Consider the following 140,753-nt stretch of genomic DNA (forward strand, 5'->3'; position numbering starts at 1 on the left):
CCTCGGCAGAGTGCTGTAGAGTCACAGCTCACAGCAACCTCCAACTCTTGGGCTTAAGGAATTCTCTTGCCTCAGCCTCCCAAGTAGCTGAGACTACAGGCACCGGCCACAACACCCAGCTATTTTTGTTGTTGTTGCAGTCATCATTGTTTAGCTGGCCTGGGCTGGGTTTGAACCTGCCACCCTCGGTGTATGTGGCCAGCACCCTACTCACTGAGCTACAGGCACCGCTAGATAGTGAAATTTTGTTTTGTTTTTTTTTGCAGTTTTTGGCCAGGGCTGGGTTTGAACCTGCCACCTCTGGTATATGGGGCTGGCTCCCTACTCCTTGAGCCACAGGTGCTGCCCAATAGTGAAGTTTAAAAAAAAATTTTTTTTTAGAGATTAGAGTCTTGCTATGTTGCCCAGGCTGGGCTCAAGCCATCCTTCTGCCTCTGCCTCTGGAGTAGTTGGGATGACAAGCACAAGCTGCTGAACACGTGAAAGTAAACTTTCAAGAGTAGAAGATAGTTTGTGAAGTTAAGATCCATGAAAACTTGGCTCTATGGCTTTGCAATGCTGCCAGTCAGTTGGACCTTACTTGGGCAAGAGGGAAACAGTTCAGAGACTCAGGTTCAAATCCAGACCCTGCTGTTTGCTGGCTGTACAGTCCAGCTGCCCCATCTTCTGCTGGCCTTCAGAGCCCTGGTTCAGTGCTCTACTTGTCACTCCTGAGGGATACATTAATGGGGCCCCTCAGCAGCCCATTCTGTGGAAGGGCATTAGGATCCAAGACAGGGAGAGCTAAGCCCTTCTAAGAATACAAGACTGGAAGTCCAGGGAAAAACGGCCTGCATGGCTCGAGTTCTCTTTGCACAAGAACCTGTTTTGCCACAGGTCAGCAGGGTCTGCCCCAGGTTGGCGCCCAGCCCAGGTTGGCTGGGCTGGGCGGCTCACACCAGTAATCCTAGCACTCTGGGAGGCTGAGGTGGGTGGATTGCCTATGCTCAGAAGTTTGAGATTAGCCTGAGCAAGAGCGAGACCCTGTCTCTAAAAATAATAGCCAGGCATTGTGGCTGGCGCCTGTAGTCCCAGCTACTTGGGAGGCTGAAGCAAGACAATCACTCCAGTCTAAGAGTTTGAGGTTGCTTGAGCTCTGACACCAAGGCACTTTACCAAGGGTGACAAAGTGAGACTCTTGTCGCCAAAAAAAAAAAAAAAGCCACAGACACACTGACCAAGCTCACCCACAGCCTCTGCTAAGTCCCAGTCGTCCTGCCCCAAGATGCCACCCGAGTGTGTCATGTGACCTCTACGTGCCTCAGTTTCCTCATATGTACAATGATTAGTCTTGAGGACCGAGTGCAGAGGGCTCAGAAGCACACTAATGACCCCAGCCTGGCTTCCGGTGCCTGCCCCACCCTCTACCCCTAATTGGGACTAGAAGAGAAGGAAGCCTTAGGGACTGTGGCCAGTCAGGCTGAGTGAGAGGTGGGCAAAGAGGAAAAGATGTGGCCAGCCCCGGTCCCTGTCTGGAGAATGCCGGACTCAGGACTCCCCACGTCCTCGGGAGTAAAGCCCTTGGATGAGTGAGTCCACACTGGCCTCACTCTCCTCCCCCAAGAGAAAGCCGGCAGAGCTGAGGGAGGAGGACATGGGGGGCCTCAGGTCTGGCCCATTACCCCCTCCCCGTGCCCCAACACCCGGTGCCTCCCGACCCCCACACACTCCCGGGGGCTTCATCTGCCTCCCAACCCGCGCGCCCCCGACCTGCCCCCACCACGAGTGCCCGCGCGCCCTGAACCACGTTCACTCTGGGGCTCCGTGCCGCCCCGGTCCAGTCCCCCGACTCTTATCCCTCTCAGGGCCGCTCGCGATCCCCGACCCGTGTCCCACTATGTGTCCTGCGCGCCCCCGAGCCTGCCCGCTCCAGGGAGTCCCCCGGCCCAGCCGCACGGGGACCCGCCCAGTGACGCATTTCCAACCGTCGGGAACCAAGGTCCGCCCCAGCGCGCGCCCGCCTCCCGGGGGCGCGCGCCTCGTGCACGCGCTCCAGCCACGTGACCCCCCGACAGCCAACAGGCTCACTGGGATTTGGGGGATAAAGCGCGGCCCCGCGAGCAATTGCGGCGGGAGAGCAGCGGGCCGAGAGCGTGACTCGGCCGCTCCGGCGCTGCTGCTCTTGCCCGCCGCGCACTGCGCGCTGCTCGCGCAGCCATGTCTGAGGAGAAGCCCAAGGTAAGTGGCCGGGGGCCCCCTGGCCACTCCCGCTATTGCTGCCGCACCGGGTGCCCCCGCCGCCCGACGCGGCCCTCCTGGCCCGAAGGGATGGCGACGCCGACCGAGACCAGCGTCGTGGCCTGCGCAGCTGGCCGCCCCCGCTCCTCCCCGGACCTTACCGCCCCTCCCCCTCCCGAACCCGTTCCCCTCCCCCGTCGGCGGCGCTCCGCGGCGCGCCCCGCCCCTGCCTGGGGCCCCGCCCCCAGGCGCGCCTCGCCCCGCCCCTGCCAGGGCCCCGCCCCCGGCGAGCATGGCCACGCCTCTCCTCGCGAGGCCGCGTTTCCCGGCCCAGCATGCCTGGTTCCACCTTGCGAACGCATAGCCGGCGGAGCATCCCGAGCGGTGCCCCCCCGGCGCTTGTGCGCGGCACCTCCGCTGTCCTCATTTCGTCCTTGTGGGATCTCGATGGGGTGCGCCAAAGCATCGCATAAGGAGCGGCTTGGCTACCCCCGAGGGCAGCGCTCCGAGGGCCTGACCGGTGGGAGCAGCGCCGCGGCCCTTTCCCGACTTTCCCCTCTTGCGCCCTGGTGAGCGCCCGCCCCTTCCCCTCCCCTCAGCATCCACCCCTCCGCGTTCCCCCTGCGCCCAGGTGTGCGCCCATGGTTCCCCCTGCCCTCAGGTGTGCGCCTGCCCCTCCCCCTTCACCCCTGCGCCCAGGTGTGCACCCACGGTTCTCCCTTTCCGCAGGTGTGCGCCTGCCCCTCCCTCTTCACCCCTGCCCTCAGGTGTGCGCCGGCCCTTCCCCCTTCACCCCAGGTGTGCATCCACGGTTCCCCCTGCCCTCAGGTGTGCGCCTGCCCCTCCCCTTGCACCCCAGGTGTGCACCCACGGTTCCCCCCTCCCTCACGTGTGCGCCTGCTCCTCTACCTTCACCCCTGCGCCCAGGTGTGCTCCCTTCACTCAAGTGCACTGGCGTTTAGTCCTTGGGAAGGTCTGCGATTGTGTCAGCCACGCGTGATAAAAAGAGCACCTTTCCGGAGCGCTCGCTCTGTTCTGATGCTGTCGGGCTCTTTCCTGTGGCCGAGGGAAGACGAGCTGTGCCTGGTCAGGCCTGGCCTGACCGCTCTCCCTCCGGAGGGGTCCGCACCCTCCTCGCTGCGGGGGTGGGGGGAACCTCTTCTATGCAGATGCAGCTGGAGCGGCCTCTATTTTTTACATTATAATTATAACTCGGTTTTTATACCACCCCCCTTTTGAACAAATACTTGTTAGTCCTAGGCCAAATATAAGTGTCTTTTATGTTTTTGTCGGTGGCTTCCTCTAATGAAGTTTGACTATAGTAGGATATATACGGTATCTTATCGTGGATGTATGAACCCAGCTGTGCCACATGGTCAACTTCCACGGTCCAATTAGTTTGAATAAATTGTTTAATTCTAGAGTAGCCAAGTGGTTGCTACCTGGCAGGCTCTGGTCTGGGAAGACAGTTTCCACCTCCCCTAGAGAGCTAAGGCACCTTAGTGAATGGAGGCTGTTGTTTTAGGGTTTCGTTTTTTTAAAAAAACTCCTAAGTTTACTTATTAGGAATTGAGGGGTCTGGTAGGTGGTAGGTGTGGCTGGAGTTGTGCTGTCTGCCACACAGTATCTTTTTCCATAAAGGAGCCAGTGCATCCTCATGCTTTGAGGAGTGAGGGGGCTTGATGCAGGGATCCTTGGTCCCATCCTTGAGCCATTTGTGTGCCCCTCTCTTCCAGCGCCCAGTTTTCCCCACACTGCAGAAAACTCCACTGACCCGGGAGTATGCAGGGCATCTGGCTGCTGGTCAGGCATGGGAGTGGGGCAGGGGAGTGGCGGTGAATGCCACCCAGGACATGTACCTTTAGGCTCATTGCTAAGGCCTCTTCCACTGGGGCCCTGCTCAGGCCACTCCAGCTCCCAGGACAGAGCAACACACCTTCCCAGGGTCTCTCAGAACTAATCTTGGGTACAGTTCCCTGGCTCACCCAGAGGTGAGCCTTCTGTACTCTAGTTAGGCATTGTTGGGAAAGGCAACCAGGAAGGGGAGCAACGACCCTTCTAACTCCCTCCCAGCTGGGGAAGAAGAACAGGCGTAAAAGGAACGTCCATTGAGCTAGCTGATGGAAAGCCCAGGCCTTTAGCTTTTAAATGGACTGGCTGCTCTGGGCTGCAGCAGCACATGGTGAGAAAAAGCTGAGTTAAGCTACTGTGGGCTGCTGTCCAGACCATTTTCAGACCTGAGAGGGGTCCGCCTCTTTGTTCCTTCAAAAATAAATGACTCCTCTATCCCCAGGATTCCCCTGAGAGCAGGCGGACAAAGGTAGCACTCCACTCTCTGCAGCCTAAGCTGTTCCTGCCCCTTGATAGAAATTTTTTGTATTAACACATGCTGTGCTTCCAGGCACAGGAAACCCCATTATGAATTATTTAAAAGTACTGTGAATTCCTCCCGTTCAGGTAGGACTGTCTAGGTGGCCTCATATTCGCTGACCTCAGGCAGCAAGCGGATGCTGCCGTCCACTTTGGACTCCTGCATTCTGTAGAGTTGCTTAGTCGTAAAGTTTGTTCTGTTGTTTTATTTTACCAGTCATATACAACTGTGTTTTTATTAGTTTCATTTGAGTAATTTTAAAACATATTTTCTGATTTTTCCCCCTATTTATTGAACAGACTTTTATTTATTTATTTATTTTATTTTTGACACAGAGTCTCACTTTGTGGCCCTCAGTAGAGTACCCTGGGGTCATAGTTCACAGCAACCTCCAACTCTTAGGCTTAAGCGATTCTCTTGCCTTACTCTCCCAAGTAGCTGGGACTACAGGCGCCCGCCACAACACTCGACTTTTTTTTGGCAGAGAAGGGGTCTCACTCTGGCTCTGGCTTTTTTTTGGCAGAGAAGGGGGTCTCACTCTGGCTCTGGCTCTGGCTCAGGCTGATCTCGAACCTCTGAGCTCAGGGCAGTCCACCCGCCTTAGCCTCCCATAGTGCTAGGATTAGGTGTGAGCCACCATGACCTGCCCAAACAAACTTTTTCTTTGAATTAGTGATCTGTGGGGACTCTAGATTTGTATTGCATTTTCTTATATGTAGATGCTTAAGAAGTTAAAAATAAACTCTGTGTAAAAATAAAACAATCACATGAGCACTGTGAATTGCTAGAGAATTTTAAGAGTTAGAGACAGGATCTCACTCTTGCTCAGGCTGGTCTATAAACTCAGACAAACCACTGTCTTGGCCTCTCAGAGTGTTAGGATTACAGGTGTGGGTTATTTTGAGATGTGAATTTGAGGCCATTTCCTGTCTCTTCTGCAGGAGGGAGTGAAGACGGAGAATGACCACATCAACCTGAAGGTGGCGGGGCAGGACGGCTCCGTGGTGCAGTTCAAGATCAAGAGACACACCCCTTTGAGCAAGCTGATGAAGGCCTACTGCGAGAGGCAGGTGCGCCCCTACTGGGCACCCTGAGGCCCTGAGGGCACATGGCACTCAGACGCCCCACCATGCTTCCTGCACAGATCTATGGGTTCAGGTGGCCTGCTCTGTTGACTTGCCGTGGGCTGGGTCTTGTAGGCTGTCTCCGGTGTTTCTGATCCTTGAGTTCCTGTAACTTGACAGGAAGTTGAGGCCTGCTGGGATGTGTGGGTTTTTCTTCTCCAACCAGACAACCTCCTGGTGTGGTGCCTTCTCCCTTCTGCAGGCACAGCATGGCAAGTCTTCTGGGACTGATAGTGGCTGGGGACCAGTCACTGTTCCTTTGTTAGGGGTCACAGAATGGTTGGTGTCTTGTAATGCAGTTATTTTATTCCTTCATATATCCAATTTGGTTTTTCAAACTATCTTTTAGTTAAGGCAAGAAAACACTTGATTATTTCCTGTAATTTATCAGTTTCAATCTATGAGCTGATTCACTAGCATCCTCCCACATGACCGGTCTGTCCTTTTTCTTAAGCAGGGTCTCACTTTGTTGGCCAGGCTAGAGTGCCATGGCATCAGCCTAGCTCAGACTAGCATCAAATGATCCTCCCACCTTGGCCTCCTAGAGTCCTAGGATTACAGGTGTGAGCCACCTCACCCATCCTGGTCCATCCTTTTTAGTTGCTATCATTAGTCTGATCTTGAACACAGGTCCCATGAATGTGGGTCCCACGTATTTGTACTTTGGTGCCTCATCTGTTTCCTGTCCTTAATGCTAAGATGGACTTGCCCTGGCAAGCAGAGTGCCTCTCAACTTGGTCACAAGGGCTTGGCTATCTGGCTGCTGCCTGGAGTGTTGGGTGTCCGGCCATGGTGGCTGGTCACCTTTCTCTATGGAGCTCTGTCCTTGGAGAGGGAACAGTGTTTCAAGACTTGGGGGCGGCTGCCTGTTTAAATGCTTTGGGAATGTAGCAGTTAGTTGCCCTTTGTTTTACTCTCTTGCTCTTGTCATAAGCACTCGGGAGAGTAGTCACTGTTCCTCCCACCGTCTCTTATGCTCTGTATTAGTAACCCGCAGTTCCTCCTTCCCTTTCTTCATCTTGTTTAATAGCAGATCTTATTTTCAGCTGTGAAGGTGAGACTGCTTCTTGACCCCACTGTCCCTGCAGCTGCAGTGCCTCCAGGCGACATCTGCAAGACAGCACTACACTGTCCCCAGTCTGGGGTGTGCCGTGTGTGCGGCTCTGGCTCTTGTCTGAGTTTTCATGCTGCTCGAGCTGGTAGCATCTTGGCTGCCTGTGGTTAATTCATCACCCCATGTCTCCATCATGCTGTGAGATTCCCTGCCATGCCAGTAGACCCCAGAGGCCACCCATGTGACTGCTCTGGAGTTTCTGTTCCCCACCCCCAAACCCTTCCTCTGGCCGCCCTCCCTTTGCCAGTTGCTGTGGAGATTGGCTGTGGCTGTGCTCCCCCCACCAGCCTGCTGCCAGAGTCACTCTGAAAACTTCCTTAGCCTCTTGTGTGTTCCTCTGGATTAATCTTTTCTCCCTTTGTGACAGAATACACTCTCTAATGTCCCGTCAGAAAGAATGTATCGGTGGCCTTGGACACTGTGTGTCTGAAAGTAACATTTGCTTTTTGTGAACCCTTCATGCTTCAATATTTGGCTGTATGTAACATTCTAGATTCAAACTCAGTTTCTTTTTTGGAAGTCACTGTATTACTTTCTTTTAGCTTCCAATGTTAAAAGCGAACAGTTAGTAACTTGATGACTCACTGTCCTTCCTTGCTTTTCCCTGAAGGGTGTTGGACCACCTTCCGAAGTTTCTCTCCTGTGCCCTCTGGGCAGGTGATTTACTCACTCTGCTGGGTACTCATGGCCCTTCTAGTCTAGAAACTTATTTTCATGCAGGAATTAATGCTTTCTATTATTTTTAAGTTCTCTAGGCTCTGTTTCTTGTTTTTGGAATTCCGATTCCTTCTGCAGTTAACTGCCCTGGATATTATTTATTTATTTATTCTTATTTCTTATTTTTTATTTTTTTTTGAGACAGAGTCTCACTATATCACCCTAGGTAGAGTGCTATGGCATCACAGCTCACAGCAACCTCAAACTCTTGGGTTTAAGTGATTCTCTTGCCTCAGCCTCCCAAGTAGCTGGGACTGCAGGTGCCTGCCACAATGCCTGACTATTTTTGTATTTTATTTTATTCTATTTTGAGACAGAGTCTTACTTTGTCACCCTTGGTAGAGTGCTGTGATGTCATAGCTCACAGCAACCTCAAACTCCTGGGCTTAGGCAATTCTTTTGCCTCAGCCTCCTGAGTAGCTGGGACTACAGGCACTGCCACAATGCCTGGCTACTATTTTTTTTATTGTTGCAGTTGTCGTTGTTTAGCAGGCCCAGGTTGGATTCAAACCCATCAGCCGCAGTGTATGTGGCCGGCACCCTAACCACTGAGCTATGGGCACTGAGCCATGCCCTGGGTATTTTCAATTTGCTGATTTTTCTCCTCTGCAGTGGATGTTGATGTTGGTCTGCTTCCTGGTTTGTCTCAGCCTTATCTTTCCACTTTCTTATTTTATTTTATTTTATTTTATTTGAGACAGAGTCTCTCTCTGTCACCCTGGGTAGAGTGCTGCGGCATCACAGCTCACAGCGACCTCCAACTCCTGCCTCAGCCTCCCAAGTAGCTGGGACTACAGGTGCCCACCACAACACCCGGCGAGTTTATTTTTGGTAGAGATGGGGTCTTGCTCTTACTCAGTTTGGTCTCCAACTCCTAAGCTTCAGTGATCTTCCTGTCTTGGCCTCCCAGAGTGCTGGGATCACAGGTGTGAGTCACCGCGCCTGGCCTCTCAGATCTAGGGGGCAGGTAGAGGTGCCAGCAGTTTGGAAGTTCTGCTTAGCTTCTGGAAGAAAACAAGAAGGATGACTCAGGGAAAGTCAGGGCTCCAGGGATGAGAAGTTAGAAAGTGATTTCCACAGTGCTGGTGTTGGGCAGTGTCTGGAAGAGATTGTAGGCCACTTGCAAGTTTGTAGACTCCTGGATCATCAATTAGAATGCTATTTTGATATAAACATTTGATTTTTTGAATTAAGCTGTGTTATTTGCAAGTATTTAATTGTAATTGTTTTTTTTTTCTTTTCAGGGCTTGTCAATGAGACAGATTAGATTTAGGTTTGATGGGCAACCGATTAATGAAACAGATACTCCAGCACAGGTATGGAAGCTGTCATGGCGTGTGTCCAGGGCTGCCTCTGACCTGCACACAAGTAATTGCCATTTGGTGGAATACTCTTACTTGAGAATTGTTGACTGGTGTTCATATAGAATGCTTTGCTTTTTCTCATTGGTTTTAATTAACTTTTAAATTAAAATTTTAAATGTGAAAACTGCTCTGTCAGATATCCTCCCTGCTGGGTGCAGGGCTGTGCTCACAGTGTGGTTGTGGCCTAAATCCCCTTTCCGTGCACTGTCTGGACACTGAATCTACAGTTTTAGTCAGCCAGTAGCTAAATGCCTGGCCCGATTCCTGTGCCCCTCAGCCTCCCTGCACCAGTGAAGGGGAGGCTGCACCACTGCCATCGCCGGCAGCCAGCACAGGAGGTTTTTCTGAAGCACTGACCGGCCACACACCAGCTACTGCATGTTTGACTGCTGTGTCAAAGTGCACCTTACTGCAGTGGCAAGAGCTTTGAGCTTTCAAGTATAGAAGACCTTTTAAGTTCCAAGTTGCAGCTCTTGTCATTTGTCACCCAATGACCTCATGATCCAGAGTCACTTAATCTCTTAGAGTCTTATGTTTGTCTGTCTGTAAAATGTTTTTCTCCTTTACAAGGTTGTGAGAATCAATTAGGATGTTTTGTGAACATATTTTTGTAAAACATTTATTTTAAATATTTAATATTCAGTATTTAATAGCAAAATATTTTTGCAATAAATATTTAATTTCTAGCTACTTTAGGAAGTCATACACTGCTGAGAGTGGCCGGCTCTGGGAGGAAAGGGTTGTGAGCAAATGGGCTTGAGCCGGAGCCGGTCAGAGGGAAGTGGCCTGGGAAGGTGGGCTCACTTCAGAGCTGGGGGGCTTGTTCAACCCACAGGCCCCTGTCCAAGTGCCTCTGTGATGGGTGAGGGGCCAAGAGCCCAGCAAGACTGCTCTGTTTTTGATACTATTCCTGTTTCTGTAGGAATTGAGAGAAGCTTCCTTTCTTCCCAGAAAAGGGTTGGAGTTGGCAATTTTGTGCCCACTGTGTCAGGAGAAGCAAAGGGAGCAGGAAACAGTCATATCATCTCTGCCCTGGGCTTCAGAGGAGTGGCCAGTGGAGGGTCCTTTACTTCAGCGATACTTTATTATGGGCCCTTCGCATGTGATCTTGTTGGCACCATCCATCCCCTGCACCTGTTAGAAAGTGCTCCGGGGTCCTTAGAATTAGGCCACTGATGAGATATTCTAATTAGAATCTGCTTTTGTATAATCTTCAGCAAGAATTTTAGACATTTCAGTTTGTATTTTAGACTCAGTTGACATTTTTAGCTTTGGTTATTCTTTTTTTTTTTAGACAGAGCCTCAAGTTGTGGCCCTGGGTTGAGGGCCGTAGCGTCACAACTTATAGCAACCTCCTGGGCTCAAGCAATTCTCCTGCCTCAGCCTCCCAAATAGCTGGGACTACAGGCGCCCGCCACAACGCCTGGCTATTTTTTGGTTGCAACCATCACTGTTTGGCGGACCTTGGCTGGATTTGAACCCACCAGCTGAGGTGTATGTGGCTGGTACCTTAGCTGGTTGAGCCACAGGCACTGAGCCAGCAACCTCAAACTCTTGGGCTTAAATGATTCTCTTGCCTCAGCCTCCTGAGTAGCTGGGCCTACAGGCGCCCGCCACAACGCCTGGCTATTTTTTGTTCCAGTTGTCATTGTTGCCTAGCTGCCCCAGGCCAGGTTCGAACCCGCCAGCCTGGGTGTATATGGCTGGCATTGTAACCACGGAGGGCAGCGGGCACTGAGCCAGCTTTGGATATTCTTTTGAGTGCATGAGGACCTCTGTGCCTGCACACAAGGGTCAGGCCAGAGCAGGGTCTGGTCAGGCCATGTCTGGTGTGGGGGAGCTGCTCAGGTACCACTCAGACCAGTTAGTACTATCCTTCCTCTGATGAGGGGAGACTAACAAACTCTCATCTCTGTCTGTCCCTGCCCATGACTGTGACAGCTGGAGATGGAGGATGAAGACACCATTGATGTGTTCCAGCAGCAGACGGGAGGCTCGTGGGAGACCGGCTGCCTGCTGGGCGTGGCCTCTCGAGGGGCCGTCCTTCTGGTTGCCCCTCCTTATCCTGCTGTTGAGTGGTGAACATGCGACCGTGCCAGCCACAGAGGGGTCTGGAGAGGCTCAAGGCATTCACCAAAATGATTTTCCCCTCTGATATACTTGGAGTGCAACTCAAAACTGTATCCGCAGGGGTGGATCTACAACTTAAATTGGGTCAATCAGAATTGTTATCTTTGTTCAAGAGAAATGAGTTGCAAGTTTTTTGGAATTTGTTAATGTTTTTATTTTCTTTTTCCCCCTCTTACAGCATTTTTACCCCAGATTGTGGCCTGAATGTTTGCTTTTAGTCCACGGCAGGATCTTGCCCCGGTTCAGGCTGCCCCTCACTGCCTGCTCTGGTCACACTGTGCTGGTTGTTTATACCAGTGGGGAAGGGTCAGGTGTGGGGCCTGACAAAGGTGAGGATGGAAGACCAGACTGTCATTTGCTGTTTGTTGTAGGCACACGTTATTAAAATGCTAAATACTGCAGATTTAAACTTTGTCACCATGTGGTAAAGTTGAAGGGAAGATGCTGGACTCCTTTTTTTTTTTTTTTTTTTTGTAGAGACGGAGTCTCACTTTATGGCCCTCGGTAGAGTGCCGTGGCCTCAGCTCACAGCAACCTCCAACTCCCGGGCTTAAGCGATTCTCTTGCCTCAGCCTCCCGAGTAGCTGGGACTACAGGCACCCGCCACAACGCCCGGCTATTTTTTGGTTGCAGTTTGGCCGGGGCCGGGTTTGAACCCGCCACCCTCGGTATATGGGGCCGGTGCCTTACCGACTGAGCCACAGGCGCCGCCCAGCTGGACTCCTTTTTAAAAAGTAAAATATAAGCATCCTTTGGTAATTTGGTCCCACGTGCTCCCAGCTCCTTGAGCATGTCCCCTTGCTGTCCCAGGCCCCCACCCCAGTCCCCATCAGTGCCTGACAGTTGGTACATGGACAAGGATTGGCACAGCAAAAATTGGCTTTTTCTCTGTTCTGAATATAGAAGAAAACAATCCACACATCTCCTGTGGTGACGGTGTTGTGATGTCCGGTTTCTTTTAAGTATTTGCTTTTGCTGAGTAATTATGGTCTATATATAAACAAGTCGGATTAAGTATTGCTGGATTTTCAGTTACATTGTGGTGTAAAAGAGCTACTTCAAAATACGGTTTCAGACAAACCCACGGAAGATGACTTCATGCTCTGCGCTCTTCCCATGCGTTTGTGCTGTGCTGCTTTCCAAGTGTGTGTTGAACGTGCGCATTATTGTGGCGATTCCAGTTCTGTGGAACACTTGGGGATCTACGCCAATTAGAAACGTTTGTAGCTCTGCCTGTTGTTTTTCTGTAAGGATTCACTGATGCCTGGTGGCCACTCTGCCTTTTTTATAGTCGCCTGAACAGCAACCCATCATCTCTTGCTTGCTTGAAATCTTTAAGAAAGTGCTCTCATTTCTTCTGTTTTGCTGTATGGGCTTGGGTGGGGTGTTTGTTAGCGCTGTTGTGTTTATTTACCAATTTGTACATTATCTGTTGTCCTTTACTACTGTCAACAGTAAATATAGTTTGGTATTCTGTCTCTTGGCTTGTATTACACTCTGCGTTGGAAGGTTAGTGCATACCATCACAATTCAGTGTCTGTACTGACCATTCAGCAAGGCCCTTAAGAAACTGAATACAGGTTCAAACCCAGCCTGGGCCTGCTAAGTAACAATGACAACTGCAACAAAAAAATAGCTGGGCGTTGTGGTGGGCACCTGTAGTCCCAGCTACTTGGGAGGCTGAGGCAAGAGAATCACTTAAACCCAAGAGTTTGAGGTTGCTGTGAGCTGGGATCCCATGGCACTCTACCCAGGGTGACATAGTGAGACTCTGTCTCAAAAAAAAAAAAAAAAAAAAAAAACTGAGTAAAGGCCAGTCACTGGAAAGTTCCTGTGCACCTGACAGCTCCCTGGCCCTCCTCTGGCAGATTCCAGTGCTGGCCCCGCACCTTCCTGCCCAGGGAGGGCATCTTCTCCCCCTACAGAGCCCTCCTGGCCAGCAGCTGATCCAAACTAGCATGATGATGACACAACATTTCCTCTCCTGTTTTCACGTGTAAAGAGAGGGAGGGTGGATTTTGGAGGCCTATGAGTCTGGATGTTGGTCTGGAGCTGCTCGACTCTTTTTAATGCTTAAATATAAATCTGCTTTCCTTTTTGCAGTTGACGCCCTACTCACTTACCTGCTTCGACACTGAGGTGAACTGATACTTATTTGGAATTTCCCAGGATACCATGGTGTGACAAAATTAAGGTTGAAATTGAGCTTTTGTGGTTACTCCCATCAGTTGAGAGCACAAGTTGAAAGATGAAGGGCAGTCTCAGAAACAGCACTTGATCTGTTAGCACGAGTGAATAGATTAAAGTGCAGTACAAGGATGGAGTTTCTGCCAGATGCCCAGATAGCTGCAGGCAGGCACAGTTAACATCTGAGAGGGCTGCGCCTCAGTTGCTTTAAGTTAGAAGAAGACAGTGGCCACTTCATGTGGGTAGATAACACAGTGCCATGCTGACCTCACCACAGCATCTGGCAGGAAGGCAGACCTGCAGGTTGTCTTATCAGAAATTTATGCAAATCGAGCATTTGGAATAATAGATCTATCGTAGTAATGTTTTTGAAAATACTAAATTTTATGAACCTAGCTCCCAGAATCTTTGAGTTAAATGATGCTTCAAGGGAAGATATGCCCTGTTTATTCTGTTACCTATATCTAAGGTTCCAACTGGAACTTTCCCAGTTCCAGGCAAGCTGGGCTGTCACCTTAGCTGTGCCACCCATGCGCAACTGGAGAAACGTGGAATTAATGAAGCTGCACCATGTATTTAAGCTGCGAGAGATCCCTTTTATATCTCTGAACTTTGGTTTCCAAAAGACACGAATCCTATTCCACACTGTTGGCCTCCCAGGCTGTGTTGCTTAGGAAAGCCATTACATGCTACACACATGCTATAGTATTGGGGCTCTAGTTGACAGTTGTCAGATTTAGCAAATAAAAATATAGGATGAGCCAGGCGGAGTGATGTGCCTATAGTTGTAGCTACTTGGAGGGCTGAGGTGGAACTCTTGAGCTCAGTGATTGCTTGAGCCAAGAGTTCAAGTCCAGCGTGGGCAACAGAGACCCATCTCTACAAACAGTATATAAAAATACAGGATGCCCAGTTAAACTTGAATTTCAGTTAAAGAACTGAATAATAGCTATGAGGAGGAATAAGTGTGGTGGAGATCCTGGTTCTGTGAAGATAAGGACCTTCATTGTACCAGCCACATTGTGGTGAGAGAAATTTCCATTATGTTTAAGCAACTCATACTTTGGATTTTTGTCACTTGAAGCTGAAACTAATCCTAACACACTAAACCACACTTAGGAAAATAAGTTCTTTTTAATTTTTTTTTTTTTTTTGAGTCTCACTGTGCCACCTTCAGTAGAGTGCTGTGGCATCACAGCTCCCAGCAACCTCAAACTCTTGGGCTTAAGAGATTCCCTTGCCTCAGCCTCCCAAATAGCTGGGACTACAGGAGCCCACCACAATGCCCCAGCTGTTTTTTGGCTGTAGTTGCCATTGTTGTTTGGCAGGCTTGGTGTATGTGGCTGGCGCCCTAGCTGCTGAGCTATGAGGTGCTGGGCCTGAAATAATAATTGAAGAACAGTGCTCTGCAATGAGTAAGAAAATGATGTCTAGGGCAGCACCTGTGGCCCAGTGGGTAGGGCGCCGGCCCCATATACCCAGGGTGGCAGGTTTGAACCCAGCTTCGGTGGAACTGCAACAAAAATAGCCAGGCGTTGTGGTGGGCACTTATAGTCCCAGCTACTTGGGAGGCTGAGGCAACAAAATAGCCTCAGCCCAGGAGTTGGAGGTTGCTGTGAGCTGTGTGATGCCATGGCACTCTACCGAGGGCAATAAAGTGAGACTCTGTCTCTACAAAAAAAAAAAAAAAAAAGGAAAAGAAAACGATGTCTGGAAAAGATTGGTGCAATGAAGAAAATAAGCAACTGATGAGCCATTTTTGAGCCTCACCTTGTTTGAGTACCCTAGTGTCATCACAGCTCACAGCAACCTCACATTCCCAGGCTCAAGTGATTGCCCCACCTCAGCCTCCCTAATAGCTGGGACTATGCCTTGCTAATTTTCCTATTTTTAGTAGAGACAGGATCTCGCCCTTGCTCAGGCTGGTCTCTAGGGAGATAAGGGATCCTCCTGCCTCATCCTTCCAAGACTGCTAGGATTACAGGCATGAGCCACTGAGCCCAACCGGCAATAATGCTTTTATGACTCACATTTCTTATAACTAGAAAAAGAGGAGCTGTTTTTCCTTAGTGGGCACTGACTGGTTTGGGAATGTGGGATGCAGTATGATAATGCAGAGGGTAGCTCTTTGGACGGGGAAGGAAACTCCATGAGTATTTCACAAATTAATTACTCTTTTTTTTTTTTTTGGCCAGGGCAGGTTTGAACCCGCCACCTCCGATATATGGGGCTAGCGTCCTACTCCTTTTGAGCCACAGGCACCGCCCCAAATCAATTACTCTTTAAAACTCTCAAAGGACCATATCATTTTTATAAAACTGTGGTCATTTGAAAAAATTAATTTTGAGCTGGGTGCAGTGGCTCACACCTGTAATCCTAGCATTCTGGGAGGCCAAGGCAGGCGGATTACCCTGAGCTCACAGGTTCTAGGCCAGCCTGAGCAAGAGCGAGTCCCTTCTCTAAAAATAGCTTGTGTGTAGTGAGCGCCTGTAGTCTCAACTACTGGGGAGGCTGAGGCAAGAGGATTGCTTGAGCCCAAGAGTTGGAGGTTGCTGTGAGCTATGACGCCATTGCACTCTACCAAGGGTGTCAGAGACTGCAAAAAAAAAAAAGGAATTTTGTAATTATTTTAGAAAATTTTCCTACAATGTGCTTACTTGTGAGGTATGTATTGTTAAATTTCATTAAATTTGCTGGATACTCAGTGAGACCATGTCATGTCCAAGTACTGAGGCTGCACCCAGGAACAAATCAGAATTAGACAAAGACCTCTTGCTGTTATGGAATATGTTTTCTGGTTAGAGGAGGCAGATAACGTTCACGAGTTAATTAAGCTCAGATAATGGAAACAAAAATGAAAAAAGTAAAACTAAAAGATAATAAATAGTATGCCAGCGAATTCTATAGCATAGTTTGTAGGGTAAGTGTTGTGGAGAAGAATAAAAGTGATGTACAGGGTGGAGGCCACGATGAAGAGGTAGTATTTGAGCAAAGACTGAAAAGGGTTGGGGGAGAAGCGACCTGGGAGAAGAGTGTGTCGGGCTCTGAGCCAGACCCGGCAAAGGCCACTATCGGACTGGGCACTCCTCTGAGTAAAATGGGGAGGAGAGGAGGCGTTGTTAATATGAACGGACACATTTTTTAAATGGATGGTGGGCAAGGTTGGAGAGCGCAGAGGGGGAGAAAACGGCGAATTAAGTGTCGAGAACTGCTCTCTGGTCAAAGGGCCTGGGTGTCAGCCCAGGAACGTAGTCATTGTCTTTGAGGGCAGCGGATGCTCAAGACGCGGGCCAGCCCGGGGAGCGCCCACTGTGGCCAGCACAGGACTGGCTCCCTCCGGCTGTACAGCGCCCCTCGGCGGGGGCGATGAAGACCGGGAGTCCCTCCGCAGGGCAGGCAGTCAAGAGGAAAGCACCGCGGGCGGGGGTCTCCCCGCAGCCCCTTCTCCCCTGGTCACCGACGAGAAGGTTCTGGAACTCGAACTCCAGCTGAGCCGCACCAATAGGGAGTGAAAGCGCCACGGTCTCCAACCTTGTCACTTTTCAAACCAGCAACCTAGGCAAGAGCGGTCGGAGGCGGGGACTGTGGGCTTGCAGCTGCCGTCTCGGGTCCGGCGCAGCGCGCAGCCTCCTTCTACGTGCCCGCCCAGGGGCAGTGGGCGGACACAATCGGCGGGCGCAAAGCCTCCACAAGACGCGGGCCCTGAGTGGAGTTGCTGGGACCGCGCCAACCCCTCAGAGCGAATAAGAGCTGGGCCCGAGCTCAGAGCCGGGAACGCAGCCTTAGCTTCGCTCCTGTTGTCAGCACGCCGTGGCGACGGCGCATGCGCACACGCGCCGCCGCGCCACGCCCCGGAGGCACATCTGTGCGCGCGGCGGCGACCCGGAAGCGGTCCCCGGCGTCGGGGCGGGAGGGACGAGCGCTGATGAGTCGAGGCTGGTGTGCGCAGCTGTTGCCAGGCCATGGCGGGGACGGCGCTCAAGAGGCTGATGGCCGAGTACAAACGTGAGTTTGTAAGGCCCGAGGCAACTCTCCCGCGTCCATGCTCGGTCCTGCGGGGCTCAGAGCTCGGAGCCTGGCGCGGTGTGATGTCCGCGTAGCGCCCGGACGTGGAGCCGGCCCGCGGCGCGGCCTACCTGCGGGCTCGCGTTCGGGCCGCGGCCCTGCCTGCGTGTTTCAGTTCGGGGGCCAGTGGGTTGGTTCCGGCCGGCTGGAAGTCATAATTCGGAGCCCTCTGTTGGAAGTGTGAACTGTAACGAGAAACCCTCAAGAAAAAAAGACAATGCTAGTACTGTGTTATTTGGAGTACTTAAATGGTTAATCTTTGAGGGTTTTTGTATTCTTTGTGGGTTTTTTCTTGATTGTTTTTGTCATTTAGAGGACTCCGAATTCTGGCCTGTGAACTTGCAGTGCGAGGTAGGGGAGAAAAACCTAAACACCGGGAGAGGGAGTGTTTGCTTTAAAGGGAAAAGCTCATTGTGATGAGATTGAGGTGAAAGGTCAGAATTTGGTTTTGTCTCTAACTAGGGAACAGGGCTTTTGAACAGTGCCACTCGTAGTGTTCAGAAAACCTCCTTACTGTTTTCCTAGCCGGTATTCGTTTTTATTATCTGTGGAAAGCAAAGGGAAAAATGAGAACCAAGGAACACTTAGCATTCTATCCTTTTATTATGAATTCTCACTTGGAAGAGTTGCTGTGAGAAGTTTTGGGATGCCCTTGCATTTGAAAGTGCTGGAAACCTGATTGGTGGAGACAAGGTGGTAAACTTACCTGGACAATGCCTCTTTGACCTTGGCTTCCTCTTAACCTCTTAGTTTCCTCATGTGCGAAGATTGAAGTTGATACTGTGGGCGAAGTGTTTAGCAAGCTGCCCAATACATAACACTCAATAAAGTTAGCTGCTATTTTTGTCCTGATTAGATTGAAAATAGTTTTGGAAGAAAGTTAAAAATAAGCTAAAATAGTTACATAAATAAAATAAGCTAAAATATATTAAAAGTAAGGGCGGTGCCTATGGCTCAAAGGAGTAAAGCACCGGCCCCATATGCTGGAGGTGGTGGGTTCAAACCCAGCCCCAGACAAAAAAAAAAAGAAAAACTGCAATAAAAGAATCGAAAAAATATATATATATATTATATATATATATATAAAAAGTAGGTGGCAAATACACAGCTCCGTTACCTAAACTGTATTGGTGACACTGCACAGCAAGAGTTGATGCTTGGCTTGAACAAACCAAAGCCTTGCAAATACAGGCTCATTGAAACACAGCTGCCCTTCTCTCAGTATCTACAGGGCATTGGCATCAAGACTCCCCCATGGATACTGGTATGTTTACATGTAACCTAGGTACATCCTCCCCATCCTTTAAACCATCTCTAGGTTACTTACAATTCCTAATACAGTGTAAATGCCACTATACTAGCTATACTGTACTTTTTTACTTGTATTATTTTTTATCGTTGCATTATCATTTTTTATTTCTTTCTGAATTATTTTTGATCTAAGGTTGGTTGAATCCATGGATACAGAATCTGTGGATACGGAGGGCCTACTATAAATGTTCAAATAATGCTTGCTACCTACCATTCTCTAAAGCAGGAGCATACAGACGTGTCTCTTTTTACTGTGCTTCACTTTGTGGCACTTCGCACATACTGTGCTTTTTGTTTTATTTTTTATTTAGTTATTTATTTTTTAGATAGTGTCTCACTTTGTTAGATTACCATGGCGCCATAGCTCACAGCAACCTCCAACTCTCACCTCCAGTGATTCTCTTGCCTCAGCCTCCCAAGTAACTGGGACTACAGGTGCCCACCACAGCGCCCAGCTATTCTTTAGAGATGAGGTCTCGCTCTGGCTCAGGCTGGTCTTGAACCTGTGAGCTCAGGCAGTCCACCTGCCTCAGCCTCCCAGAGTGCTAGTATTATAGGCGTGAGCCACCTTGCCCAGCCCAATGCTGGGCTTTTTTACAAATCAAAGGTTTGTGGCAGCCCTGTGTAGATAAATCTAGTGGCATTATTTTCCCAACAGCATGTACTTCGTGTCTCTGTTTCACATTTTGGTAGTTCTGGCAACATCGCAAATTTTATTATATCTGTCATGGTGCTCTGAGACCAGTAGTCTTTGATGTTACTGTTGTGATTGTTTTGGGGTGCCAGAAACTTTGCTCACATAAGACGGTGAACTTAATTGATAAATGAGTGTGTTCTGACTACTTTGCTGACCTGTCATTTCCCCAACTCTCTCCTTCATCTCAGGCCTGCCTATTCCCTGAGACACAACAGTATTGAAATTAACCCAAGCAATGGGCTCTTAGTATTTCAAGTGAGAGGAAGAATTACATGCCACTTTAAATCAAAAGCTAGAAATGAGTCAGCTTTGTGAGGAAGGCCTGCTGAAAGCTGAGGTAGGCTTCTTACACAAGTCAGCCAAGTTGTGAATGCAAGGAAATGTTCTTGAAGAAAATTAAAGGTGCTACCACAGAGAATACATGAATAATAAGAAAGGGACACACATACGTTATTGCAGATGTAGAGAAAGTTTGAGTAGTCTGGACAGATCAAACCAGTCACAACATTCCCTTAAGCCAAAGCCTAATCCAGAGCAAGTCCCCAACTCTCTTTAATTTTGTGAAGACTGAGGCATATGAGGAAGCTGGAGAAGAAAAGTTGGAACCTGGCAGAGGTAGGTTCATAAGCTTGAGGGAAAGAAGCCATCTCTATAACAAAGTGCAAGGTGAGGCAACAGATGCTAATACGATACCTGCAGCAAGTTACTCTGAAGATCATCGGTGAAGGTGGCTATATGCAACCACAGATTTCCATGTAAGCAGAACAGCCTTTTACAGTACCAGAAGAGGCCATTCAGGACTTTTGTATCTAGAGAAGAGAAGTCAATGCCCAGCTTCAAAGTACAGGCTGATGCTCTTGGTAGGTGATAATACAGTTGATGACTATAAGTTGAAGCCTGTGCACATTTATTACTCTGAAAGTCCTAGGGCCCTTAAGACTTATGCTGTTATAAATCTCTGTTTGTGCTCTAGAAATGGAACAACAAAGTCTTGTTGACAGCACATCTATTTACAGCATAGTAAAATAATCAGTTTACTGAATATTTTAAGTCCACTGTTGAGAAATTTGTTTTTTTTTTGTTGTTGTTGTTTTTGTTTTTTTGAGACAGAGTCTCACTATGTTGCCCTTGGTAGAGTGCTGTGGAGTCACAGCTCACAGCAACCTCAAACTCTTGGGTTTAAGCAGTCTCTTGTCTCAGACTCCAAAGTAGCTGGGACTACAGGCGCCCGCCACAACACCCAGCTATTTTTTTGTTGCAGTTATCATTTAGCTGGCCCGGGGTGGGTTCAAACCCACAGGCTGGCTATATGTGGCTGGCACCCTACCTACTGAGCTATGGGTGCCGCCTGATAAATTTTTTTCTAAGTATTATTGCTGGCCAGGTGTGGTGGCTCATAGCTGCAATCCTAGTACTCTGGGAGGCTGAGGCAAGTGGATTGCTTGCAAGAGTGAGACCCCATCTCTACTAAAAATAGAAAAAACTAGTCAGGCATGATGGTGTGTGCCTGTAGTCCTAGCTACTGGGAGGCTGAGGCAGGAAAATCACTTAAGCCCAGGAATTTGAGCTTGCTCTGAGCCATGATGCTGCCACCACACTCATGCCTAGGGCAACAGAGTGAGACTCTTGTCTCCAAAAAAAAAAAAAAAATTAGTGCTCATTGACAATGCACTAGTCACCCAAGGGGTCTAATGGAGATGTTTAAGGAAATGAGAGTTTTTATGCTGTTAACACAACATCCATTCTGTAGCCCGTGGATCAAGGAGTAATTTTGATTTTCAAGTCTTATTATTTAAGAGAGAACATTTTGTAAGGCTAGTGATTTCTCTGATGGATCTAGACAAAGTAAATTGAAAACCTTCTGGAGAGGATTTACTGTAGGGCATTTGTGATTCGTGGGAGTAGGTCAGAATATCAGCATTAGTAGGGGCTTGGAAGTGGGTGATTTTAACTCTTATGGATGACTTAGAGGGGTTCAAGGCTCACTGGAATAAGTAGCTGCAGATGTGGTAGAAACAGCAAGAGAAGTGGAGTCTGCGGATGGGGCCAAACTGCTGCAATCTCAGGATATAATTTTCAACAGTTGAGGAATTGCTTCTTATGGGTGGGCAAAGATTACATTTTTGAGGTGGGTTTTACTCTTGGTGAAGATACTATGAACATCGTTGATAACAACGAATTTAGAACATTCTGTAAACTTAGTTATAGAACTAAGCAGTGGCAGGGATTGAGTCCAATTTTAAAAGAAGTTCTAAAGTTCTACTGAAGATGAAATGCTACCCTGTTTTCCCGAAAATAAGACATCCTCCGAAAATAAGACCTACTCACAGGAAAGATAAGACGTCCCCTGAAAATAAGACATAGGGCATCTTTGGGAGCACACCTTAATATAAGACACTGTCTTATTTTTGGGGAAACAGGGTATTAAACAGCATTGCATGTTACAGAGGAATCTTGTGAAAGGAAGAGTCAGTTGGTGTGGCAAACTTCTTGAAGTCTTAAATTTCAAGAAATTTGGTGGGCGTAGTGGCTCAAGCCTTTTATCTCAGCTTTTTTTTTTTGAGACAGAGTCTCACTATGTTGCCCTCGGTAGTGCCATGGTGTCACAGCTCACAGCAACCTCAAACTCTTGGGCTTAGGTGATTCTCTTGCCTTAGCCTCCCAAGTAGTTGGGACTACAGCAGCCCGCCACAATGCCCAGCTATTTTTTTGTTGCAGTTGTTTAGTTGGCCCCGGTCGGGTTCGAACCCGCCACCCTCAGTGTACGTGGCTGGCGTCATCTGTGTACTGTGCCACATTCGCTGAGCCTCATCTCAGCTTTTGGGAGGCCAAGGCAGAAGGATTGCTTCAGACCAAGAGTTTGAGGGTATCAGGGGCTACGATTGTGCCACTGCCACACCACCCTGCAGGAGCCACCACCCTGATCAGTCAGCAGCCATCAGTATAGAGGTGAGACCCTCCACCAATGATTATGACTTGCTGAGGTCTCAGTAAAATGTTACCATAATTTTGGCAAATAATTTTTTTTTTTTTTTGCAGTTTTTGGCCGTGGCTAGGTTTGAACCCACCACCTCCGGCATATGGGGCTGGCGCCTTACTCCTTTGAGCCACAGGCGCCACCCACAGATAATTTTTTAAAGTATATTGTGTTTTTAGAGATAATGCTATTGAGCACTTACTGGACTATAGCATGGTATAAATATATACTGGAAAACCAGAAAGTTCATGTGACTTGCTTTATCATGATACTTGCTTTATGGTGATGGTCTGGAATCACCCTGTGCCAGCTCTGAGGGGTACCCGTATGTTTATGAGGTATACCACCTGTATGTTTATGCACTTAAGAGAGACAGTATCGGGAGGTGGTTCACCCTTGGCAACCTAAATAACAGAGAAGCTTTCTAAAAATAAAAAACTTATTCAGGAATGAGCAGGGTATTTGCATATCTGGAAAATGCAGGCTGTGACAGGTCATGGGCGTATTTAGGGAGGTACAGGAAGGCAGGGTATTTTTAATTACTTTTTAAATTAATTAAATTGGGGGGAGACAGTCTCACTCTGTCACCCAGGCTAAACTGCTATGGGATCAGCCTAGCTCACTACAACCTCAAATTCCTGGGTTTAAGCTATCCTGCCTCAGCCTCCCAAGTAGCTGGGACTACAGGCATCTGCCACGATGTCCAGCTGAGAAGGCTAGGTATTTTAAGTAAAATGATGAGGGTATATAAGTAGTTTTAAAATAATCCTTGACTATAAAATAAGTGCCAAGGGTGGCATCAGTCTAGGGTTGATCAGGCAGGTGCTGGGCAGAAGTCCTCATAGAAGCATCTTTGCACAAGGCTGTGGTTTTGGCAGCCTTTGGGATAGTCTCTGTTATCAACTAATTGTGTTCTTTCACGGCCTTGCTTACTTTCAGTTGTCAGGGTTTGGCAGGTGTATCTCCATCTTGATGTTGGCAGCTTTCAGTCTCTGAGCAGAGTCCTAGATGTGGGGGCTCCTACCTTTGTCTCCCATAAAACCTGGCTGGTGGGTCAGACCTGTGGACACCTATCAGTTTTGGTATCCTGGTCTGTTTCAGGTTTTTTTTAAGCCTTGTTTCTAGACCGCGAGCAGGTATATTCTCATTTTTATAGAGAAGGAAACTATTAAGCCCCTTCATAGGATGTTAAGTTCTGGCTGCTGCTTCAGGCCAGTCTTTGCTTTCTTCAACTTGTATTTCCTAAGGATATTTGCATCAGTAAAGTTTTTTTTCCTTGTTTTACTATCTTTTCTAAAGCTTCATCCATTATTAAAACCATATTGTCAATTATTGCAGTAATAAAATCTAAATAATGGGTGAAGTTGTATCACGAAGTGTATTTTGTGTTTTTATAGGTTAACGTGTATTTTAGAGTACTCTAAAGATGTCTCCCTAAGATCTCAGTGCCCTGGTTATGCAAACATCAGTACTGCTTGGAGGGACTTTGGAAATGTAATTAAGGTTACTAATCAGCTGACTTTAAGAGAGGGAGATCATTGGGGTGGATCTAATCATCCCATGAGGCCCAAAAGCAGGATGTGAAGGTAGGAGAGGGGGTCAGAGAGATTTCAGGTGTGACAAGGATGTCACCTTGCCACAGTCGGCTATGAAGATAGAAGAAGGGCTAAAGAAGTCAGATTGCATCAGAAAGTTGAGAACGGCCAGAGCCACAGTCCTGCAGCCACATGGAACTAAGTTCTGCCAAACAACCTCAATGAGCTTGAAGCAGCAACACCTGCTAACCCTTTGATTTTGGCCTTGTGAGCCTCAGAGAGCTAGCTAGTCCAGGCTGTGCTCAGACTTCTGACACATGGAAACCATAAGATCATCAATGGTTATGGTTTAAGCCACTGAGTTTGTGGTAATTTGTTGCAGCAGCGATAGGATGGATTCTACACTAGTTTTTTTTTTTGTAGAGACAGAGTCTCACTTTATGGCCCTTGGTAGAGTGCCATGGCATCACACAGCTCACAGCAACCTCCAACTCCTGGGCTTAAGTGATTCTCTTGCCTCAGCCTCCCGAGTAGCTGGGACTACAGGCGCCCGCCACAATGCCCAGCTATTTTTTGGTTGCAGTTCAGCCAGGGCTGGGTTTGAACCCGCCACCCTCGGTATATGGGGCCGGAGCCTTACCGACTGAGCCACAGGCGCCGCCCTACACTAGTTTTTAAAGGGGATTTTCCTCTGTATTTTAGTAATGTGATGAAATTCCAGTCAGTATTTATTTATTTATTTATTTAAGACAGAGTCTCACTCTGTTGCCCTGGGTAAAGTGCCGTGGTATTGTAGCTTACAGCTTCAAACTCCTGGGCTGAAGCCATCCTCTTGCCACCTCCTGACTAGCTGGGACTTCAGGTGCCCGCCACAACTCCTGGCTAGTTTTTCTGTTTTTAGTAGAGAAGGGGTCTTTGGTTCAGGCTGGTTTCAAACTCCCGAGCTCAGGCAGTGAGCTTGGCTTCCCAGAGTGCTGGGATTACAGGTGTGAGCCACTGTGCCCGGCCAACCAGAGTGCTGGGATTGTAGGTGTGCACTACCACGCCTGGCCAACCAGTCAGTGTTTCTTGTCTTGTCTTTTCACTAGTTTGTCCTCCTGATGTATTTTAAAGGTAGACTTTACAGAAGCCACTTCCGTTTAGAACATGGTTATTCACACACACTTTATTTTATTGGTGAAATTATAGAACAGAAATTTAGAGGTGGCAGGACCTTGAGTATGATTCTGTTCAGGGCCCCCAATTTTATAGATTTTGCAGGTAAATGAGTAACAGGCAAAATGATTTGCCTGGGTTCAAACAACTGGGAAAAAAGGAGAACCAGTAAAGAACCCCAATTAATTTTTTTTTTGTAGAGACAGAGTTTCACTTTATTGCCCTCTGTAGAGTGCCGTGGCATCACACAGCTCACAGCAACCTCCAACTCCTGGGCTTAGGTGATTCTCCTGCCTCAGCCTCCCGAGTAGGTGGGACTACATGCGCCCGCCACAACGCCCGGCTATTTTTTTTTTTTTTGTTGCAGTTTGGCCGGGGCTGGGTTTGAATCCGCCACCCTCGGCATATGGGGCCGGCGCCCTGCTCACTGAGCCACAGGTGCCACCCCCAATTTTATTTTTTAATCATTTGGGATTCATTGAGGGTACAAAGAATTAGGTTATGCTGATTGTATTTGTTAGGTAAACTCCCTCTTAAAATTGTGTCCAAACTCTCTTGGTGTTTTATTTTTACATGTCATCCAGCCTTTCCCAGGAGTGGACCAGGTGAGCGTGTCCTGGGGCTATCATTTGTGTGCCACCCTGGCGATTTAATGCAACAGAAATTTATTTTCTCACAACTCTGGAGGCTAGAGTCTGAAACCAGGGTGTTGGCAGGACTGTTCTCCATCTGAGGGTTCTAGGGAGAAGCCTGCCTTGCCTATTCCAGCTTCTGGTGGCTGCTGGCAGTCCTTGGTGTTCTGTGGAGGTCACTGGTTTGTGGTACCATAACTCAGCCTCTGCATCCATCTTCACCTGGCCAACTTCCCTCTGTGTGTATTGGTGTACAAATTTCCCTCTTTTTATTTTATTGGGGAAATCAGTCATAGAACAGCTGAAATTCAGAGGTGGTAGGAGTAGAAACCTAGAGGCTGGACACAGTGGCATGTACTTGTAATGCCGGCACTTTGGGAGGCTAACATGGGAGGATTGCTTGAGCCCAGAAGTTCCAGGCTTCCATGAGTTACCATGGCCCTACTGTACTCCAGCCTGGGTGGACGGAGGAAGACCTTGTCTCTTTTTAAAAAATTGGATCAAGTAATGACTTGAGAAGTCCCCATTCTACAGTCATTGGTTTAGGAACCACTGGATTGGTGTGATCTATTTTCAACTTTATTACATCTGCAAAGACCCCATCTCCAAATAAGGTCATATGCACAGATTCTGGTTGGATGTGAATTGTGAGGGGACGCTATTTAACCTAGCACAGTATGTAATGAGAGCTTGAAACCAAAGTGTCTCGAAGTCTTCCCCACTGTTGTTGCTCCTTCAGCTTCATTCTTCCAGTTATTTGGGCTAAAAACTTGAGAATGTCCTTGACACCTCACTTTCTTTGATATCCACATGTGATCTGTTACCCTCTCTGTAAATTATGTGCCAGCCTACTACTCCATGCTCACTCTGGTCACTGTCAGCTCTGGCCTAGCTTCCTGCTGCCTCCTGTTCTCCACACAGCAGAGAGTTCATGCTGTTTTTCTCAGGACCCTCTGAGACCACAAACTCTGGGACCTCACAGTGGCCAGTAAGGCTCTCATGCTTTGCCCTGGCATCACATCCTCTCTAGTCTTAGGGTCGTCCCCTAACCCTGGGTGTGATGACAGTTCTCTTCCCAGGCTGGCTTCATTCCTGCACCTGTGCTCTTCAGGGAGCAGCCCTCCCTTAGCTGCCAGACTCACTCTGTCCTTCCTGTGACTATCTGCTTTCCCTGTAATTGCCTCTTTTTAGTTAAAAAAAAATTTTTTTATTGTGAAGTATACTGTAAAAGTACATAAAAGGTGTATGTTCAGATTAATAACAAAATAAGTATGTCCATTTGAATATTAGCTGTAATTTAATATTCTTTTTTAGTAACTTAGAATTCTTTGTGCTTCTGCCACTATCATCAGAAGTTACTGTTCTTCTGAATTTTGTATAAATCATTTTTTTAGACCGTGAGCAGGTATTTTCTCATTTTTATAGAGAAGGAAACTTTATCGCCCTCCATAGAGTGCTATTGCGTCACAGCTCACAGCAACCCACCTTTTGGGCTTAGGCGATTCTCTTGCCTCAGCCTCCTGAGTAGCTGTGACTACAGGCGCCTGCCACAAAGCCTGGCTTGGGCGACAGCTTGAGACTCTGTCTCAAAAAAACAAAAAAAAGATGGGAGGGCGGCACTTGTGGCTCAGTGAGTAGGGCACCGACCCATATACTGAGGGTTCAATCCCGGCCCCAGCCAAACTGCAACAACAACAAAAAACAAATAGCTGGGTGTTGTGGCGGACACCTGTAATCCCAGCTACTCGGGAGGGTGAGGCAAGAGAATCGCCTAAGCCCAAGAGCTGGAGGTTGCTGTGAGCTGTGCAGCACTCTACTGAGGGGGACAAAGTGAGACTCTGTCTAAAAAAAAAAAAAAAAAAAAAAAAGATGGGATCTTGCTCTGTCTCAGGCTGGTCTGGAACTCCTGAGCTCAAGCAATCCACCCACCTTGGCCTCTTAGAGTGCTAGGTTTATAGGTGTGAACCATGGCACACAGCGACGTCACTGTTTAGAATAATTTGAAGCCAGGGTTGTCAAACCTCTTGGCTTCTCTGGGCCACACTGGAAGAAGAGGTATCTTGAGCCACACATTAAATAGCACAAACTATAACAAAAGCTGATGAGCAAAAAAAAAACAAGTCTCTGCATAACATAATATCTGCTACCACAGGTAAGCCCAAAAGTCCTCATATAATAATCCTAATTAAGCAGCAGCTCATCCAGAGAGTTTTTTTAAACACTGAACAGGTCCCAGATTTGCAGGCACTAATACAGAAAATGTACATATCTAAGTATTGATGTTTTTCTTAGAGTCAAGAGTCTTACTTTGTCGCCCTCGGTAGAGTGCTGTGCCATCACAGCTCACAGCAACCTCCAGCTCTTGGGTTTAAGTGACTCTCTTGCCTCAGCCTCCCAAGTAGCTGGGACTATAGGCGCCCACCACAACGCCCGGCTATTTTTTGTTGCAGTCAGTTGTCATTGTTTTTTTTTTTTTTTTTTTTTTTTTTTGGCCAGGGCTGGGTTTGAACCCGCCACCTCCAGCATATGGGACCGGTGCCCTACTCCTTGAGCCACAGGTGCCGCCCCATCATTGTTGTTTTTTAGTTGTCCCAGGCCGGGTTCAAACCTATCAGCTTTGGTGTATGTGGCTGGTGCCGTACGTTAACTACTGTGCTACAGCCACCAAGCCAAAAAATATTTTTTATTATACAAGCAAAAGAAGGCTTGGTGCCTGTAGCTCAGTGAATAGGGCGCTGGCCACATACACTGAGGCTGGCAGGTTTGAACCTGGTCCTGGCCTGCAAATAACAATAACAACTGCAACCAAAAAAAAAACAACAACAAAAAACAGCCAGGTGTTGTGGTGGTCGCCTGTAGTACCAGTTACTTGGGATGCTGAGGCAAGAAAATTGCCTAAGCCCAAGAGTTAGAGGTTGCTGTGAGCTAGGACACCACGGCACTCTACCGAAGGCAACATAGTCAGACTGTCTCAAATAATAATAACAATAATAAAAGCAAAAGGAAAGTGGGCAACATAAAACTAGTGGGATATGTGACATGTCTGAGAAACTAATGCATCAGTACCTGGTTCGATGGAAGTAGCTACAATTCTCAGTTCTCAAGGTGCTCATCAGATGTTTTGGTTCTAATTTTACTCTTAAGGTACTTCATTCAGGAAAGTAGTTGCTCGAAAATGTGGGTGCTGCCAAAGAGCGAAGATAAGAATAAGATGTGATTGCCAAGTGAGGGACATTTGTCTCTGGGGAATTCTAGTAAAGAGGCTCAGCGCCTGTGGCTCAAGCAGCTAAGGTGTCAGCCACATACACCTAAGTTGATGGGTTCAAATCCAGCCCGGGCCTGCCAAACAACAATGAGGGCTGCAACCAAAAAATAGCCGGGCAGGGCGGCCTCTGTGGCTCAAAGGAGTAGGGCGCTGGCCCCATATGCTGGAGGTGGGGGGTTCAAACCCAGCCCCAGCCAAAAACTGCAAAAAAAAAAAAAAAAAAAAAAGCCAGGCATTATGGCAGGCACCTGTAGTCCCAGCTACTTGGGAGGCTGAGGTAAAAGAATAACTTGAGCCTAGGAGTTGGAGGTTGCTGTGAGCTGTGATGCTACAGCACTCTACCTAGGGCCACATAGTCAGACTCTGTCTTGAAAAGAAAAAAAGAATTCTAGTTAAGAGACATGAGCAAATTGTTTTTTTCAAATTGAATGTCAGGGCTTGGTGCCTGTAGCTTACCTCGACGCCGGCCACATACACCGAGGCTGGCGGGTTCGAACTTGGCCTGGGCCTGCCAAACAACAGTGACAACTACAACCAAAAAACAGCCAGGCATTGTGGCGGGTGCCTGTATTCCCAGCTACTTGGGAGGCTGAGCCAAGAGAATCACTTAAGCCCAAGCGTTGGAGGTTGTTGTGAGCTCTGACACCACAGCATCATTCTAGGGGTGACCCAGTGAGACTCTGTCTCAAAAAAAAAAAAAAAATTTGATGTTAGATTGCAGCTCTATTCATTCCATTTGAAAACTGGCAGGTAACATATTTATGTCAACTGAAATGGAGTTACAGATACACCAAAATATTATTTTCCCAGAAAAAAATTATTATTTTTTTTGAGACAGTGTTACTCTGTCACCCTTGGCAGAGTGCGGTGGCGTCACAGCTCACAGCAACCTCAAACTCCTGGGCTCATGAGATTCTCTTGTCTCAGCCTCCCAAGCAGCTGGGACAATAGGTTCCCGCACAACTCCCAGCTTTTTTTTTTGTTGTTGTAGTTGTCATTGTTGTTCAGCAGGTCTGGGCCAGGTTCAAACCCGCCACCCCTGGTGCATGTGACTGGTGCCCCAGCCACTGAGCTAAGGGGGGGCTTGAGCCCATTTTCTCAGAAATTTTAAAATCTGTTTTCAAATTCTTGTATCAAATCAAAAAGCAAGGCTGCATGTTTTTTGCTGTTTACAGGACTGTGTTTAGCCAACGTTTAGGGTGGAAATGCATAAAACTGTTTGCCCTAATTTGAGCTTGCCATAATTTCAGTTTAATTTGGAAGCTGTTACAGTTTAAAACTTGGTATTAATAAGTAGATCTTCACCTTGAAGCTGCATATTTGACTCATTTAAGTGAGTGGTTAAATTCACTAAAAATGGTGAATCTGGAAGCCATAAGTCTAACGATCTCATTTAATTATTATTACTTCTTTAAAGATGCTAGTTAGACACTTTTCTTATCTCTGCTTTTTTCATGTAATATGTCCCAGAGTTCATTCTACACTAATACATAGAGATATTTATACCTGCAAAGTCCTCCATTGGTAAATATATCATAATTTGGTCCCCTACTGAGAGACATTTGGGTCTATCCCAGTTTCTTGCTATTACAAATAATACTGAAGTAAATGGCCCTATGCAAATGTCTCTCTTATTTTTACCAGTGTAACTGTGGGATAGATCCCTAGGAATGGGATTGCTGGGTCTATGGTTAAATTTCATTTTGTTTTTTAACAATTAGCATTCTCAAGGAATCAGTGGCCAGGAGTGTTCTTTGAAAATTTCTCTGATAGGAGTCTCACTCACGGAGGTCAGAGAGGGCAGGAGCATGGTGGTGGGGCCCAAGCAGGGGGGCCATCCTGGGGTGCCTTCTCCTCGAAGTGGATGACGCTGTGAGCAGCGCTGTGGCCGACCTGGCTAGATCTGCGCGCGCCTGTGGGAGGCTTTGGGGCAGCGTCTGGGATTCTCCTTGTGGAAGGGGCTGGATGATGTAACCAACTGTCTGGGAAGCCCCACTTGGCTGTAACCACAGGAAAGTCTTTTAGACCCCATCTCATTGCAGAGCCAATTCTGAAGCCACTTGAGAAAAATTATGTGATGGTTCCTATCAAACAGGATTTTTCAGAAACATATATAACAACTGTGAAGAAAGTGGCCCCTTTTTCCCTCTTGTGAAACAGATAATTCTCAAATTCCAAGATGCCAGCCAAGACCCCAACTTATCTGAAAGTGGCCAATAACAAGAAAGGAAAGAAATTTAAACTGAGGGACATTTTGTCTCCTAATATGATCAGTCCTCCCCTTGGAAACTTTCACCACACCATTCACATCGGCAAAGAAGGCTAGCTCGATGTTTTTGGAGATATTTCTTTCCTTCAGGGGAACTATGAGCTTTTACCTGGGAACCAGGAGAAAGCATGCATGGGCCAGTTCCCTGGACATAACGAGTTCTTCCAGGCCAACAGCACTTCAGACTGTGTGTTCTCAGAAACGCCCTCTCCAGTACTCAGAAATGCCATCTCCCTCCTGACCATCGGAGAGTCCCAAGCTCTCATGCTGCCTTTATTGTCACTGATGATGTTTAGTTCTAAACAGGAGTCCTTCAGGCCTGCAAAGCTACCCAAGCTTAGCTGTGAGCCCGTCATGGAGGAGAAAGCTCAGGAGAAGAGCAGTCTGCTGGAGAGAGGGAGAGTCCTCCAAGGAGACACCCTATGGGGCTCCAGTGGTTCTGCCTCTTCAGTCCAGCCAGGGCAGGGACAGCCATGCCTCCAGCCTGTCAGAACTACTGCGACTGGCCTGCACAGGACATGTTTGACCATCCTGCCCCGTGTGAGCTGGTCAAGGGAAAGACTAAGTCAGAGGAGTCGCTCTCTGATCTCACAGGGTCCCTCTTCTCCCTGCAGCTCGACTTTGGGCCCCCACTTTTGGATTAGGTGCTGAATGACCTGGATAAAAATAAGTAACAGGGGTGGTGCCTGTGGCTCAGTGAGTAGGGCGCTGGCCCCATATACCGAGGGTGGCGGGTTTAAACCCAGCCCCAGCCAAATTGCAATTTAAAAACAATAGCTGGGTGTTGTGCCAGGCGCCTGTGGTCCCAGCTACTTGGGAGGCTGAGGCAGGAGAATCGCCTAAGCCCAAGAGCTGGAGGTTGCTGTGAGCTATGACACCACAGCACTCTACCAAGGGCGACAAAGTGAGACTCTGTCTCTAAAAAAAAAAAAAAAACCCACAAAAAAAAATAATAATAAGTAACAGGATGCCAGCTCTTCTCTGATAAAAAGCATCAGACAACAACAAAAATGAAGCTAGAGTAACCATAGTTGCACAGTTGAAAGAAGGGCTTTGTGGACTGTTTGCAGTTGTGTGATGGGTTTTCTAAAATAATGTTCGTACAAAATATTTTATTTACGGGCGGCACCTGTGGCTCAGTGAGTAGGGCGCCAGCCCCATATACCAAGGGTGGCCGGTTCGAGCCTGGCCCGGCCCAAACTGCAACAATAACAACAACAAAAAAGGCAAAAATTTTTTTTTGCCTGTTTGCACAAACAGTTCAGAAAAAAATAAAACCGCCCTGGCAAAAAGAGGAAGTGAGTCAGAACCCATTTTCGGCAGATCAGCTCACTTTTGGTTGTTTGCAGACACGTAAGAAAGCTGGGTTGGTCGGGATTAGCACTGGCTATGAAGGGCTGGACCCGTCACATTAAGGTACTTTACAGAACTTCACGACACTCCCATGCTTTCTGAGCAAGAGGAGGTCAAAATTTATTTAACACTGAGGCCTTTTTTCTAGACTCTTTTCTATCTTAATGGTTTGGGCTCACCAGGGGGAATTCTTCAGTGTTAAAGCTTTTCTCTGTTTTCACATTTGAACAACTTTGTGGGTTTGGGGAATTTTCTTGTAGTTCTTATGTATCCCTATGTGTTTTATCTATATCACAAAATTTTGACTGTCTGCTACATGCTGGTAAGACACAAGCAAAGTATTACTGTAACTAAGTTATTTTTAAAGTTAAAATATATTTTTACGTGCCTTTGGCTTTTTATTGCAGTCTGTATTTTATAGATAATAAGATGTGGTCATTTGACTTGTTTTCCTTTGGGGTTCCATTGTAAGCTGTGTATGTGTGTGTTTGGAAAAGTGTATTCATACATAGCTTTATATATTTTTTCTTCATCTGTTATCATCCTTCTAACAGCAGCCAATAATGGATTATAAAGCATAAAGGCACAGTTTACTTCTGATGCTTCTGCAGAGACTGTGGGCTACACCATGTAATGTTCTTTGGAAATGGGTTTTAGCACAGTACATACTTGAATTACATAGGTACTTCATACAACACAATAAAGAGCAAATGTTTAAAAAAAGAAAAAATTTCTCTGATACTAAGTTCTGTCTCATTTTTGCACTTGTTTTTACCAGTGGACATATGAAACTGTGGTTTTGCCTGTATGTTGTAGAAGAAAGTGCCTTAGTGGAAGCGCCCCCTCGATGCCCTCAGCTTGCTGCAGCTCTTTGCGGACTGTGGAGGGCTGTGGAGCCTCCTGGAAGGGAGCAAGCAGGTCCTGACTGCAGTTGCACTCTTTCCCTCTCCCTGAGGGGGTGTCACAGGACGTCCCTGAGGGGAACTCCAAATGAAGAACAGCCAGCTCTTTTTGGCACAAGCTCCTCCTCTAGGTCCCACAACAGCCCTTAGTGGAACACCTCTGTGTTTTGTTCTTAGGCACCTACTGTGTTTTCCACTAACATTGCATTTTCTCTACCCCTGCCCATTTAACAGTTTAAAAACCATCTGCCTAAACCTGCTACTTTTTTTCTTATAATTAGGTGATTTGACTTTAGACACAAAAGCAGGACTAGATTTCAGATGATTGGGTGTATAAAGCCTGACAATTGGGTTCTTTGGTTATTTCTCTCAGTCTGCTCCCTGTGAAGAGATACAAAGGGAGACTGCCTAGGTGTGTCCTGTGAAATCCAGGGTCTTAGCCTTCGTGACACTTGACCTCCTTCACCTTTGATGCCTCCCTCTTTGAAGGCACTTGGCTTCTGGCGTCAGCACTCTGGTTTGTCCTACTTTGCTGTCTTGCTGTCTCTCTTTCCCCCTTCTCAGCACACTTTGGTGCTGGTGCTTGGCTATCTGCTGGACCTTTGCTTGTTTCTGGGTCCGGGTTTCCCAACATGTTATTGGCATTGTCTGTGAAATAATTTGCGTAGGTGGGATGTTGAGCATTACTGGCTTTTTCCTACTACATGGCAGGAGCACTCTCCAGTAACTGTGGATGCCGAAAAATAGTGTCCTGTATTTCCATATGTTTCCCAGGAAATACTGCTTTAGAGGGGCCCAGCCAGTCCCTAGGGGTTACGTATATTTGATGTAAATAACTTTCAGATTTATACCTCCAATGTTAATCTTTCCCTTGAGCTTCAGACTCATTTCTCCAGCCACCTGCCTTTCATCTTTGTTTTGTCTATATGCTGGACATCTCCACCTTGATATATGTGTAAATCAGAACTCATGGTTTGCCCTCTAACCTGTTCCTTCCCCTTTCATCCTCGTGTATCATTGTTTGTTTACTCAGTTTTTTGGGTCACAAACCTGGAACCATTCTTGTTTCTCCTCACAGACCACAACCACTCTGTCAGCAAGCCTGCCATCCACCTGCAGAGGACACCACTGTCTTCCTGCCTGTACAGCTGCTCTGGCCCAAGCCACCATCTTCCCTGCCTGGAGTATGGCAGCATAACTTTTTTTGGCCGGGGCTGTGTTTGAACCCACCACCTCTGGTATATGGGGCTGGCGCCCTACTCCTTTGAGCCACAGGCGCTGCCCTGGGAGCATAACTGTTCATTAGCTTGAAACATAACTGATGAAAAGTGCAGGGAGACACACGTTCACCTCAGTGTGTTGTCACAGAGGACATCACCTTCCAGTTCCAGAGAAACCAGCATTGTGTTTCTACTGCAAAGGTAGTGCCGCCCTTACTTACAGGAGCATTGCTTTCTTGCTACTCTTTGTTTTTTTGCAAAAGCAAAAAACATGCATTCCTTAAAAATGCATTTTTAAGGTAGTGTTTCCTGGGCACTAGCACTCTGGGAGACCAAGGGGGGAGGATCACTTGAGTTCATGAGTTCAAGGCCAGCCTGAGCAAGAATGAGACCTTGTCTCTACTAAAAAGAGAAAAACTATCTGTGGATTAGTGGCATAGTACCATCTACTCAGGAGGCTAAGGCCAGGAGTTCAAGGTTGCTGTGAGCTAGACTGATACCATGGCACTCTAGTCTGGGCAACAGAGTCAGACTCTGTCTAAAAAACAAAGATAATGTTGCTTGTTGTTTTTGTTTTGTTTTGAGACAAGCTCTCACTCTGGTATCTGGGCTAGAGTATAGTGGTGTCATCATAGCTCATAGCAGCCTCCAACCCTTGGGCTCAAACAATGATCCTGCCTCAGCTCCTGAGTAGCTGAGACTATAGGCACATGTTGCCATGTCTGGCTAATTAAAAAAATTTTTTTTGTAGAGATGGGTTCTCAGTATGTTGCTCGGGGTGGTCTCAAACTCTAGGGCTCAAGTAATCCTCCCACCTAGGCCTCCTAAAGTGCTAGGATTGTAGGTGGGCCTATAATTGGACTATCTATAGGCCCATTGTACAGGGCCTATTTTTGCACTGTGTATAAGTGTTACTATGTACTGTGTATTGTTTTAAGTCTGGCTTCTATTATACATTATATTATGTGTAGCTGTGGTCATTTGTTTTCCTTTTTGTTCCTTTTTATGAACACCACATGTATTTATCCTTTCTTTTTTTGTTGTTGTTGTTGCAGTTTGGCCAGGGCTGGGTTTGAACCTGCCACCCTCGGTATATGGGGCTGGCCCCCTACCCACTGAGCCACAGGCACCGTAGGTGTTTGAGTGGTCTCCATTTTTCTAGCTGTTACAGATGATGCTCATGTGAAGTGTCTGGGCATATGAGTGTTCAGTGTTGTCATTGAAGAGTGACTTCTCAGGGAAATTGCTGGGACAGAGCACATAACACCAGAGTTTTCCAGAGGTTTCCCTATATATACTCCACCAGCAGAAGTGTTTCTGTCCTTCATATGTGTGCAGACACTTCCTATGGATGGTATTCTAAACTTTGGTTATTAGGTTATTCTGGTGGTTGTAATAGTGTCTCATTGTGGGTTCAGCTCACATTTCCCTGTGATTAATGAATCAGACTGAGCACTGTGTTGTGTGTTTATGGGCCATCTAGATTTTGTGTGTGTGTGGGGGGATCTCTTGCACATTTTTCTTCTGGGTTGTTTATATTTAAAAAATTGATTTGTGGGCGGCGCCTGTGGCTCAAGAAGTAGGGCGCTGGTCCCATATGCCGGAGGTGGCGGGTTCAAACCTAGCCCTGGCCAAAAACCACAAAAAAAAAAAAAAAATTGATTTGTAAGGCATTCTTCAGAAGTTCTTTTTTTTTTTTTTAGAGACAAAGTCTCACTTTGTCACCCTTGGTAGAGTGCTGTCGTGTCACAGCTCACAGCAACCATCAACTCCCGGGCTTAGGCAATTCTCTTGCCTCAGCCTCCTGAATAGCTGGGACTACAGGTGCCCACCACAATGCCTGGGTATTTTTGTTGCAGTTCCACCGAGGCTGGGTTTGAACCCTCCACCCTGGGTATATGGGGCCAACGCCCTACCCACAGAGCCACAGGCGCTGCCCTAGACCTCATTTTCTTATTCATTGCAGAGCACTGTGTTCTTCAATTATTATTTTCAGGCCCGGCGCCTCGTAGCTCAGCGGCTTGTCTTGCCTCAGCCTTCTGAGTGGCTGGGACCACAGGTGCCCGCCACAATGCCCGGCTATTTTTTTGTTGCATTTGTCATTGTTTAGCAGGCCCTGGCTGGGTTTCAATCCACCAGCCCTGGTGTATATAGCTGGCGCCCTAGCTGCTGAGCTATAGGCACTGAGTCTCTTCAGAAATTCTTTAACCTATTGTTGGTTATATCTGTTGCAAATATCTTCCTCCCTGGAGCTTATCTTTTCATCCTCTTAAAGATATCTTTTGACGTTAAAATTATAAATTTAATTAATTAATTTATTTTTATTTATTTATTTATTTATTTGCAGTTTTTTTTTGTCCGGGGCTAGGTTTGAACCCGCCTCCTCTGGCATATGGGGCCAGCGCCCTACCCCTTTGTGCCACAGGTGTTGCCCTTAATTTATTTTTTTTGTTTATTTTGAGATAGCGTTTCATTCGCCTTGGGTAGCGTGCCATGGTGTCCTAGCTCACAGCAGCCTCAAACTTTTGGGCTCAAGAGATCCTCTTTCCTCAGCCTCCCGAATAGTTGAGACTACAGGTGTCCACTACAATGCCCAGCTAGTTTTTCTGTTTTTAGTAGAGACAGGGGTCTGCTCTTACTCTTGAAGTCTTGAGCTCAAGCGATACACCTGCTTTGGTTTCCCAGAGTTCTTAGGATTACAGGTGTGAGTCACTGTGCCTGGCCAGAATTTGAAATTCTAATGTTCCTTTTTTTTTTTTTGCAGTTTTTTGGCCGGGGCTGGGTTTGAACCTGCCACCTCCAATATATGGGGCCAGTGCCCCACTCCTTTGAGCCACAGGCACCACCCAATTTTAATGTTCTTAATTCCATCAGACTTTTGATAGTGCTTTTTGGTTATTAACTTTATTTATTTATTTTATTTTGAGACAGTCTCACTGTGTCGCCCTCAGGAGAGTTCGGTGATGTCACAGCTCACAGCAACCTCAGGCTTTTGGGCTTAGCGATTCTCTTGCCTCAGACTTCCCAGTAGCTGGGACTACAGGCACCTGACACAACGCTGGGCTGTTTTTTTGTTGTAGTTGTCATTGTTTTTAGCAGGCCTGGTCCGGGTTCGAACCCACCATCCGTGGTGCATATGGCTGGCACCCTAACCATGGAACACAGGTGTCAAGCCAATTAATTTTATTGATAGATCTATTTAAGAAGTCTTATACTAATAGCATGAAGATATTCTCCAATATTATCCTCTAAGATTTTATTGTTTTATATTTCTTTTTTTTTGTAGAGACAGAGTCTCACTTTATGGCCCTCGGTAGAGTGCCGTGGCCTCACACAGCTCACAGCAACCTCCAACTCCTGGGCTTAAGCGATTGTCTTGCCTCAGCCTCCCGAGTAGCTGGGACTACAGGCGCTCGCCACAGCGCCCGGCTATTTTTTGGTTGCAGTTTGGCCGGGGCCGGGTTTGAACCCACCACCCTCGGTATATGGGGCCGGCGCCTTACCGACTGAGCCACAGGCGCCGCCCTCTTTTTTTTTTTTTTTTTTTGAAGACGGAGTCTCACTTTGTAGCCCTGGGTAGAGTGCTATGTTGTCATAGTTCACAGCAACCTCAAATTCTTAGGCTCAAGTGTTTCTCTTGTCTCAGCCTCCTGAGTAGCTAGAACTACAGGTGCCCACCCACCACAATGCCCGGTTATTTTTTGGAGATGGAGTCTTACTCTTCCTCAGGCTGGTCTGGAACTTGTGAGCTCAGACTGTCTACCTGCCTTGGCCCCCAACGTGCTGGGATTGCAGGTGTGAGCCACCGTACCTGGCTTACTGTTTTATATTTCATAAAACCACAGAGATTGGGCTCTGACAGGTGCACAGTATTGTGGAGCCTCGGTCATAGCCATGACATAGGACATTTCCATTGCCTGGAAAAGCTGCCTTGGCCCTTTTGCAGTACCTTCCTATTCTCCCAGGCTCCTGGCAATGTTTGATTTGCTTTTCCTAGAGTGTCATGTAAGTAGAAACTTGGTATTAGGCTTCTTTCACTTAGTATAATGCTTTGGAGAATCATGTGTGTTGTTGCACATAGCCATAGTTCCTTTTTATCACTGTGTAATATTCCATTGTAGTGATAGGCCACACTTTTACCCGGTTTCCAGTTGATGGACATTTGGGTGGTTTCTAATCTGGGGCTATTAGGAATTTAGCTACTAAGAACATTCACATGTGAGTCTACAGGGACATAAGATCAGTAGAAATGCTGGGTCATAGGGTGAGTGTCTGTTTAACTTACTGGAAATGGTCAAACAGTTTGCCAGAGGGTAGCCACACCATCTTGCATTCCTGCCATTGACGCATGAGGGCTGTTATTGCTGAACTTGCCAACCCTTGGTATGGTCAGTCTTTTTAATTTTATGCATTCTATTATGACTAAACAAAGGTATTTATAATGTTAAAGGTATTTATCCATATCTTATTGTGGTGTTAATCCATATCTCCCTAAGCTGAGCATCTATTTCTGTGCTTTGCCGTTCATTTTCATCAGTTGAGGTGCGGTAGACCCAGGGGAGGCAGGGAGGGCGTTGAACAAAATGCATCTGTTGCTCATAGTTCTGGAGGCTGGGGGCCCAGGTGGAAGGCACATCTGGTGTCTTGATGAGGTTTTGCAGTTGGCTGTTTGCTCATTATGTCCTTCTTGCTCTTCTTGTGAAGGCACTGGATCCACTTATGAGGGTAAATTGCCTCTCAGGCCCCACTCTTAGAACCTGTGTTAGGTTGCAACGTGAGAATTTCAAGGTGCACAAACACGCAGACCATTGCGCCGTTCTTGTCTTTGTTGATGGTCTGCTCAAATCTGCTGCCTGACATCCATGTTCTCTTACATATTCTGATTTTTCTGTGTGGTAAAAGTTTTATTTAATGGAAAAGACTGTCTGTTGCCTCTGCTGCCATGGTGCTGTTGAAGTGAGTCGAGGGTCTGTGATTGCCTGGTCTGCTGCTGGGCGCCCTAAACCCGTATCACACTGCCTTAATTGCCATAGCTTTATGTGGAGTGTGACACACAGATGGAGTTTTCTCAATTTGTTTTATTTAAAGAGTATCTTGGTTATTCTTGGTCATTACATTTTTATGTATCTTTTAGGATCGGGTCATCTTATCTGCCACTTCATTGGGTTTATGGTAAATTAAAAAAAATAATTTTGCCAGATTCAAACAAGAACCTTCTGAGATCTTAACTCAGGTTGCACTGAGTCTATAAGTACAGTTTGAGAAGGATCATTATTGTTATAATATTGAGGTTTGTTTTGTTTTGTTGGAGGCAGAGTCTCACTCTGTTGCCCAGGCTAGAGTGCTGTGGTGTCACAGCTCACAGCAACCTCAGGTTCCTGAGTTCAAGTGATCCTCCTGCCTCAGCCTCCTGAGAAACTGGAACCACAGGTCTGGCTGATTTTTTTTTTTTTTTAAGACAGAGTTTCACTCTGTTGCCCTTGATACAGTGCTGTGGTGTTATGGCTCACAGTAACCTCTGACTCTTGGGCTCAAACGATCCTCTTGCCTCAGCTTCCCCAGCAGTTGAGACTATAAGTGCCCACTACACCCAGCTATTTTTTTTTTAGAGATGAGGTCTGTGGCTCAGGCTGGTCTTGAACCTGTGAGCTCAGGCAATCCACCTGCCTTGGCCTCCCAGAGTGCTGGGATTACAGGTGTGAGCCACTGCACCCAGTCCTTTTTTTTTTAGAGATAGGGTCTTGCCCTTGCTTAGGCTGGTCTTGAACCTCTGGCCTAAAGCAATTCTCCCACCTCCCAGAGTGCTAAGAGTATCCTGGTCTTAATATTGAGTTTTTAATCTAAGAATATGATATAATTCTTATTTATTAAACTCTTTCTAAACTTCTTGTTAATTTTTTCTATTCTGTTAGAGACCTTATTTGTCTTTCAGAGACTTACTTTCTTGTGTTTTCCATTGTAATTGGCATCTTTTTTAGACTTAGATTTTCTAATTTGCTGGTACAATTAGCCCTCCAGATTGGAGTTTCTGCATCTGTGGATTCAACTAGGCACAGATTGAAAATACTAAAAACAAATCGTGTCTGCACTGAACATGTACAAACTTTTTCCTTGTCATTATTCCCTAACCTAGTGGTCCCCAGGCTTTTTGGCAACAGGGACTGGTTTTATGGAAGACAGTTTTTCCACAGGCTGTTGGAGGCAGTGGGAGAGGAGCTCAGGCAGTGATGCTGTGTGGCCCGGTACCTAGAGGCCACGGACTGGAGCTGGTCTGTGGCCTGGGCTTGGGGATTATAGCCCTAAGCCATACAGTGTAACACCTGTGCAGTATGTATAACATAATGCTGTATCGTAAGTATTCTAGAGATGATTTAAAGTATAGAGGAGGATGTTCAGAGGGTACATGCAAATACTATGCCATTTTATGTCAGAGACCTGAGTGGATTTTGGTATCCACAGGAAGTTGTGGAACAAATTCCCCACAGCCCCAAAGGTCTGCAGTTCAGTTATTATATATTGGCCTCATACTCAGCAACTTTGCCAAAGTCACTTTTCTAGTTTACCTTTGGGTTCTTTGGGACTTTTTATGTACATAAGCATAGCATTGTGAATAATGAGTTGTATTTCTTTTTCAGTCCTTACACCTTGCATTTATTTGGCAGAAATTTATTCATTTTTTATTTTCTGCCTTTTTAAAGAACTACCTTTTGGTTGATCTTTCGTATGTTTGCTATTTTATTGATTTCCTCGACGCTCTGTCCAGGGAGTGCATTTCTGCCCTGGTTCCTGACCTGCGTTGCTAGCCTTCGTGCTGTGACACTGGCACGCTCCTGTTCTTCACCTTTCCAGATGTGTCCGTGGGGTTGGCTTCATTCTGGAGGCTCCCTTGTCAACAGATAAAAAACTAAGAGGCCAAGAGTTGAAAGGGCTCAGTGGGCCTCAGGTCTTCAAAAACTGCTAGTATTAAATTGCTATTGACTTCTCGTTATTTTTATTTTCTGTGTTGAAGTCTGATATCTGTGAATATCGGGTCTGTGGGGACTCAGAGATTTTGTAGTGGTATCGAAAAATCAATAGCTAACTTATAAAATATTTGCTATATTGGATAATGTCAAATTTTTGCAACCTGTGATCACATATGCTTTGTAAAGGTGTTTTGTTAAAATGACAATATAATGGCCATGCCTGTGGCTCAAGGAGTAGGGCGCCGGTCCCATATGCCGGAGGTGGCGGGTTCAAACCTAGCCCTGGCCAAAAAAAAAAAAAAAAAGTTAGCCATTCGTCTGTCATCTTTAGAGAAGGTTCTATTCATGTCTCTTGCCCATTGATACATGGGATTGTTGGCTTTTTTCATGTGGATTAATTTGAGTTCTCTATAGATCCTAGTTATCAAGCTTTTGTCTGATTGAAAATATGCAAATATCCTTTCCCATTGTGTAGGTTGTCTTTTTGCTTTGGTTATTGTCTCCTTAGCTGTACAGAAGCTTTTCAGTTTAATGAAGTCCCATTTGTTTATTTTTGTTGTTGCAATTGCCACGGCAGTCTTCTTCATGAAGTCTTTCCCCAGGCCAGTATCTTCCAGTGTTTTTCCTATGCTTTCTTTGAGGATTTTTATTGTTTCATGCCTTAAATTTAAGTCCTTTAACCATCTTGAATCAATTTTTGTGAGTGGGGAAAGGTGTGGGTCCAGTTTCAGTCTTTTACATGTGGACATCCAGTTCTCCCAACACCATTTATTGAATAGGGAGTCTTTCCCCCAAGGTATGTTCTTGTTTGGTTTATCGAAGATTAGGTGGTTGTAAGATGTTAGTTTCATTTCTTGGTTTTCAATTCGATTCCAAGTGTCTATGTCTCTGTTTTTGTGCCAGTACCATGCTGTCTTGATCACTATGGTACAGACTAAAATCTGGTATGCTGATGCCCCCAGCTTTATTTTTATTACTAAGAACTGCCTTAGCTATATGGGGTTTTTTCCGGTTCCATACAAAACGCAGAATCATTTTCTCCAAATCTTGAAAGTACGATGTTGGTATTTTGATAGGAATGGCACTGAATAGGTAGATTGCTTTGGGAAGTATAGACATTTTAACAATGTTAATTCTTCCCATCCATGAGCATGGTATGTTCTTCCATTTGTTAATATCCTCTGCTGTTTCCTTTCTGAGGATTTCATAATTTTCTTTATAAGGTCCTTCACCTCCTTCGTTTAGGTATACTCCTAGGTATTTCATTTTCTTTGAAACTATGGTGAAGGGAGTTGTGTCCTTAATTAGCTTCTCATCTTGACTGTTATTGGTGTATACAAAGGCTACTGACTTGTGGACATTGATTTTATATCCTGAAACATTACTGTATTTTTTGATGACTTCTAGGAGTCTTGTGGTTGAGTCTTTGGGGTTCTCTATAAGATCATGTCGTCAGCAAAGAGGGAGAGTTTGACCTCCTGCTCCCATTTGGATTCCCTTTATTTCCTTGTCTTGCCTAATTGTATTGGCTAGAACTTCCAGCACTATGTTGAATAGTAAAGGTGACAGAGGACAACCTTGTCTGGTTCCAGTTCTAAGAGAAAAAGCTTTCAGTTTTACTCCATTCAGTAAAATATTAGCTGTGGGTTTGTCATAGGTAGCTTCAATCAGTTTTAGAAATGTGCCACCTATGCCTGTACTCTTCAGTGTTCTAATTAGAAAAGGATGCTGGATTTTATCAAATGCTTTTTCTGCATTTATTGAGAGGATCATATGATCTTTATATTTGCCTCTGTTAATATGGTGGATAACGTTTATGGACTTGCGTATGTTAAACCAGCCTTGCATCCCTGGGATGAAGCCTACTTGATCATGATGAATGACTTTTTTGATGATAAGCTGTAATCCATTGGCTAGAATTTTGTTGAGATGACAGACGAATGGCTAACAAACACATGACAGACGAATGGCTAACAAACACATGAGAAAATGTTCATCGTCTCTATATATTAGAGAAATGCAAATCAAAACCACCCTGAGATACCATCTAACCCCAGTGAGAATGGCCCACATCACAAAGTCTCAAAACTGCAGATGCTGGCGCGGATGTGGAGAGAAGGGAACACTTTTACACTGCTGGTGGGACTGCAAACTAGTACAACCTTTCTGGAAGGAAGTATGGAGAAATCTCAAAGCACTCAAGCTAGACCTCCCATTTGATCCTGCAGTCCCATTACTGGGCATCTACCCAGAAGGAAAAAAATCCTTTTATCATAAGGACACTTGTACTAGACTGTTTAATGCAGCTCAATTTACAATCGCCAAAATGTGGAATCAGCCTAAATGCCCACCAACCCAGGAATGGATTAACAAGCTGTGGTATATGTATACCACGGAATACTATTCAGCCATTAAAAAGAATGGAGACTTTACATCCTTCGTATTACCCTGGATGGAAGTGGAAGACATTATTCTTAGTAAAGCATCACAAGAATGGAGAAGCATGAATCCTATGTACTCAATTTTGATATGAGGACAATTAATGACAATTAAGGTTATGGAGGGGGAGGAAAAGCAGAGGGATGGAGGGAGGGGGGTGGGGCCTTGGTGTGTGTCACACTTTATGGGGACAAGACATGATTGCAAGAGGGACTTTACCTAACAAATGCAATCAGTGTAACCTGGCTTATTGTACCCTCAATGAATCCCCAACAATAAATAAAAAAAATAAATAAATGACAATATAATGTTCATTGTTTAATAATGGTTTTACTTTTTATTTTGTAGAATTAACACTGAACCCTCCAGAAGGAATTGTGGCAGGTGAGGTACTAATGTTAACATCTTTATCATTTAATTTCCAAAGTTGCCATCACAGTTAAAATGACGTGAAAGTTTTCTTTCCCTGCAGGCCCCATGAATGAAGAGAATTTTTTTGAATGGGAGGCATTGATCATGTAAGTTAATCTTATGTGTGTGACTGTTCTGTGGACTTTACTGGAAGCTAGACCTAAGAACCACTTCAGCAGGGTGGCTGAACCACTTCATGCTCACGGTGTCACTTGGAGAAAAGGCTAAGTGGCTCTCACCCCTTCCAGCTCCTCTCTAGTCTGCTGACCTACAAGCACAAAACAGCCTGCATGTTGATCCAAAAGAAATGGCACTTTCCTTAGAAACGGTAAAAGGGTTAGTTGTAAATATTACATATTTGTAGAGTTTTAAGATGATAATTTTGGAATATTGTGTGGTCATGGTGAGTTAGCCTCAAATACAGGGGGTGGCTCTTGCTCTGGCAGTCTCTGAAAGACTAAGGTTTTAACAGTAAACAGAGGGACCTGAGAGATGCCTGTTATCCCCATGGCACTGCCCTGCCTGTGGGCTGGGACTTCTCTTCCCTCTCTTCCTCTCCCTGTGGGCCTCCCCTCTGCTGCTTCTCCTTTCTCTGTTTACCTTGTCTGGGTTTGTGAGCCTCATGTCATTTTTGACCCAAGGTGTGGCTCAGTTCTGACGTGAATGGTGTGGTTCTAGATTCCATGACATTTAACCCGCAGTGGCGCTGCCTGGACCCCAATTCTAGAGTGTTCTGTGGCCCTGACTCAGGCCCTTTGCTTTTTCTTCTTTCTACCTTAGATAGAGGGTGGCGCCTGTGGCTCAAGGAGTAGGGCGCCGGTCCCATATGGCGGAGGTGGCGGGTTCAAACCTAGCCCCAGCCAAAAACCAAAAAAAAAAAAAAAAAATACCTTAGATAGACTTAGGATATCTGCAACAAAGTTAGATTAGGTAAAATTCAGGAAGTTGAAATTTATTTATTTATTTATTTATTTATTTTAGAGCCAGAGTTTCACTTTGTCGCCCTCAGTAGATTGCTGCGGCATCACAGCTCACAGCAACCTCCAGCTCCTGGGCTTAGGTGATTCTCTTGCCTCAGCCTTCCGAGTAGCTGGGACAACAGGCGCCTGCCACAACGCTCAGCTATATTTTTGCTGCAGTTTGGCCCGGGAGGGTTCAAACCCACCACCCTTGGTATATGAGGCCGGCACCTTCCTCACTGAGCCACAGGTGCTGCCCTCAGGAAGTTAAAATTTATAATCAGTCTCTTAGTTTTCTCCTGAGTGAAATGAGTTCTTTCAGTTCACTAGAATGTCCCCAGGTTGAGTTCTGGGATTGAAGAGTGCCAGGCTGTGGGTGTGGTTGTCAGCTTCCCTACTCTCTGGAATTTCCCTGCTGTTCATACCACATTAATTCTTAACGTTGCTGTGGAGGTTAACTAACACATGAAAATTGGTGTGAAGATGAGTCTTTTTGATAAGCACAGTGTCTTTTAAAGTCATCAGTGAACACTATGTAGACAGCTTCAGCAGGCCCACCACTCTCTGGTAATTTGGAACACCCCCATCTGTGTCTGGGGATGTCTGGAGTCTGTGCTGTATGGTTACCAAATGCGGTTTGTGCCTTTTATTCCAAGGCAGTTGCGAGGTAGGCATCAAGTGCTTTGATGCCTCAGCAGTGAAGTGCACCACCTGCTTGTCAGCGCAGCTCTTCTCATGTGCAGCAGCAGCGCTGGCACCAGGAGCTGGTGTACTGCCTGCTTGCTTCATCTGCTGCGTCCTGTGTACACAGGCACACCCACACACGCACATGTCACCTGGGTAGCAGTCCTATTGGAGGGGCACAGATTGGTGGACCGCCTGTCTGGAGTGCCGAGGCCACAGCCCCCTGGCGGTTCTGTGGTTCAGAGAGTGTTGCCTCACACATATCCACAGTCGCCTTATTTAGAAGTCAAGTGAAGGAACAGCTGATCCTTCTAGTGTGGCTTTAAAGTGTTCATTGTTGAAAATCTGTTAGTGTAACTATTACTAATATTAGATAAATAGTGTAAAGTTAAACCAATATTTTGAAAACCTGTCTTAAAAAGTAATTAGAACCATCTTTAGGTAGAGTACTCTCATGTTTGAATAAGGCTTCTGCATTCATGTGGAATTGCCCTGCAGGCTCAACCCTGCAGGTGTGGGTCTAGTCCTCTTCCAGATGCTTCGCAAACAGGGGGCCATTTACACATGTCCTTGAAACTTCTATTAGGGAATTAACTGTCCTCCCAGTGCTGTTTTAGTGACTGGGTTTTTTTTCCTCAGTGATAGGTTTTTTCCTCTTTTTTTATTCTTCAAATGTTTCTAGGGCCATCTCTGTACCCTAGTATTTCTAAAAACTAGGCTTGCCTCCTGGAAGCCCAGTGCTGTGAGCTCTGGCTGTTGTGCTCACCCACAGGGCTGGTAAAGAAAATGTCTTCAGATATTCAGACAGCAGATACCTTTACATTAAGATACAGGTGTGTCATAGGGGAATGTAAATCTTTGCCCTGAAAGAACAGGCCCGAGGGACTAGGCATGGGCATATAACAGACTAGTAAATAAGATAGCTAAATAACAGATTTGCCACAGGCCACAATTCTAATTAAAAGTAGAAAATAAGTAGTGCTTCTACTGAGCTCGAGGTGGAGTGTGAGTGTGAAGTCCCCAGAACGGTTGTGCCCACAGGGCCCTCAGAGCTGTGTGTCCCTGGCATGGCTTTCTGGTCTTGGCCCTAGTCACTTTGCTATTCTGACAAGTCGCTTGTGTGGATCGGATGGAGAGGCTCATCAGCTCTAGACAGATGGCTTCAGATCATGCCCAGCCATACGGACCATGGCCTGTGTGACCCCCATTGTCACATAGCTGCAGCTGCAGAGAGGCCTCTTTCATGAGAGCACCCCGTGGGACAGAAGGAGCCCTAGGAGCAGGCCACTATGCATCCTCCTTGGCTGGATAGTAGCTCTGTCTTATCCCAGAATTCTTGAAGCATTGGTAACTTCCCTGGCTCATCTGCGGTCTGTTGTCAGCTGTCTAAACAGCTCTTGAGGCTGCAGTGAAATAAGAAGGGCCTTCTCCTTACTAAATGGTGGTTGGGGACCCTTGATCGATTGTACCCCATTGCATGTGGGGCCCCCATAGTGCAGTGATATCCCAAGGTTCTCCAGTGGGTAGAAGCAGGAGTTCCAGAGCTCCAGTCTGCACAGGGAGGCCTGCGGAACCTCCCATTCGGGCCATCATTGCAATCACAGTGACTTTCTTATATGTCCAGATTCTTGCTGACTGAAGTCTGGCCCGGTCAGTATTGTCCTCTGTTAAAATTAAACCTCAGATTTTAAAATAGATGTTTGTAGTTTATCTTGTATATCCTCTGACCTAGCAGTCCCAGTCTTCCTCAGAGGACGTATCGTGAAGATCTCTACATGAGATGTATTGCCATATTCATTGTAGTATTCAAAACAAATGTAGACATCACTGTTCCACATAATTTATGGGACATTCATAGAGTGGGATGCCATGCAGCTTTAAAGTGACTCAGGTAGAATCTATATACTGGCATGGAAGGATGTGTCAGGTGAAAAAAGCAAATTCTAAAATATTAAGTCCACACAAGTGGTTTCACCTGGGGTGATTGTAGAACTCAGGGGACATCTGGCAGTGTCTGGGGCGTTTGGGGTGGGGTTGCCACTGCTGTGGGGTGGGGTTGCTGAGCTGCAGGCACTCATGGGCAGGACAGGCCTTCAGATAAAATGGTCAATAGAGCTGATGCTGAGCGTCCTGGTGTGGCTTGAGCCTTTCCCCCATGTGCATTCCTTCAACAGCTTTGTTGAGCTGTAATATACGTACTATAAGTTTTACCTGTATTAAGTGTACAAGCCAGTGGTTTAGTAAATTTCTAGAGTCTTGCAGTCATTACCACAGTCCAGTTTCAGAATATTTCCAAAAATGTCTGTATACGGTCAGTTTCCATCCCCACCCAGCCACAGCAGTTGCTACTCTGTCCTCTGACTACAAGTGTGCCTTTTTTGGATTTTTTCCTGTGAGTAGAATTATACAGCATATAATTGTCTGTGTCTGGCTCCCCTCGCCTTGCATGTGTGCAGTTAGGCCGTGCTGTGGTATGTATCAGCAGCTCCTGACTTGTCCCTGCCCCAGTTGATGGACGTTTGAAGTTTCACTTTTTGGTTCTTTTGAATAATGTTGCTGTAAATGCTTGCAGGCAGATCTGGGGACATGCGATTTCATTTGTCCTAGATGTGTAGGTGTGAAACTGCTGGACATGGAGTAAACTTATATTTAACTGAGAAACTACCAAACTTTTCCAGAGTGTTCCCACCAGCTTCATGTGAGAGTTTTGCGTTCTCCCTCCTCACCCCTACGTGCTGTCATCTGACCACAGCTGTCTTGGTGGTGGGACGTGCGGTTGTGTGGGCCTGTTGTGTGGGCCTGCTTCTCGAGTGGCTACTGCTGCCCTTCTCTCGTCATGCTCACTCTATATGTCTGCGGGCCTTCTGTGGGGAACTTCAGAACTTGCCAAACTAGCTTGTTTTCTTTTTCTTTTCTTTTTTTTTTTTTTGAAATGGAGTCTCAGACTGTCGCCCTGGGTAGAGTGCTATGGTGTCACAGCTCGCAGCAACTTCAAACTCCTGGGCTTCAGCGTTCTCTTACTTCAGCCTCCCAAGTAGCTGAGACTACAGGCGCCCGTCATGATGCCTGGCTATTTTTGGTTGTAGTTGTTGTTTGGCAGGCTAGGGCCGGATTCCAACCTGCCGGCTCCGGCTCCGGCTCTGATGTATGTGGCTGGTGCCCTAACCACTGAGCGACGGACACTGAGTCATCCTTTTCGTTTTCTTAATGAATTTTTTTTTAAGGCAATCTTGAAACAAAGTTTATTGAGAAAGAGAAAGATAAATCTATGGAGTAACAGCAAGGGCTAGGCCTAGGAAGCAAGATACACTTGCCGTAGACAGCAGATGGGTCCCCATTGTCAAGACAAAGCAGCAGCCAGGAGGCCCGCAGGGGTCTTTGAAGCTGATCATGATGCAGAGCGGTTTTGCGGTTTTTTTCTTACATGGATTATGCTTTTGGTGTCATATATAACCAAAGGTTAAAAAGGGTTTTTCACTCTCTGTTTTAGAAGTTTTTTAAAGTTTAGGCATTTTGAGTTGCTATGTATTGAATTAGATAGGAACCTATTTCCTTCTTAATGTGGAGACTAGTTGTCTCTGTACCATTTGTTGAACAGATGATCCTTTCTGTATTGAATAATCTTGACGTCTTTGTTAAAATCAATTGATCATAAACGCAGGAACTTCTTTGTAGCCTCTGTTCCATTGATCTGTGCCTGTCCCTGTGCCAGTGCCACATTGCCTTGATTAAATTGTAACTTTACAGTAAATCTTAAAATGGGGAAATGTAAGTCCTCCAACATTTTTGTTACATCCTCTTTGTTTTTCAAGATTATTAAGGCTATTCTGGGTCCTTCGCATTTCCATATATATTTTAAGCTTGTCAGGCTGGGTGTCCATAGCACAGTAGTTACAGCACCAGCCACATACACTGAAGCTGGGGGGTTCGAACCCAGCCTGGGCCAGATAAACAACAATGACAACTGCAACAAAAAATAGCCAGGTGGGGCGGCACCTGTGGCTCAGTCGGTAAGGCGCCGGCCCCATATACCCAGGGTGGCGGGTTCAAACCCAGCCTAGCCGGGCGTTGTGGCGAGGCCTGTAGTCCCAGCTACTCGGGAGGCTGAGGCAAGAGAATCGCCTAAGCCCAGGAATTGGAGGTTGCTGTGAGCTGTGTGAGGCCACGGCACTCTATCGAGGGCCATAAAGTGAGACTCTGTCTCTACAAAAAAAAAAAAAAAAAAAATAGCCAGGCATCGTGGTGGGCGCCTGTAGTCCCAGCTACTTGGGAGGCTGAGGCAAGAGAATCACTTGAGCCCAAGAGTCTGAGGTTGCTGTGAGCTGTGACACCATGGCACTCAAGGGTGACAGCTTGAGACTGTTACCTGGAAAAAAAAAAAAACAAACTAGCTTGTCAATTTCTGTACAAATGCCTGCTGGGATTTTTTTTTGTAGAGACAGTCTCACTTTACTGCCCTCGGTAGAGTGCCGTGGCGTCACACGGCTCACAGCAACTTCCAGCTCTTGGGCTTACACGATTCTCCTGCCTCAGCCTCCCGAGCAGCTGGGACTACAGGCACCCGCCACAACGCCCGGCTATTTTTTTGTTGCAGTTTGGCCGGGGCTGGGTTTGAACCCACCACCCTTGGTATATGGGGCCGGTGCCCTACTCACTGAGCCACAGGCGCCACCCAGCCTGCTGGGATTTTGATAGAGATTGCATCAAATATTTAGATCAATTTGAAGAATATTGCTGTCTTGACAATATTGAGCACTCTAATCCATGAACATGGATTGTCTCATCATTTATTTAGGTATTTTAAAATTCTTAGCAATGCCATAATACATTTTAATTTCAAAAAATATAGTTTTCTGGGTGAGGGCAAGTGAGTTTATACACATAGGGAAAATCCTGGTACAACAACTGTTAACAGTGGTTACTTCAGGTGATTTTAGAAAAGGCAGTGTGGAAATTATTTGCTTTTTATTTTATATACTTTTATATTTGAATGTTTTCCAGCCTGCATATATATTAAATAAGGTCAAAGTTTGTGTTATAAAAGTGTTCACTCTAGAATTCACTACAAAGTTTTTGAACTTGTTGAACTTTTCTAGTGTATTTTAAATATAGTCCAGATACATATAAAATTTTTTAGAAATATCTATATTGCAGAAATAAATAAGGTATTGCTCTGGACTCCTTTTGAATAGATAATCATGAAGATACAGGGAACAAAACCTGTATTTGTTACTATGTCTGGAGGATGCCGCTGTTTCTTCCCCACAGTTCTTAGCATTGCTGGTTTATATGAGAATCACACGGGGTACTTAGAAAACAGCCACAGAGGGCAGCACCTGTGGCTCAAAGGAGTAGGGCACTGGTCCCATATGCTGGAGATGATGGGTTCAAACCCAGCCCCAGCCAAAAACTGCAAAAAAAGAAAACAGCCACAGAGAAAAGAAACAAACACAAGAGTGTCCCTGTCTGTCCCAGAGACATGGCTGTGCCATGGTGTGAGGCCTAGTGGGCCGAGGCTGAGACAGAAAGGTGTCAGGCCTAGGCCATAATGGAAAAATACCAGTTAACTCCTGGCAAATTTCCAGACTGCAAGCTTTCAAAAAATATAAAATTAACTCCCCAGATAGATGGGAAAGTACTAATTAATTTCTTGCTTCTAGTTCACTCCAAGTTTCTTGCTTGGCTAACTCCCTGGGAAACAGACTGGGAGATACCAACTTGTCCCAGACTGACTTTTAAATAATATCAGGTAGGGAAAGTACTGAAACTAAGATGTATAGGGGGAAAATATTAAAACAAAGATGTATGATGTATGACTAACTGCAAAATTCTGCTTCTGTACAATGCTTGCTTGCTACCCTACCCGGATACACCTGGACAGCTTGCATGCCAACCAGGATGCAGACAAGCCTTAAAAACCCAACCCCATTAAGCACTTGGGGCTGCTCTCAGAAACCCCATGTTGGGACACTGAGGCAGTTGCCGGCTGGCTCTTCAATAAAAGGACTCCTCTTTAAATTTAACTTGTTTAGCAGTGTGGTATTTGTGGAACTCCTGGGCTCAACAATGGGGATGAAATACATGATCCTGGTAGAGACCACCAAGTGCCCGTGAAGGGTGCAGGAGGACACTTTACCGAGGGGTCTTTGCACAAGAGTGTTACGGTCTGCTTCTGTTCAATTCCCCACTACCTGGCACAGGCACCTGCCCGTGCTCCTTTAACTTTTGCTGGGTTTGCATCTGCAGCCCAGTTAATGCCACTGTTCTCTAACTGCTTATGTGCCCATCATGGGAGCTGTGTGCGTAGCCCACCTTGGTTGCTCTGCCCCAGGCATTAGTGAGGTGGGAGCATTGGCAAGAAGCTCTTGCTGCACTTAAGGTTCAAGGTTGAAGGAAGACGACATGCCCAGCTCTGACACTGCATGGTTTGTGGCCCTTCCTGCTAGGTCCTCTCTGTGGATTCTGTGGTGAAAGGGCACAGGGTCCCCTTCCCCCAGAGTGGAGGATTCATGTGGGTTGGGGTGTTTATGAAGCAGTGCCTTCCTTTCTTGTGTTTCACGTGGCTCTGACTTACGGAGAATAACCATCCTGTAGAAATCAGCTCAGGTTTTAGATGCTAATGGCTGGCTTTACATTCTCCATGGTTTTAACACCTTGCCCTGTGTATGGTGATGTTTTGTCCTCAAGCCGCAGCTGCCTGGACATGCAGGTGGAGGTGCAGGAACTTGCTTGGTGGCACGTGGCTCAGCTTCACCCAACCATGCCCTGGTTCCTCAATGAGCCTCTGACCTTCCTGCTTCTTTTAGTACACAGGCCTGTGTGCTCCTTCTGTTATCTAGAAAGTGAGAAGCATTAGATCACAAGCCGAGAACCTTTTCACATGGGGATAATGTTGAAAGACTGATGGAGCACAGCTCCAATTTTCTTTGGCTTTCTGAGCCACTGGTGTGTGATTGAAGGTGCGGAGCAGATCTGGGGGATGAGGTAGGAAGCTGTTGTCCTTTGTTGAGGAATGAGAATGGCCAGGTCAGGTGTGGATCACGGTGGTGCTCTTGGTATTTGGTTTTGCATCCATCTCACTATGAGACGGTAAGTCAGGGTGAGCTGTCATCAGCGTGACTGCTGTGCAGACAGTGGTGTGGTTATGCTGCTGTGCCCCAGTGCTTGTCTCAGCTCTGAAATAATGTGATGTTATTTTAATCAATAACATGGAAAGTAATTTACAGGCTTTGAAAAATTTATATTTGCTCTAGATAAATTTATTTCCTCCTTGTTCTTTTTTTCTTTTGAAGATTTTGAGGTGAAGTCATCTTTGGTGAAAGACAGGTGAGGTTGTCTTTGAGTGTGGCAGTAAAACTCCTCTAAAACAATGCTGGCGATGTCACCCTCTCTTGGTTCAGGAGTTTACTCGGTGGTGGTTTCCGCGGAGGCAGAGGCATGCAGCTGCACACTGCTTCCCGCTGGGGACTTGCCTGAGCACCACAGCATGCTGAAAAGGAGAAAGAAACCCCAGTTTCTAGCCAGTCGTGAACCAGAGCATCTGTACATAGCTTTGATAACTGAGATGTGGGCGCACTTTAGGAAATGTTTGGTCATGCTTCTGAGGCTACCAGTGACCCAGTGGATTTTTTAAAATATGATCTTAAAGAAAGCCTTATTATGAGGAACAAAGAACTGTTATCAAAAGATTGAGCAAATTCCATTCAGCTCATTCCAAAAGCACTACCAGACGTTTTTTTCTTATTCTAGACTCGGAACTGCCAGAAGTATTGAGGTGTTGGCACGCATTCCTGGCATGAACGGTGCTACATTCAAAGATAATATCTTTATGTGCCCAACTTTGTAACGGAGCAGTTGAAGCTGTGTTTTGTTCTTAGCTCCAGTACTGAATCCACTCGGGACCTTGACTAAGTCATCTCATCTTTGGATTTTCTTTTTGTAGAGACAGAGTCTCACTGTACCGCCCTCGGGTAGAGTGCCGTGTCACACGGCTCACAGCAACCTCTACTCTTGGGCTTACGTGATTCTTTTGCCTCAGCCTCCCCAGCAGCTGGGACTACAGGCGCCCGCCACAACACCCGGCTATTTTTTTGTTGCAGTTTGGCCAGGGCTGGGTTTGAACCCGCCAACCTCGGCATATGGGGCCGGCGCCCTACTCACTGAGCCACAGGCGCCGCCCCATCTTTGGATTTTCTAGCTTTAACAATAAAGCAGAAATGTAGTCCTGCTGCTCTCTCATCAGGGGTCCGTGGGGTGTGGAAGGAGCGGCTGAGCTCTTTCACTGGAGGAGAGGGTTAAGGTGATCAAAGGCCTCTCACATCTGCAGGGTTCCCTGTGTTAGGGGGCAGGGGTGTTGGGGCATGCAGTCAGTGACCCCGGCCAGTGGGTGGCCGTGGGCTATTGAGGATCTACCCTCTGCAACATCTCGTGCCACTCCGCTGCTGTGCTGGTAGCCAGGGCTCTGTTCCAGTGAGACCAGAACATTCCTCCCCTCCAAACAAAGTAGTTATTCACTATCCAAAAAGTAGCAAGGACACGGTTTTCAGAATCAAGATCTGTCTAGTAGATTGAAAATAATTTGGCTCCATGCAACAATTACCACATTGTTCTCGTTTTGAGTATTTCCCACAGACCAGCCTGGGGCATTCTGGCACCTGTTGGAGGTGGTGCCCTTGATAGCCCCAAGTGTCACCACCAAGTGCATGTTGGAGCTCTTTGTTCAGGTTTCTTTCTTTTTCTCTCTTTTTCCTTTAATTGGGGAGATAAGTATTTCTTCTGATATTTTCTTTTTTCTTTTCTTTTTTTGAGACAGAGTCTCACTTTATCACCCTCAGTAAGAGTGCTATGGCATCACAGCTCACAGCAATCTTTAACTCCTGGGTTTAGGCGATTCTCTTGCCTCAGCCTCCCGAGTAGCTGGGACTACAGGTGCCTGCCACAACGCCCGGCTATTTTTTGGTTGCAGTCTGGCCGCGGCTGGGTTTGAATCCACCACCCTTGGTATATGGGGCCAGTGCCCTACTCACTGAGCCACAGGCGCTGCCCTCTTCTGATATTTTCATATCCATGTTTGTATTACACCGAACCAAAGTAATTTATTATCAAGATTTTAAAACAAATTAGTATTTTATTCTATTTTTTAATGAAGTTTCAGAGTAAATCTATTTTCATTATTGTTTTCTGTGCCATCTCCTGGATTCACTGTCAAGGCAGCAGGTCTAGTGTGACTGTCCTGTGATCCCCTGGTCTTCTAGGTCTTGGCCCCTGCAGAGCTGCTGTCTGCCTGAGCAGTGACCCCATGGATGAAGGTCCTTGTTCTCACTAGAATGAGCAGATGAGGTTTTCTTATTTACTGATGTCATTGTTCATGCCCAGAGTAATTTCTGTTGTTTTCAGTGTCCATAGCCATCATTCAGAAGTTGTTTCTTATTAAATTCATCTAATATTATTCAAGATCTTTGAAAACTACTGTGATGTGTTACTAACCATGTTGGGGGATGGGGGGCTGTCTCCTGAGAAGGTGGGGCTGGACGGCTGCTCTCATCTCCCACTGCCCTCCTTGGGTGGTGGTGTTTATGCCTGTTGGGTGTCAGCATTTGAGCAGGGCTTCTGAAATTGTTGGTCTATCCGGAAGGTGCGTGTGTGTTCATGCTGGTGGTGGAGAGCTGCTCCCGTGGGGGTGTCTGGGCCGTGGTGCCTTTGTGCACCTGGCCTTTTACACTGGGTACGCGAGAATGAGCTCATGTGTGCTCTTTCTCTGTTTCTTGAGGGTTACAAAAATCACTTCGGAGCAAGACCCCACCTTTAAAAACAGCCAAGCGTTGTGACAGGCACCTGTAATCCAGCTACTCAGGCTCCTCCAGGCTGAGGCAAGAAAATTGCTTGAGCCCAGGAGTCTGAGCTGGGCTCAGACTGTGAGCTATGACACCATGGAGCTCTACCAAGGGTGACAGCTTAAAACTGCCTCAAAAAAAAAAAAAAACAAAAAACAAAAAAATCACTTCTGAAGGATTTTTAAAACCAAAAAGTAGCCTTTGAAATGCAACTGTTAGCCCCTCATTTATTGAAGTACAATAGAATCTTGCTGTGACATGTGCTTTATCTCAAAGTGTAATTTACCACATCTGCGGAAAAACTCAATCCCTAGGATCTTGCCATGGGGCTTAGTCCTCTTCTCTGATCATGTTGTTGTATTGACTGCTAACTCTTTGCTCTGTCCCTGTGGAACTCTGGCTGCAGTTCAGCCTTTGTGTACCTAAGGCTTTAAACCGAACTGAAATGGGAGAATGAGATACTGTTTTCCATTCAGAAAAAAAGAGCCAATTTGTTACTACTTAAAATAGATAATCTTTTCATGTGTATACGAAAAGCAGTAAAAATTTCCTTAGCTTGTTTCTGAATTGTGGGAGATGCTGAAAAATGTGCTTTAAGTTCTGACTATGTATTTTTATATCTTTTAGGGGCCCAGAAGACACTTGTTTTGAGTTTGGTGTTTTTCCTGCCATTCTGAGTTTCCCACTTGATTACCCGTTAAGTCCCCCAAAGATGAGGTTTACCTGTGAGATGTTTCATCCCAACAGTAAGTGCTTTGGGGAGTAGTTTTTGGTACCTGGACAGGTGCAGAGATGATGTAATTACAAGAAATGGAGTAGATCTGTGATGTCGACCTTTATACGTATGCCTTACATTTTGAAGGTTAGCTAAAGCCAGCATGGTGGTAGTAACACCGTATTTCAATTTTGAAGGTCAGTGTAATGTGGGTAAAAGAAAACAGGAGTCTCGGGGCGGCGCCTGTGGCTTAGTGGGTAGGACGCCAGCTCCATATACCGAGGGTGGCGGGTTCAAACCCGGCCCCGGCCGAACTACAACAAAAAAATAGCCGGGCGTTGTGGCAGGCGCCTGTAGTCCCAGCTACCTGGGAGGCTGAGGCAAGAGAATCACCTAAGCCCAGGAGTTGGAGGTTGCTGTGAGCTGTGGTAATGCCACAGCACTCTACCGAGGGCAGTAAAGTGAGACTCTGTCTCTACAAAAAAAAAAAAAAAAAAACATGAGTCTCAAACTGGATACCATCTGAGCCAAACATCCTGTCTTACAGGATGTTGTTAGGAAGAAGTTTAACGAATGTGCTTGGTGTGGGCTACACTGGTCTTTGTCACAGTGTTATTTTATTTATGTATTTATTTATTTATTTGAGACAGAGTTTCACTATGTCACCCTCAGTAGAATGCTGTGGTGTCACAGCTCACAGCAACCTCAGACTCTTGGGCTTATACAACGCTCTTGCCTCAGCCTCCCGAGTAGCTGGGACTACATGTCACAGTGTTGTTTTAAATGGTGGAAAGGTTGGACTCAATCTAGGTTTTCAGCATGAGAATTATGTTAAGTAAATTATATCTAATTAGAATGTGATGTAGGTATTTTAAATGGTATAAATTAATAGTGATATGAAATATTTGTACTAGATTGGGCAAAGCAGTAGTAATATTAAAATTTCATCTTTTGAAAAAATTCACCTATAAATATTATATAAATTATATAAATGGAAAGAAAGGTAAACACAAAAATGTTTAAAGCGATTCTTTATCCCTGATGGAGATTATTTTATCTTCGAAGATCTTTTTTTCCCATTAAAATAAATGTAAAGCCTTTTTTTTTTCTTGAGACAGAATCTTACTCTTTGGCCTTGGTAGAATTCCATGGTGTCACAGCTCACAGCAACCTCAGGCTCCAGGGCTCCAGTGATTCTCTTGCCTCAGCCTCCCAAGTAGCTGGGACTATGCCTGGCTATTTTTTTTGTTGCAGTTGTCATTGTTGTTTAGCTGGCTTGGGCCGGTTTTGAACCCATCAGCCTCGGTGTATGTGGCTGGCGCCGTAACCATCATTCTACAGGTGCTAAGCCAGTAATCATGATCTTAATTGAGAAAAAAAGCAAATAACACTTTTATTCTGTAAAAATGAAAATTACTTATTTACCAATTCCTTATCCTATATTTTTCTTCATATCAAATAGCTAAAGGCTAATTTAACTCATTTATAGAACTTTCTGAGTCTGACTTCTCCTTTGATCCAAGAGTGTGTCCATTTGATCCCAATCCCCCTCTTCACCTCTCTGCCCAAACTCCTCCCTGCCATGTACTTTGGTGACTGTCCACCTAGAGGGATGCTCTTTGCTTTTGGGCTTCTGCCCACACCTTTGTTAGAACTTCCCTTTGTTGCTGGTGATGTTACATGACACCAGTAAAGAGCTTCCTCTGCAGACGACCATTCTGCACTGTGTTAGTACCCACATTGCTTCAGTCCCATATACATAGCAGACGTTTCCAGGAACGTGACCCATGGGCTGGCAGTTGCTGCTGCTGGCGGATGAGTGTGTATGGAGATCATTGTGCTGTTGTCTGCTTCAGTGTGTTTCAGAAATTGTCCGTAATAAAAAATTAAAAAATGTATTACAGTTGATAGATAAAGTCATTGACGAGGTCACCAATTGCAAGTTGATTAACCATAAATGCAACTGTGAAAAGGATTTAGGTAATTAAAAATAACAAGATTGTGTTGGCAGATAATTGTGCTCTTGAGCACATTGTGGCCTGGTATTAGAGGCCGGCAAACTGATTAAATCGTGTGACAGTGTACTAAGGATGGTCTTACCATCATTTGAGTGCTCTGATAGTTTTTTTAATGTTCAGGTAATTAATATACAGTAAAACTGTATATGGTCTGTAAGTTGACCACCCAGGGGCCCATAACAAACTGGTTAGCATGTAGTCTAGCGTACACACCTGAAGTGGGCACTGAATGTGGAGAGGTGTGGGAGATGGGATGTGGTGAAGAGGGGGCTATGGCAGGGACCCTGGGCTCTAGATGTTCCTGTGGCCAATATAAGGAACTAGCCTACTGTACTGGTATGTGCGTGTCGAGTCTGTGAAAATTAGGTCAGCTTAAAGAAATGGCCAGCTATGGAGGGAGATTCTATTGTAGTTGTAAAATTGTGCCTCTTATTCCCGGCCTCTTTTTCCATTCATCACTGTTTTAGCAGTTCCTGTTTTTCTGCTTTCCAGGAACTGGACCACAAATCCTCATTCAAGGGAAGAGTTTAAGAAGCCAGGTGCACAATTGTCCTGAGTGTTCAGACGTCCACCTGTGGTTGACAGACATGGAGCCTAGATGCCTAGAACTCTCTTACCATCCTCTCTGCCATAGGAGAGTGAGTGTCAGGAAATCCCCCACTGTGGCGTCACTTCCTTGAGGTGACTGTACTGTGCAGTGACAATGTGCATCCAGAAACATCCAGAGCCCAGGCCCTGCCACAGCTCTTCACCACGTCCCATCACTGCCACTTTCCCCACAGCCTTGCGGCTCAATCACACTCTGCATCTTCAGCGCCCACTTCAGTTCCAAGCTGATGGCATCATTCCCTAGACTCCTACAGGCGAGGTCTGCCCAGCTGTCTTCCATCTGTTCTCTGCTCACCACCAGAGTGACCCTTTGGAGGTCACTTGGTCCACATGACTCCCTGACACTCTCTTGGAGCCCTGTGGTAATCTCCACAGCTCCTAGATAAGCGCGAAACCATCAGTGCTGACCAGAAAGCCTTCCTTTCGCCCTCACTTCCTACACAGGCCTTTGCACACACTAGATCTGCCTCCTCCCCACTGAAGTCCCCTGGTGATTCCCACCTCACTTCCTGCAGACAGGCCTGCACCAACCTGCAGTGACCTTAGATTAATCCACATGATTCTTTGATCAGTGTCTATCCCTGTCCTCAGACTACACACTCCTGCTGGTCCTTATTTTTTGCTCTCCCCTGTATCCTAGCAACTCTCAGGAAATATGAATTATTTTTTTAAAGTGTTTATCAACTGATGAATTTTTATGATGTTGGTAGATGTATGGTTTTTAGAAATTATTTTTACAAAATAAAAATAACATATCCATGTTTTTGGATGCACATTGTCACTGCACAGTACAGTCACCTCAAGGAAGTGATGCCACAGTGGGGGATTTCCTGACACTCACTCTCCTGTGGCAGAGAGGATGGTAAGAGAGCTCTAGGCATCTAGTCTGCACAGGTAGACGTCCAAATGCTTAGGACAAGCATGCACCTGGCTTCTTAAACTCTTCCTGTGAACAAAGGAAGTTCCTGGATAGCAAAAGAGCAGGAACCACTAAAACAGCAATGGCTGGTATAAAAGACGAGCCTTTTGGAGGTAAATGATAACTGTTAGTATTTCTTAATTTTCACAAAATTCTGGACTCTATTTAAGGTGAATGAAGTAAATTTATTTCAAATCATCATTTCTGTTAGTATGATTTTATAATTTTATAATTGAGTCTGTCCAAATGCATTATTGGATATCTGAGTATGTATTGAGCCATCTGAGAATTTCTCCAACTCAGGCAATCCCTGAGTTACACAAACATCTCACGTAAGCACAACTCATACTCATGAACAGAGGCTATTGGAATAAGTTCCCGAGTTACAGACATCTAATTGACAACTCACATGAATGGAGGCTGTTATGGGTAATAGGTAAATGTACCTGTTCCAACTTACATACGTATTCAATTTAAGAAAAAACCTACAGAATCTGTCTTATTGGTAAAACAGGGACTGCCTGTGGATGTAAAAGAAAAATAAGGGCTGCTTTTAACTTCTTTGATCACTGATTATTGGCTGTGTGTGGTTGCTGAGGACATTGGTGGGAAAGGTTGTGGGTGAGGATGTGCTCCTGTGGGTGGTCTGGTGGTGATTTCTCCATTAGAAGAAGTTACTGAGGGAGATCTCTGTGCCCTTTGTCCATATTTTAAATAATTCCAGTTGCATTATCCAAGCCATGTGAATGTAAATTTTAACAGTCCGATTAAGGATTTAATGGGAGAATTGGGAATCTCTTAAGAAACTAGCTCTGAAAACATTGTGAATAATCATAATGACATTAGAAATTTTGATGAAATATTTGCCAGATAACTTTTCACTTACCCTTTTTTGATATAATGCTTAAAAAAATTCATACACAGGGCGGCACCTGTGGCTCAAAGGAGTAGGGCGCTGGCCCCATATACCGGAGGTAGGGGTTCAAACCTGGCCCGGGCCAAAAACTGCAAAAAAAAAAAGAAAGAAAATTCATATGCAGTTGGAATCCTATTATACCGTGGCTAGTTAGAACTGGATGGGCCAGCCTGGAGTCAGAGAATGGGGCCTCACTAGGGTTCAAGTGACGGGAACCATAGCGCTCAGGCCCCTGGGCTGTGCCCCAGCAGTGCCAACAGCTCAGGGTCCTGGTCCTGTCTATCTGTGGTGCCTCCCGTCATGGTGTCACCTCAGGCACTGTGCCTGCACTCAACTGGCCGCCTCTGACCCTTGCAGTCTACCCCGACGGGAGGGTGTGCATCTCTATCCTGCACGCCCCTGGTGACGACCCCATGGGCTACGAGAGCAGCGCAGAGCGGTGGAGCCCTGTGCAGAGCGTGGAGAAGATTCTGCTGTCGGTGGTGAGCATGCTGGCAGGTGAGGCCCGGCCGGCCAGTGGCGTGCATGGCATCCCAGGCACAGCGTGCTGGTGTGCCTATATTGCTGACCATAGTTAAGCGCTGGCTAGGCCTGGGGCATGTTTATTCCGTAGGTCTTTGCTGGGGTGCACCACACGCACACACCACATGGGATGTAAGGCTCAGTGTGATGGAGACACTAGCTTTGGTACCACGTTCTAGGGTAGCTTTCCAAATCCACCTTCAGGTACAGCCAGTGGTGATGAAGCCCCACGTCGGGATGCACACGGAACCACTTTTCTGAGGCTCTCTGGTCCAAGTGGAGGCCATGAGGAGGTGACAGGGTGGGAGACAGAAAAAGCATTTGAGGCAAAGGAAGCATCCTAGGGTGAGGCCCAGGGGCACTGCCAGTGGGATCCAGTCCTGCTTCTGGCTTGAGCTGAGGTGGTGGTGGAGGAGCTCTGATGGTGGGTCCCCTCACCATGCCATACCTCAGCAAGGCCATCTTTGCAGTAGCTTCCAGGTGGTGTGACTGGGGAAAAAACAAAGACTGTCATTGCAGTCTTTGTGCAGACAGGTCACTGCAGCCAGGGTGAATGAGTGGGCTTCCAGTGGTCCAGGGGCCAAGAGGAAGGACTGGGTTTGGGAAGCCTTGGGGGAGCAGGCTGTAGGATGCTGGCCAGCTGGTGCATGGGGGTCACACCTGTTCCTGACACGAGGGCTGCGGATGTTGCCTCTGTGCTTAGGAATATGGAGAGAGCAGGATTTAGGGGAGAGTTGAGGGCATGTGGGAGAAAGAACCTCCGTCTGCCTAGGGGGGCTAGATGTGGAAGCGAGGTGTGGGGGTCATTTCTGGATAAGGCTATAGTTGATGGTGTGGGATGCAGGGTGATTGTGTAGGAGAGGAGTCCTCAGAGGATCGAAGGCAGTTGATCTAGGAAGCCAGCAAATAACAAAAATGCTGGCCAGGCCTGGTGGCTCACACCTGTAATCCCAGCCCTCTGGGAGGCTGAGGCAGGTAAATTGCTTAACCTCAGCAGTTCGAGACCAGCCTGAGTAGGAGCGAGACTCGGTCTCCACTAAAAGTAGAAAAAACTGAGGCAAGAGGATCACTTGAGCCCAAGCATTTGAGGTTGATGTGAGCTATGACATCATGGCAGTCTACCCAGGGTGACAGAGACTCTGTCTCAGGAAAAAAAAAATGTTACAGATAAAAGGGGAGAAATGTCCAAAAGGAAAGCGCCGTGCCAGCAGGAGGCCAGAGGGGAGGCCGCTCAGTCGTTAGAGGCCATCCCCTGGGTGCTGGTGGTGTGGGGTGCAGAGAGCATGTGAGGTCAGGCTGTGGGGCTCATGCACATGTCCTCAGAGGGCCAGACCCTGTTTCACACGGAGGGCGCCTGCCTTCTCTTCCAGAGCCCAACGATGAAAGCGGAGCTAATGTGGATGCTTCCAAGATGTGGCGGGACGACCGGGAGCAGTTCTATAAGATTGCCAAGCAGATCGTACAGAAGTCTCTGGGACTCTGAGGCCTTGCCTCACACGTGCACACCGACGTGTGCTCTTGCACATGCGTGTGAACACACCACCCACAGCCCCAGTGTTCCGGGAATGCTCAGTGACAGTGGTGCTCTGTGCTGGCACCCAAACAGGCAAACTTGCAAGATCCGCAGCTTTTTTTTTTTTTTTTTTTTTGTAATTTTCTCACCCTGGATGGGCTCGCTTCTGAAATTATGGTTTGTTTAGAATATTGACAGCTTACTGCAGTTTTGAAGTGTTCCTCGAAAGGTGGTTCAGCTAAAGCTGTCATCACTACCTCTCCCAGCTGAAATGCTGACACGCTGACACGCCCAGCTATTCCCAGCTCCCTGCGATGCCCTTCCTTCCTAGGTTGAGGGGCTGGCTGTATGTCCACATGTCCAGGGCATGACAGAATCCTAGCAGCGCTCTTCTGGAGACACGGGCCCCTGCAGCCGAGGTGCGCACAGGACAGGGCAGTGACGCTCTATGGTCCCTCCTTGTGCTCTCTGCACCCACAGGACTTTATCAATTCCTTTCTGATCCTACTTTTTACAAGCAGATGTTTTTCTCATAGTTACATCTTTTACATTTTGGAGTATTAGGAACCATCACACTTAGAAATACTTTCTGGAAATACTTTTTAAAAATGTGGATTAATAGGAAATGGGGTACACAGAAAAAATTATTGCTGCTTATAAAGACCGTAAGACTGATTGTTTTTTTCCTGATCATATTTATCAAAGATTCACATCTTTGTATTACTATGGCAGGTACGGTGAGATCCTTAAAGTTTTAGTGAAAGTTTCTTGATCTACACAGTTTCTCTATTCTATTCTGAAAACTAGGAAGCTCTAGGATTTTGTAGCACTGTGGTTACACTGGGAATTTGACAATTGGCACAAAAATTATTCTTTGGGACTCAAGGTCAGAGGGGCTCTACCATTTCTCAGCTCAGAGGAGTGCCTTATCCTTGACCGGTGCTCGTGGAGGTGGGCCTGTGGGGCTCTCCGGCCCAGGGTGCAGGTGGCACATTTCTGTGATTTGATTGGGTTCTGATGTTTTCCGCCATGGTCAGCTGAGCAGCACGGTGCCAGGAGGTCACATTGTAAGCAATAACAGATCTGTTGCATGCAAAATCAGATATTTGGCCTGTTTCAAACAGGTTAAATTTAAATAGGAATTTCTATTTTTGAAATAAGGGATGGTTTATGAGGCATACAACAGATTTTACTTCACCTGTCCCTTTTCCCTTCTCTTTCACAATGGATCCAGTGGACAGTTGTCTGTGTGACTGAAACCTCACACATAATGTCATGGTGTTGACAGTTTCCATGAACTGGTTGAAGCAGTTCCATGTCTGGCTTCTGTGTATGCCGGGTTCTTTCCTTCTCAGAAGGGAATCATTCAAAATGTGAAATGCCAAACAAGCAGGTGTATTTGGAAGGAGTCAGGAAGGAGAGGTCTTGTACCTAAGTCGTGTTTGCAGGTTTAGGAGGTTGTGGGTATGGGGAGGAAGGAGAGGCAGTCTCTTTACAAAACAAAGTATTTTTATTCATTTGTATTTATTAAATGAAAAAAAAATCCTATAGTGTCCCTATTCTGTGGTGGAATTCAATTACTATGTTAAAAATAAAATTATATATTTTCCCCCTCTTCTGCAGTGTATTTTTCTCTGTTGTATTTTCATGTAATCAGATAGAAGCCAGGGCAGGGCTGCACACTGGGGAGCTGCCAGAGGCCCAGCAGGTGGGCCATCCTCCAGGGCGCAGGCAGCCCTGCCTGATCATCTGGGCCTATGCTCCAGCTCCAGGATTCCTGACCAGGAAGTTTATTCTGAAGGCTCAAGGCTCGGGTCAGCTCTGCAGAGTTTTATTCTCTTTCTTTCTTGTTTCCTTTCCTTCATTCTGTTGTCGTTCTGAACCCTCAGATCTGCAGCAGGACTCAGAACTGTGAACTTTGTGCAGACATGTGTGCTTACTGACCTGAGCCTAAAGTTTGGCCTTTTTTTTTTTGTAGAGACAGTCTCACTGTACTGCCCTCGGTAGAGTGCCGTGGCATCACACGGCTCACAGCAACCTCTAACTCTTGGGCTTACCCGATTCTCTTGCCTCAGCCTCCCGAGCAGCTGGGACTACAGGCGCCCGCCACAACGCCCGGCTATTTTTTTGTTGCAGTTTGGCCGGGGCTGGGTTTGAACCCGCCACCCTCGGCATATGGGGCCGGCACCCTACTCACTGAGCCATAGGCGCCGCCCATACATACACCATCATAGGACTCTCACAGTCCTATGAAACTGGCAGACTGTTCAGATCATATTTCGGTTCTGTGATGCCTCAAAGCATGTCATATTCCCATCACTGCTCTGATGTTACGGCTGCTAATTGCACCTGCCTCTAAATCTTTTTTAGTGTGTTACTGACAAGGCTGGTTCCCCGATTACTATTTGGTGCTTACAGCGGGCTTTCCTTTGCTATCCTACTTCAGTCTATATTCGTTTAAAGACATTCTTCTGAGACAGTTGCCTGGCTCACAACGGCCCTGCTGGAGCCTTTTTCCTGGACCTCTCCTACCCCCCAACCTTGAGCTCCTGGGCTCTCTTGGTGCTGTGTTCTGGGTGATTGCCTCAGTGCTGTCCTCTAGCATCAGTTTTGCCTTTCGTACAGTGTTTTCTGTACCCACCATACTTTGTAATATTCAAGAATAATGTGCTACCGAGTTGGGGGTCCCACCCCAGGGCCAGTGATTTGCCAGGGCTCCTCACAGGACAGCTGTGGTCCCCGTGGCTACTATTTACCAAAGCAAAAGTACATAGCAGGATGCAGGGGCTGAGTCCAGGGGAAACCCAGGGATCAGTCTTCCAGAGCCCTGGGTGGGGGGATGTGCGGGTGGCTCACAGGACATATCTGACCCCCAGAACATGGCTATAATGACATGTGGGTGGTGGTGCGTCCACTAGGGAGCTCATCAGACACAGTGGCCAGGGTTGTACTGGGTGGTCACGTAGGCATCTTCTGCCTGATGTGCCAAGATTCTAGATCCTGTGGGGAGCAGGTACTCAGAATAAACTGTGCAGTTTGCACAGACAGCTTAGGCCCAGTGAGGCAGGGTGTCTGGAGTTCTCCCCAAATCCAGGTTTTCAGATACCAGCCAAGGGCTAGCCTGCCAGCCTGCAGGATAGACTCTGCTGCTCAGATTCATTGCCTGCATTTTTTCTCTTTAGGGTTTTTGATTAGATTTACTTTAAACATTTAGTTTGGGTGCTCGGCTCGGCACTTGGCGGCCGCCCAGCTCCATGCGGGGTGACCCCCAGCGTGGCTGTGGCGGAGTTCCATGGAAAATGGGAGACCACTGGATCCTGCAGACTGGGCCATGATGGATGTCGTCAATTATTTCCGGACAGCAGGATTTGAGGAGCAAGCTAGTGCTTTTCAGGAACAGGAAATTGATGGGAAATCCCTGCTATTGATGACGAGGAACGATGTGTTGACAGGACTTCAGTTGAAATTGGGACTTGCTCTGAAAATCTACGAGTATCACGTAAAACCTCTGCAGACAAAGCATTTGAAGAACAGCTCTTCGTAGTACAATCCAGGTGGGGTCTTAGATCTCAAAAAATACATAATGGCATAATTTGGTTCATGTGATGAAACTTTGTAAACAGAATACATACATGTTTATATGTAAAGAATTTCAATCAAACGTTATCCAATGGATAGACTAGGCAATACATCTGCTGACCTGAATTCAGCCGGGAGGGGCAAGGACAAGACAGGCCTGGGGTGGTTTTCCTTTTGGAGTCTGTCAAATAGAATGTTCTTTGACACAACTAGACAGTCCTCCCCGCAAAGGCTTTGAAACCATAAGGATTCTTTCTTCATAGATTATATTCCAAAAATCCTTAAAAAAAAAGAATGAAATGAGCATCTTTTGGTTCAGACTTTTGGTTTCAGAACTTTGGTTCAGACTAGGAAGAGCAAAAACAAGAAAGCTTGGGGAGGTAAAGAAGAGACCAAGGGCTCGCCGTCTTCCTTGAATTCCTCTGCTCCTTGGAGCTGATGGTACTTGGACAGGATTGCCGACACCCTTTTTATAGAGGGTCCTCCACTTGACCTTATTAAGGTTTTATTGGGATTTGCTATAATGTTTGAAATGAACATGTGCCATGGCCCCTTCAGGAGCAGAATCGTGACTTAGAAAAGAGAAACTCCGTTGTATACTGGGGCTGTCCATCCATCCTCAACTCACTTTCATGGGGTGGGGGGTGGGGGGAATGGTATTTTCTGCATAGATTGGTTCTTTGTTTCTGGAGAAAATATTTTTTCTCTTTTTCCTTTATGGTTTGTATTTATAATAGTTTGCTTCTGAAGAAGTTTGTTGAGAGTTATAGATCCAAAAGCCTTGTTACAAGTATAGAATATTTTTATATATATTCCCTCACGATGGTGTAATATTTTTTTAATGTCCCATGCTTTCCTTGATTCTTGGTTTGAGTACGTGTTTTTAAGAACTTTGAAAAAGTGGGCTTGCTACATCTCTGTTCAAAGAGACATTTGTCGAATCCCTGTGCGTCAACGCCTCATTGAATTGGTGCTTTGTGGCTGCAATAAAGCATTGCTTCAGTTTAAAAAAAAAAGAGTAAACATTTAGTTTGGTTTTGCATTTTGGGGTGCCAAAACCTGTTGGCACTGGTTTTCTGCCATTCTCCTACTTGTCTGTCTGCTTCCTGGGATGGGGCTTGGTGGGGCAGCTGGGCCACTCTAGGGTCTTTGCATCCCCTGGGGCTTGAATCCAGGTCTGGCCCCAGCCTGTGGTCCCAGTCCCTGGACTCTTGCACCTGCTGGGGCTCCTTCCAGTGTGTAGATGTCACTGGTTCTGCAGAGGTAAGCACTGGTCTGTATCAGTTCTTTAAAGAACACAGAGGCTGCTCTTGCTGTGCAGAAAAGATGCCTCTCCCCTACAGCCTGGAGCAGACAAAGTGCCCAGGGGCCCACATGTTGGAGGTGGGACCCCCAGGATGCCACCAGCTTGGGGAGGGTACGGGTACAGGGATTTGGGGCTGCCCAGAAGAGTGGGCACCCACTGTGGGCCTGGTGGGTTCTGGAAACCTTGCCCAGCAGGGAAGGAAGGCAGAGGGGACAGCACCAGGGTGAGGTGGGGGCTGACCCCCCACAGGGGGTTGTCCCCACAGGTCTGGTGGCTCTGATGCAAGATGGGGGTCCCCCTCAGTGGAGGAATGGTATTGGGAGATTCTGCCTCTCAGATCCCTCTAGGCTGGGTCCCCACCATCCAGTCTCCACTATCCTTCCCCCACAGGGCCTGGCTTCGTTCAGGGGACAGAACAACACACATCTCTCTATGGGGTTAGGAAAGATCTGCTTTCACCCTGCTGGCCCAGCTTAGCCCAGCTTACCCAGCCAGCCACACAGCCCACACCCTGGTAGTGTCTCCCAACCCCCTACACTACCCACTGTCCTGGGGCCCACCCTATCCTGGCACCCACTGTCCTGGTGGCACTATTGCCACTGGCCCATGTCCTTGAGAAGAAAGGTCAGTGCAGGTCACCCTATTCCCCCATCCCCTCCCTGCCCCTAAGCAGGCTGCAGTTCCTGTCCCTGGCTGCTCAGGGTATACCTTACCAAGGTCCTGGATGGCTGTCCACCACCACCAGGCACCTCCACCTTGCCCAGCTCCTAACCTACTGGACCAGGAGCAGCCTCCAGGGCCCAAGCCCGGATGCACTTTCCTGGCTGAGGGGTGCAGGCCTTCCCCCAGATGGGCCGCACAGACTGCTCGCCCAGATAGCCCAGGCCCCTCCTGGAGGGAAAGTTGAGGCCAGGGAGGTGAAGTCACTTAAAATGGGGACTTAAGTGCAGCACTGAACCTCAAAGCCCCCCTACCCCAGACCGCAGTCCCTTCCCTCCCCGGGCGTGGTGGGCTCAGCTCCACTTGGCTGCGGGAGCTCCGCCTGCACCCTGGCCTGTGCTGCTTTCTGGCACATTGGTCTGTTCCTGTCCATGTGGTTCTGTATCCTTGTGTGCCTGCTTACCTTTGTTTGCTGGGAATTTGAAATTTTACTCATAAAAAATAATTTGAGGTGTGAGATAATGTTATTTTCTTCCAGACTGACCATTTTAAAAATTGCTTCTGCTCGGTTCCTGCAGGCTAGTATCTGGACATGACCTTAATGTCACTTCTGGCTTGATGTGTCTGGGCCAGTGCGTGAGTTCAAGCCAGGCTGCGGGCCACACAAGGGCTGACGTGTTCCCTTCACCCCTGTTCTTAGAGTGTAGCCCTTCTAGGCCCTGGCCCGGAGCAGAGGCATTTCTGCTGCCCACTGTAATGGGAAGACCTGGCTCCTCTGCTCCCAAGTTCGGAGATGGGCAGCATGGCCGCCTCCTGCAGGTGGGAGATGCCCCTGGAGCAAAGTGGTTTTGAACCTGGGCACATCCCTTTGCTTTCAGGCCTCTCATGGGCCTTACTGCCTTGTTACCTCTGGTGACATTAAAGAGGCTTCGAGAGACTCGGTAGCTCTGTCACCAGACTGCCTGAGCAGGACCACAGGTGCAGGGTGGTGTTTCCTAGGTCCCTCTTCCTTTTGTTCACTCCTGCATGGCTTTAAGTCCAGAGCTTATTTTTCTCGTGTTAAAGCCAAATGTAGATAGATACTTTGACGCACTGAGGATTCCCTGAGAAGCCCTTCTGCTGGTTGTGAACAGAATTCTCTGAGATGCTGCAGTGATGAAAAGCAAAGCACCCACTGAAACTGACCCTGCACCTGGCCTGGGAGAGCCCGCTGGCCCTGAGGCCACAGCAGGGTGTCCATCCTCGGGCCTGTGGAGTGGCCTGAGCCTGGTTAACCCTGGGGCTTTGGAGAATCAAGACAGACTTGTGCTCCACCCTGGGCCTGCCACGCACTCAGTTATTAACACAGGCCCCAGCACGCCAGGCGCTCAGTGGCAGGGTCCGTGGCTGTGACTCTAGTACCTGTCAGCCATGCCTTTCCCTGCTATTGGGGTGAATTGGATCTCTCCGGGGTCCCTAAGAGTGGGGTGCCTTGGCCAGGCTTCCTATTAAAGTATCTTGAAGAGGGCACTGCCCTCTCCCAAGGCAGCTGCCCCTGTGAGCACTCAGCTCAGCCAGCATGTACAGTGCAGGTAGCCAGGCCTCTGGGTGCCACTGACAGGGTGTGATTTCTCACAGGCACTCCTCTTTCATATTTTATGGCACAGACACACGTCCAGACCAGTTGTGGGCACCGAACTGACATGGCTTTAGGCACTTTACAAGTGAATCCTGGAGTTACTCTCGGAACGTGTCCAGCTTCCTCCCCTTCAGCCACCTGTACAGGCAATCATTCACCTCATCTGGCCAGATTGTATCTCCATGCCGCTCACAGCCACAGGCCTGCCCCCATTTTAATTACCCATGGCAGGCAGTGACTCACACAGCCTTGGGATCTAGGGAAGCTGTTGCCCTTGTTGGTTAACAGCTATACGTGTGCACACACTCATGCACACACACCCCCATGTGAGCCTGCGCAGAGGCACAGCTCATCACACGAAGGCTCACTAAGAATTTCTGGGTTTCTCTTGTTAGATCTGCCCTAACTTCGTCTTTATGCAATAGGTTGTCAGTAAATTGTTGAGTGTAAAAACATAAAAACCCCTCTCCCTTCCTCCGCTCCCTCAGGTGCATTGTGCTTGGTGCCACACCCGTGGCCCTTCTGGACTTGGGGGATGGACAATAAGCAAATAGAAACATGAAGAAACATCCCGTATGGGCCTGGCTGTGAGGCGGCAAGGACTCCCCAGCTGGAGTGACTGAGGAAGGTCCTGTGGGAGCACTGTTGGGGCTGCCCGGCTGGCAGTGGAGGGGCCCTGTCACAGGCAAAGGGCCCGAGCTGAGCAGAGGCTTTGTGGGGAGGCTGGTGGGCAGCAACCGCATGCACTGGGCCCTGTGGGTTTGGGTCTCATCCCTTGGGCAGTGGGAGGCTGTGGGAGGTCTGGGGACTGCACATGCACTGGAGACTGAAAACAATGGGAGAAGAATGTCCAGGCCAGGCGTTGGATCGGAGTCTAGAGGGTGGAGCAGCAGGTGGGAGCATTGGAGATGCCTATGGAGACCCAGGACTGGTTCAGGGCAGTGAAGGCCCCACTGTGGACATGCGGCTGGGATGAGGCTGTAGGGCCGTGCTCATTAGTTTGGGCCCCAGCACGTTGCCCTGATGTTGGTAATGCCCCACATTTTCTCTTTTTTGGTAGAGACAGTCTCTCACTTTATTGCCCTCAGTAGAGTGCCGTGGCATCACACAGCTCCCAGCAACCTCCAACTCCTGGGCTTAGGTGATTCTCTTGCCTCAGCCTCTCGAGTAGCTGGGACTGCAGGTGCCCACCACAGGCCCAATTATTGTTTTTTTGTTGCAGTTTGGCCCAGGCTGGGTTTGAACCCACCACCGTTGTTGTATGGGGCCGGCAACCTACCCACTGAGCTGCAGGCACTGCCCCACATTTTCTTTTCTTTTCTTTCTTTTTTTTTTTTTTTTGAGACAGAGTCTCACTATGTTGCCCTCAGTAGAGTGCTGTGGTGTCACAGCTCACAACAACCTCAAACTCTTGGGCTTAAGCGATTTTCTTGCCTCAGCCTCCCAAGTAGCTGGGACCACGGGTTCCTGCCACACCTGGCTGTTTTTTTTTGTTGTCGTTGTTTAGCAGGCCTGGGCTGAGTTCGAATCTGCCAGCCCCAGTGTATATGGCTGGCACCCTACCCACTGAGCTACGGGCACTGAGCCAGCTCCACATTTTCTTTTGGGAATTGTCTGGTATACACTGGGAGCAGGTGGCCCACACCTCAGCCCCTGTGGCTGTACCACCTGGGCTTTGACGCTGAGCCCAGGGCTACAGGGACAGGGCACACCCAAAGCATGTTCCCCTCACCAGGCCCCAGTGGGTGGTAGCAGCCCGGTTGGATGTCACTGATGCCTCTGAACTGTCACCCACGAGGCACAGGACGTGCACATGGGAGCTCCCAGGGCATCAGCAGGAAAGGGGTGCGAATCTCCTGAGCAGGACCACAGATGGGCAGAGTGCCGTGGGCCAGTCCAAGGCACCCCTGGTTTTCAGGCTCGCTGTTATTGATACCTGAAGTGCCCTTCAAATTCAAAGGCAGGCATCCTGCCAGGGTTTGCTCATTGGAGTGTGCTCTGCCGGGCCCCCACAGCTTCCTTTGTGCATGACGCTTGTCACACTCCGTGCCCCACTGCACCAACTGTGCTTTCCAAGCAGATGTTTAATTCTGCCTTTTGTGGAACTCCACCCAAGCACGCTGGATTGAGAAATTAAATGTGCTTTTATAAAGCACTCGAGGCCAGTGAGGTGGCACCCACTGGGGAGGTGAGCTGAGCCCAGGAGTTTGAGGCTGCAGTGAGCTGCCATGAGGCCACTGTGTCCTAGAACATGAAGCCAGCGGACAGTCTGGTACACGCCCACATAGGGAAAAACTCAATTCAAGTTGTGGAGAGAGGGGGAAAGGGAGGGGCATGGGTGTGCTCCCACTTCATGGGCACACTGTAAGGGTACATGGCACACCTTTTGGGTGCAGGATACAACTACCAAGAGGGTATGCAAACATTGTAACTTAGTTGTTTGTATCCTCATATTAATCTGAAATTAAAAAAAGAAAAGAATTACTCAGATGGATTTTTTTAGAAAGCCCTCTTGCACTGGAGTGAGACGCCAGCTATGTCTGCAGATCCTCTCATCTGGTCAGACTGAGTAGGACAGAGCAATCCCCAAGGGCCCAGCTGCTCTCACGGGTCGGTTCGGAGACACGGGGAAATGCCTGGCTGGAGCCAAACATCACTGTTCTTTGCAGTCTCCGCTAACACTCAGAACCATGCAGGGCCTGGCTCTGGGAGACCTGACCCTCCCCTGCCCAAGGCCCGCTTAGAGTGGGCTTGTGTGCCCTGAGACTGGCCCCAGGGTCTCTGCAGGGTACAGAGTGTGGCCAGGCTGCTACCAAGCCCACAGCTGGCGTGGTCTGCCTCAGGCTCGTTCATGCCTGCCGCCTACCTTCTTTCTTTCCCTCCTCCCTCCCTGATTACCTCCTTCCTCCCTTCCTTCCTTGGTGGGGCTGGGGGCTTAGGACCTATTAGGCAGGGGCTGGACTGTCTTCTCCCTCCCTAGACACAACTTCTGAGGGCTCAGCCGCCAGGCTGAGGACTGACACCATGGGAGGCCAGCCCTGGCAGGGGAGCTGGAGGGGGAACGGTGGCGGCTGGTGGCTGGTAGACAGTGGTGAGGGATGTGGGTGAGACCTGCCCAGGGCTGGGAGTTTCCTTCATCCTAGACCACTAGGGCCCCACCCCTCACCCTGCAGGGCTGAATTTTCCCTTAAGCCCCAGCCCTGTTTCCCCATCCTCTGGGAGAATCAGAACAGCTCCCTAGCGTGTTGAAACAGGGACTACCCCACCCCTGCAACTCTGAGGCCAAAGGCCGGGTGGGGCCTGAGAATTTGCATTTCTAATGAGTTCCCAGGTGTTGCCCCCAGGCTGTTCCCCTCTCTGCCTGGAGACCAGGCCTCCCAATCTGACTCAGGTGTGGCGTCTGAGGGAGGTGGCTATACAGGGCTCTGAGGAACCAGACTTCTGTGGCCAGTGAGGACAGGAGGGTGGGGGTCCAAAGGATAATGGCACAGGGCAGAGGGTCCACTTCCTCTCAGCATCAGATGTTTTTGTTCCAGAAAGTCTTTCGTTGCTCATCATCTTTCTCTGCAACAAAAATAGACCTGTACGCTGAAATTACATTTTCAAAAATTCAATGAAGTTAAGGCTCTAAGTGCTAAATATTTTTTCAGTTTCTTCCCTAGGGTTTCCTTTAATATCACAAAAATTTCCTTTAATAACACAAAAATATTTAAAACGGCACAAATGACTGGGCACCCATAGTACAGTGGTTACCATGCCAGCCACATACACCGAGAATGGCAGGTTCAAACCCGGCCCCGGCCAGCTAAATAACTGTAACAACAAAATAGCCGGGTGTTGTGGCGGGTGCCTATAGTCCCAGCTACCTGGGAGGCCGAGGCAAGAGAATCGCTTAAGCCCAAGAGTTTGAGGTTTCTGTAAGCTGTGATGCCACGGTACTCTATGGAGGGCAATGACTCTGTCTCAAAATATTTAAAAAAAAGGATGGCGCCTGTGGCTCAGTGAGTAGGGTGCCGGCCCCATATACTAGAGGTGGCAGGTTCACATCCAGCCCTGGCCAAAAACTTTAAAAAAAAAAAAAAAAAAGGCACAAACATGATAATATTTAATAAGATACTTGAAAGTACAATAGGCAATTATTTGGAAAGCGCATCTCTTGCTTAGATGAGAGTTGAGATCTCTGTGGGCTTCATGCATCCACTTGTCACTTACTGATGGAATGAAACAGCTCTCTGGAAATTAAAAGCGAAACGATGGGGCGGCGCCTGTGGCTCAGTTGGCAAGGCGCCGGCCCCATATACCGAGGGTAGCGGGTTCAAACCCGGCCCTGGCCGAACTGCAACAACAAAAAAATAGCCGGGCCTTGTGGCAGGTGCGTGTAGTCCCAGCTACTCAGGAGGCTGAGGCAAGAGAATCGCTTAAGCCCAGGAGTTGGAGGTTGCTGTGAGCTGTGTGAGGCCACGGCACTCTACTGAGGGCCAAAAAGTGAGACTCTGTCTCTAAAAAAAAAAAAGCGAAACAATGCTGCTGCCGTGGGGACTGGTAGGGCTGGGCTCAGGATGGGTCTTTTGGTGCTAAGTGCCTTATTTAAACCAGATCTGGCATTGCTTTGCTGTTAATTTAATCTACTGAATGGACAAATGGTAGAGGGGCAGCAGATGGCAAGAAGAGGAAGGCTCTGGCTCAGGCCTGTAGCTCAGCGGCGAGGGCACCAGCCACATCCACCGGAGCTGGCCGGTTTGAATCCAGCAGCTGGGACGTCAGCCACATCCATCAGAGCTAGAGGGTTCGAATCCAGCCTGGGCCTTCCAAACAACAATGACAACTACAACCAAAAAAATAGCCAGGCCTTGTGGCGGGTGCCTGTGGTACCAGCTACTTGGGAGGCTGAGACAAGAGAATCGCTTAAGCCTAAGAGTTTGCAGTTGCTGTGAGCTGTGACGCCACAGCACTCTACCAAGAGTGACAAAGTGAGACTCTGTCTCAAAAAAAAAAAAAAAAAAAAGAAGAGGAAAGGCTCTTACTGGGCAAAGTCTACTCTGTAGTCTGCTCTGTGTAACAAATGACCCCAGAATTTAGCAGCTCAAAACAGCCCATATGTACACCTCATGGTTTCTGAGGATCTTGGGCCCGAGAGTAGCTTGGCTGGTAGTTGTAGTTCAGGCATCTCATGAGATGGCAGCTGATGGATGTGAGCCGGGCCTGTGAGTCCACTTCCAAGAAGGCGTCCATGCAGGGCAGGCAGTGCCTGGAGTGCACCTCTGGCCTCTGCGGTAGGAGAGCCTGGGCTATTTCACCTGGCAGCTGGGCTCTGGGGGAGGGGGAGTCCTGATGTGCTGTCCTTTGCCCTTTCCTGGAAGAGGCATCACTGATCCACCAGAAGTAAATGCAAGACTTCCCACCCATCCCGCACCCCCAGATACGGCACACATGCCTGGACATTGAGGCCACACCGAAGCTGGTGTGGGTGGAGAGCAGTGCAGAGAGGCATTCTGCAGCATGCTGGGTGTGTAACAAGGCCTCCTGAGAGACTTGTAGATGGGTGGAGGGAGGGAGGGGATAGGCTTCTTCCAGATGTCTCCTACATGGATGCAGGGTCCACTCCGCCTGCTTTGCTTCACCACTCAAGCAGAGCTGTCCCAGGAGCGGAGCATCCTCTGGCAGGTGCAGGAGGGTTAGAAAGGAAGCCATCACGGAGGCCGACGACCCAGTGCCACCTGTGGCATCAGAGCCTCCCTTTTAATAGCTCAAGGATAGGATCTATCAAAGCCCTCCAGGCCAGCCCCCTCTGAGGACTGGGCGCCTCGGGACATGGCGCTCTCCTGGTTGAGGACCTGGCTCCCGTGTTGCTGCTGTCCATCATATGCGTTTATGCATATGTGGAAGTGAGACTGTAAAAAAGTCCCATGTAGGAATCTGCAGGTCAGCAGGCATTGCCATTTTAAATACTGAGCTATTACCCCCAGATATGGCTTCTACATCCCACCAGGTACATGAGCGCCATGTTGCCCAACAGAACAAAGTATAGGTTTGGGTTCTGCCTGCTTGACAGTCCGTGGTGAGCTCCTAAGGCCTCTAATAAACTTGCTCCTTTTGTGCTCATTCACGATCATGACTTTCTCCTTTCTGGATGCTCCCGCCTCTGCCACCATGTTCTTCTCAGCCTAGAATTGCTGTCCCCTCCACAGAGATAACTCATTTTCAACCTTCAAAGCCTGGCTCATGCACCCCTTCTTCCAGGAAGCCCTCCCTGATGTGCCTCAGGCCAAGTTGTTGTCCTAGCTCTGAGGTCTTTCCTCCATCATGGTGTTCAGAATCTACCGTTCAGCAGGCTGTTCAGCAAGGGGAGGGCTGACTCTGGTTCACAAGTGAGGGGAACTGGGTTGAGGGCTACTCATGGCCATCATTAACTGCCCTTGTCCAATTAGAGACATCTCCCTTCTTCCTTTGATGTTCAAAATGCTACACCTTTTAAATTCATTCTCTCCTAAATCATTGTTCATGCTGCATTTTTTGACCAAAGAGGTCAAAATCCAGAGTCTATGCAGTGACCCCCTTGTGCTGTTTGCAGTCTGGCTGAGCAGCCTTTGAGGAGGGTCCCTGCCTGCTGCCTCCCCTCACACCTGCCTCCCATCCTTCTGTGGCCTTGTCCACTCAGCCTTCAAAATGTATCAGTTGTGTCCTCCTGGCAGAACATCCCAGACTCTCCTGGTGGGCTCTTGCCTCCGCCCCAGTCCACGTTCCCTGAAGCTGGGCCCATGCACTCACTGGACCCTGTTGAAACCCCTCTGGCTGCCTGTCACAGAGACCCTCTTCCCTGACCCACAAGAGGAAGACAGCCCTTCTCCACGCATCTCCCTACCCACCTACCTGGTGCACCTCCTCTCTGGTCATCAAGTCCCTTCTAGGAGAGGCTCTGCAGTTCTCTGAGTCCAGCTGCTTCATCACACTCTGCTGTCCCCATGCTGCGACATTTGGTGTTTCCATGTCCCCCAGGACAGGGACTCTGTGGCCCCAGGACAGACAGCAAGGCCAGCAAAGGCTTGTGAGTGGAGTGTGATCTGTCTCAGGGTGTGGGCTCCTGAGGGCCCTTGCCTGGCACACCTGGACATGTTGGCCCAGCCTGGGGACAGCTGTGTGTCTCATGTGTGATGGCCTGGCCACCACTCTGCCAGTTCCGTGTCCTGTGCAGGCGTCTAGTGCTCGTGTCCTAACTTGTTCCCCCGGGCTGTTGCTCTTGGCCTTCAGACACACAGCCTGCTCTGAATTGAGTTATCATCTAAAGTTGAACTTGCTGTAGCTGGCCACGCAAACCCTGTGGGAGACCCTGCTGCTTTTCAATTCACCCTTATGCAGGCGACTTGCCAGAGGGTGAGAGGGAGGACTGGTGAGAAGTTGGGGAGCCCTACAGGAGGCGTGGGCATGCCCAGGTGAAGTGTGCTTGGGGGACCCCGGGATGTGGAATAGGGTGATGACACTCAGATGTCCTCAGAGCAAGGCTTGGTTTTGTCAACTAAAGAATGATACAGTTCATATGTTTGGAAAGGAGAGCTTTGTCTCATAAAGGACTACAGCCTACAGTGCAGCCATTCTCTTTTATTTTTATTTAATTTTTAATTTATTTTCAAGACAGAGTCTCATTTTATAGCACCCAGTAGAGTGCCATGGCATCATAGCGCACAGCAACCTCAGACTCCTGGGCTCAGGTGATTCTCTTGCCCCAGCCTCCTGAGTAGATGGGATTACAGGCTCCCACCACAACACCTGGCTATTTTTAGAGGCAGGGTCTTGCTCTAGCTCAAGCTGGTCTCAAACTCATGAGATCGGGCTACCCACTCCCATAGGCCTCTCAGAGTGCTAGGATTATAGGCATAAGTCACCACACCCAGCCCTCTTTTTTTTATTGTTTTAGAGACAGAATCTTACTTTGTCGCCCTTGATAAAGTGCTGGGGCATCACAGCTTACAGCAACCTCCAACTCCTGGGCTTAGGCTATTCTCTTGCCTCAGCCTCCCGAGTAGCTAGGACCACAGGCGCCCGCCACAATGCCTGGCTATTTTTTGTTGCAGTTTGGCCAGGGCCAGGTTTGAACCTGCCACCTCAGTATATGGGGCCAGTGCCCTACCCACTGAGCCACAGGCGCCGCCCCTATTTTTTGAGTCAGAGTCTCACTCTGTTATTCTGGGTAGAATACCATGGTGTCATCATAGCACACAACAACCTCAAACTCTTGGGCTCAAGAGATCCTCCTACCTCACCCTCCCGACTACAGGTACTGACCACATGCCCCCATTAGTTTTTCTTTTCTTTCTTTCTTTCTTTTTTTTTTTTTTTTGAGACAGAGTCTCACTTTGTCACCCTCAGTAGAGTGCTGTGGTGTCACAGCTCACAGCAACCTCAAACTCTTGAGCTCAAGCAATTCTCTTGCCTCAGCCTCCTGAGGAGCTAGGACTATAGGCACCCACTACAACGCCCAGCTATTTTTAGAGATGAGGTCTCTGTCTGGTTCAGGCTGGTCTCAAACTGATTAGCTCAGGCAATCCACACACCTTGGCCTCCCAGAGTGCTAGGATTATAGGCATAAGCCACTGTGCCTGGCCTTTTTTTTTTTAAGTAGAGACGGGGATCTCATTCTTGCCCAGGCTGGTCTTGAACTCCTGAGCTCAAGTAATGTACCTGCCTCAGCATCCCAGAGCGCTGGGATTACAAATGTGAGCCACCGTACCTGGCCAGGGCAGCCATGCTGACAGCTGGGAAGCAGAGCTGCAGGCTGGAGCCGAGAGCCAGCACCTGGAGGGAAAGTCAACAAGAATAGGAACTTAGGCTGAGCAGCGGCTGCACACATGTATTTCACCAGCTATAGGAGGGTCACAAATATCTACAAGAAGAGAAACAATTCAGCTTCAACCCCTTCCTGGGATCCGTGTTCAGGAGACGGTGGCCTCAGCATGACCCAAGGGTGGAGGTCTCAGCCCTCTGACGTCACAAGGTGAAGCAGAGGACATGAGAACCCTGGCTGCACCCTTATAGAACCTCAGTGGTTGGTGGTCTCCCCTCAGGAAGGGTGCCGGTCAGTTGTGCTGAAACCGTCAAGGGGAGGAGTTGCATTAGAGGTTGGTTGACATCAGCAGTGGAGCAAGTTTGTCCAGGCTCTGGTCCTAGATGGTGGTTAGGGAGGAGGGGGTGTAACAAAGTGTGTCCAACCTCCCCTCCTGACTTGGCCGGGAATTCAGTTTTGAGGTTTCTCTGGGGTTCTTTTGGCCAAGAGGGGGTCTGTTAAGTTGGCTGGGGAGGGCTGCTGTGTCCAAGGCTCTGTTCTCCCTGCCTCAGACTCCTTGGCTAGCTCATGCCCAGCTCACCAGGCTCTGCTCTGTGAAGGGCACAGACACACATGTCCAGTGCTCCAGACTGGAGGTACCCTGAGCAGGGCTGGGGAACCCTAAGCTGGGAATGGCCGGCAGTCTGCCCAGGGGCTGTGGTCCAAGGGGCACTGCCCTATCATCTCAGCACATTCACAGTGTTGGGGCAGGTCGTCTCTCACCTCAGTTTCCTAGGGGTGGGGGACTCAAGGGAGCCCTGGGCCTGGGGCCAGTGGTCCTCCTAGTCCTCCCAGCAAGCCCGCTCAGACCTGCCACAGCCCTTGCATGGGACATGAAGAGGGGGACCATCTCTGTGCCCAGATGTGCTCTCCCCTCCCTAGGCTTCTCAGGGAGAGGGGTCCGGACTATTTTCAGTAGTGGCTCACTGTTTGTGCCCTCACCTGTCAGCAGTGGAGGCGGCTATGAGGACAAGGAGTGCCAGTCCGTATTTTGTGCATATATAATGTAATCTAGGTGGACATGTTGAGATTCCCGCACGGGTGTCCAGATGCTGAGTGCTTATCCCTGACAGCGGGATCATGGTTGATTTTCACTTCCTTCTTTTTGGCATCAGTACACGGTGAGGTTTCAACAACAAACGTATTATTATTTGTGTAGTAAGAAAAATAAAGCTATTTTTAAAAGCAAATGTATGGCTGTGTGATGTAATTTATTTGCTGGCTGCCATGGCCTAGAAGCATCACAGACTACTGCTAAGCCTGCTGGCTGACAGCGCCCCTCAGATCTGTCAGCAGGGAATAAAACTGTAAGCGCTCAATGGCCTTTCTGTCATTGTTATTTTAACAAATCACACAAATAAGACACACGCATGTTCTTGTCCAGCAATCCAGGGTGGATCTGTGCATCGGGGAGGGCCTGTGCTGGGGACACACTGTGATTTCAGAATTCTGCTGGAGGAAAATGCGGCTACTCAGGGGACACTTCAAGCAACAGATTTCTTTCTCTCTCTCTTTTTTTTAGACTGCTATGGTGTCACAGCTCACAGCAACCTCCAATTCTTGGGCTTAAGAGATTCTCTTGCCTCAGACTCCTGAGTAGCTGGGACTACGGGCTCCCGCCACAACACCTGGCTATTTTTTGTTGCAATTCTCATTGCTGTTTTAGCTGGCCGGGGCTGGGTTCGAACCCACCGCCCTTGGTATATGGGGCCGGCATCCTACCCACTGAGCCACAGGTGCCACCCAACCAACAGATTTCTTACATTTGATATGAATTAACAGCATTCATCCCAGCTACTTGGGAGACTGAGGCAAGATAATCACTTAAGCCCATGAGTTTGAGGTTGCTGTGAGCTGTGACACCACGACACTCTACCGAGGGTGACAGTGAGACTCTGTCTCAAACAAACAAACAAACAAACAAAAACAGGCTCAGTACCCGTAGCTCAGTGGGTAGGGGGCCAGCCACTTACACTGGAGTTGGCGGGTTTGAATCCAGCCTGGGCCTGCCAAACAACTGTTACAACTACACCAAAAAATAGCCGGGCATCGTGGCAGGTGCCTGTAGTTTAGTCCTAGCTGCTTGGGAGGCTGAGGCAAGAGAATCACTTGAGCCTGAGAGTTTGAGGTTGCTGTGACACCATAGCACTCTACCCAGGGTGACAGCTTGAGATTCTGTCTCAAAAAAAAAAAAAAAACTGAACAAACAAAATAAACCCTCCAGTATTCAGGGGTTCTGCAGTCTTCACTTTCCCACCTCCCTCCTACAAACACCACTGAGTGATATTTTCTAATTATTAGCTGATTCCTGATGCTGAGAGCAGGATTGATGCCATGATGTGCTTTTATAAACCCACTTTTCTTCTGAATAACGATTTAACACACAGCTCCTATGGTAATGGCCTTTATGGGCCTCCAAACTTCCTATGCTGAGGCCCTGAATCCAGTGTCTCAGAAAGTGATTGGTTTTGGAGACCGGGTCTCCATAGGGATCTTTAAGATGAAATGCAGTCGTTGGAGTGGCCTGATTCAGTGTGACTGTGTCCTTGTAAAAAGAGGAGACGAGGACATGGCCATTCCCAGAGGGACGACCTGTGAGGACACAGGGAGGAGGCGCCATCTGCACACCCAGCAGAGTGGCCCAGAGGGGCCAGCCCTGCCCCTGCCATAGGTGACCGCGAACTTCCCACTTCCAGGGTGTGACAGAATCAACGTCTGTAGTTGAAGCTGCCCAGCCCACAATCCTCTGTTGTGGCAGCCTGAGTGAACACTATATAACCAAAGGTCACTGTCCCGTGCTGATTGTCCTGGGGGTGAGTGGGCAGCCCCTGCTCAGGGGTCTTCATTCCTGCCTGTGAGGACCGTTCTTGTCCCTCTTGAGGGAGCTGGAGGTTTATTCCCTTGTCTTCCTTGAAACACAAATCCTACCTGGTAGATGGTGTCCTTGGGGGAGAGGCCCTCTGGTCCTATCTCCCACACACACCCTGTCCTGCACCCTGTCTGCCCCCCAGCATCCCCTGGCTATCCCCCAGGCCAGCTCCTTGTCCCTCAACTTCCTGCATCCTGCTCTGGCCACCATGTTGCTCTCTTGGACACAGCCCCACCTGTCTTGCACAGCCACCCCGATTAGCTGCTAGGCACTGCTTCACCTTTCAGTGAGGGTGCCCCCCTGCTCTGAGCCTCCCCCTCCTCTGGATGCCTCCCCAGAATCCCTCCTGCTTCCTCTGACTCTACCTTCCCCATCCCCACAGGCTCTTCCTGCCTTGAGACTTGTTCTCTCCACTCCCACTCCTAGAAGCTGCTCCCTGCCACTTGTCTGGGGGACCCAGGGCAGCCCCAGCCTCTGCACCCTCCAGCACCCCGTGGTCTGGTCTCACTCAGGACCTGCTGACCTGCCACAGCCCCCCAGCACCACCATTGCCAGCATGGGCATCTGGCAAACACTGCATCAGTGTTCATGGGGTAAACAAATGACAGGCGTAATTTCTGAGTTACCAGCAAGTGGCAAGGGCTGAAACCCACTGGGAAGGCGGCAACAGGTTCTACTCTGGGCACTTGCTCCCTGGGAAAGCCTATGGGCTGGGCTGAGTGCGGTGGCTCATACCTGTAATCCCAGCACTCTGGGAGGCCAAGATAGGTGGATTGCCTGAGCTCACGAGTTCGAGACCAGCCTGAGCAAGAGTGAGACCCCATCTCTAAAAAATAACTGGGTGTTGTGGTGGGCACCTGTAGTCCCAGCTACTTGGGAGGCTGAGGCAAGAGGATCGCTTGAGCCCAAGAATTTGAGGTTTCTGTGAGCTGTGATGCGACAGCGCTCTATTGAGGGAAACAAAGTAAGACTCTGTCTCAAAAAGAAAGAAGGAAAAACAGAAAACCTATGGGTTATGACAGGAAGGTCTCAGCCCTGCAAGGCCTGGGACCTGGGACCTGAAGCTGGGCCCACGTGGGCACCATGTCACAGGCAGCAGGAAGCTGAGCTGGAGGGAGAAGCTGGAATGCAGGGAAGGAGCAGCTTGCTCTGCAGTGAGAGAACCAGCGCCTCTGGGTGAGGGCAGAGCTGCCATGTTTCTCAAGTGGGGCTTTGGCGGTCCCAGCCTGTGCTGACCCCACCAGCTAGAGCCCCCAGGGGTTCCTATGTGTTAGACTTTGAAAACCTCTGTTCTAGGGAGCTCCCTGAGCAGATTTCCGTAGAGGGAAGAAGGTGCAAGGCTGAGTAGGGAGGAAGCCCTGGGTGGTGGGCACTCCAGATGGTGGTGGTGGGAGAGGTGCAGAGGCAGGCAGGGTCAGCTTTTGGGGAGGGTGCCTGTCTGCAGCTCAGCAGCTCTCATAGGGTCTGAGGTGCATCCTGGAAACGGGGTCCTCTGGGGATGGTGCTGGTGGAAATGGCAAGGAGAGGAGATGGTGTATACCAAGGGCTCCTCCCTCCACGCTCCTGCCCCCGTAGCTCCACAACCACCCCTCCCCGCTGTAGACCCACAGCTGCCCCTAGGCCCCCTCAGCACCCCCCTCACTCGTGCAGTAAGATTATGCAAAGGAAAGCTTGATTCAAGACTAAGAAAATCCGGGCGGCGCCTGTGGCTCAGTGGGTAAGGAGCCGGCCCTATATGCCGAGGGTGGCAGGTTCAGACCCAGCCCCGGCAAACTGCAACAGAAAAATAGCTGGGCGTTGTGGCGGGTGCCTGTAGTCCCAGCTACTCGGGAGGCTGAGGCAAGAGAATCGCGTAAGCCCAAGAGTTAGAGGTTGCTGTGAGCCGTGTGACACCATGGCACTCTACCCGAGGGCGGTACAGTGAGACTCTGTCTCTACAAAAAAAAAAAAAGACTAAGAAAATTCACAAACTGCTACCAGTCTATTTCTACTGAAGCTGTAAAGTCTTGCATTAGCTAATTAATCTGTCACCCACTGCCACAAACACAATTTAAATTGAACACTTAGTGCCTCAGTGACATTTTTTTGTTTTTTTTTTTTTGAGACAGACTCTCTCTATGGCCCTGGGTAGAGTGCAATGGAGTCATCACAGCTCACAGCAACCTCAGGAGACTCCTGGGCTCAAGAGAGGCGCTTGCCTCAGCCTCCTGACTAGCTAGGACTACAGGGATAGTTTTTTCTATTTTTATTTATTTTTTCCACAAATGACAGATTTTATTTGAAAATATTGAATTTAGTAGAAAATATCACATTGTAAACAAGTCCGTTGATCCATTAGTTTAAAATAGATAGGCTCGGCGCCTGTGGCTCAAGCAGCTAAGCCACCAGCCACATACACCTGAGCTGGCGGGTTCGAATCCAGCCAGGGCCCCCGAAACAACAATGACAGCTGCATCCAAAAAATAGCCAGCATTGTGGCAGACACCTATAGTCCCAGCTTGGGAGGGAGGCAGGAGAATCGCTTGAGCCCAGGAGTTGGAGGTTGCTGTGAGCTGTGATGCCACTGCACTCTACCCAGGGCAACAGCTTGAGGCTCTGTCTCCGAAAACAAACAAACAACTGCAAAAAAAACAAACAAACTTGATTTTAGGGCAGCGCCTGTGGCTCAGAGGGTTAGGGCGCCAGCCCCATATGCCGGAGGTGGTGGGTTCAAACCCAGCCCTGGCCAAAAACTGCAAAAAAAAAAAAAAAAAACCAACTTGATTTTTGTTTATCTCAAACAAATAAAAAACCCAGATTGACAGCACAATTACGTACCAAACCTAAAGATAAAACACTGGTACCAAAAAGCACTGAAAGAGAGGCCTGAGCCAGGCTCTGAAAGATCTTCACGGAATTAGAGGCAGCAGTAGCTTCAAACAGGCACCAAAATGGGGAGGAGGCAGCAGCGGGCTCTCCACAGGGGCTTGAGAGTAAAAGGAAGGCCAGGCCTTAGATCATCTTGGGAGAAAGGAGCTAAGAACTGGGCAAAAGGGCCATATTTCCTGAACATGAGGCCACACCACATGAACTCACGAGGCTTAGAAGAGCTCGGTGTTTTAAGTGGGGGAACGATGTTAGAAGCATTTGGTATGTCATCTGGCACTCGACTCTGACTTCCGTGAGAGGATAGCATGATGCGTGCTAACCTCATATCACTCTGGCTGGACCTAACACTGAAGTTGTACTGCCCCAGTGGGCCCCTATGGACTGATGAGTGTGTAAAACAGGAGCCACAGTGAGACTCCGAGAAAAACACGGGGCTCTGGTGGGAAAAGGGCTTCCACCTCGTGGTGAGGGAGGGAAGTTTGGCTGAGCCCCTGAAGCTCTGAGTTTATCAGCAAAAGCCGCCTCTTTTGCCCCACCCAAATCCTTTCCCCAGAGAGTTCTCCCAGTTCACACAATGGCCAGCGGTGAGAGCAGAGGACAACACAGGGAGGGACGGCAGTCTTCCTCGGCACCTGTATTGACCAGAGGGACTACCTCATTGCACTCACTTGCTTTAGATGCTAAGAGAGTCGATGCCTTAATCTGGAACAATGATTCAAAGTAGGGGCAGGCTTGTGTAAGAGAGGCTCTCAAGACTCTCCAAACCCTAATTCTCTCCCATGTGAAAATCAGTGCATGTAACAATAGGAATTTCTGACAGGAGTGTGTTGTACGTATATGAACAGTGGCTGAGGCAGAACAAAAAGTTTAAAACTCTTAACCTGGGTTTAGCAGATATTAAAATGATGGGGCACATTTTTCAAAAGAAGTTTTTCTGATTAAGTTACACATAATCATTCTCCCTATAGCTAAACTTCATGACTAGGTTCCTATCCTCAAAGCCAAGAACAAGAGTTTTATGCACTTATCTGGAGTAACCATATTGGATTAAAGAAATACAATTCTGGGCCCAGTGTCCGTAGCACAGTGGTTAAGGTGCCAGCCACATTCTCCAAGGGTGGCGGGCTTGAACCCGGCCCAAGCTAGCTAAACAATAATGATAACTGCAACAAAAAAATAGCCGGGTGTTGTGGTGGGTGCCTGTAGTCCCAGCTACTTGGGAGGCTGAAGGAAGAGAATCGCCTAAGCTCAGGAGTTGGAGGTTGCTGTGAGCTGTGATGGCAATGCACTCTACTGAGGGCGATAAAGTGAGACTCTGTCTCTGAAAAAAAAAAAAAAAAGACAATTTCCAGAAGGATCCCCTTGTCCTACCTAGCACAGGCTAATCACTGTATGGTTTCTTAGAAAATGGGCTCTTCTCAACTTCTTTCTTTTTGATACTGGACAAGGGGTCCACCAACTTGTTATGAACAAGCATTAAGCCTTTGAAATACTTGACAGTCTTCACTTTCAGCTCTAAGGTGGCATCTTTATCACGTACAACCAGTGTAGGGTGCTTCTGAGAGGGACACACAGTCCCCATGTGGTTCACTCCCTCCTTGATGGCCTTGTACAGAGCAAATGCCTTGTAAGCACCTGTGATGAGGATCACTGCCTGTCCAGCATCCATGTCAGGGTCCACACCTACTGTCAGGGTCATGGTGGGCACCTTGGCCAGGTCTCCATCCAAGAACCTGGCATTGGGGCAGCACCTGTGGCTCAGTGAGTAGGACGCTGGCCCCATATACCGAGGGTGGTGGGTTCAATCCAGGGCCCAGCCAAATTGCAACAAAAATAGCTGGACGTTGTGGTGGGCACGACTGCTCGGGAGGCCGAGGCAAGAGAATCGCCTCAGAACTGGAGGTTGCTGTGAGCTGTGACACCACAGCACTCTACCGAGGGCGACAAAGTGAAACTCTGTCTCTTAAATAATAATAATAATAATAATAATGATGATGATTAAAAAAAGAACCTGGCATTAGCCAGGATGGTGTCCATCGCCAGGGTCTTCCAGGTCCTGGGACACTAGGCTAGAGCCCGGCTGTGTCTATCGGGGGCAATCCCTCATCCCACCTGCAGCCTTGATCGTCTCTTCAAAGACATCACATTCAGCCTGTAGGTCAGCTGCATTCCCACCCAGATTGTGGGTGTTTATGGGTGGATGTCAGGAAGGAGTGGTGACTCTCCGAGTGATCTCCAGGAAGGCCCACATACTCATCCACGTTGAAGGTCTTCACCTACTTGAAGAACAGATCGCCATTCTGATAGTACTCAGCTGGCTTCTCATAGCAGCCAAGTGGGGTGCACCAGTGGGGAGCCCCAGGGGGAAGCATTTGCCTGGCCCTGGGTTAAACTGGATGATGTAGTTCCTGATGTATTTGGTGCCTGCCCGGTGGCCTGAGAATAGTGGTCGAGGATAATGAGCTTCATCTTGTCTCAGACGCCTCCTGTGGCTGCCGCAGCTATGGAGCTGGAGGCCCACCCTGGGCCAGTTTTTCTATATCTAGTACAGGCTAGGTTTCACTCTTGCTCAGGCTGGTCTCCAACTCCTGAGCTCAAGAGATCCATCCCCTTTGGCCTCCCAGAGTGCTCAGATTACAGGCATGAGCCACCTCTTCTGGTCAAAAAAAAATTTTTTTGAGATGGGATCTCACTCTGTTGCCCAGACTAGAGTGCTGTAGTGTCATAGCTCACAGCATCCTCAAACTTTTGGGCTCAAGAGATCCTCCTGCCTCAGCCTCGTGAGTAGCTGGGACTACAGTCTCCCAACGCCATGCCCCTCCTAGTTTTTCTGTTTTTAGTAAAGATGGGGTCCTTGCTCTTGCTCAGGCTGGTGTTGAACTCCTGAGCTCAAGGGATTGTCCTGCCTCTGGCCTCCCAGAGTGCTGGGATCACAGCCGTGAGCCAGGCCCAGCCTAATTAACCTCACTTCTTTGAACTTGCCATTTCCATGTTCAGCAGAGGCATTTGCTGCCTCCTCTTGTTCCTTCCAGTGTCCTGGGCTGAAGGCTGACTGGGGCACAGGTGCTGGTGGCCTGGGGAGAGTCTGCACCCAGGAGCTCTGTCCTAACCCTACACTTGGAACATGCTCTAGGAGCCTGACCCTGTTTAGGCTCTTTCAAATAATAACCTTTATTAGGTTTAAAAATATATATTAGAAACCACAAAAACCCACAATCCCAAATCATCCCTTTGGTATTTCTAGAAGAAAAGTAATTCCCAATTAAACCCTAGCACAGTCAGCCGTCCCCTCTGGCCCACGGTTTCTCCCACCGAGGACCTTCTTGGGGTCTCAGACAGCCCCATACACACTCGTCCAGGCTGGCAGGGGCACCCCCTCATGCTGTGAGCCAGGCAGGATGGTGGGGGGGCATCCTTAGACAGCAAGGACAGGACACCAACACAGAGGCCACAATAGGCTGATTTGGAGCATGCTGACACGAACCGGCCATTGGGCAGGTGGCCAGTGGGTGGCCGCCTTGACCTGCCCTTTCTTCCCTTCTGGTGCGTTCTTCTGGAAGTTTCCCTGGACGGGCTACCCTCCCCAGCTCGCTGGTCCTTCCCGCGCAGACAGCCCGGCAGCTCATGGGCACGTCCAGGTCGCAAGTCCACCTGCAGTCCCGACAGGGACAGCCGCCCGCGGACCTCCCGGCCAGGCTTCCCTTGGCCTGGATCTGCGGGCCGGCAGAGGTGCGCTCCCCGCCCGAGCGTTCCTGGCTCTGCAGGCGCCTTTGTTCCCGCGCCGCTCCCACGGGCCTTGCTCTGCAGCCGAGGCCTGAGCGCCCCGCGGTGCCGCTAATTACAGCCCTGCTCGCGCCTTTGAAGTGTACTGGCCCAGCGGCCTCGCCTAATTGCAGCTCCCAGCTCCCCGTCTTTCCAGCAGGCTGGTGGGAAATTACCGTGCTACCCGCAGGAGGTGCGTCTCCTGAGCGCTCGGTTTAGACTAACGTGGGTTAATCTGTAAAGAATGTGAAGCACGTGTTCTGTGCGGTAGGGTGGGCTTTGCCTAGAGATGCGGTCTGGGCCTCAGGGCTGGGCGCAGAGTGCGTGGCCCGGCCGTCCCTTAGTCCCGGTAGAGGGGAATGGCCCTGTGCAGGAGAGCACCGCGGTCTGGGGCAGAAAGCCCTGGCTACAGGCCACTGTCGTGTAGCTCCCTGTTTAAAACCAGCTAATGAGACTGTTGGGAGAAGGGGAAGTCGTTAATTCTCGGCGCTCCTTGGATTTTCAACAGGAAAACACAGCGTACAGGCCTTTGGGGAGGACTTCTCCAGCGCTGCCCTGCTCCCAGGACCCATCACCTGGGGCTAGGGGTTGAGAGAAGCCCAGGGAGCCTTCCTCCTGCCCCAGTGACCTGCTCCTCCGTCTCTGGAACCCAAGGCTCCCCTGGGCCACTCCACACTGGGTCACGCTGCACAGGCTCACTGCCAGCAGCCCTGGCCTGGCAGAACCTGAACCTATAAAGAAAAACATCCTTCCTTGAATCAGGATGCGCTGTCATTTATTGAGTCCTTGGGAAGCATTTGTCTGGGCCGACACTGACAGGCTGGTAGACCATTAAAGAGCAGAATATTGTGGGAAACAGCACCTAGATGCCTGGTGCATGTGAAGCCTGCTGGAGGAGCAGAGGGCCACTGAAAACAGATTCTGCCATCTAATGCATGCAGATAGGTCACATGGAGATTCCCTGAGCAGTGGTTTCCAGACTATTAAATTTTAATGTAGGAGATAAAGTGACAGTGCATGAACGCCAGTGTATAAGAATCAATACACCCTGGTTTCTAACATCTGTAGCCATAACTATGTAGCTGATATTGAACTAAAGAAAGAAAAAAGGTATTACAGAGTTTGGAAAAAAATTGTTCCTGTGAACTCAACATTTTACGCCTTGAGGCACCTGAGTTTTCCTGGCAATTAAAGGTTCCTTCCTCTGTTAAAAAAAAAAAAAAAAGAATAAATGCAGAACTCCTCTGTCTGTGGACAGGCCAGGATCCAGGAGCCTCATCCCCTTAGCTCACTTCCTCCTCTTTCTCAGCTCTCTCCACCCCATCTCAGGTCTGTTCGAAAATAATTTCAGAAGCACTGCCCTGGCTTTCATAATTAGGGTTCTCTGGAGAAACAGACTGGACAGATGAACACAGCTGTCTATATACAGACACAGGTGCACGCACAGAGAAGTGCGTGGGGAGAGAGAGAGAGCTGCGTGTGGGTGCAGCCACGTCCCTATGGGTCAGAGTCGGGGCAGTGTTGAACAACACCCCCTTCCACCCTGTGTCTAAGTGGACGAGGACAGGGTGGAGGCTCTGACATGCAAGTCACCAGTCAAGTCTTCCTTACTGAAAGATATAAGTGGTGGCACTCAGAGACGAGGCTTTGGTGGAGATGTTGGTGGAGATGTTGTTGACCAGCCTGGGCAGTGCAAAGAGGGGTGTCTGTGCCTGGAGGCAGAGACCCCTTTTATATGGGCTTTAGGTGGTGGGCAAATTTCACAGCTTGCCTAGAAGGTTAAAGGTCCTTTGATATGAACTTGGGGGTGGGCTGGCCAGACCCATTGTGGAGGAGAGAATGGGGAGGAAGAAGAGTTCCTGTGTGGCTGCATTGGTCCTCCTAGTAGAACCAATACTCACAGAAGAAATAGGAAAATTGGAAACATTGACCACTTAGAGAGTCCCCAGCTGGAAGTGAAATGCAGCCTGTGTTCAGCTAACCCTATTGAATCAATAGTCTTTTCTTACAGGTGATGATCTCATTATAAAAATTTTGAAGAGTATGCTTATTTTTACGAAACAATGCAGAAATATCTAAGGGTAAAAATCATGTTAACAATTTATGTCCAAATGATTGAACAATGAAAAAAAGAGTTTATGTGAGCCCGTGTACAGCCAGGCAGGCATTGAGGTCAGAGGTGCTCAGCAAATCCTCTATATGCTTGAAAAGTATTTAAAATGTTCCAAGGAGAAGGCTCAAAAGTTTTTACAAAAGAGTTCCAGTTTATCTTGAGAACAAATTCTCCAGTTAGAATATGTAGACCATGATAAAACACGGAAAGCATTCAATTAGCTTTATAAAGCCAGGGTAATCTCAGTACTAGCCACAGTCAAGACAGCAAGTTCATGAGTGGATTATGCTACTAAAGGCCAGGCAAGGATGAGGCAGGATCCCACCCCAGGGAGGGTTTACGGGTTCTGGGCTGCAGAGGCTTCCCAGGGTGTGGCTGAGCTCCCAGAAGGAGGCTTTCCCCAGAGGGGTGAATTTGTGGGAGGAGGGAGGAAGGGTGTTCAAGGGAAGGGCCTGGCCTGGGGACATCCTGGATGTGGGTCTGAAAGAGACCTCTGGCTGGAGCAGAAGAAAGGGTGCGTGGAGGCCTGGAAGTATACTTGCCAGTGGGCAAAACCACACCCAGGCCCTGCAAGCTGCATCCTGATTATATTCTGGGGGAGGCTGCTAAGGGGAGATCAGACCCAGCAGGTTTTGGGTTTTTGTGGAGATTGCTCCAAACAGATCCAGGACCCAGAGGGGGTGTGGTCAGTGATAGCTGTGGGCCTGGAAGGTGACTCAGCCCGGAGGGGACCATTGTAGGTAGGGAGCATTTCTCATCTCACCAAGCATTTTGAGACCTACCAGGGTGTCCAGTGAGTGTGGAGACACAGGCCTGTTGCTCAGTAGAGAGGCTGGACCGTGGCACCATTTCTCAGCCTTCTGCAGCTAGGAAAGACTGAGGCCTGAGGGGAGAGAGTGGGGAGAAGAGAGGACTGTGAGAAAACGTAAGTACATGGCTGGGCCCCTGTGGCTCAAGCGGCTAAGGCGCCAGCCACATACACCTTCGAATCCAGCCCGGGCCCGCCAAACAATGACGGCTGCAACCAAAAAATAGCCAGGAGTTGTGGCGGTGGTCCGTAGTCCCAGCTACTTGGGAGGCGGAGACAGGAGACTCACTTGAGCCCAGGAGTTGGAGGTTGCTGTGAGCTGTGATCCACGGCACTCTACCCAGGGCAACAGCTTGAGGCTCTGTCTCAAAAAAACAAAAAGAAAAGAAAACGCAAGTACAAACAGTGTGTCAGGAGGAAAGTGCCTCCACATGATTTACTGAAGGGATATAGGGATATAGGAAGGAGATATTTGTAATTAATTCAACCAGTAAACTAAAACTGGAAACCTGAGATCATATCAGCTGAGGTGCAAAAGTGTGTGTGAAAATTCAACAGCCATTCCTACTCTAAGTAAAAGATGAAAAAGAAGGAAATTCTTCAAGGTGATAATGACTGCCACCCCCTAACCATTCCCAGTGAAATCAGGAATGAAAACAAGAAGTCTACCAGGAAAAGATTACTGTTGTCAACATTGTTTTGAAGGCTACAGTTCATGTTGTAGAATAAGAAGACGAATAAATTGGTACATATATTAAAACAGAAGAGGGAAATTATTTTTATTACAAGATGTTTGTTTACCTAGAAAGATGTGATTCTAAAATCACTTAGTAAATTTAATGTTGCTGGATACAAGATAACTGTACACAAAATAAACCACTTTTCTTTATATTAGCAATGACTAATTACAAATGGAAATGGGGGAATGTATTCACAATAATTATCAAATTATAAATAAATATTTTTTTTTGAGACAGAGCCTCCCTTGGTCATGCTTGGTAGAGTGCCGTGGTATCTTAGCTCACAGCAACCTCAAATTCTTGGGTTCAAGTGATCCTCTTGCCTCAGCCTCCCAAGTAGCTGGGACTACAGGTGCCCACTGCAATGCCTGGTCTCACTCTAGCTCAGGCTGATCTCGAACCTGTGAGCTCAGGTAATCCACCCAGCTTGGCCTCTCAAGTGCTGGGATTACAGGTATAAACCACTGTGCCTGGCCTCATGAATAAATTTTTAGGATATTTACAGGAAAAATTTTACAGAAAAAGTGCAGGACCTCTATAGTCAAAAAACTATAGCAGTTTCTCTTTGTTTCTTTTTCTTTTTTTTTTTTTTTTTTTTGTAGAGACAGAGTCTCACTGTACTTCCCTCAGTAGAGTGCCATGGCATCACACGGCTCACAGCAACCTCCAGCTCTTGGGCTTACATGATTCTTTTGCCTCAACCTCCCGAGAAGCTGGGACTACAGGCGCGCGCCACAACGCCCGGCTATTTTTTTGTTGCAGTTTGGCTGGGGCTGGGTTTGAACCCACCACCTTCAGCATAGGGGGCTGGTGCCCTACTCACTGAGCCACAGGTGCCGCCCTCTTTTTTTTTTTTTTTTTTGTACAGACAGAGTCTCACTTTACCGCCCTTGGTAGAGTGCCATGATGTCACACGGCTCACAGCAACCTCCAGCTTTTAGGCTTACAGGATTCTCTTGTCTCAGCCTCCCAAACAACTGGGACTACAGGCGCCTGCCACAACACCCAGCTATTTTTTGGTTGCAGTTTCGCTGAGGCCCGGTTCGAACCTGCCACCCTCGATATATGGGGCCAGCGCCCTACTCACTGAGCCACAGGCGCCACCCTTCTTTTTTTTTTTTTTTTTTTATAAGACAGAGTCTTACCATGTCGCCCTAGGTAGAGTACCGTGGCTTCACAGCTCACAGCAACCTCAAACTCTTGGCCGTAAGCGATTCTCTTGCCTCAGCCTCCCAAGTAGCTGGGACTAACAGGCTCCTGCAAAAACGCCCGGCTATTTTTAGTTGCAGTTGTCAGTCTTGTTTAGGTGGCTCGGACTGGGTTTGAACCCGCCACCCTTGGTGTATGTGGCTGGTGCTCTAACCACTGGGCTACGGGCCCTGAGCCAGAAAGTTTTTTTTTATTATTATTAACTTAATTTGAGATCGGAATAAACAGAAAGAAATACCATGTTCCTGAGTGGGGGAGACTTTCATATCATAAAAATGTCCATCATTCGCAAATTAATTTATAAACGTATTGCCATTTTGATAGGTTTTCCTAATGTTTTATGCTTACTTGCTTGATTCTCTTGCCTCAGCCTCCTGAGTAGAGTAGCTGGGACTACAGGCGCCCGCCACAATGCCTGGCTATTTTTTGTGGCAGTTGCTACTGCTGTTTTAGCTGGCCGGGGACAGGTTTGAACCCTCCACCCTTGGTATATGGGGCTGGCACCCTACTCACTGAGCCACAGGCGCTGCCCAGAGGCGGGGGTGGGAGGCATTCTTGGGAGATTTTCCATTTTCTTGCTGGAGGCAGAGTTGGGGGTGTGTGGTTTCCTCCTGCGGCTTGTTGAGAACCTACCAAGCCTGCTGCCTGCTTCCCACTGGGGCATTCTCTGAACAATTACTGGGTAGCTCTGCTTTGTGATATGATGGCCAGGACATGCTCACTCCTTAATGAGGCTTCAGTGCATATTATGTGGGGAACATGACCTCCAAGGTGAAACGTGCTTGGAGAAAATTGGGAGAAAGAACTTGAAGTTCTTGGTTGCGCATGCCAAAGAGCCCTGAGGAGTGAGCTGAGCTTGTGTGTGTGTCTATGAGCGACAGGAAGCTGCCTGCACACTCCGGGCAGAGCTGGTGTGCCCTGGATGTGCTCTGAGAGGTGCTGGCTTATGGGAGGCATGTCTGTCTTTTGATGATAGGACAGCCTTCCACACAGGGCTTCTGAGGCAGGTTTCCCAGATGTGGAAGTTGAAACTGCAGAGAATTCAAGTGCTTGGACCAAGGTGATGCAGGGAACTTAGACTTAGATTCTAGACTTAGAATGGGAAACTCTGAGCTGTTCTCTGCCGTCAGTCACCTGTCTGAGCAATTATGTCAGCGAACAACATTTCCACTAATGAACTCCGGTTTGCCGCTGAGGATCACTAGTATTAGTGGATCAAATGGAACATAAGGAGAGTTTCCCCAGAGTTTTCAAGGCAACATAATTTTAATTCTTTAAATCAAGATATTAAAAAATGATACACAGGGAGGAATGAGGGATCAAAACCTACCTAGAAGGAACAATGAATGCTATTTGGGAGCTAATTAATAATACTGATCTAGGCATTATAAAAGCCATCATGCAACAGAAACATTTGTACCCCTTACTATTTTGAGATGAAGATACACAATTTCACGTTTATCAACCAGTTAAAAAGCAAGAAATTTGGTGTTAGAGGTCTCCTGGGTGGGGAAGCCAGGGGCTGCCCCCCCCAACCCTGATGTGGTCCTAGAGGCCACTGATTCCTCCCCTCCACCCCATAGCCCTGGCCCAGGAAAGAGCTCTCATGGATCGGGAAAGAGGCAGCTGCCCTTATTCTACACGCACACCGCACCACACCGCCTGTTATTCCAAGTTCAGGCTTCCTGGCTCCTTTTGGGAACCTGTGTTGTCTGTCTTTGTATTAAGCTCAGGTTATGATGAATTATGTTGTGTGTGAGTGGTGTCTGGCACCTGGTTACGAACGGGACATCTCTGTCCCTCCCTAGCCAGCAGGGCCCCTAGAGGGAGGGAGGCCACCTCAAGGATTCACCCAGCCATGTGGGATGTGGCTGAGTCCTGTGTAATAGGAACCTGTAGGCTTTTCCACACATGACCCTGGTTAACCTAGACCTCTTAGCTAGGACAGGAGAGGAGGAAGGAAGGAAGGGAGGGAGGGAGGAAAGGAGAAAGGGAAAGAGGAAGAGAGAATGGGAGAAGAGAGGGAGGAGGAGAGGGAGAGAGGGAGGAGGGAGAGAGAGAGATGGAGAGAGGGAGAAGGAGGGAGAGAGGGAGAGGGGGAGAGGGAGAGAGAGGCAGAGAGGGAGGAGGGAGGAAGGGAAGGGGACAGAGCGAGGAGGGGAGAGGGGAGGAGAGGTAGAATGAGGGAGGGAGAGGGAGGAGGAGAGGGAGGGAGGGAGGAGGGAGAGGGAGACTCGAATCACTGGGGTTATTTCTTGGGAAGAGCCATCAGTGCTTTCAGGAGCTGCCTCCCCCATCCCGTCCTTCCCCTTTTCCCCCCGTCCCCGCTTGCTGTGTCCTCCGCTCTGTCTCTTGTCTCCGCAGACACCTTCTGTGCCAGACGTAGGCTCCGCACAGGCCTCTGTGCTGGGGTTTTACTTGTGAAACCAGCAAACATTTGGGGGCCCATGGCAGAGGTCAGAAGACCGGGGAGAGTGTGTGGCCTGGATCTGGGGGCTCCACACCAGGCGGGCACCCGACTGCCTTTCAGCCAGTCCTTGGACAATGCTGTGGCCTTTCCGTTGTTGGGAGAGGGTGGGAGGCAGTTGTGCGCTGCTCCAAGAACTGGAGCGTTTGCTGGTAGCTGCTCCGCCTCCAGCGGCAGTTTGAGCGTCCAGGCCGCAGGACCCCTGCCCAGAGTGGCTCCCAGCCCCTCCTTCCCACTCGCTGTTCCCTTTAAGGACCGACTTCCCTCCAGAGGGAAATTCCTGAAACCCAACAGCTGAAAAACCCACACACCCCGGGAGGCTGGGCAGCGCATAAAAAGCCCTCCGCGGTCGCCAGCCCCTCCTGGGGACGCGCCTGTGCCGGGACCCAGCGGAGCGCGCGGACCCGTCTGCGCCCCCGAACCCGCTCGGCTCCGGGCCACACCGGGGTCGCCGGGCCCTGGTCCCGAAAGGGAGCGCGCCGGGAGCCCGCACCGAGGAAAACAGGTTTTCTAAGTTTTTCTGGTCTCTTCCCAGCGCTCCGCTGAGCGACCTATTTCTGTCTTTCCTTTTGGAAAATGCGCTTTGCCAATGACTAATCGCAGCCCGTGCTGAGATTGTTATCACCCGTCACCTGCGCGGCGGGACCCAAGCCCATCATGGAAATGAAGAGATAAACCCGCCAGCTGCAGCCCGACCTGCCAGGGCCACCTGCCTCCCTCCGAGGAGCAACTAGAAGGTTCAGCACGGCCACCAGAGTCACCTCCGTCGGCGCCACTGGCATGTGGCCATCGAAGTGATCACCCAGGGCCCGAGGCAGCCCCTGGACACTGACCCCTCAGGGTCTGAGGAGCAGCTGCCCCCGGCAGGCGGAGCGGAGCCCCTGCATGGCGCTGGGGACCCGAGCCCCTCATGTCGGCCCTGCTCGCGCTCTGCGTCTTGTTCCTGCCCCTGCCGACCCCCGGCCGCAGCGCCCAGCGCGGGGCGCCCTGCACAGGTAAGGCGGCGACTCCCGGGCTGGGGCAGGGGCACCGCGCTGCGGAGCTGGGAGGGAGGTCCCGGAGGAAACGCTCCTTTCTACTGCGGATTCAGGTCGTCGCCCGGCGCCTGCAGTTAGCACCCGGGAGACAGATAGAAGTGGGAGGGGCAGGGCGCGAGGATTAAAGGGAGCCGCGGCAGTGACAATGGGAGCGCTCTCTGCACGGGCTGGCAGGGTGGGAGAGTTTCAAAGCTTTCAGCAGCAGATCAGAGGCCTCCGCAAGTGCGTACCTGCTCGGCCCCGGGGAAGGCCTTACACCTGCTTCAGGAATGAAGTCGCAGCAGCCCCGGCAGGTCCCTTTTCCTCAGCCAGCGGAGAGACACCCCAGCCTGCTCTTAGCAAGCAGAGGGCTGCCACTGGGCGTGTTCTGTCCCCGAGAGACCGTGAGCGTGAGTGGGACGCAGGCGAAGCCGCTGGCACACAGAGGGAGTCTGAGGGGAGCGCTGGCCAGCCCAGGAGGCCAGGTTCTGTTCCCACCTTTTTAGAGAGGCCATTTTGCCTTGCTAATGACCATGACACAATAATACTTTTCTAGAGTTTCCATCAAAAAAGAGATTTACTTATCAAACAAAATAACAGGAAACTAGAAATCCGGGCACAGGACAGTTAGTAATGCAAGCTGAGGACTTGACAGAGGGATCTGGCCAGTGTGGTTGTGAGAAGGAGGTGAGGGGTAGCTGAGAGTGGTTCTGGGTCCCTGGAATAGTCTAAGTCCATTCCATGCTCCAAGCTATGGATGGTGGCACTTGGTTCTTGATGTCATGACAGGAGATGGCCCACGAAGACCCGAGTTTGGAACACTGACCCACATGGATAGTGGGTCCATAAATGTCCCTGGCCAGCCAGGTGCACTACTAGGGTGTGACTCTGCACCAGCCTCCAGGCCAAGGTGGGGGGCCCTGGGTGCTGGGAAAGGATCAAAGCCCCTGCTCCCCGCCAGGACAACTGCACCTGCCCCTGTGCCTGCCTGCAACAGGAGAGTCTGCACACAACACAGGGGCCAAGTCAGCTTGCTGCCAAGCAAAATCCCCTGGCTTCACCCAAGGCCAAGTGCCAGCCTCTTCCCCTCCCTTGCACAGGGACCCCAGGGCAGTGTGGGGCCATAGTCCTCAACACCGGCGGTCCTCTCTGGTTTGGGGATGAGTCACAAACATGTATTTTCATGTTCCCTTCAGTGCTGGGAACAGAATCAACCTGCACAATAATAACAAAGGTTATTTATAAAGTCCGCCCACTCCCCTGAAGGTATGTTGCAAATAGTTAAAAGATGACCCAGTTATTAATACTATGAACTAGAGAAGAAAGATGAAAGTCAAGTAAATAATATTGAGCTAAATTTGGAATGATCCCAAGAGAGTTGCATAATGGCCAGCAGGGTTTTCAAACAGTTCTTGAAAAATCATATTGGTTCCATTCAATTTTGGAAAGCACCGTGAGTCTTGTTATAGAGTTGTGTGTATGTGGCTGCACTCCACCTCCTCGGGGCCCTGTTCTGGCTCCCAAGGATGAAAACAGGCATCACAGCGTAGAACTTTGGCTGGTACAGTCATGAGGCTTGGGGGTTTGGGTCCACCTTGGGGGCCCACACCCCTTCTTCTGGTGTTTTAGGAGAGAAAGCACCCTGCTCTGATTCTGAACACTCAATCCCATCTCTCTCTGCCCTCATCAGACCTGGACACATTTCCTAGTATTTGGTTTGCAAATCAGGAGACTGTGAGGTGGTGGATTTTCAGGTATCCCCAACCCAGTGGGAGCAGAGGGGAGAGACTGAAGCCTTACACCCTCACTTTCGGAAGCATTAACTATGAAGCCTGAGAGATGGCAGGGCCCAGAGTAGACTGAGAGATCAGAGTTCTTGGAGTGGGACAAGAACACAGTGGACAGTCCAGGAGGCCTGGGGGCAGAGGGCAGGTCTGGTGGGGACACTGCTGCCTGGTCTCAGTAAGAACTAGAAGGCAGGAGCCATGTCTCTGGATGGACCAGGTGGAGCTGGCGGTTTGGGAAGGGAGCCCCAGGGGTGCTGGGATTATACAGGTGCCAGGGTATTGACCCAGGCCACCAAGGGGTTAGCATATCCAGAGTTGTTTAGCCTTTTTTTTTTTTTTTTTTTTAAATCTCATGGCACACTTGAATCCATAGTTACACTTAAGCGGCAAACTTATTATGCTGATTTTTAAAAAGTAAAAAAAAAAAAAGAATATACTTACTGTGTTTTGAACTTCTTTCAAAAATAATTAATGATCTTTTTATTTATTCTTTTGAGACAGAGTCTCACTTTGTCACAACTCACAGCAACCTCAAATTCCTGGGCTCAAGCAATTCTCTTGGCTCAGCCTCCTGAGTAGCTGGGACTATAGGTGCCCACCACAACCCTTGGTTATTTTTAGAGATGAGGTCTCCATCTTGCTCAGGCTGCTTCACCCATCTCAGCCTCTCAGAGTGCTAGGATTATAGGTGTGAGCCATGGTGCCCTGCTAAATTGTGATCTTTAAACATTTTTGTGGCACACCTAAGATCCTGACTGAGCATACGGATGAGCACGTAACAGGTAGGCAGTATGGCCAGTTTGCTGATGGTGAAACCGAGGTTGAATGTCTGACTTGTGTCTGGTCCAGATTCTGCTGGACTCCCACCGAGGGGTGGGGCTGGGTGCTTGCCCGTCCCCCAAAGGGCAGTCAGCATGAAGGTGGCATCAGCCCAGCACTGGGCCCAGTATTCGTCCCTTCCCCTTAGGGTTGGGGCTGGAAGATAGACACAGGGGCTGGGGGTAGAGGGTGGGGTCGGCTTCCCTAGGCTGAGTGCAGCAGGTAGGATTCTGGGGTGAGATGCCTTTTATGAGCTGTTGGGTGCTACAGATGCACAGCCACAGGCTGATTCCAGAACCAGGCCCAACACAAGAAGGCTGAAGGGTGACTGCTGTAAGGTCCCAACCCTGGCCTGCAGGGTCTGGGGGCCCAGCAGAGAAGCGTCCTTCTAGGCAGAAGCTGCCACTGGGAGCTGGTGGGGGCTGTGTCAGGGAGTCTGGGGCAGGTAGATGCTGTAGGAAAGTCCCTGTGGTCAGTCTGCCCCTGACTCAGCTTTGTCCATCCTATCATTTGGCATCATCTCACAGTGACCATCTGAGCACTGCTGTTTGCCAGGGGCGGGGCGGGCTTTGGGGCAATGGGCAGAGAGCCACTATGGGGGACTCCAGTGGAGAGGTGGAGAAGCCACAGGCCAGAGGACCCTGGTCACCCAGAGCCTGCAACTCAGTGGGGAGGGGTCGGAGTCCTGGAGGAGGGGACACTCAGTGCAGGTGTGTGTGTGTGTGGGGGGGTGAGACAGCAGGGTCCAGGCTTTCAGCAGGTGCAGGGGGGGGAGTGGTCCGTCGTCTGAGCCTGGGGGCTAGAGAAAGAACTGAGGCGGCCTTGATGCCAGATTTGCTGTAAAAGAGCCCTGCCCACAGCAGCCCCCTTTGCAATGGGGGTGGGGGGTTTCCAGCCCACCCACCCTTCCCACCTTGCGGGCTGCCCTCAGGAATTCTCCATCGCCTTTGTCCTTAGGACTTGGAGGTCGCTACCCTAGGGAGCGCGCGTCCCGGGAGGGCAGATCCCCCGTGAGGTCTCCGGGAAGGCGCGGTGCCCCCGACGCCCTCTCTTGGCTGCGCTCAGGGCTCCATTCACGTGTGGCAAACTCTGCGGGCCTGAAGCGGTAGCGATCGTGGGCCCGAGACCAGCCTCTCTGTGGCCAGTTACACGAGGGTACAGTGGGCCACACAGGGTGCACTGCGGGGACGCTCCGCCGTCCAGGTGGTGGTGGAGGGCGGGCTTTTCCCGGGGTGGTGGGGGAAGGAAGTGGGGGAGGGGGAGGCTGCTCTGTCCCGAGGGTGGGAGCGGAGCGGAGGTTGCACAGCTGGGCAGTTTCCTGGACACTTCCAGGGTTCTGGGCATACCCATCACTTTGTTTATGTAACCCGTTCCTACCCGGCAAAGGGTTAGGCTCAGCGACCCAAACCTGCAGGACTCCCCACCACACCCCTCACCTTCTTTCCCGCCCAGCCAGACGTCCGCGCTCTGCTGCCCTCGGGGCTGCAGCGGTCACCCTCCACGCTCCTTTAGGTTTGTAAAAATTCTCATCTGGAAGGCCAGGGCATGTTTTCTCCCTCAGAAATAAGGAAACAGGAATATTTATTTTTAGGCGGGAACTGCACGTGCCCTAGGCTGGCTCTAGGGTTTTGCCTTTTGGGAGTAAAAGGAGCTCTCCTGGGGGTCTTTCAGGGGCAAAGGCAGGCGGCCAGTGCGGGCTACTCCCAGGGCTGCGCTAGGTGTCGGGAGGACCCAGCCCAGCGCCTGCAGGACCTTGAACTAGCGGCCCTCACCGGCCGGCCACAGCACCGCACAACGCCCCTCCCATGGGCCCTCCGCCCCTCCCACCCCGCCCTCCTCCGCGCACTCCGCATACCGCCCTGTTTCCTCTCCCCTCCACCCTCCCACCGCTTACCGCCCCACCCACCTCGTCCTCCCCTCCCACCTCCCGCTGAGCCCCGCCCCTTCCACGGGCTCTGCTCACACCGCCGGCCCTTGTCGCGCCCTTTCCAACTCTTCTGTCCCACCCACCGCGCCCTTCGCCCCTCCCACCTCCCGCTGAGCCCCGCCCCTTCCACGGGCTCTGCTCACACCGCCGGCCCTTGTCGCGCCCTTTCCAACTCTTCTGTCCCACCCACCGCGCCCTTCGCCCCTCCCACCTCCCGCTGAGCCCCGCCCTTCCACGGGCTCTGCTCACACCGCCGGCCCTTGTCGCGCCCTTTCCAACTCTTCTGTCCCACCCACCGCGCCCTTCGCCCCTCCCACCTCCCGCCGAGCCCCGCCCTTCCACGGGCTCTGCTCACACCGCCGGCCCTTGGCGCGCCCTTTCCAACTCTTCTGTCCCACCCACCGCGCCCTTCGCCCCTCCCACCTTTTTCTCGCGTCCCGGGCTCCAAGCTCCTCCCTTCCCACCTCTCCCACTTCCTCTCCTCCCACCACGCCCCTCCACCCCTTCCACTCCTCCCCCACCCCTGCCCTCGCGTCCTCCTTGTCCCACACTTCCTCTCCATTTCCGCTACCCCACCCTCTTGGGTGGATTAGGAGATCCTGGCTCAGCAGAGACCTCAGTGATGGGGTGGTGGCAAGTGGTGGGAGGTTGCCCAATTCTCTCTGCGTCCGGCCCAGTTTTGGGGAGCCGCGGGAATGTAGTCCCGGGCTGTACCCGGCGATCCCTAACTCGCTTTTATGCCTGGAGCCCCCCGCGCCGGTAGGGGGCGCTCGCCCAGCCTCTCTGCCTCCACGCCCCGCGCCCCCGGATCCAGTGTAGCCACGTCTACACTGAGGCCCCACCTGCTGCCTCTCCGGCCTCCCAGCTCCGATGAGAAACCCGAGCGCCGGGTGGGGGTCTGTTGGACGTGCTGTGAAAGCCGGTATTTTCCAGTCTTTGGCCTCAGAGGGGCTTCGGGGTGTGGGTGTCTCCTTTGAAATCTGCTGTATTATATTTTATGCATTTAAAAACATGTTTCTGAGGAGGAGCCCGTGGATTTTACTAGCCATCCAGGGGTGCTAAGAGCACACGGAGGTTGGGGGCCCCCAGTCGCTGTCTGGGTGGGGACCAGAGAGGGACTGCTGACATCTTAAGAGAACTCTCCACTGGCAGCCCACAGTGGTGAGTCCCAGAAAATTTCTGACCTTAACAGTGGGGAGCTGGGGACCTGAATTCTCTCACTCTCTCTTCCATAGTACGATCCCCCAGCGAGTTGTAGGGGATGAGGTGGAGTATCCCAGGGAAGCAGGCGTCAGGACTCCCCACCTGCCTTCATAGGCCTCAGAAGGTGGGAAGAGGGAGAGTTGTAGGGCTGGTCTTTCTGTCCATTTACATGGGTCCAGTTCTGGTTGGGAGGAGGGCCCTGCTCTCTGCTGAAGGCTCTCTGGGGAACTCCTTTTTTGGGGTGGCACTGGACAAACTGGACTTAATGGGTTTGTGGCCAGGAGGACGTCACTTGTCCCACCTGGCTCCACAGCAGGAGCTCAGGAGCTGGGGGTGGCACTGACATCAGTGGGGAGGCAAGAGACAGCAGGCTAGGGAGCAGCTCTGGTGGGAGTGGGGGCTGGCATGAGGCTCTTGGGGATCTGGGAAATGTGGAGGCCTCATCCCTAATGGCCCCAAGGAACCTCATAGAGTGGGGTCCTGAGGCCACCTACCCTCTGTCCTCTTTCCCCTTGACCTCACCACAGCCAGGCTGACCTTCCCAGCCACAGCCAGACAGGATTGGACATTTGAGTAAAAGTCCAGGGTCCAAGAGGGAGGGGAGGCCACCTAGGTGCTGGCTGTTGGCCCCTGCTGGCCCCTGCAGTGACCCAGAGCCAGTTAGCACACCAGGGACAAAGTCACATGGACTGGGTGTCCAGGTGGGGCCTCACTTCATGGGCTGAGAAAGATTTCTCACTCAAGCATTAGGATGAAAAGCAGTAAAAGGTTTATTATTTTGAGATAGAGAGAGAGGAGGGGGCGGCGCCTGTGGCTCAAGCAGTAGGGCGCCGGTCCCATATGCCGGAGGTGGCAGGTTCAAACCCTGCCCTGGCCAAAAAAAAAAAAAAAAAAAATGAGAGAGAGGAGGGAGTGGGGGAGGGAAGGTGCCTTCCGGAGAAGCCGCTGGGCGTCTGTGAGTGTGGCACCAGGTCCCTCCTGCAGACTGCTGTGTCCCTCTCCACAGACCGCACAGCTGCTGCAGGCCTCTACTTTCTCCTCTTTTCTCTGGGAGGTGGCCTGTCAGAGTCCTGGGGATCTGGTTTTTGGCAGGAACTAAGGGAGAGGGCTGGGCTGGAGCTTGCATCCTGCTGTCCCTGAGGGCTCAAAGTCCAGGCTGAGGGAGGGACACCTCAGGACCGTGTTTAACAAAGAGTAGCGGGCTGGGAGTGTCTCTTCACAGGGGCAGTTGTGTGCTGTGAGTCTGCTTCTCTCACTTTCTGATGGTTTGTTGTCCTCTATTAGGTGATCAGAAAGACCACATTTCGGGCGGCGCCTGTGGCTCAGTCGGTAAGGCGCCGGCCCCATATACCGAGGGTGGTGGGTTTAAACCCGGCCCCGGCTGAACTGCAACAAAAAAATAGCCAGGTGTTGTGGTGGGCGCCTGTAGTCCCAACTTCGGGAGGCTGAGGCAAGAGAATCGCTTAAGCCCAGGAGTTGGAGGTTGCTGTGAGCTGTGTGATGCCACGGCTCTCTACCTGAGGGCCATAAAGTGAGACTCTGTCTCTACAAAAAAAAAAAAGAAAGACCACATTTCACTGGGGATGTGAGGGTGGCAAGAGGCAGGACAGATCCCAGAGATGCCCAGGCGGGGAGGATGGTGTGGCAGGGGAGCGAGCTCAGCCTCAGAGAGGGGGCACAGCCATCTGCAGCTGTAGTAGGTGCGGTGCCTGGGGGGGCATCCGGGCTGGGGGAGCCCCAAACCAGAGCAGGGTGGTGGGAGAAAGTTGGTCCATGACAGGCACAGAGGGGATGGGAGGTGGGAGGGGAACAGGACCCCATCCTGGAGCCTGGGAGTCAGCTCTGTGTCCAGAGTCAGCGAGAACCTGAGGTTGGCATCAGTGATGGTCCTGGCCAGCGGTCAAGGTGGCAGGAAGGGCATGTGATGGGGGAAGGAGCAGGGTATAAAGTGGGGTCTTTGAGAGCCGTTTCCAGGGGTTCAGGGCAGCTGCTGAGCCAGGAGGGGTGTGGGAGATGGAGTTCAGTTTCATTTATTTTTCTGTGTTGGAAAAAACTCAGGGTATTCATGGCCTGAGCAAGAGGCTGCAGACAGAGTGGATGTAGGGCTAGGGAGCAGGACATGCTGGGGCAGCCAGGATGGGCCAGGTGAAGGCAGAGGGGCTGGGTTTCCTGGGAGGGACCCTTCCTCTGGCTGACCCCACCCCAGGCTACTGGGCAGCCCCACTGTTGTGCCTGCTGCTGTTACCTCTGGGACCCACTTGCAGGGATTCCTGGGAGAGGGGCTGCTAATGTTGACCCTTCTGGCTCTGGCACAAGTGCTGTGGGGATGCAGCACAGCGTAGGCCAGCACAGGTGTTCCGAGGGATGGGTGTATGGGCTCCGAGCCTCCTGCAGGATGGGAGCACAGCTCAGTCAGAGATGATCCAGAGCGCAGAGGACAGCAGCATGTGTGCAGGGATTTATCAGGGCAGCAAGCACGGTCCTAGCACTGGCTGAGAGGGCCCCAGGAGTAGCTGAAGTGAGGCCACTGAGCCTGGATGGTGAAAAATAGTCCCAGGAGAAATGGGGGCAGGGTCTTCTTGAGGTGCTGGGGAGCCCCTCAGAATGAGGTGGGAGGGTGGAGGGGTTGTCAAGCATGGAGGGGAAAAGGCAACATTGAAACAGCTGAGAGGTCAGCAGTGGAGGGATGGTGGCTCAGGTGCCCAGTGGGCCCTGGAAACATGCCCGTCAAGAGCTGGACCTCTGGCTTGAGAAGAGGCTTCAGCAGGCTGGGTGGGAGCAGGCCGGGTGGCAGAGGAGGGACACACAGGAGGCTGGGCGGGGGCAGCTGGGCTGGCAGGAGGAGGTGGGGACACAGCAGGCAGGTCTGCACACAGGGCGGCCGAGGAGGGACACGCAGGAGGAGGGTCTGCAGCAGGAGGAGGAGCAGGGGCTGGGCCGGCAGCAGGAGAGGGCCGGGCAGGGGGTGGCCCCAACGCAGACAGGTACACAGCACGTGGGCTTGCAACATACAGGCTTGCAGTAGACAGGAGTGCAGCAGGACTGCTTGCACAGGGTGAGAGTGCAGCAAGCCACCTGACAGCTAGACTGTTGGGAGCACACAGAGGAATCCCCAGAGCAGACGGGCACACAGCAGGCCTGCTGGAAGGGGGACGGGGTGCAGTGAGCTGGCTGGCAGCTAGACTGCTGGCAGCATGAAGAGGAATCCCCAGAGCAGACGGGCACACAGCAGAAGGGCTTGCAGCTCACAGGCACACAGCAGGCCTGCTGGCAGGGGGACAGGGTGCAGCAAGCCGGCTGGCAGCTAGACGGCTGGCAGGAGCTGTTGCAGACTGGGTGGCAGGGGCTGGACACACAGCTCACTGGGCTGCAGACCAGGGTCAGGCAGGGGGTTGGGGCACAGCAGCTGGGGGCGCAGCAGGGGGGCTCACAGCAGCTCTCTGGGCAGTCATCCACCTGCCAGGGCTCAGTGCAAGTGCTGGAGCAGACAGAGATGGTGGACATGGCCATGCTGGGGTTGAACTGGGGAAGGTGTGAGTGAGTGAATGTGTGGGTGCTTGGGGCTGTGGGCTTTTATACCCCTCCCACCCTATTGTCCCAGCCTCAGGGCTGCCCCTTCCTTATTGGTGAGTGCTGGGCCAGGTTGTCATTAGGGATATTTGTTTGCCTGTGATGTTGTCCAGCTCATAAATGCCCTGCCTGGTCAGGATGTAGCCTGTCCCAGACGGTTCCTTGAGGGCAGCAGTGTGGTGAGTGTGGTCCCAGCTGAATTCTGGAAACAGTGAGGGCCGTGGGTGTTAAGTAGGGGGGACATCCCTTGAGCTGTCCCCAGTGTGCCTGGGCCCGTCCAGTCACTAGCCCAGCAGCCCCAGGATAGGGGCTCTCTCTGCTGGAAGCCGGCACATAAGATGAGTTTCCCATGTGCAAACACCCCCTTTCAATATAGCCCCCGTTCCTGGGATATAGGACTATCACCACCGCATGATGGATAACCTAGATTTGGGGATGTTCAGTGACTCGCTGGTGGACACAGTTGTGAGGGATGCAGTGACTAGACCCAGACCCCTTGGCCCAGATCTGGACAACTTCTCACCCCCCGGCTGCTGTGCCTCCTGCCCCATCCGTTGCCCACCTTGTCCTTGTCTGGGACATGGCAGGACTGTGCATTCAGGGCAAGGACAGCAGCCTGGGTCGTCCCCCCTGCCCCCGTGCCCCTGTGCTGCTTCCTGTCCTGAGCCCACCCCTTCTCCTAACCAGCCCTCCCAGCCCCACCACGCCCCCAGTTCTGCCATAGGGAGCCCTCGCTGCATCAGTATGTTTGGTTACACTCTGGTCACCATATGGTGTAAATGAAGTTCAGGAGCCTCTTGCCCTAAATAATGTGCTTTGGCCTTTTTCCAGGGACATACTCACCCCCAACCAATTGTAATTTGATTGTGTTTTTACATTTCTATAAGATTATTATAGGGCGGCGCCTGTGGCTCAGTCGGTAGGGCGCCGGCCCCATATACCGAGGGTGGCGGGTTCAAACCCAGCCCCGGCCAAACTGCAACCAAAAAATAGCCGGGCGTTGTGGCGGGCGCCTGTGGTCCCAGCTACTCGGGAGGCTGAGGCAAGAGAATCGCTTAAGCCCAGGAGTTGGAGGTTGCTGTGAGCTGTGTGAGGCCACGGCACTCTACCGAGGGCCATAAAGTGAGACTCTGTCTCTACAAAAAAAAAAAAAGATTATTATAAAATAAGGCACAGGTGCTGGTGTCAAGTAGCGTATCCTGTGCTGCTCTGAAGCAGCAATGCTGTGCTAAAAATAGTGCTACTATCTGGGTCAGACCTTCCCCCTCCGGTCTTCCTAGAGACAGAAGCTGACCACATATGGACAGCTGCCACCGCCCCACCAGTTCCGCCAGGATGGGGGAAGAGCTGGGGATGTGGGTGTCCTTTCAGCCACGTGATATGTGTGGCACCCAGGGAGAGCTCCTGGCTCCTGCCCAAGGGCTGTGTGCTCCCCGTGTGGGTCCTCCCTGAGTAGACAGGAGCCTCTTGGGAGCTCAGGAACAGTGGCAGGTGGGGAGAAGGCTACAACAGGGGCCAGGGAGCCCCACTGTGCTGGCCCTGCCCTCTCCTAACTCTGTCCTGACATGTGGGAGTCAGTGCCCAGAAGAGGGAGGAGAAGGGGCAGGAGAGGGCTCACCTGCATCATGACGTCCTTGAGCCTGCCGTCACCCCACCTGGGCTCAGTCACACAGCAGACCTGGGGCCCAGTCTGTTTGAGGCTGTGGGTCTGGGGTGACAAATAAGGTCTTTGAAGGTACCAGGAGGCAAAAACAGCTGAGAATTGAGCAGCTGGATCCCATCAGAGGGACATGTGGAGGAGTGAGTGCACTGGTTCTTGTGGGTTTTCTCACTCAGCAATCTGCCTGGGTGCAGGACACAGCCAATGGCTAGGAAGTGGGGTGGGGGCTTTTGTGTCTCCTGGAATGGGATGGTGGGAACCAATGTTCAGGACCTGACTGGGTAGAGGAGTGGTTCTCAACCTGTGGGTCACGACCCACAGGAACTGTATTAAAGGGCCATGGCATTAGGAAGGTTGAGAACCACTGGGGTAGAGGGTGTTGTAAAGAATATTCTCCCAGTCCTGCACACGGACTCCCTGTTACGGCAGTCAGCCAGGCATGCAGAGGAGCTCAGGGGTCTAACTCTGCATTCCCTGATGACTCATGATGTTGACATATTTCCACATATTTATGTGGCCTTCGTATTTCTTCTTTGGCAAAGAGGCTGTTGAAATCATTTACTAGATGAGAAAACAGGAAACACTGTGTGAATCCATGTAAATGGCATCTGTGAAAAGGCAATGATAAAGGGGCAAAAAAAAAAAGTGGCCACCAGGGATCACGCTGGGGTGTGGCCTGACTAGAGGCCATGAGGGGAATTCACAGGTGAACAGAGACCTCGTACTGATGTGGGGGTGGGGGCACCGCTGTGTGTTTGTCAAGACACAGAATCAACACAAAAGAAAGAAAAATCCAAATATCCCATATCTATTTATAAATAGAATCTGAAATGAAAAGCCTTCCTTCCTACAAAGAAAACGACAGACACAAATCATTTCCCTGGTGAACGTCCCCAGATGTCTAGGAGAGAAGCAGCAGCAGCCTTCTGTTTCCAGCTTGGTTGATGCGGCCAGACCTCAGGCGGCCTGGAGGTTCAGCTTCTGGGGGAAGCACCTGAGCAGCTGGGCACTGCCCTGGGAGCAGTGTGGCTGTGGCCTGGGGGCAGGAGGCCGGGCCAGATGTCCAGGGATGTGGGTACTGGCAGGTAGGGTCTCGTGCAGCACGAGTGGCTGGGTCTGTGTCCACAGGACATTAAATACTGATGAATGTCAACCCACCTAGAAGATATAAAATTGTAAATACACACATCCCTGACATCAGACCCCAAAGCCTAGGAAGCAAAATGGACAGAATCGGAGAAATAGACAGTTCCAGATCTACAATAAGAGTGGGAGACTTCAGTAAGCCACCCCATCGAAGTTAAAAAAACAAATAATGAACAAAGTTGACGTTCATGAGGAAATAGGGGACTTGAAGAGCGACCAGGAGCCAGCGAGGCTGACAGACATTTGCAGAAATACTCGGCCCCAGGGCAGCTGACACACATCCTCAGGGGCACCCAGAACATTCTCCACTGAAGACTAGACTAGGACGCAGAGCTCGTCCCTGTAATTTAAAATGATTGAAATCACACAGTGCCTTTGTTGACCACAAGGGAAAGAAACTAGAAATCAATTAAAGAAAAAGCCCTGAAATTGACAAACATGTATAAATTCAGCAAAAAACCCTTAGATCACTGACAGGTCAGAGGAGAACCTGAAGGGAATTTAGGAAATGTCTGAGACGAACAAGAAAGAAACACAACAAACTACGAGATGCAGGAAGAGCAGCCGTCGGAGGGATTTAAAATTAGAGGAAGTCCTCAAATTAGCAATCGTTATACCTTAAGGATCTAGATGAAGAGGAACAAACTAAACCCCAACCTGGCCCAAGGAAGGAAATAAAGATAGAGCAGAGCCAGGAAAATAGAAATAGCTAACACAAAACACTAGGGAGGTGCGGTGCCTATGGCTCAAAGGAGTAGGGCGATGGCACCATATGCCAGAGATGGCGGGTTCAAACCTAGCCCCGGCCAAGAACTGCAGAAAAAAAAGAAAGAAAAAAAAATGCTAGGGAGGATCAATGGAACCCAGAGTTGGTTCTGTGAAAGGGACCACTGAAAGCTTTTATCTACACTGATAGAGAACAGAGATTTGAGTAATTGTAATTATAAATGAAAATGGGGACATCACCATGGGCCTTCCCTTAATAAAAGGATTATAAGGGGATACTCTGAATATCTGTGCCCCATAAAGTAGATAGTATGTAATGGTCAGATTCCTGTGAACCTATGGGTGGTGTGTCCTATCCAAACTGACATCTTCATTGTAGATTTTTGTTCCTTCCTAGAGCTGCAAAGCTCAAGTCACTGTCCGGGGTCCTTTGGTTTCAGCCTCCGCTAGTCTCAGCATTTCTTGTAAGTGATTAACTCCAGCTTTTCGCTATCTGGAAATGTGTTACTTTCCCTTCATTTCTGAAAGATGACTTTGTCACATATAGACTAGTTGGTTGATGAGTGACACCCCCGGCCCCCCAGGCCTGTTCCCTTCTGGCCTCTGGGATTTTGTTGTTATTGTTGTTTCTTTGTGTGTGTGGTTTTTTTGTTATTATTGTTTCTTTGTTGTTTTTATTGCTTTGTCTTTGCCAGGCATGGCCTCCATGGCTGCTGATGAGAAATCAGCTGTTAATATTCTCTCCAGAAGATTTCAAGATTAACCTTTTGTGTTTGAAACATGACACTAATTATAACGTGTCTCTCTGTGGAATAGACCTCTTTCAGTCTATTCCAGTTGAATGTTTCAAAGGTGGGGATTAATGTGTTCCAGCAGTTTGGGGAGTTCCCCCCAACTCCATGTTATGTCTTCAGGTGTATTTTTGGTCCTTCCTCTCTGTACTTTCCTTCGGGAGCTCCTGTTAGGTGCACATTGGTATATGTGAAGCTGTCCCGCAGGCCTTAGAAGGTGTCCTTCATTTCTTTTTCAGCTACAGCTCTGACTAGAATATTTCATCTGATGGATCTTCATACTCACTAATTATTCTTCCCACACAAATCTGCTGTGGAAATTTTCAAATTTCAATTTTTGTGCTTTTCAATTCCAGAATTTTATTTTGATTCCTTTTAAAAATTTCTGTTTCTCTATTGATAGTCCCTCTTTGAGGAAGCTTCACTGTCACAGCCCCTATGGCCGCTATGGCCCTGGTCTCTATCGCTATAGGAAGGAACCAGGCATGATGTGGATTAGAAGTACAAGCTTGCAGGAGGCGGGCTAACCTTGATTGCAGGGTAGCCCAAGCAACCTCCACAGTAGACTTTTATTGAGACAGCACAAGACAGGTGAGGGGAGTGTTAGATAATGATTGCGTGCCTAAGGATCGCCATGGGCTGGGCCCTTTCTCCGCAAGGAGCACCTGCAGATGAATTGCCCAAGGGTCTGTCCTGCAGCTGCAAATCATCTTGCTCAGAGGTTGTCTGGCTCTTGGCGTCCTCCACACTTCACTCTCCTGGTTTGTCTTACCTCTTTGTCTATGGTTTTATTTAGTGTTTGGAGCCTGTGTAACAGACTGTATCTAAAGGCTTTGTCTAGTAAGTGCAATGGCCTGGGTTCCCCAGGAACACTTTCCATTCACTGCTTTGTCCCTTCTGGGAATAAGTTGTATTTCTCGCATCTTTGCTTGTCTTAAAACTTTTGTTGGAAACAGGACCATAATATCAAAATGGGATAATTCTGGATTCATGGTCTCCTCCCTCTCCACAGTTTGTTGTTGCTGATTATTGTAGCTTGTAGTTGTTTTTTGATTGTTTGCTTGTTTCATTTTGTCACTTTTCTAACATTGTTTTATAATAATCGTATTCTTTGCCACACGTGGTCACCGTTCCATTAGTTCAGATAGTGATTTTCCAGAGTTCCTTCAACCTCCAGAGTTAAAGACAGTTTCCTCCCCGAGCTTTGCAGCTGCCTCTGCCTTGGGGCCTCACACACCCCGGGGCTCACAGCTCTGCCTCCGCCTCCCCTCACACCTTCACTTCCTGCACTCAGAGCCTGCAGTTCAGCCAGGGAGGAGCACCCAGAGTTTCTTAAGTCCTCCCTGAGCATGAGCCCCGTTGCAGGCACACGTGGCCCTCGAGGCTCTCAGGAATATGTGGGCTCTTTATGTGGCTCAGATTCCCCAACCTGTCTCATTCCCTAGCTCTTCCCCAGGCTGGGGGGGGGGGTGTTTCCTTTGTTTGCCCAGCTGACATCCTTTGCCCCTGGGGAGGTGACTGGTTTGTTAACTTTAAATGCTCTGATAAACAGCCCACTTCTCTGCCTTGAGAGACCTCTGAGTTTGGGGAAATACAGGCAAGCCCTTGGTGTGGGTCCTTCAGGTAAACACTCTCTTGGGCAAAGGTCCCTTCTGCTCCTGTGGTCTCAGCACCCGTCCCAGGACCTCTGCCCTGCTGGGCATGGTGGGATGGGACGGCCTTCTCCTCTTTTCCACAGTTCAGGTAACATTGATTCTAACAGGAGTTTTCCTGGTCAGTGTTTCTGTGGAAGGACTGGCCTTTTCAGTTCCTACCACCATTTTCTCTGACCTCACTCTTGGTGGGCACAGTTTGGCACAGTGCTTTTGAAAGCATGGGTCAGTATCTCAAATGTAAAATCAACAAACGCTCTGCCCTGGAAATCCCACTTCTAGGAATTGAGGCAACACAAACACTACTGCTACTGTTCTTAAAGTTTGGATTCAGTTCAAGGGCCGTGCTGAAGGGTACAGAAGGCCACATGTGCTCCAAGGCCGCAGGCTCCCCAGCCCTGCATGGTGAGGAGACTCAGGTGGTGTCTGTGATGCTGTAAAGACCTTGGAGCTCGTCTGCCTGGACCTGCACAGACCAAGCACAGTGTGTGTGCACTCTTCACCGGGGGCCTCAGCAGGTGCAACTATGACGCCATCCTTTATCATACCGGCAATTAAAGTGTGTTCCCCATATTGTGACTTTTAGTTATTAAAGACCTAGGACCTCCTGTGCATGAGCAGAGTAGTGACTGTCCACCTCACCAGTGTCCCCTTGCTCTGCAGTTGTAATTCTCAGATTTGCTCTGTCCTGTGTGAAGCCACATCGGGCTACATAAGGACACATGCTCCTGTGATTCTCCTGGCCCTGATCTGCCCACGTTCTCACAGTGCCCTGGGAGTGCCCCACCATCACCACTGACCTTCCCCCTCCTGACTGCCCCACCCCAGCCCAGCAGGCGGAGCTCTGGTGGCTGCCTCTTGGGTCTCTCTGTCCCAGCAGCATGCCCCGTGCTGCAGCAGACCACAGCCCCCTGTGGCTGCCCATGCCCGTGATGCCCAGTGCATCCCCAAGGGTACCTCTTAGGCCCTGGGCCAGCTGGGGCGACATCCCCACATCCTCCACTTCCCAGCACAGCAATGCTGGTCCCTACCTGGTCCAGGACAGCCCCACTCTGCTCCTGGAAAGAGCTGTGTCTGCCAGAGAGGAGGGTCCTCGACCAGTAGGGTAAAAGGGACTTGGACCAGTGAGCACAGTGGGAGCCCCACAGGATATGGGGGTGGCTGGATGGCAGAGCAATGCCAGGAGGTGGACAGGGCCTTCCAGGTGTCCTACTTGAGAGCCCCCGAGGTCCCCACAGCTAGACAGAAAGAGGCTCCAAAGCCCAGCCCCAGAGCAGGACTAGCCTCCCACCACCTTCCTGCCCATGAGCATCAGTCAGCACAGAGGGTCAGCGTGGGACAGCATAGCTTTTATTGGAACCAGCATAGAGCAGGGTCAGGGAAAGCCCAGCCCAGAGCATGGAGGGACATGGCCTGGGTGAGAAAGTGGGTGTGGAGGCCCCGGGGCTCCATGGGCTGAGGACAGGAGAGTGGTGAGTGATCCTGTCTGCCCAGACCTGGGGTGGGCTGCTGCAGGTGGGTCTGGGAGCGCAGGGGGTCTGAGGACTGGCAGGGATGGGGGACCTGAGCCCGCTGGCCTTGGGGATGTGCCTGTCAGCATCAGCATCCTGTGAACTGAGGAGAGGCCTCAGCAGGCTGGGCGGGGGCAGGTGGGACGGCAGAGGAGGGACACACAGGAGGCTGGGTGGGGGCAGCTGGGCTGGCAGGAGGAGGTGGGGACACAGCAGGCAGGTCTGCACACAGGGCGGCAGAGGAGGGACACACAGGAGGAGGGTCTGCAGCAGGAGGAGGGTCTACAGCAGGAGGAGGGTCTGTAGCAGGAGGAGGGTCTACAGCAGGAGGAGGGTCTACGGCAGGAGGAGGGTCTACAGCAGGAGGAGGGGCAGGGGCTGGGCTGGCAGCATGAGGAGGTGGAGCAGGGGGCAGCTCTAATGCAGACGGGCACACAGCAGACGGGCTTGCAGCTCACGGGCACACAGCAGTCCTGGCAGGGGGACAGGGTGCAGCAAGCCGGCTGGCAGCTAGACTGCTGGCAGCAGGAGGGTGTGCAGGAGCTGGTGCAGACTGGTTGGCAGGGGCTGGACACACAGCTCACTGGGCTGCAGACCAAGGTCAGGCAGGGGGTTGGGGCACAGCAGCTGGGGGCACAGCAGGAGGGCTCACAGCAGCTCTCTGGGCAGTCGTCCACCTGCCAGGGCTCAGTGCAAGTGCTGGAGCAGATGGACATGGAGGACATGGCCATGCTGGGGCTGAGCTGGAGTAGGTGAGATGAGAGGAAGGCGTGAGTGTGGATGAGTGTGTGGGTGCTCTGGGGCTCTAGGGCTTTTATACCCCTCCAGGCTGTGTAGTGTTTTCCCCAGAGGGAAGCTGGGCCACGCCCTGACCTTCCTTGTTGGTGTTTTGGGCCAGCAGCACCCTCATTAGGGCAGCTTCTCTTGCCTGGACATGACCTTGCTCAGCTCATGATACTCAGCTGATCTGGGCAGGACCATGCTCCTGGCTGGGTGTGGCCCCATGGGACCCTGGGGCCTCATCCCCTGCTTGCACGTGGCATGTTTGGGGAAAAGGTGTCCAGGTGGGTTCCAGGCCCTAGGCTGTGCTCCATGGTGTTCTCAGCCTGTCTGCAGGAACCTTGCCTGGCTGCCCAACCTGGGCAACAGGGACAGAGATGGAGGTGCCTGTTTCGGGAAAGGCCGGTGAGCACCAAGCTTCCCAGCAGGCTCTAGGATCTCCCGTCATCCCACTGTTGACCAAGGACAGTGAGGAGCTATCCTCCCTTGAGAAGGAGGTGGAACCTTCTAGCACAGCCTGCTGTTGGGGACTCATCAGGACAAGCTGACTTGGGGGCTGCGCCAAGTCTAACGTGGGTTCTGAACCACCGTCCCCTGAGCCCAGGGCCAGTTGTCCAGGGTGGGAACGGTCTCCTGGGTGAGGACCTGAGGGGGGCAAGGCCGGGGCCTGGAGGGGGTGGGTGTGGGGCAAGGGTGGTGAGGAGAAGCTGGAGGACACTGGAGGTCAGCAAGCCGTCTGTGCCTGGGAGGTCAGCTGGACAGAGTGGGTCCCAACCCTGGGAGCTGAATGGCTACTGTTTCCCCTCTCTGCGGAAGATAGCACCCTTGATGAACCAGCACCCTGATGAGATTCTTCACTCTGCTGGTAGAGGGGTCACTGCTACTGGGGAGAGAGGATACTTCCTCCAAGCAGCCCACATGAAGGAAATCCCCTCCAAGGCTGAAGACCATGCTGAGTCTCAGAGACTAAAGCCATGGTCACAACTTACAAAGCTAACAAACCCAGAACCAATTACAACCATGTGCTGGTAACGACCTCTCAGACCCCAGGGACAAGCCAGGCAGGTCCATAAGCTCAGCCCCATCACGGGAAGCTTCTTTGGCATTAAGCCACAGAGCAAATCATAGTTAACAACAAAGAGAATCTGGGGCGGCCACGTGGGACCACATGCTCATATACCATCTAGTTGCCGAGTAGTACACTTTAAAAGGTTGGCTGCCTTACCAGCATTACCGAGGAACGGGGAGGGGCCTGTGCCGTGTACTGCTGCCTCACCACCCCGGGCTGGCCCTTCCTGCGGGTCAGTGTCCCCCTGCCGCACCCCTCAGCCTGGCAGATTTTGTGTTTCTGTGTTTTTAAGAAGAGTCCCATTGTCTTCCGGCCTCCATCGTCTCTGCTGAGAAGTCGGTGACGTTCTTGTCCTTTTGAAACCCTCACACTTTGCATGTAAAGCGACTTTCTTCCTGTGCTTTCAAGGTTTCCTCTTTATATGTGGTTGTAATCACTTTAAAGATTTTGTTTAGATATGGTTTTCTTTGTATTTATCATGCTGCAGTTTTCTGAGATTCTTGGATGTGAAATTGGTACGTTTGAATATCAAATTGGGAGGGGATGTTGCCTGTTTTTCCCTCAAAACTTATTTATGCTTCAGTCTCATTCTCTTCTCTCCTGAGGCTGAAATTACGTCTGCACGAGAACACATGGTATTGTCTTTCATGCTCTTTTCATTGTCTGAACGGTTCTTCCAATTCCTGAGATCAGACCGTTTCTATTGACGTGTCTTCCAGCTCACTGACTCTGTGTTTCCCACCATGTGCCTCCTGACCCCCAGCCCCGGGTCCCCAGCATGGCACTGTGATGCCTGGTCCTTGGCGCCATGTGCTCCAACCTGTCCACATGGACCTGCAGCCCAGCTCCCAGGCTGTGGGTTTTTCTGCCTCCCTAGAACATACCATTTACACGGCAGCATCCTCACCCCTTGCACAGCCGCCTCTGCCTGGTTGGTGCAAACACCTTCCCCAGAAAACTTTGCGTCCAGGGCCAGCTTGGGCTGTCTCCTCGCGGAGGCCCCCGGGCCACCCACCAGCATCCCCATTACTCTGCCCCTTCTGAGTCCACTTTGTTCTCCAGGACTCAGCCCTCTCTGGAATTATTTCATGCATTCATTTGTTCATCCACTTCATTATTCATTGCCCACCCGTGGAGAGCCCTTGAACTCAGGACCTCCCTGCTGTGAGCACACAGTGTATACAGAGGGTGCCAAAAGATGTACCCACGTTTTACAAGAGGAAAAAACTATATTAAAGTTGAAATACCCGATATATACTGAGAACAAAACTTGAATACAGGCCAGGCATGGTGGCTCACACCTGTAATCCTTGCACTCTGGGAGGCCAAGGCAGGTGGCTTGCCTGAGCTCACAGGTTTGAGACCACCCTGAGCCAGAGTGAGGACCTCATCTCTAAAAAAAAAAAAAAAATAGCTGAAGCAGTGTCTGTAGCTCAGTGGGTAGGGCTCTGGTCACCTACACCGAGGTTGGCAGGTTCAAACCTGGCCAGGGCCAGCTAAAACAACAATGACAACTGCAATGACACCCCCAAAATAGTCCAGTGTTGTGGTTGGCACTTGTAGTCCCAGCTACTTGGGAGGCAGAGGCAAGAGAATCGCTTAAGCCCAAGAGTTTGAGGTTGCTGTGAGCCGTGACAGGACAGCACTCTACCCAGGGTAACAGCCGGAGACTCTGTCTCAGAAAAAAATGGCTGGACATTGTGGTGGGCCCCTATAGTTCCAGCTACTTGGAAGACTGAGGCAAGAGAATCACGTAAGCCCGAGAGTTTGAGGTTGCTGTGAGCTATGATGCCATGGCACTGTACCAAGGGTGACAAAGTTAAATTCTGTCCCCCCGTAAAAGGTTGAATACAAGTCACATTGAGCCCTCTTGTAATGATAGAAGCCAAAAGTGACCTATTACAGTTTTTTGCTTTCTTAAAATATGTCTACGTTGTTGTCACCCTGTGTATTTCTGTCATGAACAAGTAATTTCTCACATAGATTATGCTATGGTAGGGGTCGTATAACATTCCATAAAGACCAGACACTCGTTCTTGTAAGATTTGCAAGCCAGACTCTCGTTCTTAACTCCTCGACTCTGCCACTGTAACACATAAGCAGCCACAGAAAACACATACAAAATGCGCACATTGGATCCAAAAGAGCTTTAATTACAAAAACAGGCAGTAGGCCAGGACCATACTGTTTGCTAACCTGTGCCTTAAAGTTTTCCCCTGCAAATTACACCCCAAACACATTATTGCCTTGGTGTTCACTGACGCCACAACACAAGAAGGAAGAGCAGGACTCGGCATCTGGACTGGAGACGGTGGAGCTGTGCGCAATCACTCAACACAGAGCCCGCACGGGGTCCAACCAGATCATCCTGTTTGGAGAAGAAATTTGCCTCAAGGCAGAAGGCAAGGATGTGCACGTGAGGAGACAAGATGTTGGGGGAACTTGGTGGAAACACCACAAGGAAGACAATAGCTGTGCTTCTATATTACCCGACGCCAGCACCCGGGTATAAAGTCTGCCCAGCGATGGAGCTCCCTCCACCAGCACCCTCCTCTCCAACAGCAGCCCAGTCACACACCATGTGCCACCCCAGCTGCTCCTTGAGCTGCCAGCCGGCCTGCTGCCTGCCCATGAGCTACAGGCCCTCTGTGTGTGCTGTCCCCTCCTGCCAGTCCTCTGTGTGTGCTGTCCCCTCCTGCCAGTCCTCCACGTGTGTGCCCGTGAGCGCTAAGCCAGCTGTCTGTGTACCCATGAGCTGCAGGCCGTCTGTGTGTGTGGCCCCCTCCTGCCAACCCTCATGGTGCTGCCAGCCCTCTTGCCCCACTCTCCTCTGCAGCCACGGCCCCTGCAGTGCCCCTTCCTGCTGCTGACCACGAGCCTCCAAACCAGCCGCTCCCAGGGCAAATGGGTCCACTGCTCTTCCCCACCGGCGCGAGTGCTTGGTGGGCTGCCAGGTTCTGCATGGACCACATTGAATGTATGCTCGAGGACCCTCAGATCGTCTGGGTGAACGGTGGCGGAATGACAGTCTGAGCCCGAGGACCCCTCAGGGGTGTCCTGGTCAGGGTCCTTCCCTCACTCCAGCAGGAGACTGAAGCCCATGTGAGGCAAATAAATCTGCCTTCTTGGGCAGCGTGTCTGTCCTATGTACCATCACACACATGTGAAGCGTCTTCCCTGAAGGTGCAGCCCTCCTCAGGGAGCCTCTTCCCAATGGCTGAACTAGAGTGCAGGTTCCCAGGTGGGGTAGTGGACCTGAGGGTGCTGTCCCCTCAGCCACCTCCTAAGGATTGCGCTATGGATGGGGCAGAGTTGAACAAAAAATCCTCTACTCTGAAAGATGCATGGGAAACAGGCATGGGCTCCAGAGCCCACACGATGCCACAGAGAATTATTACATTAGGGAGGACGGGGACCCTGTCACCCAGGGCACCCTCCACAGATGCAAAGCAGAGTCTGCCTTCCCCAGACTGAAGAGCAGCAAGTATAGGAAAGCCTCCCTCTCCCTGTGCCAGGAGAGAAATTTAGGTCCACACACAGAAAAGAAGACTTCCACAAATTATTTTTTAAAGAAGATAAATATAAAAGTTATTGCAGGGCGGCACCTGTGGTTCAAAGGGGTAGGGCGCTGGTCCCATGTGCCAGAGGTGGCAGGTTCAAACCCAGCCCCGGCCAAAAAAACCCCACAAATAAATAAATAAATATAAATGAATAAAAAGAAAAGAGTGACAAAAAAGAGTAAGAAAAAGAAAAGTTATTGCAAAACAATTGTCTGTCTAGTGATGATACATTGTGACATTCCTACTATAAATAAAAGGAAAATATGACAAGATAACACCAAGAATTGGGGGGTAGAAGCACCTGCCTCAGAGCCCTGACAGTCACAGACGAGGTGGTGTAATATTATCTGGAGGTACATGGAGTTGTACTAAAGGTGTGTGTTGTAAACTTTAGGCCAGCTGAGTTTCAGAAGACGTATTCTAAAAGTAGAGGTGAAATGGAGGAAGTAAGCACATTAAGCCACAGAGAGGAGAGGAGCACAAAGAAGAAGCAGAAAAGAAGAACAAATGAGACAAATAGACTACAATGAGTGAGATGGTATTTTACATTTAAGTATGTCAACACTTACATTAAATGCAAAATGTCTGAACACCAAAATGGAAAGACAGCGGTTTCAAATTGGATGAATAAGCACATTCCAGCTATATTCTGTTTGCCAAAGACCCTCATTAAATTTAAAACCATATGTAGGTTAAAAGTAAGCACATGCGGGTGGCACCTGAGGCTCAGTCGGTAGGGCGCCGGCCCCATATACTGAGGGTGGCAGGTTCAAATCCAGCCCCAGACAAACTGCAACAAAAAAATAGCCGGGTGTTGTGGCAGGTGCCTGTAATCCCAGCTATTCAGGAGGCTGAGGCAAGAGAATTGCCTAAGCCCAAGAGCTGGAGGTTGCTGTGAGCTGTGATGCCACAGCACTCTACCAAGGGTGACAAAGACTCTGTCTCTAAAAAAAAAAAAAAGTAAGCACATGGAAAACATACCATAGAAACAGTGATCAAAATAAAGTTGGAATGGGTATATTCATATCAAAAGAGTACTTTTCAGATCAAGAAATACTACCAGGGATAGAGAGGAATATTGCATCATGATAAAGGGCTTAATTCATCAAGAAGGCTTAAGTAGTGTAAGCGCTTAAGCACCCAATAACAAGGTTCTAAAACTCATGTGGCAAAAATCAGAGGATGGAAAGGAGAAATAGATGAAGCACATGTCACTGGACTTGAGCTTCAAAGAGCAGGTAGATGGAAAATCACGAGGACATAGAAGGCCTGGATGGTACTCTCAGTCACCCCGGCCACATTCACATTTATAGACCACGCCTCCCAACAATACCAATACGAAAGAATGCATCTTCTTCTCAAATACAAATGGAGCATTCATACAGACTATTCTCTGCACCATAAATTCAACCTTCATACCTTTGAGGGACTTGAAATAATGCTGTGTGTGTTCTCTGGGGAGGATGAAGTTAAATTAGACATTAACAACAACAGGATTGCTGGAAATCCCCTACATATTTGGAAACTAACCAATATATTTCTAAATAATCCACATTTCAAAGAAGTCATTAGAGAAATAAGGAAATATTTTAAATGAAATACAAATGAAAAGACATGTCAAAATATGTGGGACTCAGCTAAGCAGTGTTTGAGTGATATAATTACATCATTAAATGTTTACATTTGCAAAGAAGAAAGTCCTGAAATAAATCACCTAAATGTTTACTTTGGGTAAGAAAAACAAATTAAACTCAAAATAAGCAAAAGAAGTGAAATATATTAAATACCAGCAAAAACCAATAAAGTAGAAAAGAGAAAAAGCAACGGTGAAACAAAAGCTGCTGCCTTGAGAAGAGCAATAAAACTGATCAATCTCTAGCTAGATGGATCAGGAAAACTAAGAAGAAAGAGAAGACACAAAATATCAGTGTGAAGAATGAAAAAAGGACATTATACAGAGTCACAGTTGTTTTAAAAATTAAAAGAAAATGATACAGGGTGGCGCCTGTGGCTCAGTCGGTAAGGCGCCAGCCCCATATACCGAGGGAGGCGGGTTCAAACCCGGCCCCGGCCAAACTGCAACCAAAAAATAGCTGGGCGTTGTGGCGGGCGCCTGTAGTCCCAGCTACTCGGGAGGCTGAGGCAAGAGAATCGCTTAAGCCCAGGAGTTGGAGGTTGCTGTGAGCTGTGTGACGCCACGGCACTCTACCGAGGGCCATAAAGTGAGACTCTGTCTCTACAAAAAGAAAATGATATAAGGAATTTAGATCTATTAATTTCATAACTTCAATTAAATGAGCAAATTTTTTAAGAAAACAAAGCTACTGAGGCGTATTCAAGAGAAATAGATAACATGAATAGTTCCTTATCTATTTACGAAATAGAACTCATAGTTTTTTTTGTTTTTTTTTTTTTTGAGACAGCGTTTCACTTTGTCACCCTCAGTAGAGTGCTGTGGCATCACAGCTCACAGCAACCTTAAACTCTTGGGCTTAAGTGATTCTCTTGCCTCTGCCTCCCAAGTAGCTGTGACTACAGGCACCCACCACAACACCTGACTATTTTTAGAGGGAGGGTCCCTCTCTTGCCCAGGCTAGTCTTGAAAACGTGAACTCAAGCAATCCACCTGCCTTGGCCTCCCAGAGTGCTAGGATTACAGGCATGAGCCTCTACTCCCAGCCGAATTCATAGTTAAAAACCTTTCAACCAAGAAAACTCTAGGACCAAATAGCTTTACTGGCAAATTCTACCAGACATTTAAGGAAGAATACTACCAATCTTACATGAACTCTTCCAGAAGTTGGAAAGAAAGGAACTCTTTCCAATTCTTTGTATAAAGCCAGCATAATCTCGGTATCAGAATTGGACAAAAACATTAAAAAATACGATAGCTTGTCAGATGGGATAATCCTTACTTGTTTCTCATTGTGGAGAGCAGATTAGAGAGTGACAATTGGTGCTTGAATGACAAGTGACGGTATACCCACGTCTCTGTGTAACAAGGTCTGGCAACATGCTGATGTTCTGGAAAAAAAGATAAAAGATACTATAGGCGGATGTTTCTTATGAAAACAGATGCAAAAATTCTCAACAAAATATCAGCAAGTCAAATCCAAAAACATGTAAAACAGATTCAAGTTCATGACCATTTTGGATTTATCTCAGGAATACAAGGTTGGTTCAATGTTCAAAAATAAACTTAGACAATTCACCATGTAACAGAGTAAAGAGAAAAACCCACGCGATCATCTCAGTAGATACAGAAAAAGCAGTTGATAAAATTCAGCCTCCACTCAGAAAATTCTTCCCATAGTAGAAATTGTATGTGACTTAGTTACTGAGTTTTAAAATTATTTGTTGAATCAATCATTTAAATGCAGCCGATTCCAGCCTGAGCCAGAGCGAGACCCTGTCTCTAAAAACAGCTGGGAGTTGTGGCCGGTGCCTGTAGTTCCAGCTCCTTGGGAGGCTGGAACTGATCAAGAGGATCACTTGAGCCCAAGAGTCTGAGTTTGCTGTGAGCTATGATGTCTCAAAAAAAAAAAAAATGCAGCCAATTATCTTACAAGTTGATTAGAGAAGAAAGAGGAAGAGTCTTCAATCTTTCCTACTTCTTTGTCATCCCGTGTCCTCACTCCCTCCTTTGGGCCAGCATCCACCTGGTTTCACCCCATCTGTCCATCCCCGCTATGTAGTGTGTGTCTGCTGGCCAGGGATCCTCTGGTTTTGCCCCGTTCTTCCATCCCCGCTATGTAGTATGTGTGTGCTGGCTAGGGATTCTCTTGGCTTGTGATTTTCTTTCCTTCTTTCTTTTTTTTTTTTTAATTTGGCTTGTGATTTTCTGACCATGTTTTCATTTCAATGCTAGTTTTGAAGAATTTTTACTGTATATATGGAATTCTGAGCTGAGAATGTTTGTCTTTTAGCTTTATTTATTTATTATTAATTTAATTAATTAATTAATTTTTTTGAGACTGAGTCTCATTCTGTAGCCCTTGGTAGAGTGCTGAGGTGTCACAGTTCACAGCAACCTCAAACTCTGGGGCTCAAGCAATCCTCTTGCCTCAGCCTCCCAAGTAGCTGGGACTACAAGTGCCCACCACAATGCCTGGATATTTTTAGAGATGAGGTCTCACTCTGGCTCAGGCTGGTCTTGAGCCTGTGGGCTCAGGTAATCCACCTGCCTTGGCCTCCCAGAGTATTGGGATTACAGGCGTGAGCCACTGTGTCTGGCCTTTTTATTTTGGTTTTTAACAATTTAAATATTATGTGCCCATATGTAGTTTTCTTTCTCTTTATCCTGCAGGGGTTTTCTGAGTTTCTGAGATCAGTAAGTTGGGCTTTTTCTTTGTTGTTGTTGTTGTTTTTATTAAATCATAGCTATGTACATTAATGCAATCGTGGGGTACAATGTGCTGGTTTTATATACAATTTGAAATATTTTCATCTAACTGGCTAACATAGCCTTCATGGTATTTTCTTAGTTATTGTGTTAAGACATTTATATTTTACATTTAGTAAATTTCACATGTACCCTTGTTTGTTTGTTTTAAAATCAAATTTGAGAAATTTTATTCATTATCTCTTTAAAATATTTTTATGGCTCCATACCTCTTCTCCTGAATTTCATATTACATACGAAATGTATATGTTACACTAACATTTCTCACAAGTTTCATAATTTGAATTCATAATTATTTATCTTCTTTTTCTTCAGATTGGGTAAATTCTATTGCTGTGCCTTTAAGTTCATTGATTCCTTTGCCATCTCACCTGTTATGTTCATAACGTGCATTTTAAAATTTCATCTACCGTACTTTCTAGTCTTGCCATTTTAAAAATAGTTTCCAGTTCCTTACTTACATTCTGTGGTCTTGCTCCATTTTGAGCTTTGTATGTGGTTTGGGGTAAGGGTTGAACAATATCTGTTGTGTGTGGCCATCCAGTTTTCCCAGAATCATTTGTTGAAAAGACTGTCCTTTCATCACTGAAATGTCTTGACGGGCTCGGGACAGACTGCTTGACTGTGTGGTAGAGAGTTTACTTCTGGGCTCTCTGGGCCATTCCTGTGGTCTCATGTCAGCCTTTATGCTGGTGCCACAGTTCTGATTATTGTCACTTTAGAGTGAGTTTTGAAATCAGGAAGTGTGAATCCTTTAGAGCTATTTTTTAAGGTTGATTTGGCTGTTTGGGGTCCACTGAGATTCCATTTCTGAATGGGTTTTTCTATTTCTGCAGAACATGGCATTGTGCTTTTGGTGGGGGTCGCATTGCGTCTGGAGGTCGCTTTGGTGGCTCAGACGTGTGTACGGAATCAATTCTTCTGATTCAGGGACACAGGATGCTTTTCCATTGGTCTGCTTTACTTTTTTTCAACAATGTTTTGTAATTTTTATTGTATGGTTATTTCACCTGTTTGGGGGGGTTAATTCTTAAGTATCATATTCTTTTTAATGCTATTGTAAACTGGAGTTGTTTTTGTACTTTCCTTCTGAGATTGTTTATTGTTAGTGTATGGAAACACAACTGACGTTTTGGGTGTTGCTTTTGTATCCTGCTACTTTGCCGAATTCATTTATTAGTTCTTACAGTTTTTGTGTGGGCTCTTTAGGACTTCTACACATAAAGTCCTATCATCTGTGAATGGGCGTAATTTTACTTCTTTCTTTCCAGGTTGGATGCTTTTTGTTTGTTTGTTCTTTCTTCTCTTTTCTTTTTGCCTAATTGCTCTCGTTAGCATTTTCAGCACTATGTTAAACAGAAGTAGCAGAAGCAGGCATGCTGGATTTGCTCCTGGGATCCCAGGAAAAGCTTGTCGCCTTTCACTGTTGAGTGGGAGGTTTGCTGTGGGTCTCTCATGTACAGCCTGTATTGTGTTGTTGGTTTGTTTGTTGGGGGTTGCATAATATCATGTTGAGGTGGTTTCCTTCTATTCTTAGTTCATTCATTGTTTTTTATCATGAAAGCATGTTGCATTTTGTCATGTTCCCCCATACCACAATTGGGGCAGTCACATGGATCTTCCCTGGATTCTGGTACTGTGGGTGCCTCATCCCGAGTGACCTGGTGCTGATAGCTGCAGGCTCTGGGGTTGTCCTGTTTTAGCAGGGTAAGTGGCCCCTTCTGAACAGGGACAGAGGACTTGGAGCCTTCCATACCAGCTCACACAGAGCCTGCCATGGCTGCCTGGGGGGCCTTCCTTGGCCTCAGATAACTTCTGGGACACACGTGGTCCCATGTGTTTTCCTTAGAGCTGTGTCTCCATGCAGAAAGTCTGGCAGTGAGACTTTCTCTAGAAAAGGATCCATGGTCCCCAACCACCAGAAGTTCTCTAGGGCCCACATCCTTCATCCCCATCCACCCTATGGGCAGGAAGCCTCCTTGTCCTCCCCCGTCAGCCAGCTGGACAGCTCTGCTCCTCCTCACTCAGCTGTGAAGCCTTCCCGACCCATGGGAGGGTGTGAACTTTTGTTGTTATTTGAGAAATATCCTCACACAGAGAGGAACATACAAATTTTTGGAATCTCACTAAAACAACTTGGATGAAATTTGAGGAGCAAGACAGAACATAGATGAAGCCTGTCAAACATGCTGGCGTGTTTCCTAGTGAGCTGAGAGTTCAAGGAAGGTGTAGGTGGTCATGAGACCAGGGGCAGGTGGAAAACAAAAGCAACAACCCCAGAAGGCAAGTTCTAGGAGGCCCTGAGGGAGCAAAACAGGGAAGACGGCAGCTGTGCTTCTGTGCTAACAGGACGCCTGGGTCCTGGTGTGAAGGCTGCCGGGGAGCAGTCTCCAGACAGCCCTGCCCTGACCCCAGCTACACACCACCGAGTGCCACCCCAGCTGCTCCTTGAGCTGCCAGACAGCCTGCTGCCTGTCCAGCCCCTGCCAGGTGTCCTGCTGCCTGCCTGTGAGCTGCAGGACCTCCATGTGCACGGCTCCTCCTGCCAGTCCTCGTGTGTGTGCCGTGAGTGGCAGGCCTGCCTGGTGTGTGCCTGTGAGCTGCAGGACCTCCGTGTGCACTGCTCCTCCTGCCAGTCCTCGTGTGTGTGCCGTGAGTGGCAGGCCTGCCTGGTGTGTGCCTGTGAGCTGCAGGACCTCCGTGTGCACGGCTCCTCCTGCCAGTCCTCGTGTGTGTGCCGTGAGTGGCAGGCCTGCCTGGTGTGTGCCTGTGAGCTGCAGGACCTCCGTGTGCATGGCTCCTCCTGCCAGTCCTCGGTGTGTGTGCCGTGAGTGGCAGGCCTGCCTGGTGTGTGCCTGTGAGCTGCAGGACCTCCGTGTGCATGGCTCCTCCTGCCAGTCCTCGGTGTGTGTGCCGTGAGTGGCAGGCCTGCCTGGTGTGTGCCTGTGAGCTGCAGGACCTCCGTGTGCACGGCTCCTCCTGCCAGTCCTCGTGTGTGTGCCGTGAGTGGCAGGCCTGCCTGGTGTGTGCCTGTGAGCTGCAGGACCTCCGTGTGCACGGCTCCTCCTGCCAGTCCTCGTGTGTGTGCCGTGAGTGGCAGGCCTGCTTGGTGTGTGCCTGTGAGCTGCAGGACCTCCGTGTGCACGGCTCCTCCTGCCAGTCCTCGTGTGTGTGCCGTGAGTGGCAGGCCTGCTTGGTGTGTGCCTGTGAGCTGCAGGACCTTCGTGTGCATGGCTCCTCCTGCCAGTCCTCGGTGTGTGTGCCCGTGAGTGGCAGGCCTGCCTGGTGTGTGCCTGTGAGCTGCAGGACCTTCATGTGCATGGCTCCTCCTGCCAGTCCTCGGTGTGTGTGCCCGTGAGTGGCAGGCCTGCCTGGTGTGTGCCTGTGAGCTGCAGGACCTTCATGTGCATGGCTCCTCCTGCCAGTCCTCGGTGTGTGTGCCCGTGAGTGGCAGGCCTGCCTGGTGTGTGCCTGTGAGCTGCAGGACCTCCGTGTGCACGGCTCCTCCTGCCAGTCCTCGGTGTGTGTGCCCGTGAGTGGCAGGCCTGCCTGGTGTGTGCCTGTGAGCTGCAGGACCTTCATGTGCACGGCTCCTCCTGCCAGTCCTCGTGTGTGTGCTGTGAGTGGCAGGCCTGCCTGGTGTGTGCCCGTGAGCTGCAGGACCTTCATGTGCACGGCTCCTCCTGCCAGTCCTCGTGTGTGTGCCCGTGAGTGGCAGGCCTGCCTGGTGTGTGCCCGTGAGCTGCAGGCCTGCCTGCTCTGTGGCCCCCCTCCTGTCAGCCTTCCAGGTGCTGCTGGCCCTCCTGCTCTGCCCTCCTTTGTGGCTTCGGCCCCTGCAGTGCCCCTTCCTGCTGCTGACCGTGAGCCTCCAAACCAGCTGCTTTCAGAGCTGACAGGTCCACACTTGTTCCCTGCTATAAGGATGGACCCAAGGGGCAGCTTTTGAGTTTTTGGATCTCAGGTTCACAGGACTGGATTAGTTCTGCAGCACACACCCCCACCACTGGTCACATGTGGACCACTTTTATTGATTGATGGATGTGGAATTATTGCTATAAACTCCTGAACTCACTACATGACATGGAGACTGGGCATCATCAACAATTTCCCACTGACTTCCCGGGGGCCCCTGTGGAAGCTCTGTGCTCCTGTTTCTGTTTTCTTCTTTTAAGAACAGAGAGGCAAGTCACCTCTGCTTATTTCTGAAACATGCGTTTTCTAGTTTGGGGGCTGTGAATAATATTAAAGCGGAATTATTCTGAATGTTATCTTCCAGGACCTACTTCTCCACTCTCAGCGGAGCAAGTGACATCCTGTTTCCCGTGGTGGTGGCCTTCCTCAGCCCTCTTCCCCAGCCTCCTTCCCTGGCCTCCTTCCTCAGCCTCCTTTGGGGAGTCCAGACTATCTGTTTCAGGCTGACTGTTTCCAGCGTCCTGGCCTATTGCTCCCAGGGCTATTCCAATGGTGCAGCCCTTGGAACTGGCTCTGCAAGGCCATGTCCCAACTGGCTGCCTTGCTGTTGCAGTTCTTAGCTGTGCCGTGGGTGCAGTTACTGCATTTAGATTGAAACGCTAGGTTTATATTTATTTTCACCAAGGTCAGAGACTTGTTTTATTTAGATTGAGGGATTTATGTTAAACTGGACCAGAGGTGGCATCAGTCAATGGGATATAAACACACACACAAGTGCACACACCCAATGAACGCACACACATGCGTACACATGTCCACGCACAGACACGAAAGGGCACTGGTCTCCAGGTTGGGAGCAGGAGGTTGGAACTGGAAATTGGCACATGTGGGGTGGAGGGCGGGAGGTGCTTCTGGATCCCCCACTGTGAGTGTGGCCTCTGCCCTCCAGAGCTGTGGGGGCCCGGGGCCCCTCCAAGCCAGTGACCTGTGGTGGAGGGCTGCACATGGAGCATGTCTTAGCAAGCAGTTTCAGAATGGAGAAACTAAGGAGGAGGGTGAGAATCTGACCAAGTTAGTAATCTAGGGAAGTGTCCAGGCAAAAGGGCTAGTGCTTGTGTAAGTGGTGCTGACAGGAAGGCATGAGACTTAAGATGTGGCTCTGGGTTGTCACACTGCCACGTCAGGAAGAGGGTCTGGGAGAACAGGAAGCCCTTCTGAATGTGAGGAACCAGGTGTGGCTCCAGGATGGACATGTGTCCCCAAGAATCCTCAAGTGACCAGAGCCTCTCCTCTGGGATTCTGGGGAGTAGGAATGGTTGGTCGCAGCAGGTTTGGGGTGCAGGAGGGGACGGGGCTGCAGACCAGGGTGGGGCAAGAGGGGGCCACCCACACGGGGCACTGGCTGCTGCCGGGCACTCACTAGGCTGCCTGGCAGGGGGAGGACACACCACCCAGGGGGCCGGTGGGCAGCAGGATGTCCTGCAGCCTGGGGTGAGGACACAGCACAGGGCTGGGGCAGGGGCAGGCAGCCTGAGGGGCAGCTTGTGTGGCATATGGTGGTGAGTGGCCAGGTGGGGTCAGGCAAAGGACAGGGCTGGTCTGGAGACTGCTTCCCTGGGCGGGCTTTATAGTTGGGCCATGACAGGCATCTGTCTTCCCTGTACCCCCCCAGCCCTTATTTTCCTGACAGGTTTGCTGTGTCTGACAGACATTCAGGCTTTGACAACCAACACACTCCACAGCTGCATCTGCTGCAGAGCTTGCCCTGTCCTGTGTTCCCAGCAGCACCATCACCAGGATGTCCATCCCATCCTGGTGTCTCCTGCCTCCTGATGGGGCACCAAGGACTAGGGGTCAGATGCTTAGCCCAGAGTGGTCGAAGTCCTGTTCTGTAGGACCCTGAACTTGGGACAGCCTCTCCTTTCAGGCTGGTGCTTCAGTGGGTTCACCTGGTCCCCACATCTCAGACATCTCATACACAGCGCACACATGCACACACACATGTGCGTGTACACATGCACACACGTACACATGCACACACATGCACGCACACACATGCATGCACACATGCACTTTCATGGTGCTGTCCCAGCCCTTCTCAGGGTACCTCTGAATCTTGCTTCTCCATTCTTGTGATGCTTTACTAAAAAGAATGTGTTTCAACTCCATCCAGGTTAATACAAAAGATGTAAAATCTCCATGCTTTTTAGTGATTGAATAGTATTCTATTGTATACATATACGATAGCTTGTTAATCCATTCTTGGATTTGTGGGCATTTCAGTTATTTCTATAGTTTGACAATTGTATATTCCACTGCAATAAGCAGTCTAGTGCAAATATCCTAATGATAAAATAATTTTTTTTCTTCTGGGTAGATGCCCAGTAATGGGATTGCAGGATCAAACAGGAGATCTAGTTTGAGTTCTTTGAGCATTCTCCATACTTCCTTCCAAAACGGTTTCATTAGTTTGCAGTCCCATCAGCAGTGTACAAGATTCCCTTCTCTCCACATCCGTGCCAGCATCTGCAGCTTTGAGATTTTGTGACGTGAGCTCGCTGGGGTTAGGTGCTATCTTTGGGTGGTTTTGACTTGCATTTCTCTGATAATTAGGGATGACGAGCATTTTTTTCATGTTTATTAGCCATTCATCTGTCTTCTTTAGAGAAAGTTCTATTCATCTCTCTTGCCCAGTGATATTTGGGATTGTTGGCTTTTTTTTTCTTTTTTGTAGAGAGAGAGTCTCTCTTTATGGCCCTCTGTAGAGTGCCGTGGCCTCACACAGCTCACAGCAACCTCCAACTCCTGGGCTTAAGCGATTCTCTTGCCTCAGCCTCCTGAGCAGCTGGGACTACAGGTGCCCACCACAACCTCCGGCTATTTTTTGGTTGCAGTTTGGCCGGGGCCAGGTTTGAACCCGCCACCCTCGGTATATGGGGCTGGCGCCCTACTGACTGAGCCACAGGCACCACCAGATTGTTGGCTTTTTTCATGTTGGCTAATTTGAGTTTTCTATAGATCCTAGTTATCATGCTTTTGTCCAATTCATAATATGCAAATATCTTTACCCATTCTGAAGGTGGTCTACTTGCTTTGTTTTTTGTTTCCTTAGCTGTACAGAAGCTATTTAATTTAATTAAGTCCCATTTGTTTATTTTTTTGTTGTTGTTGCAATTGCCACTGAAGTCTTCTTCATAATGTCTTTCCCCAGTCTGATAACTTCTAGTGTTTTCCCCACTGTTTCTTCAAGGATTTTATTGTTTGATGCCTTAGATTTAGATCTTTTATTCATCTTGCATCAATTTTAGTGACTGGAGAAAGGTGTGGGTCCAGTTTCAGTCTTTTACATGTGTTTATCCAGTTCTCCCAGCACCATTTATTGAACAGGGATTCTTTTCCCCAGTGTATGTTCTTGTTTGGTTTATCAAAGATCAGGTGGCTATAAGTAGTTCATTTCATTTCATAGTTTTCTATTTGGTTCCAAATATCTATGTCTTTATTTTTGAGCCAATACTATGCCATTTTGATCACTATGGCCTTGTAGTACACCCTAAAGTCTGATAGGCTGAAGCCCCCAGTGTTGTTTTTATTACTAAGAATTGCCTTGACTATACAGTTTTTTTTTTTTCTGGTTCCATACAAAATGAAGAATTATTTTTTTCCAAATCTGGGAAGTATGATGTTGCTATTTTAATGGGGATTGCATTGAATCTGTAGATTGCTTTGGGAAGTATAGACTTTTTCACAATGTTGATTCTTCCCAGCCATGAACATGGTATGTTCTTCCATTTGTTAATATCCTCTGTTATTCCTTTTCTCAGGGTTTCATAATTTTCCTTATAGAGGTCCTTCACCTCTTTTGTTAGGTATATTCCTAGGTATTTCATTTTTTTTTGAAGCTACTGCGAAGGGAATTGTGTCCTTGATTAGCTTCTCAACTTGGTTGTTATTGATGTATACAAAGGCTTCTGATTTGTGGACATTGATTTTATATCCTAAGGTCACTCCCAGGAGTCTTGTGGTTGAGTCTTGGGGTTCTCTAAGTATGAAATCATATCATTGGCAAAGAGGCAGAGTTTGACCTCCTCTGCCCCCATTTGGATGCTCTTTATTTCCTTCTCTTGCCTGATTGTATTGGCTAGAACTTCCAGCACTACGTTGAATAGTAGTGGTGATAGAGGACCTTGTCTGTCCAGTTCTAAGTTGAAAAGCTTTCAGTTTTAGTCATTTCCTTACAATATTAGCTGTGGGTTTGTTATAGATGGCTTCAATCAGTTTAAGGAATGTGCCACATATGCCTATTTTCTTCAGAGTTCTAATTAGAAAAAGATGATGAATTTTTTCAAATGCTTTTTCTGCATCTATTGGTCTTTGTTTTTATTTCTGATCTTTTATGTTTATGATTTTAGGATCATATGGTACTTGGTTTTGCTTCTGTTGATATGGTGAATTATGTTTATGGACTTGCGTATGTTAAATAAGCCTTGCATCCCTGGTATGAAACCTACTTGATCATAATGAGTAATTTATTTTTAAGGTGTAGCTGTAATCTATTGGCTAGGATTTTATTGAGAATTTTTCATCTATATTCATTAGTGAAATTGGTCTGAAATTCTCCTTTTTAGTTGGGTCTTTTCCTTGTTTTGGTATCAGGGTGATGTTTGCTTCATAGAACATGTGAGGGAAGTTTCCCTCCTTCTCAATTTTTTGAAATAATTTCTGCAGCATCGATAATTTCTAATGAGTATAAGCTCTTCTTTGAAGGTTTGATAGAATTCTGGTATGAAACCAACTGGACCAGGGTGCTTTTTTGTTGGGAGATTTTTTTGTATTGTTTCTTTGATCTCAGTTCTTCAAACTTGTGTGTTCAAGAGATTTTCTTCTTGATTGAGTCTAGGGAGAGGGTGTGATTCCAGGTATTGATCCATTTTCTCTACATTGTCAAATTTTTGGACATAGAGTTTCTTGTAGTATTCAGAGATGATCTCTTGTATCTCTGTGGCATCTGTTGTTATTTCCCATGAATAGTTTCTGACTGAGGTTACTAGATATTTTACTTTTCCGTTTCTAGTGAATCTGGCCAAAGGTTTATAAATTTTATTTATTTTTTCAAAAAACCAATTTTTTGTTTTGTTAATTTTCTGAATGATTTATTTGTTTTCAATTTCATTCATCTCTGGTTTAATTTTGGTTATTTCTTTTCTTCTGCTGGGTTTGGGATTAGATTGTTCTTCTTTTCCCAGTTCCATAAGATGGCTCATGAGTTTGTTGATGTGTTCTCTTTCTAGACATCTAATGCAATAACTTCCCTCTTTTTTTTTGGGATTCATTGAGGGTACAATAAGCCAGGTTACACTGATTGCAATTGTTAGGTAAAGTCCCTCTTGCAATCATGTCTTGCCCCCATAAAGTGTGACACACACCAAGAATAAATTCCCTCTTAAGACTGCTTTTGCTGTATCAGGTTTTGGTAACTTGTGTCTTCAATGTTTTTTGGGTTTTTTGCTGCTTTTGCTGTACAGGTTTTGGTAACTTGTGTCTTCAATGTTGTTATGTTAGAGGAATTTAATGATTACCACTTTTATCTCTTCCTGAACTCAACTATCACTCAGCATAAGATTGTTTAATTTCCAAGTCTTTGTGTAGGGATGAACATTTCTGTTGGAGTAGAGTTCCACCTTTATTGCCTTGTGGTCTGGGAAGATACAAGGTGTAATTTCTATTCTTTTAATTTTGCTGAGTTTTGATTTGTATCCTTGGATGTGGTCAATTTTGAAGTATATACCATGGGCTGATGAAAAAAACGTATACTCCTTAGCTTTGGGATGGTGTGTTTTGTATATGTCTATTAATCCCATTTGTTCTAGGGTCACATTTAAGTCCTTTGCATCCTTGTTTAGTTTCTATTTAGAGGATCTGTCCAGTTCTGTCAGAGGGGGTGTTAAAGTCCCTAACTATTATGGTGTTATGGGATATCATATTGCCCAGACCCATTAAAGTCTGTTTCATAAATCTGGAAGCATTTAAGTTGGGCGCATAAATATTTAACATTGAGATGTCTTCTTGGTGAATTGTTCCTTTGACTAGTATAAAGTCCATCTTTGTCTTTCTTAACTTTAGTTGCTTTAAATTGACTTGTATCTGAAAATAAGATGCAACCCCTCCTTTCTTCTGATTTCCATTTGCCTGAAATACTGTTTTCCATCCCTTAACCCTGAGTCTTGATTTGTCCTTCAAGGCTAGGTGTGTCCCCTGGAGACAGCATATGGATGGCCCTGAAGAGGCCAGCGTGTGCCTCCTCAGTGGTAAATTAAGTCCATTGACATTTATTGAGAGAATTGATAAGTGTGGTGGAATTCTATTCATCTTATTTTGGAAGTTCATTGTACAGTTTTATCCTTTGTACCATTGTGGAAGTTATGTTTTGGCCTTTGCTTCTGGGTGTTTACTCTGGGTGTTTACTTTGCTGGTGGTCTATTGTGATGGTCAGTGTTGAGAATAGGTCTAAATATTCCTGTAGTGCTGGTCTTGTGGTGAATTTCCTCAGAGCTTGTACTTCTGTAAAAGATTTGATTTATCAATTTTGAAGTTTGGCTGAGCAGGATACAAAATTCTGGGCTGAAAATTCTTTTGTTTGAGAATGTTGAAGGTGGATGACCATGCTTTTCTGGCTTGAAAGGTTTCGGTTGAAAAGTCTGCTGTCATTGTAAAGGCTCTGCCTCTGTAGGTCAGTTGGCACTTACTTCTGGCTGCTTGTAGAATTTTTTCTTTCATCTTGACTTTGGACAGTTTCATTACAATTTGTTTTGGAGATGCTCTGTTTGAGTTGATATGACCGGGGTTTGATATCTATCTGAAAGGAGTGTGTTAGGGTTTCTAGTAAAACTTGGGAATTTTTCCTTTATTATGGTCTCTAGTAGGGTTTCCATTCCTTTGAGACAATCTTCTTCCCATTCAGGAATCCCTATTATTCGTATGTTTGAATGCTTCATGGAGTCTTGTAATTCTCTAAGCACCTGTTCTGCTTTCTCTCTCTTCTTTTCTGCCTCTTTAACTACCTCGGTTAACTTGAAATCTTTATCCTCTAGCTCTGAGGTTCTTTATTCTCCATGGTCTGACCTATTTTTGATGCTTCCTACTGCATCTTTACATTTCCTGATTGTCTCCTTCATTTCCTTAAGCTCTGCCATATCCTTTCTGTATTCTACATATTGTCTGACTTTTGGTTCTGTCTTTCCATTTTCTCACCCATTGTCTTATTGTCTTTATCATCCATCTTTTAAATTCCCTTCCTGTCATATCTATCAATTCTTTACAGATGGAGTCTTCTGCAGTAGCTGCCTCATGGTCCCTTGGCAGAGTTCCTCTGTTTTGGTTTCTCATGTTGCCTAATTTTTCCTGTTGGTTCCTCCTCATATGTTCTTTCTTCTTGTTCACCTCCTTGACTTCTTTCTTGTTTCCCACTGCCTCCTTTGTTTCAAACAGAAGTCCTTGCTATTGATGACAGTATGTTGCAATGTGTCACCAGGAGACAGAGAGCACAGCTAGTAACCTCTATGGTCCTTATTCCAGACTTAGTTGCCTTTGGTGATCACCTGATTGTTTCCTCAGCATTCACACCCTGCCGGGTTCGGATCTTAAGGCTCACAAGAATCCTTCAGGGGCAGGTCTCACAGTTGACTCCAGTTCCTGTGGGATGTGGGAGTCCCTTAGCCTGTCCCAAGAGTGGAGTTCTAATTCTAGCAGGCAGAATTAAGATGGCTATGCTTTAGACCCTTGCTAAGACCTTCTTATGACCTTCCTACAATGGCAGCTCCCTGGCCACCAAGACCTTCTCAGTATGACTGCCTCACTAGCCACCAAACCTATGGCAAATCCACTCCAACCAGTATTCAAATCTGGTTGCTGTATACTGTTTGAGTCCATCCACTCTTCTAAGCTTTCCACTTAACACACAGCTTCTCCCAAGAACTGAAAACTCCGGAAAGTCTTCTTCCCATCCTGGGCCTCTGTGGGCAGCCAGCCAATCTAGTGAGTCACAATTACTTGCTTAATTCATCAGATTTCCACTGCTTCATATCACATGCTGTATCCAGCTCACTACCTCCTTGCTGTGCTCCCTGAGTTATGACTTTAACTAATTTATTTCTATCATCTGCATAAGGTCCCTGTGTCATGTATGGCTGGATTCTCTCTTTTTCCACAGTCACTCTGGGAAAGTTCAGCTGAATGTCCTTCTGGTCCACCATCTTTCTCTGTCCTCCAGTGTTTCACATTTTTGAATGAATTGTTCTTTAATTTTGTTTTATGTGGGGTGGCACCTGTAGTTCAAGCGGCTAAGGTGCCAGCCACATACACCAGAGCTGGTGGGTATGAATCCAGCCTGGGCTTGCCAAACAATGACAACTACAAACAAAAAATACCTGGGTGTTGTGGTGGGTGCCTATAGTGCCAGGTACTCAGGAGGCTGAGGCAAGAGAATCGCTTAAGCCCAGGAGTTGGAGGTTGCTGTGAACTGTGATGTCACAGCACTCTACCCAGGGTGATAGCTTAAGGCTCTGTCTCAAAAAAAAAAAAAAAAAAGGTTTTATCTGTTTGATTTATCAAGAGAAGTATGTTAAGTCTCTCCCTATAACTGAGGCTTTGTCTTTCCTGCTTGGAATCTGTCAGACTTTGCTATTTTGAGGGTATATTTTATAGTACATAGAAGTTGAGGATTATTATATCTCCATTGTGAATAGAACTTTATTATCATTAATTAGAAATCATCTTCATTGGTAATAATGCTTTCTACTATTTGAACGAATAGTGAGTGAATATTTTCTCTATTAAATAATTGTGCTAGATATCTTTAGTTAGAGTTTGCTGGGCATACTTTTTTCTCTCCTCTTACTTTAAACATTTCTGTTCTTTATGCTTTAGACTGGGAATTGACATATTTTTTCTGTAAAGTACTAGATAGTAGATATTTTAAGCCTGTGGACCATATGGCCTGTCACAAGTACTCGACTCTGCTATTATAGCACAAAAACAGTCACAGACAATCCACAAACAAATGAGCACAGGTGTGTCCAATAAAACTTTATTTACAAAACAGGCAGAGAGCTAATTTGGCCTGAGGGAGAACATAGTTTGGTAAACCCCAATTTAAACTCCAAATAGCGAAAAGCTGCATTTTGTTTTAAAAAATTCAATCTCCGGTGGCACCTGTGGCTCAAAGGAGTAGGGTGCTGGCCCCATATGCCAGAGGTGGTGGGTTCAAACCCAGCCCAGGCCAAAAACTGCAAAAAAATAAAATAAATAAATAAATAAAATATTCAAAGCCTTTTTTTTTTTTTGAGACATGGTCTTACTCTTTCACTTGGCCTATAGGGCAGTGCTGGCCTTACAACCTGAAAGTGGCCTCAAATGATCTTCTTGCCTCCCAGAGTGCTAGGATTGCAGGTGTTAGCCATCACACCCAGCCTATATGCTTCTTTTATTTTGTATTTTATTTTATTTATTTATTTTTTCAGACAGAGTTTCACTTTTTTGCCTTTGTTAGAGTGCTGTGGAGTCACAGCTCACAGCAACCCTATATTCTTCTTTTAAAGTCTTTTTCTAAGGGCTGGGAGTGGTGGCTCATGCCTGTAATTCTAGCATTCTTGAAGGTCGAGGTGGGTAGATCACTTGAGTTTAGGAGTTCGAGACCAGCCTGAGCCAGAGAGAGACCCTTTCTCTAAAAAATAGCCAGGTGTTGTGGTGGGTGCTTGTAGTCCTAGCTACTTGGGAGGCTGAGGCAAGAGGATCATTTGTGCTCAAGAGTTTGAGGTTGCTGTGAGCTATGACACCATGGCACTCTAACGAGGGTGACAAAGTGAGACTGTCTTAAAAAAAAAAAGTCAGTGGAGGGAGTGTAATTGGTAGGACCACACCTATGGTGCATCTTACAAGGCTACATGTGAAACTTACTAAATGTAGAATATAAATGTCTTAACACAATAACTAAGAAAATGCCATGAAGGCTATGTTGACCAGTTTGATGAAAATATTTCAAATTGTATATAAAACCAGCAGATTGTATTCCATAACTGCATTAATGTACACAGCTATGATTTAATAATAAAAAAAAATCCATAATGAGACAATGGAAAAAAAATGTCTTTTTCTACCTGCATTTGCATTGATATCTTAAGTTTAGAAAACATTTGCTTTCTTGCTTCTCTGGTTCAGAAGTTCACATGCTTTCAAATATTTTACTGAGGAACTTCAGGATCTCATCAGGCACCGTCTAGGTCAGCATTTCTCAACCTGCTACAACCCCTTTGTAACAATGAAAATACATTCTGTATATCAGATATTTACATTACAATTCATAACATTAGCAAAATCACAGTTATGTAGTAGCAATGAAAATAACTTTATGGTTGGGAGTCACCACATCATGAGGAACTATATTAAAGGGTCGTGGCATTAGGAAGGTTGAGAACCACTGATCTAGGTAGTCTAAGGTTGACACGTCCCTTCTCTCCTTGGGAAGAATGGCCATCACCTTCCCCTTACCTGCAGTGCCTCTTTAGGGCTCTGGTCACCTTGCTTTTATTTTTCTAATCCTGCTAATGGTCAGTCATTATCCTGCCCAGTTAATAAGTGCTTATGCCTATGCCTACCTGACTTCTTAAATCCCCATTCCTTTCTTCCCCTCAGCTCCTCTCTCTGGGCTCCTGCCCCTCTTCCTAGAGGGTGTCCTGTGGAGCTTCCTTTACTCAGTGTCTGTTGCTGGTAAACACTCTGTTCTCTCTGTCTGAAAGGGGCCTCATGTTGTTGTGGTTCTCCATGGACAGCTGTCTCTAAATAAATAAATACAGTGTAAACTTAGATAATTGATTTTGGGACTTTCTTCTTTGTGACTATAAGCATTTCATATCATTTTATCCCTCTAAACTCTGCTGAGCCATGTTCCACATATTGTGACATGTATTTTCATTTGTATTTAATTCAAAATATTTCCTTTTTTCCTTATGACTTCTTCTTCGAACTATGGATTATTTATTTATAAGTGTGTTGGTTAATTTCCATTATGCTGGGGATTTCCAACAATCCTTTTCTACTAATGTCTAACTTAATTTCATCAGGGCCAGAGAACATATGTTGTATTATTTCAAATCCTTTACATGTGTTGAGGTTTGCTTTGTGCTGCAAAGTATGGGCTTTTGGTGCATGTCCCACGTGTACTTGGGAAGAAGGTGTATTCTTTTATATTGGTATTGTTGGGAGGAGTGTTCCATAAACATCAGTGAGGCCAGGTGATTGAGAGTTGTCCAGGCCTTCGTGTCCTCATGATTTTCCATCTAGTTGCTCTTTGAAGCTTAAGTACGATGACATGTGATTATCTGTTTCATTCTTCTGTCCTCAGGTGCTTTGCAGGTCTTTCCATTTAACAGTTTCAGAGCTGTTGTTAGGTGCTTTATGTTGAATTTTCCTGGTGAATTAACCCTCTTGTCATTATGCAATATTCTCTGTTATCCCTGGTAATATTTCTTGATGTAAAATCCACTTTATTCCAACTTTATTTTAAGCACTGTTTCCATGGTATGTTTTACATTGCTTAATGTAACCTATATATGCTTTTGAATTTAATGTAGGGCTTCTGAAAAATAGAAGATAGCTGCATCTTGCTTATTCATCCAGTTTGAAACCCCCGTCTTTCCATTTGTTTAGACACTTTGCATTTAACGTGTTGCCACACTCAAATGTAAAATACCATCACTCCAGTGATAGTCTATTTGTCCCAGTGTTGCTTTTTCCTTGTTTCCTCTTTCTATGTCTCTCTGTGGGGTGATGTTCTTACTACATTTAATCTCTACTTTTGGTATATCTCTTCTGAAACTTAGTTGGCCTAGAGTTTACAACACATACCTTTAGTATAACACTATACACCTCCAGATAACATTACGCCACCTCCTCTGTGAGTGTCAGGGCTTTGCGACAGGAGCTTCTACCCTAAATTCATGGTGTTATCCTGTCATGTTTTCCCTTTAGTAAATTGTGACTCTCACAGAGCTTTGTCCCTCTTTTTTGCTCTGTGTGGCCCATGGACCACATGCTGATTTTGTGAGAACTTCTTTTCCTTATCTGTGATGTTGGATATCACAAAAAGTATGCATGGAACTTTTTTTTTTTTTTTGCTAATCAGCTTTCTTTAGTGTTTGTGTATTTAATGTGTGGCCCAGGACAACTCTTATTCTTCCAGTGTGCACCAGAGAGAAAAGAAAAGTTGGACACCCCTGCTTCTAGACAACCAATGACTTTGTAATGGGTTTATATTTATCTTTGTTTAAAAATAATTTATGGAGGTCTTCTTTTCTATGTGTGGACCTGAATTTCTCTCTGGTAGCATACTCTTTGGTGTGCAGAAATTTCTTAATGTTGATCATGGCACACAGCAGCTGTCAGTGTCACCTCTCAGTGTCTGCTCATCTGAGCAAGTGTTTACTTCACCTGCGGTGAGAAGCAGGCTTCTCAGAGTTGACATCTTTTTGTTTTAGTATTTTATTTATTTAGTATTTTGTATTGAACAATTTTTAATTAGAAGTCTAATCTAATTCTTATTTTTCTGTTGCTGCATGTAGTATGTTTTGTTTTATTTTTTCTTTCTTTTTTATTGTTAAATCGTATCTGTGTACATTATTGCAATCAAGGGGTACAATGTGCTGGTTTCATATTATTTTTTCTTTCTTTCTTTTTTTTTTGAGATAGAGCCTCAAGCTGTCCCCCTGGGTAGAGTACTGTGGCTTCACAGCTCACAGCAACTTCCAATTCCTGGGCTGAAGCGATTCTCTTGCCTCAGCTTCCTAAGTAGCTGGTACCATAGGCGCCCACCACAATGCCCGGCTATTTTTTGGTTGTAGCCATCATTATTGTTTGGCAGGCCCGGGCTGGATTCGAACCCGCCAGCTCAGGTATATGTGGCTGGTGCCTTAGCTGCTTGAGCCACAGGCACCGAGCCTTATTTTTTAATCGGAGTACTTTAAGGATTCCCTCTTGAAAAACACCCTTTGGTTTTTGATACTCTTAAGTTTAATATGATATATCTAGCCACTTAACTTTGTGGAGGGAAATTCTAAACTTTTTGGATATGTAGTTTTATGGATATCATTGTTTTCAGAATCTTTCTCAGATTTTACCTCTTCAAATATGTCCTCAGGCCTGTTTACTCTCTCTTCTTCTGGGACTCCAATCACGCACAGGAATGAGGGTTTGACGGCCCACAAGCTCTGTGATGCTTTATATTTGTCTTCCCCAAAGCCCCCCTAAC

The 140,753-nt window shown here is 48.5% G+C and overlaps 5 protein-coding genes, 1 non-coding gene and 2 pseudogenes across 7 annotated transcripts; 5 read left to right on the forward strand and 3 right to left on the reverse strand.

Moving 5' to 3' along the window:
* Positions 1–2,022: 2,022 nt before the first annotated feature.
* Positions 2,023–12,515, forward strand: SUMO3 (small ubiquitin like modifier 3). The gene is made up of 4 exons (XM_053565396.1): positions 2,023–2,217; positions 5,530–5,658; positions 8,788–8,859; positions 10,849–12,515. The coding sequence occupies exons 1-4, from the start codon at positions 2,197–2,199 to the stop codon at positions 10,987–10,989; spliced, it is 363 nt and encodes a 120-aa protein (XP_053421371.1). The 5' UTR covers positions 2,023–2,196; the 3' UTR covers positions 10,990–12,515.
* A 4,584-nt stretch (positions 12,516–17,099) lies between these two features.
* On the forward strand, positions 17,100–67,386 carry UBE2G2 (ubiquitin conjugating enzyme E2 G2). Of its 2 annotated transcripts, XM_053564979.1 has the most exons (6): positions 17,100–17,229; positions 44,358–44,393; positions 44,482–44,527; positions 56,524–56,642; positions 61,431–61,571; positions 62,966–67,386. In XM_053564979.1, the coding sequence occupies exons 1-6, from the start codon at positions 17,187–17,189 to the stop codon at positions 63,076–63,078; spliced, it is 498 nt and encodes a 165-aa protein (XP_053420954.1). In that variant the 5' UTR covers positions 17,100–17,186; the 3' UTR covers positions 63,079–67,386. The 2 variants fall into 2 exon arrangements, with proteins under 2 accessions (XP_053420954.1, XP_053420955.1); XM_053564980.1 differs by lacking the exons at positions 44,358–44,393; positions 44,482–44,527 and having other exon boundaries at positions 17,117–17,229.
* LOC128567625 (cdc42 effector protein 3-like) lies at positions 30,966–31,841 on the forward strand (annotated as a pseudogene).
* Positions 67,387–86,207: 18,821 nt separating the features above from the next.
* LOC128567966 (glucosamine-6-phosphate isomerase 1-like) lies at positions 86,208–87,295 on the reverse strand (annotated as a pseudogene).
* Positions 87,296–104,016: 16,721 nt separating this feature from the next.
* LOC128567264 (keratin-associated protein 10-1-like) lies at positions 104,017–107,206 on the reverse strand. Its single transcript, XM_053564384.1, has one exon. The coding sequence runs from the start codon at positions 106,185–106,187 to the stop codon at positions 105,438–105,440; it is 750 nt and encodes a 249-aa protein (XP_053420359.1). The 5' UTR covers positions 106,188–107,206; the 3' UTR covers positions 104,017–105,437.
* Positions 107,207–113,849: 6,643 nt separating this feature from the next.
* Positions 113,850–114,484, reverse strand: LOC128567265 (keratin-associated protein 10-3-like). Its single transcript, XM_053564385.1, has one exon. The coding sequence runs from the start codon at positions 114,462–114,464 to the stop codon at positions 113,850–113,852; it is 615 nt and encodes a 204-aa protein (XP_053420360.1). The 5' UTR covers positions 114,465–114,484.
* A 3,623-nt stretch (positions 114,485–118,107) lies between these two features.
* LOC128568106 (keratin-associated protein 12-1-like) lies at positions 118,108–118,452 on the forward strand. The gene has a single exon (XM_053565777.1). It carries the CDS (start codon positions 118,108–118,110, stop codon positions 118,450–118,452), a length of 345 nt encoding a protein of 114 aa, XP_053421752.1.
* Positions 118,453–122,034: 3,582 nt separating this feature from the next.
* On the forward strand, positions 122,035–122,171 carry LOC128568264 (U8 small nucleolar RNA). Its single transcript, XR_008375082.1, has one exon. It is a non-coding gene; the product is annotated as a U8 small nucleolar RNA (small nucleolar RNA).
* Positions 122,172–140,753: the final 18,582 nt, after the last annotated feature.

This window comes from Nycticebus coucang, chromosome 16 (assembly GCF_027406575.1).
Source record: "Nycticebus coucang isolate mNycCou1 chromosome 16, mNycCou1.pri, whole genome shotgun sequence".
In the NCBI taxonomy this organism is placed as follows: Eukaryota; Metazoa; Chordata; class Mammalia; order Primates; family Lorisidae; genus Nycticebus; species Nycticebus coucang.

Coding starts and splice junctions, on each gene's coding strand:
- UBE2G2 (XM_053564979.1), top strand. CDS start 17,187: ATGGCGGGGACGGCGCTCAAGAGGCTGATGGCCGAGTACAAAC. Junction 44,394..44,481: donor TCCAGAAGGAATTGTGGCAG/GTGAGGTACTAA, acceptor CTTTCCCTGCAG/GCCCCATGAATGAAGAGAAT. Junction 61,572..62,965: donor GGTGGTGAGCATGCTGGCAG/GTGAGGCCCGGC, acceptor CTTCTCTTCCAG/AGCCCAACGATGAAAGCGGA.
- LOC128568106 (XM_053565777.1), top strand. CDS start 118,108: ATGGAGCTCCCTCCACCAGCACCCTCCTCTCCAACAGCAGCCCAGTCA.
- SUMO3 (XM_053565396.1), top strand. CDS start 2,197: ATGTCTGAGGAGAAGCCCAAG. Junction 2,218..5,529: donor TGTCTGAGGAGAAGCCCAAG/GTAAGTGGCCGG, acceptor TCTCTTCTGCAG/GAGGGAGTGAAGACGGAGAA. Junction 8,860..10,848: donor AAACAGATACTCCAGCACAG/GTATGGAAGCTG, acceptor TGACTGTGACAG/CTGGAGATGGAGGATGAAGA.
- LOC128567264 (XM_053564384.1), bottom strand. CDS start 106,187: ATGGCCATGTCCACCATCTCTGTCTGCTCCAGCACTTGCACTGAGCCC.
- LOC128567265 (XM_053564385.1), bottom strand. CDS start 114,464: ATGGCCATGTCCTCCATGTCCATCTGCTCCAGCACTTGCACTGAGCCC.